The following is a 144,179-nucleotide window of genomic DNA, read 5'->3' on the forward strand; positions in this document are numbered from 1 at the left end:
ACTTATATCAAAGACAGACTACAGAAAGTACTCAAGAATCTCAAAAGAAGAATCTGGAGGATAAAAATAATAAGGATATATGTTTCCCATTTAAAATGCCTATACTATGCCAAGCTTTTCAAAACATTAAAAAGCAATGTCTCTAATACAAAGTACCTGATTTTGACAGTAGAAGATCAGCTACATGTAATGGCTCAAATGTAATTGGTACAGATTACTAGTTACCATATTAAAAACTGTAATAATGAGGCTAATATAACTATTTTGATTATCACTAACTTATTACATTTGATTACCTTTCTTACAACTGTTTTACACTGGGCAATAAAGCTGAAAAATATCAGGAAATAGGCAAGGCCAACACAAGACATTCTGGCATGGCAAAAAGATAAAAGATGCAAAGCAACAGAATGAATGTTATATTCTATGTATAAACTTTTTTTAAACACAAAGAATATATTTGGATGTATGCTTTTGTAATAATGGCTGACAATAAATAATACTAACTACAACTACATTTATTTTGTAATTTAATGACATGTAGCTTGTTACTCCCTAACACTAGCATTTTCACTTTTCCTGTAGGTGCTACAGAGGACTTGGACAGAAGTGCTGTCTCACTGTTGAAACTACATATTAACTCATTAAACTGACGGTATGAAACAGGATGTATGGCACAGCAAGATTAAGAACTGGGCCTACAGTTTGTATTGAATCACCAAGAAGAGTCTAACTCTTGTGATAAACACAATCTCACACTTGTTTGTGTAGGCCAGGGACAGGAAAGTTATCAAATTTTCCACTTTGCCAACAGCACGTCATATGAGCTGCTAAAAACCACAGAGGCAGTTGAGCTCGTCCCCCTAACTAAAATGAGAAAGCCCCCGAGGACGCCCGCGCCACTCCTACGCAGACTGAGTGAGAAACTTTCAATTTCATTCTCTGTGCTTTGCAGTGTCACAACAACTCGGCTTGTTTTCTACTTTGTTTGAGACCTTTCATCGTCAAAGCGTGGTTACACCTACCCACATCTAACTTAATGTTAAAGTAATTTGAGTACAGACTGAATGTGACAGTGTTCTGTTGTCACACAGTCATGACAAACTGACTTTTCAGAACATGGTGATTCATCCTCACAGAGGTATGAAGCAGCTGTAGATATACAAGAGGGGACATGAAATGGTTTTTACTTTTACTTTTCTATCTTTGTTACTACTTCCACTGAGATAATCTTTCAATCATTTCACAAGACAAAACACATGAGACTAAAAACATGGCAAAATAGTCTTTAAGTAGGACAAAAGTATAATTGTCAATGTCCTCTGACCTTGTGTATCACCTGAGATCCCTTTATAAACAAATAAACCCAGGGATTTCCCCACCACGTGAACCACACTGGCTGGCTAATGTCATTTCATAGCGTTAATTTGCCGTACGGTGTACTTCAGCTAAAAAGGAGACATTGTGGTTAGCACTGGGTTTCCCTGATTTTGTTTCTTCTCTTTTACAGTAAAAACCTACGATAAAATACAAAAAAATAACTTATCATTCACGTTAAACATCAACAGGAGGAGAGACAAATGTCACTTCAAAGCAACAGTGCTGTGTGCATGGAGAAGTTGACAATCAATGATGTAATCAATCACCATTCATTCACTGAATTTACAATGATATTCTTGAAGTAAACCTAGAGATCAAGTCACATGAAAGCATTTGAATGATCAACCATTATGGGGAAAAGACAGCAGAGGTCTCCAGCCTTCGACAAACACAGACAGAAGACACGCAGACATACACAGACGGAGAGATATAGTGTCAGTCTGGTTAAATGAATCATTTAAAGTCCTCCAGATTCTGCAGTGCTTCTTCTGTGGGACAAAGAGGAAACAACTCTCGAGCAGCTGACTTGGCATTCATTTTGCTTTTTCCTGATGGTCCATCACTGTGGCAGCCTATTAGAAATACAATAACACTAAAGGCATTAATGAGGTTTGTATTGAGCTGCTGAACTCAGTTGCCAGCCACACACACACACACACCACACACAGATATACACACTGAGTAAAAATCCATCAGTGACGTTCCCTCCTCCTCTCTGTACATCTTATCTCTAAATTGAGATCCACATTTTATTGATTGTCTTCAGCTGCTTCCTCTTCATACAGCACAGGCTGCAGCCGGTCCTTGAAAGAAGATCCAGCATATTGTCCGTAACTGTTCATGAGTGGCAGCTAAAAGTAGGTGCTTCACATAGAGTTTGTGTGTGTATTTGTGAGTAAGATGCAAAGATGCTACAGTTTTTTCACAGTGTAGAAGGTCTGGCCAAGCTCGGCTCCAGAGGTGCTGCAGAGTTCACTGTTCCCAAACTATAAGACAAAACAATTACAGTCAACATCATACGTTCTCACCTACGGTATGTGAGGTGTACGTTTTGACTAATAAAGGAAGTTGGTCTCAACTAACCTCTCAATAACGCTGTTGTTACACTGTAGTTCCCTCACCAACATCTCCATTTCCTCCTTCAGATGGTGCATCCTGGAACAAAGGAAGATATGTTATCAGGGCAACTGGACAACTGTCTGTATCTTGCATGCACACACACACACACACACACACACAAAGACACACCTAGAGACCATCTGGTCCTTGTCCCTGGGTGCGATTCCAAACTCTTGTCCCACTTGCTTGGACTGTAGATTGATAAGCATAATGTCCAGAGCCTGAGGAGGACAGATGAGACATTACACCACTGAGATGCTGAGTGAGTGGCATCACTAAGTAATATTCCCAAATCTAAAAAAAAAAAACACTCATAAAATATCACATTACTTTCTTATCAGTGAACATGTCTTTGTGCACACTGCTATGTTATGTCTGATCTGAGTTGCAGAGACAGATTTGCAACATGGAAAAAGTGAGATGTTGACCTTATTTTGCTGCTGCTCAGTCATCTCCAGGTCTGCCAGTAAGCCTATGGAAAAAGACCTGAAGTCCTGCAGGCGGGTCTGCATCTCCAGTAAAACACTGCACACACATCAGAGAAATGGAAATGAAAAAATGTTATACTAAAATGTTAGTCAGGGTTCCCCCATCTTCAAAACACCAAATTCAAGGATTTTTCAAGGACTTTCTAGGCCAAATTCCCTCACATTCAAGTTATTAATTACCTTTTTCAAACCTAAACAATACTTGAACCATAATCAACTTTCTTAAGCTCACATGTTAATGAAGGCTTTAAGTTACCAAATCTTCACCGCTACCTTGGAGAATTGGTGGGAACGTAACATAATTATGTTTGTATTAGAAGCATTTGGTTGCATGTATCTACACACACACAGTCGAACCTGAAAACTCTCCTGCACCACTGCTGTTTACACATTGCACTGTTCTTATTAGGTATATTTGAAATGAGGATTATCTATTCATGTAATCAGTTAAATAGCAGCTCTACTGTATGTTTCCACAGAAACAAAATAAGTGACAAAAAAACAAACAAGAAGAACAAATACTCTTTTTTCTAGATTTAGATCAGGTCACACCTCTCACATCATTATGCACAAATGTAAAGTGTAACACAATTTTAGTGCTTCAATATCACTTGCTAAACAAGTGTGAAGTGATGATTACTAATGTAGACTACTATTTTAATCTGTTTGAGAGGGACTGTTTAATAGCAATGTCCTACTGTCCTGTGTTAATCTCCTACATATAAGCTTCCATCATCTCATCTGTGTGAGCGGCTGTCAAACAAACAGTTACTGTAAATAGTCATTGTGGTCTGGATAACACAGCTGAGGTGAATCTGCTGTGTTTGGAGCAGCTCTGACCTGCTCCAAGTCCTCGTCGAGGCCAAAAGCTCTTTGTATCTCTGCACACAGTCCTCTCTAAGGAGAGATTTCACTCGCTTAATGTGGGACGACAGGTGGATTCTGGGACAAGAGAAAGACAGGCAGATTACAGGAGCGCTCAGAATAACATCCTTCACAGGCTGGGTGAGCAGGACAGCAGCTGTGTGGACACATACTCACTTCTCAAATTTGTGGATTTGCTCGTCGTTGTATGCCAGCTCTGTGGTGAAAATAAGAAAAGAGTAAGATATTTTACTATGTACAAAAACAGCTATAAAAATCCAGCATATACCAACAAGGAAACATACATACTGCCAGTTTGTCTGTCTTTACGATAATGCTGATGAATTGCTGTTATCTTCTTCAGCAGCATCTCCATCTTCTGACAGCTATGGGAGGAAAGAGGTCAGAGTTCAAACACCATAAACCCATGAGGCCACCTTGATGTTTTGAACCCCTGCCTGCCTGGAGTACCTCTTGTCATTGGCCAGTGTCTCTGATAACTTAGCCTGTTCAATCTGCAGATGGTCCAGTCGGTTCTGAAACTCTTTGATTCCAGCGGCATAAATAGGCAAGTGCTGGTTGACCTGTAGAGAGAGCAGCCACAGACTCTGTTAGCTGAATCAATAGATCACAAATCTGCCACAAAATAAATAGTTCACAGTCTATAATCCTGGATTAATTTACATTTACAGCATTTCAAATTAAGTGAATTGAGTCTAGCAATGCTGCACCTCTGTCAGTTTAGTCTTTTGGTGATATTGATGGTGCAATGTCTAATTCAAATAATAATCTAAAAGATTTTAATTTAAGTTAAAGCTGCAATCAGCGATGAATGGGATCTCGCACCTTCACACACATCGGGTGTACTGGTGGGACACCAGCTAATGTAGCTGTTCATTTCAACTTAAGTTGGGTACTGCATGCAGGGGTGAGATGGTATTTCCTGTGTAGAGTGTGGGTGATTGAGTGCTCTATTGCACATATGGTAGCACTTCAGGTGTCCACCATGTGGCGCTGGAGAACACACCGAATATAGGCCATGTTGTTGTATATCAATTGTAGACCACACCATTTCAATTTTATGTCAATCAAATGATTGCCAGACAAGGCTTATTTCCTATTGCCAGTAGGTGGCGCAGTGACTATGACACCTATTTAGCATGTTTCTTCTGACGTGAAGTTTGGGGCAGATTGGACAAGGTACGGTGGGGTTAAAAACCACTTCCTGTTTGATGGCAAAACATGGAAATTTAACCCTATGGGCCCTAGGTGTTTTTGGGGTATTTTTACTGCCTTTACTTTTAAGCTCATATCACAGTCATTATAAAGGCTACATACACATGCTATATCTTGTTTTTTTCAGGACAATCTGGGCTAACCAGATTTGCCATCATTACATGTCCTTCTATGTGCCTGTATTTTATATTAATTTTTATATCAATGAAAAAAACTAATCCGTGTTACTAAATTCTTACATTTTTACATGTATCTCAGCATAGCAAGTTGGAAGAAGACATATTCTGCCATATATGAAGAGGGGAGACTCTCTGGAATCTGGCAATATAAGAACCATGATGGTGGGACATTCTGTCACTTCACAGCTGTCCAAAACATATGGTTTGTGCCAGGCAGACATGATTGCCAGTATTTTTCATTATTGCAAGAAATTCCACTCATTCACAAGTCAAAAATGTGTTTTATCTGAAAGAAACATGCAATATTTACATCTAAAATCATAGAAAAATAGTCAACCAAGTGCAATGATGTCCTCCAAGATAATATTTGCCACTTTGTTTGCAGTAAACAAAGTCTGTTGTTGTTTTTCAGTTTCAGTTATATATTGGGGGGCATTTTGGGCATTGGGGGGCAATGTATATGGTGACTACGGCCCTGTCAGCATGCATAAATAGGCTACAGTTGTCTGGGTGCGCAAAGGTGAAGTGGCTGGTCTTGTCATACAAAGTTTGATGAAGTGTCAACTGGACAATATGGAGATATTTGCATCTTGAAAGCCGGACTACAAATGTGGATAGACAGGGAGAAACACACGCAAGCCTAAGACGTGGTAAGATACGATATTCCGATATTATAATGGACTGTGAAGAAATCCGTCAGGTTTTTATTTTGTAGACAATTGATCTGGATTTATAGCGTGATGGGATGACAGCACAATGATGTGTGTGGTATCACTGGAAAGCTCTAGCCCTGCGCTTTCATGTGATATGTGTGGCATTTCTGTGCGAGCCTGCATTCGCGAGTAATCTATCCAAGAGTAATGTGTGTGCAAAGCTGTATGAAAGCTCTGTTATTCATGATTTTAGTGTAACTTTATCATTTTTTTTCGCCTTGAAGACATTGGACTACCGACAAGTGATTGGTCTTATCGGAAAGCTACAATTTCGCTGTTTCACGTGATATGGCTTCTCGCTATGACGCACGGTCGCGGAGAAAATCAATAGAGAAGAACAGGTGTGAATTTGGACACACTATGCGTCGTTTGGGCCCATAGGGTTAATGTCTTGCTACGGTCACATGGTTTGACGAAAACTTAAGCCTTCAACAACTTTTCATGTCAAAAGTCTTTAGATGGTACAGACAAAATTTGAAGTCAATCAGATTAAATCTCCAGGTGGAGTTTAAAAGTATGACCCCTGTAAATGACCAAAAATGGACAAAAATTGCACAGTAAATTCAAAATGGCTGACTTCCTGTTAAGTTTAGGGTATGAATCCAAGAAACTTTTTGTACGTGTGGACATCATACATGAGTACACTAAATTTCGCACATGTAGGTGAAACGTACAGTAAGGGTAAGTAGGGGGACTTCATTGAGTTTTTGTAGGGGCACAACTGAGCCACTTTTTTTACACCCAAGCATGAGACCCATAAAGTATAAAATTTTCATATTAACTTATTCACCAGTTCTGGTGTGTATGCAAAGTTTGGTGAGTTTTCAAGCACCTATAGTGGAAATGTGATTAATTTGAGGGAAAAATAATAATTCCTTCAGTTTCAATAGGGTCCTCACACCTGGTGCTCGGGCCCGAATAAATGGACCCGCACTTGTATAGCGTCTTTCTAGTCTTCCAACCACTCGAAGCACTTTTTACAATATGAGTCACATTCACCCATTCATGCACACATTCATACACTGGTGGCTAAGGCTACCATACAAGGTGCCACCTGCTACTCAGGTTTTATCACACTCACACATCGATGGAACAGCCATCATGAGCTGAGGTTCAGTATCTTGCTCAAGGATACTTCAACATGTGGACTGGAGGAGCCTGGGATCAAACTTAACGGGTTACTGTCATAACCCTTTTATCTCGCCAGCTGCAGGGCTCATCATACAAGCTGATAAAAATGAATTCATCAACCTGGTTTTCAGCCTTACACCTCTTCCTAACATATAGCAAACTCTGGCGGATGGAGCGTGAAAATTTGTCCAGATATACTACAAGTGACAACAACATTCAGGGAGCCTAATGAGTGAGCCTTGTTGTTGCTCTAAAAACAGGTTGGAGGTGAGTAAAGCTTTGCCAAAATACACAGGGCATAAAGTTTTTCAAACAAGCGACACTTTGCTTAGCATGTTTGCTGGTGCAGGTTAGGACATCTTCACTGGGAAAAGATGAAACAATTTGATGTTTGCCTATCCAGTTAGGAGGCGGTGTAAGTCTGCCAACAAACACATTGCAATTACTGCTTATTGCCCCAAGTGTTGCCAAAGAGAAAGAAAGAAAGAGAGTTCTTTGATATTTTTTTGAGGACTTCCAAGAACTCTTGAGTAAAAATACAAAAAAAGAGAGACCTCTTAGGGCACCCTGGTTGCATAAAACACAAAATTTTGCAAAGTGGTGGTTTGAATCTCACATTTAATGACTATCAAACCTCATTAAGTTCGAGTATTGACTAAAATGTGTCTGTTTTTACTACAACTTTCTCAAGTATTGTTTTGGTATTGGTAATGGAATGATAAAATACCCAGTCCCACTTTCAACAGTTTCATTTGTTTTAATTTATCCCAGTAAATAATATATCAGCAGGGCTGGTACCTGCCAAGAGCTGGCCATCAAAATAGATTAAAAGTGTGCAACACCTTTGCTGCATGTTGTTCCTTTTCTCATCACTCTCGATCTGCAATTCTACACCATATACTCATTGATGAATGAATACTGGCACAAAAATATGGAGGGAAGCCAAATCCCAACACCATTTCCATCAGCCTCATCAGTCAAGCTGTAATACTCCTTCCTGACGGCACTCACCAGATCCAGTTTTTGCCTGCTGTCAGCTGGACCTGGGTTTTCTGAAGCGTAATGGTTTCTAAGAAAAATAAAGATACAACAGATATGGGAGGAAAAAATAAATAGCTGAATTATTACAATATAAAACACGTGTCAGCAAATTTCATCTCTCAGAAACAACCTATGCTGTTAGCAGTTAACAACAGTAAGCCAAAACGACATCACACGCAGTCAAAAATTCAACGTGAAAAAGCAAGTGCAGCTCCACTTGCTGTGTATCATAATGCATGTCATACAAATACATATTTGTGCATTTCAACAGCCCAATTGTGGGACCACATAATAATCCCTTTATTTATCTCAAAGTGTGTGTTGACAAAACTCACAGTCTGCTAGTCCTGAGTACAACCGTGAGGCAAGACTGCAGTCTAAAGGTGATCATCGTGATACTGTGCACTGCTTCTTCGCACTCCCTCCGCAACCTCATCCTGCGGGACAATAAAAGTGTGAGAGAGGAGAAGAGATTGATGACGATAATTACCTAGAATCAGTGCATAACCTTGGAGGTACATCGCTCAGTGCAGTATAACAAATAATCATTGTTTTAGCGTATGTGTGTGTGTTGGTCTCACATGTAGCTGTAGTATCCTTGCAGCAGCAGCTCTCGGTGTGTGTGCAGCAACTGTACTATCCTCAGATACTGGTGGACTACTCCCACTATTACCTGCAGAGAAGAGGGGGATTAAAGGAGATAATAAATAATAGGTGGGATGCTTAAAATACATAACATTTAAATACTGAACATAATGTTAGGCATGGGAGGCAAAGAAAATCAGCAGAGCAGCAGTACCTTGGAGAAGTTGTAGTCTACCATAACATCAAACCTGGATGGGATGACTGGTGTCTCTGCTACAGAGGAAAGAAAAACATACACTTAAATATGCGTACATGACTTATGGGAACAGTGTGTAAATGTGTGTGTGCTTGGGCATTAATATTTGTTGCATAATGCACTCATCTTCTGTATCCTTTCCTCACATCTGGGACTAGCATTCAGATTAATATTATGAAACAAAATCTGCATAAAACAGCTGAGTAGGTGTGATGCTGGGATACACCTCCTATCAAAACTCTTTCATATCTCCCTTGGGGAATATCACGGAATAAAAAAGAGGGAAGCCTGAGACTTCACAGGAACATATCAAACGTGTGCGTGTCTTTGATTGTCTTACGTTCTCTAAAGGGCAGGTTGGTATTTGCTTCAGGCTCGTAGCTGAGCAGAATGAGGGGCTGGGCAGGTGAAGTACGGGGGAGGTTGACCACCTTCATGCTGCCCTCCAGAGGGAGGTCATGACCCAGGTAGAGCAGATGTTGCAGCTGGACTCCTATACCAGTCTGAGATGCCACTTCCTCAAAGAATATTGACACCCTGAGAGGATTGAGGGGAGAGAGAAAGGGTTCCACTCTTATTTAGAGATCATTTTCCAGGACATTTTTAAAAATTCAGGTCTGATTCTGCTCCCTATCAATGTTTTAAGATCAGGGTCAGTGCTCTTGGTCACCGCTATAATTGTGATTCTGCAGGGACATCCATAATGCGCAGCGTAGATGTAATGGCCTTTAGTTTGCAATGTTTGAAGAGATATTGAAAGACTGCTCACATTTTCAATGTGCAACGGTGCGTGGAAAAAACACAGTACCCACTGGTAACTGTAATTACATAAAACTACAAACATATCGTGCCCCATTATCTAATTGTACTTTTTTAAAACTAAGATTAATCAATAAGGTCACATGATACATTTGACTGCCTCTACAGTCTATCAGACTTTGCTAACAACATTATCAAAGTCTGTTTAAGCCTGGTGGGCATAATTCAGGTTACAATCCAAACTGAGTTGTAGAAATGTTTGGTGTTTTTTTTTTTTTTTCATTCAAAACTAATTCCTGATTTACAACAATAAATAACTAAATTATCTGCAGCCATGAATCAGCTCACGTCAAAACATGTGCCTCTTCTTTGAAGGAGTATTATGCCCATAACTCTGTAGCTGCTTCACATTTTTAGCTGGTGGAATCATCAACTAATGACTCATGTCATCAATAACTTCCGTAACCTTTGACCAAACTAGCAACATCCCACCTGACACTTCCTCATTTGCATGGATACACTTTGTTCTAAAACCCCGCCTACTCTTGTACCATGCCATCAGGTACACAAAAACACCAAATGAACAGGGAAAGCATATTTAAAGGTCAAGAAAATTCATCTTGCATAATCTCTGTGCAGCCATTAAAATAAAACCATTGTCCCTCCTTTCATTATGTGGCTCCAATTACAAAATTTAGGTCAGTACAAATACAGATAAAATTCTACAGTTTTCAAAATTCTAATTTTGGAAGATAAAACATGACATGAGCAAGTTGCAGCATCCTTGTCATCTGTCCTTCAGGTTTTACTGACTCTTTAAGTGTGTCACTCCTGCAGAATGAACTAGAAATCTAGTCTGACAATTACAAACAAATGCATTTTACTTTAGGCAGTCATGTTTTAAATCCTTCCTGCTTCGTTTTAGTCTGCTCAGAATAACGTGTGTGACGATATACCCGTGCAGACTTACGTGTTGTAGTGGTGTATGTAGATGCAATGCGCCATGGCCTGTTGCAGAGAGAAGAGGTGAACTGGCTGCCTCTGCAGTATGTCTGTGGTGGCCGTGAAGAACTGGTCAAAACCCCAACACCTCTCCTGGTCAGCCTCCAGTATACCTGCCAGTACTGGAACCAGCAGCACCCTCAGACCCCTACAGTCAGAGAGGGGGCAGAATGGGAGAGAAATATATGGAGACAATCGAGGAAGAGTTAGCATCATGTACTCTCATTAAAGAGTCACTGAGATACATGTTCAAATGCTCTACATACTGTGAGAGCTGGCAGCTGTGAGGTAGGTGGTAGCTCCACTCTATAGGCCCATCCTCCACCCGCTGTATTCCAGCTATTGCCCCCATAGGCTTTTCTGTGGTTATTTTGAACCTACACAACAAAACACACAAGTCAGGCTGATGGATCATTGATGGATGTTCATGTTCTGGCGGATACCCCAGGATTCCTGAAGAAACAGCATTCATGATTCCATGGTGATATGCTTTCCAGTATGTATCATGGCTGGTGTTAATGGAGCTTAAAAGAGGCATTTTGAGATCTAATGCAAAAATAATTAAAACTGGTATAATTACTTCATTAGCTATGGTTGAAGGACTTTAAAACTCAGTGTTGCTAACAGAAATGTCTGGTCTGTGATTAACCCTCTCACACCTAATTTATTAACTTACATGGTGGGCTTGTTCCTGCGTGGTCCCCCGAACGGTGCGAAGGGAAGACTCCCGGCGGCAGCGTGGTAAAACGTCACACCAATACTCCACAGGTCCACATTCACACCGTAGGACTTGTGATGAGGCTTACGCAACACAGCGCGTTCATACATGTCTGGGTGCTACACAAACACACACACAAACACACACACACACACAAACATATGCAGAGTAAGAAGAGAGGACACAAGCAAGACATGTTTATCCCCAGGTCTCTGTCTTTTTATCAGGGAACATCATGTTAAATTCAGTCGTACAGAAATGTTTACAGTGAAGTTGTTTTCGTGAATAGCCCCATTTGTCCACTAGAGGGCCATCCAGTCTTGATAATACAAACTGCTTCCAGGTATCAAGCTCTAAGCTCCACAGGGCCTGTCTCACAAAGTCATTTCAATGCAATCACTAACGCTGGTAGGATAATTTTTACATCTGGTGGCGTTTATAACAAAACCACCAATCACATACAGCACATAGAAATTCAGATCAGAGTTTAGATGATCAGCGATCCTCATGGGGAAATGGGCCTGTGTAGCAGTCATGGTAATATGATTTAGTATGAAAGACTGGTTATAGACTGTAAGCAAACAACCAGGGTGCAAATGAAAGCACCTGAATGAATGGGAATAGTATGGAGTATACTGATTGCACCTTTGACTGTAAAATAAAATGGGTACTGTTAAAAAATGTATTACACATAGTATTGCATATGCTTTCTTTTCTAAAGAACAAGCTACTATTACAACAATGAAAAGAAATGCTGTTTCTGCTTCCAAGCCTCGAGAACGTGAAGGGAAACTGACCTGATAGAGGAGGTTACAAAATGTGCAATAATCTTAAAACTGTCAATCTAAAGGATGCACTGAGCATACTTTTTTTATTGATACAATATTATTTCATCAATTTCTTCTATTTTACTTTGATGTCTTTATTTATCCAGGGCATTGGGTGAGCCTTAATACACTTTTCAGCAATGTCCCCATCCACTGAGGCAGTAAAAAGATTTTCTGCTCATAACGTCCCCTTGTGTTCTTTAAGGCGGCAGTAATGGAATATAAATGTGACAGGCTATGTTAAGAGTGCCTGCAGGCTAACCTGTAGTAAAGATGATATCTCTGTGCACACCACACGGTGGAGACAAATCTCTATAAGACAACTGCTCAGACATCAAAGTGGTTGGAAATGTCATTTCCACCAGTGGGTTTTATGGGTGTCTGTTTTGTTGTGTATTACCTTCACCAAGTGGGTTATGCTATCAGACTCGTTTCTTGTTCAGCTGTCAGGAAATATCAAAAAGTAATTTCTGACTGCATATCCCCTGGTTGCACAAAACCCAGGCTTATTAAGTTTATTCATGGGACTGTTATCTTACCAGATACTCTTCAGTTCCGTAGATAGACACAAACTTCTCATCATCTTCCAGCTCTCTTGCTGCCCCAAAGTCAGTCAGCTTATAAACAGACTTGCCGTCCTCCCCGACCTGCCGCATGATGTTGCCTGGCTTAATGTCCCGGTGCACCACTCCATTTTCGCGCAGGTGGTTCATCCCTTGCACTGAAGAGAAGAAAGCAAGAAAACTTCAGTTTAGGTATATGAGATTGTTGGGGAAATACCAAGATATACACCCACCTACCCACCTACACACTGCAAGACTGTGAGGAACTCTGTTTCAGGCAGGCCGAAGGCATTTTCTGGCTCCTCTAGCAGGCTGAGCAGACTTCCCCCTGAACAATACTCCATCACCAGTACCTTCTGTTTAGATGGGAGCTAGAGGGAGACATTTTATTTTATTATTTGTTTATTTCGCACCATTGCACAAGACAATAGGAAAAAACAAAAAATGGCCATCACAAAATAAAGGTGCTGAGCAGAGGCAAGAGATCCAGATGGGCCTATACGGGGCCTCAGCTCCTTAAATACAGTACATCACCAATTCAACACAAGAGCCTAAAGCAAAGTGAACATAAAAAACATCAAAAAAAATTCATAACATTGAATACTGGAATTTGGTATGAAAAAAATATGGAAAACAGCAGGAAAATAATCAACCTTTTCAATACAGTTAAACATAAAAATACATGTCTGATACACATTAATATAAAAAATTGATAACATCTTAAGTTGCCTAAAAAGAGGAGCAGATGGTTCAGAGTGAGTAGAAGTAGTGGCAAGCCTTATGAATTTCTTTTGCAACAAAAAAAGTTTGTGAAGAGAAGTAGGAAATGTACTGGCCCATATAATATTACAATAAGATAAATATGGGTATATTAAACTGTAATACAATGTCAGAAGACTGGAGCGATTCACTAAAGAAGAAATCATTCTAATTATGCCATAAGACTTTATACTTTTTTGCACACAAGCCCAATATGGCTTTTCCATGTAAGGCCTTCATAAACAATAACACCTAAAAATTTGGCATGAGAGACCTGTTTAATTTCAATGTCACTGATAAATAATTTAGAGTCTTGTTTTGAATAATTTTTGTTTTTTTTGTCTGAAAATCATATAATTGGATTTGTTGATATTTAAGGAAAGCCTATTCATCTGAAATTATCTCGAGGTTTGTGCAAGTATAGTATTTGCATCTTTAATCAGGGAACCGAAGTCAGAATGTGAAAAACTATATTTGTCATTAGCGAAAATAATGGGCAGTGCGGTATCAAACTGTACAGCAAAATCATTTATAAAAATCAAAAACAGAAGAGGCCCAAGAATTGAACCTTGTGGTACACCACGAGAAACCACAGTTCTATTGGAATTCATACCCTCTATACAAACATATTGCTGCCGGTTGCTGAGATAATCTCTAAGCCAATGGATAACAACATCCTGAAAACCATAACGAACAAGTTTGGATATTAGGATACTATGATCAACTGTATCAAAGGCTTTCAATAAATCCAGAAAAATGCCAATTGCAAACTTATCGTCATTTAATGCTTCATAAATTTTGTGAGCAAGTTGAAGGAGAGCCATATAGGTCGAGTGATTTTTACGAAATCCATATTGGTGCTTATACAGGATGTTGTTGTCATTAAGATGTTTCAACACTCTTGCATAGACCAACTTCTCCAAAACCTTGGAGAAGCAGGGTAAAATTGATATAGGACGGTAATTATTGAAGAGACAAGGATCACCTTCTTTGAAAAGCAGAAGTACCTTAGCTACTTTCAAGTCATTCGGGACTACACCAGTTTTCAAAGAGACAGCAAGTACATGTGTTAACGGCATACATGTGTTAACACATTAGGAGGTGAGCTGCAACTCCTTCAACTCTGTAAACATTATGATGTGGAAGAATTCAATGATAGATGCTAGAAAACATATAACTCAGAGAGGGAAGGGAATGGGGTGGCTTTGCCTCAGGAGGTAAAGTGGGTCATCCACTAGTCGGAAGATTGGTGGTGTGATCTGTGATGGAACTCCTCCAGCTTGAGCAGGATACTGAACCCCATATGGCGTGTGTGTGTGTTAAAGAAAAAGAACTGAGAAGCAGGTGGCACCCTGTGTGGTAGCCTCGGCCATCAGCGTATGAGTGTGTGTGTGTGAATATGACTCATAGTGTAAAAAGTGCTTTGAGTGGTCGGAAGAATAGAACGGCGATGTACAAGTGCAGTCCATTTACCATTTCAATTACCAAGTGACTGAGAATGTATGTGTTAATGTATTAAGAAAGCTATCTTTCCATTGTCCCAAGGGACAGAGTGTTTGCTGTCAGGGCCCCGAGGAAATCAGGTCAGCCGAGTCAGTGATCTCTTTAAGTTCCTTCTTAAAATATACTTTTATCGGAGCGCCTTCCCTGAATTTACTTGAGTTTTAAGTTTATTTAGACTGTCTTTTATTTCTTCAGTCTTTATACACTTAAGTGTTTTTATCAGTTCTTTTAAAAGTTGTTGTTTTTATGTCTTGATTGTGTTAATTATTGATATGTGACGCACTTGTTATCATTATTATTATTGTTTAACAGTGTAGGACCAAGTGTAGAAATGCTTTCCTATTCCATGTTCCAAATGAATTTGAAATAAAGCTGCAGCTCTGTTTTACACAGTGATACATATCCCACCACATGGCTGGAGTTTCCCTTGTCTTCCCTGCTCTCATGGTGGCCTTACCTCTTCCACAGCATACAGCCTGACAATATTGCTGTGGTTGAGCTTCCTCAGCATCTCAAACTCTCTCATCTGGACCTCATGGGGGCGGTTGTAGCTCACTGTGTTGAACACCTTGACGGCTACCAGCTCACCCGACCTCTGCACATGCACAAACACACACATTCACATCAGCTAACAAGTCACACAGCACCATGTCAGAACATCAAAGCCAGCACACATCAGCACTGCAGCCACAACCTTTTCTTATCACACTTCCTGGTGTTGCTTTTCAGCCAGTGAGTAGGCTGAAGCATCTGCGATAAATGGCAAGAGTGATGTGAATAAGCTGCTCAGTGGAAAAAACAACAACTTGACAGTGTGTTATGATGATAAGAATCATCCACAGGCTGACTACCTTGTTGCGAGCCTTGTAGACACTGGCAGTGGCCCCTTGACCGAGGACATCTTGTAAAGACCACAGGTAGTTTGTTGTGCTGGCTGTAATACCTGACATGCTGGGGGGGGGACAGAGACAATAATTAGACAGAGAATTAGAAAAACATTGACAGAGACAAGTCCTCTTTGTCCTTAAAAACAAGACACATTAGATAGGAAATAAACAATAAAGTAGCCACATATTAGCTGTTAGGTAACGTTAGGTAAGTACGGTACAATAGACAAACTTTAAGTTACCATAGGGAGTAAAGCTAAATTTGTTATGTCATAGAGATGTCAACAGTTGACCTACATAGTTGGCTAGGTGTGCTCTGGTTACTTTTATTTAGCATTACTTTAATTTAACAGACAGACAGCAAGTTAACGGCGTACTGTAATAAAACAATTTATTACTAACAACTATTTATGTTAGTTAACCACTTTAGTAAGCTTTTAGCGAGTCCGTGTCACTAACTGAAAAGTTAAGTTAGCCGTACTGTTAGCTTACCTGAGCTGCTGCTGCAGTTAGCCGGACTCTGGTGAATCCGTCCTGACAGCTGTGCCTCGACCGGTTCTCCCACTACACAGCTGGTTTTCCCGTGGAATATGGCGTCACAATAAACGTCTGTCTTGTCAGTTACAGCTCAAACTGCTCCGGAGCATTACGGTAAGTCAAACTTACTTGAAAGCAAAATACGCCCACACGAGCCAAGTCTTCCGTAGCGAGCGAAAGCAGCTGCACACAGAGCTGGGCAGGTACGGTGCAGGCAGGCAGAACAGCTTCCCTATGTTTTCGTCTTACGTGTAGCCAAAGAGTTAATGAGTTTCAATAATAGTAGCAGCCGGCAGCAAGGCATTGCCGTGACTGTTTTAGGAAGTGTGGACTTCACAGTCTATACTCATAAATGATGGCGGAAATAACAGCGAAGTGCAATCTTGACAGTTTTCACTCTGTCTGAACTTCCGCCTGTGTCTCAGTGTATATGAGAGCAGGCTACACTGATGGCACACAGCCCTACATCACATTACACTGAGGCAGAGAAATATTGCATATATTCTGTTCCTAGTTTCGATTTGAGTTAAGTTTTATCCCGGAGAAGAGGCCCCTGGGGTCCCTGAGGCCCCTGAGGTCCCTGTGGGTGCTCAGACCCATGCTGGGAACCTCTATGTCAAAGAGTAACTACAGCTGAATCTCCACCCTACTATTCCCAATCCCTTTGTGCAATAACTGCTGTGTTTGACTATTTTTCATCATATATCTACTACTAATCATATATCTTAAAAATATAGATATGAATGTGTGTGTGTGTGTGTGTGTGTGACCATGTGAAGGATGTGATCAGCAAGTGTGTGTCAGTGAATATCTGAGTGTGTGTTGGTACATGTGTACACATTTATATGCTGCTAACCAGACTGCTCTAACAGAGTTTTGTTACAATAAAGGATCTATCTATCTATCTATCTATCTATCTATTTGGAAGGACAACTGTTGTTTCCCCAAGATACCTTTGAACCATCAGACCCTGAACTGACTTTTTAGAGTTTGTTTTATCCCTATTTAGAGATTCATCATTTTTATTTCTAATTATTTAACCCACCTGTGTTTTCATCATAAATGTGAAGAATCAGATATGATTGTGTTCCCACGTCCCTGTAGAGTCAACATAAGTGCTGTCATCACGTCCTTTTAGTTGTTCCATTAATGTTGCCAGGATTTGTCTCTGATATATCTGCAGTGTCGCCCCCCTGCTGTTCAGCATGACAGACAAATTCCCAAATTTGATCTGTAACTGGTAGAAAAGATTTCCACACACTTACATCTACGCAGATCTATCTATGTGAGGAAATATTTTCTACCAGTTTGGACTTGATGTTTCCAGCGCCTTGCCAAGACCAAGCTGGGTGGAGCGGTGGTTGTTCTGCATGAGCACATATTCGATCTGTAAGATCTAATTGATACCAGTCAGTTTATAAACCACCTCAAAGTGTATGTGATCTGATACTAGTGCACTCTGTTCCCCGACTTAAAATCTGCACTGTTTGGAAGTCATTGAAATCTTGAAGGTGTAGCCTATTTTAGAGTCAGGCGGGCGATTTAAGATGTTTATTTTCTTAATTACAGTGAGTAAATGATAATATAGATCAATATTATTTAATGTTTATATATGGTTTTGTATCTGACCAACCCTTTCCATGTTCACTGTCTGTTGCTACAGACACTGTACAATGTGTCTACCTGTTTGTCTGCGTGTCAGTTATTAGTTGCCTGACAAGATTCACTCATAGCTTTGTTCTGTTGAAGGGGAACTCCACCAAGTTCAACTAACTCGACATGATGCATGCTACTTAGCCTGTAAGTGTAACGGTGGGAGCTTTCTGAAGTTTAAAAAACATAACCCTGATGATGTCATTAGGGGTTTTTTTTCTATTTTTTATCTCAGACTCAGCCTAGGACTATGTATTTTTAAAAGAAACCCTGCATTACAAACTTGAGGTGTGTTGTTTTAAAAAAGTAGGCATTTAGGAGACGAAGAGGGTCTACTGAAAGATGCTATTGAAGTTGCATCATGGGAAATGTAGGATTGAGTACTTTTGGAGTTTAAATCTGTCTCATCTGTCTATCATTATTTATATCGATATTTCATGGATGATTTTCTGTAATGAAATGCCAGTTTTCTTATCATAAACATCAAACAAGACTCTTTATAGCAAGCAATGTTTATTAAAAAACAGATCTACTACAAGAACTACACATAGAATTATATAAGGCCTATTTGATTAAACTACTATTGCTATTACTGTACAATATTGTACCAAAAAAGAGTGTACCTCTGTAATGTACAACATTGTATATACAAAGTACATCTGAACACAGGATTCTCCAGTAATACAGAGACAACTATAAATAGATTTGACATTACAGTCTTTTTTTTTTTTTTTAGTTCTGCTGTTTTCAAATGGACACAAAAATGCATATTCAACAATATTCAATTCCGACAAATCATCCCCACACAGTTAGTCCACACGCAAGCCAAGTTGTTCAAGTGCACGATGATTGATTTGAGATCGAAGAGGGTCCCAGCTCCCCTTTGACGGCACAGCCGGGACAAAACACACCAACCAACCACATGCATGTTTGTATGTCGATGAGGTGAGTTTGTTTCTCACCACACACACGGTCACAGTCCCTCCAGTTGTCACGATGAGGTAAAAGCAACACAAATACACCAGGTAATACACGAACAGTATACAGAGATAAAAAATAAACCTTAACAAGTATAATTCATTACCTGGTAGAGAGCATACAGGAATGCAGTATGTGCTGTGTTTCTGGGGGAAAGGGGGGAGGCGTGATGGGAATATGTGAAGCAAAAATTAGTTCAATACTGTTTCAAGAAACAACAAACAAGGTGTTATTCAGTTTACCCTGAATGGTATGTGTCCACTTTTGACGTCAGTGTTTGCAAATGTATTCACATATTCCTCAATTCAACATCAGATCTAATTTTAGGATACATTTTAGCAAATAATATATGAATATATATATAAAAGTTTTGGAGCTTCTCGTCCTCTTTCTACTTAAAGCTGGTCGGCCACGAGACGAGACATGTCATGTATCCCTGCAGGCTTTTTATCTGGTCACATGTACACAGTGCATATTTATTCAGCGCTGAGGCTGCTGGTACAGTCGCTGTTGGGTGGCGTCCCTTTATGATGGGTGGTCAAGGGGTGAGGGGGGTGAGGCGCATACACACTCTACATCCACGCATGCTCACACAGGCGCACACACACACACCCAGACAGCTACACAGTTCAACATTTTAACCTTTACAGATTCTGAGCATTACTTAACAACTGGGAACGAAAAGAGAGTAACAACAAAAGCAAACTTTGCTTAAGAACGCATCGGATGAGGTGGTTGGTTGTGCTTCTATCTAAACACACTCAAGAGGATCCTCAGCTCCATGCTTCCAGTTATCATGATTATTAAACATACATACACACCATTAGAATAATATAACCCTTTTTTTTTACTGTTAAGTCTGAAGTATATAGTTAAAGGAGCAAGCTGTGACTTGTGTTTGAAGTTGTTTAGTGGCTGGTACTGCGAGATATATAAAGTGAGCCAGCTCGCCATAGCGGCTGCTGTCTATGGCCCCAGCATGCAAGGAAAACCTGAAAGGTGTTTAGCTGCCACAAAACACCACCACACACACACATTTGGAGAGAATGTGTGTGCTTGTGTGTGTGTACAGTCCAACATTACGTATAAAAATGCTGGGTTTCAGTGGTCCCCTACACACGTAATAGAGCTGCAGGAGAGAAGCAGCATAATGCCTCAAACTACCAGCTTTCTGTATTGCTTTATATGTGTATTCAGAATTACTATTGGCCATGTTAGGTTTTGGAGAACACTGTTCCTGCTATGCTCCTGTTGTGGGACTAGTACTGAACAGTAATTTAAAAAAAAAAAATCACCAAAATATCAAACACTGGAGGAAGAGATAAAATAAAGCTCTCGATCACATGACTTACACTGATATTTTCTTTCCTTTCATCATCTCAAAAGTCCACCTTTATCTCCAGCCTTCCACTTCTGAAGCAGCGAGTCAGTGTGTTTTCGTTTCTATGCCGAGAGAGAGCTTAGCATTTCACAGTCTATTCTCAGGAATCAAACACTCCCTTCCAGTCCGCTAGTCGTGGGTCATTAAAAAGAAGAAGAGAAAAAAAAAACTGTCATGTCTACTATACAAAAATCAAACAGTGCTTTTTGTTTCTCACTTAGATCTGTGTGTAAAGGCAAGTAACACTCCTGCACACCCACTCAAACACAATTTCAAACATCACAAACTAGTGTATGTAAGCTGAAGGTCAGTAGGAGTCCTGTTCCCTTGTAAATAAAAAAAAAAAAAAAAAAGTAAATCCAGTGATGCCTGGGATCTCTGCGGTGGCAAAAGAAGTGTCTCTGAGCGATGATCGCTAAACTGCGCCATCTGATAGTTGACCTGTCGTAAGCAGAGCTGCCAGGAGAGGGCTGAAAAAAATCTTGACACTCTAAAGGGAACATGGTGTCTTAAGAACTCGCCTGGACACCATGAAGTGAATGCTACACATGAGTAGTGGGTTAGGTCTTGTGTGAAACAACGAAGTGCTTTCTGCACCTGCTAGAAGAGCCGTAAGAATTTGCAAGAATCAGCAAGGTGGGTCAGAGCGAGAAGTCCTAAGCCGGGCAGGATTTGTCGTTAGACTGGGGTGGAGGTGGAGGAGGAGGGGTGTGAGGGAGAGAGTGTGTGTGGCCTGACAGTGGAGGGGGAGGCGTCGGGGGCACAGTAGAGGTTGGGGAACCCATGGCTGGACTGCCACCTCCGCTCTTTGGGAACACCACCGGCTTGGGCCTTGTCGCTGGGGGGCGAAGCTCTCTAAAGGAGGGTACAGATGAGGAGAGGGAGGAGGAGGAGAGAGAGGGGGATGTGGCGGAGGGCAGGGGGCTCCGCGGCTGGCTCTTAGCCGGGCGGAAGGAGGAGGGCACGTCGCTTGCGGAGGAGGCGCTGCGCTGCAGTGGGTGGGCATGTGAGGAGCCCCCCTCGCTGTCCCGTAACAGACGGGAGTGGAGTGGACTGGAGGGCTCCGAGGCTCCTCCTCCTCCTCCTCCTCCTCCTCCGCCACTCACACCTTTTAGCTGCTCCAGTGTATCCAGGACCACATCGGGGGTGTGTGTGTGTTTCGAGGTGCTCTGTCTCTCCAACTTACTGAGCTCACTCATCGCAGCCTCGATATCCTGCAACATGAAAGGCAGACAGAAACATATTATCTTGTGCATGCAAATACCCAAAGTAGCAGATGGGGATATAAGCGACCTAACACGCACCTGTGAGCTGGGCTCCACCTGGGCTATGACCTCAGGGTCCAGTGGTCTGTGGTTGCTGAAGCTCTTGGATCGTCCTGCTGAAGTTGTCTTACGTAACTGTGGACTCTCCACCTAAATGTTCACAATACCCTCAATTAAATTCTCGCCACATTAAACAAAATAGTCCTTTCACTACATGAATTTGTTGAAGCTAAGATGTCACAGTACCTTGGTCTTGAGAGAGGAGTGGCGGGTGACAGAGTTGAGGATGCTGTGAGCACTGACAGGTCGTTTGTCTCCAGTTTCTTTCACCAGAGCCCCACCAACAGGAAGAGAAGCCGTTCTCACCCCTCCTCCTCCTCCTCCCCCACCGCTGGCTCCTGGACTCGTGCTGTCGCTCTCTGAACGGAAGGCTCTTCGGATGCTACCAGATTCTGGACGTTTTCTCATCCTGAATAAGACAAATATTAGAATACAATAGATTATATCTGTACTTTCCACTAATGGAACCAATTTTCTTGGCTCACCAAACACAAGAAACAACACAAGCATATAGACAAGATCACTGAGGCCAAAACACACTGGCGCCAACTGGTGCACACAAAACATACGCCCAATTATTTTCAATGTACAACCAAACACTGCGGCTGCTACACGCGCCTCGGTGCTCCTGGACGCGCCGCCCCACAGCACTTCACACCTCATCCTATTTCCAGCCTCGCCTCCCCTGAAAAAATGTTATTTTTCCCCCACTGATTCCTTGTTTGCACATACTGGCTCCTGTCGAAGCTCTTGTACTCTGCTGCCGTGGCAGCTCAGCTCCTCTCCTCACCATGGATGTGCTGTATAAAGAGAACTCTGTTGCTGTTGCTGTCTCGCGTGGGTGTTGAAGAATGAATGAGGAGAGGCTCGTTAAAGTCGAGAAATATCCTGAGCTATAAGCCCCACAATCCTGTCATTATAAAGACAATGGCAAAAAAAAGATATTGCCTGGTGAGCCACAGCTTTGGAGAACAGCTCTTTGGGCGAGAAATCAGGTTTAATTAGTGAGTGTCCACACATGATTTTAAGCTGATGCATAGGTGGAAGAAGTACAGATCTTTTAGTTAAAGTAGCAATAACTGTGTGTGGTCTTCTGTTGATGTGCTGCAGTGTGACGTGACCTGTTTGTGCTAGGGGCGGCATTTCACATGCGTCACATAACGCACCACACCAAAGCAGTGCCAGTGTTTTTTCAGCTTCATAAACAGTTTCCACATTAAAAACAGTTTATGTCAGTGTCTGCAGCTTAAATCTCATCAGTCACTTTGCTGAGTGAGGAATTTTGATGGAACTTGGGATGAAGGACTTCTTAAATACATGTTAAGAGGGATTCTATAGTGCCTCCTGAAGCTCCAGAGCTCAAACTGGCTGAAGAGAGAGCAGGAACTATCTTCCAGGATGCTCCTTGCTTTCTTTCTTATCCTTTCTGTTAAGAGTCGGGTCAAGGGCTTTTGTGGCTTGCCACATATTTTGCTTGATGTTGACACAATCATAAAGTTTTTTCTTAGATCTACAGTTTCAGCCAATTTAGGGGCAAAAAAACTATGAAAACAACAACAACAAAAGCTGCAAATGAAAATCTACAAAATACTGAGACACACTTGTTCAGGTTGGCCAGGTAGATGTCTGCCACATGAGCTCCAGTAGGAGAGGCAGCGCTGCCTCTAGTAGACACTCTCTCCTCCAGCAGGTCCCTGCTGTCCACATCAGGCTTTGGACTTCCCCTGCCTCCATCAGTCCTGAAACATCCAAGAAATAGTTTACAAATCACTGCTGTGCCTTCATATTGCAAGTTGAAGAGGAGAAACTCTTTCTGTCTCTGATACATCACTGCGTCTTGACTCATATGATGTAAGGAAGCGTGAGTCATGACAAAACTGTTGTCCTAATTGAGTAATAAACACAAACACTAGTCACCTTTTTCAAAACTACAAAGTTTTTCACTTCAAAAATAACAAGACACTTCAAGGGGAAATCCAACATTTTTCAAACTAAGTATTCTATGACTGATCTAGATAACCTTTTACTCACCACCTCTGAGTTTTGAGAAACACAGACTCTATCAAGAATAGCTACAGTTAGCTCAGTAAACATGAGCTTCACACAGTCTTTGTTTACTTTTATGCAGAGTCCAAAGTATTCCCGTGTAAATCCCTGTGGCCATAGCCACAAAGTGTAAGAAATCCTCACACTTAATATAAATAAACCACAAGGAAGCTGATCTGCTACGATATGCAGTTTCCTACGTATCACAGCAGATCAACTTCCTTAGCGATGGGGATTTCCAGTGGATGACTCTCTGTGTTTGCTTTTGGTCAGATCAAAGAACAAGCCTCAGTTGTCTTGATGTTTTTTTATGGGAAGCTCTTTGCCAATCTCTCAACAGAGACATGAGTAAAATATTATCATGATCAATAATCACTACAAAAAAATGTATTTGTTATTCTGTTCTTTAATGCAGACATTTGATGAAGACTGGTGACAAATCTTACGAGTCTTGGACCACGATGTACTGGTGTGGCACTAGTCCATCCACCCCGTTATGTCGTCCCTCCCACCAGTCGTCAGACGCCCGCTGGTACAGAAGCAGAGACGCGCCCTTCTTAAACGACAGCTCCCGACTGGTCCGGCCTGAGTAGTCAAACCGAGCGATGGCTTCGAATGGGTCAGACTCTGAAACAGCCAAGGAGCCTGAGAATCAGAGGATGGTGGACAGACACAGGAAGTGGCAGAGAAGCAGAGGGCGGCAACAAATGAGAGAGAGAGAGAAAAGAGATGTGGAAGAGAAGGGAAGCCAGATTAGCGCATAGCAGGTTAGTGCTGCTGATGCTGATGCTGTGTTTGGTGACTGCACAAATGTTAAATAATGCTGAGCGGTAACAAAGCAACACAATGAACAGGTTACTGGGAGAAGGTGTGAGCGGGTTTAAACTGTTAGAGCTGTAGTAACTGGTGAGAAAAGCAGGATGAGATTACTTTAACTGGTTGCAGGAGGAGACTGACTTCATTTATTACAGTGGATAAAGTATTGCATGTATTCATATGTGTGTGTGTGTGTGTGTGTGGGGGGGGGGATACGCACCATCTTCGCTGTTGTGGATGACAGAGACGGTGTCAGGCGCAGGCTCCTCCACAAGGGGGGGCTCACAGTGTGGACTGTCACTGAGGCGGACACACAGAGCAGATGAGGTTAGAGGACACAACAGCAAAAGGCTCAGACTGACAACATGTGTTGATGACTCACAGCCTGACTTCATATTCCTCTTGCACATCACATAAGCTCACACTGTATGCACCGTGCAACTACTTAGTGTCAAGATTATAACCGTGCTGCAAACCTCTCCACTCCTTGAAATAAAATTTTAAAATGTGCTGTCTGTCTCTGCTTGGATTTTAAGGCACTATGAGATCTAGAGCTGAGTTTGGGTTCATCCAGGGCCGCAGCCAGGAATGTACTGAGGCCATGAAGTCACTCCAAGGCATCCTCTATCCCCCCGCAGAAAACTCTCAACTGTTCAGTTATATTACCTGTTAATTTTACTTCCTAACATTACCTACACTGTCAGTAGGGATGTCACGAGAACCAATACTTTGGTACCGAGTCGTTGCCGGAATTCTGAAAACTGGACTGTATTCGTTCTTCTGCGGTACTACTTTATTTAACCATTAAGTCATTTAATTAATTCATTGTGTGTAATCCAGGTGCTGACAAACCCCAAGCTGAGCTCTGTTAGATACGGTTCCCAGTTTTGGATTTATTGGTATCAGCGCCTTGTGTAATGAGTTTTTCTTTTTTATGTCCCTGTGTGTTTTTAAATGTAGTATGTGTTTTTTTATGGACCCTGAGTCTTCTCAATAAACTTGAATTGAATTGAATTGAATTGAATTGAATTGAATTTACTGGTTGGTTTAAAAGTAGGTAGATTCTGCTAAACTCAATCTACACTGAGTTTGAAAACAACCAATTAAATACTCACTATATGTCCATTTTAGTTGTTGAATGTAGACTCTCCCTAGGTTGCTAAAACTTCCCAGTTCCTATGAGAAGTACAGTATTGACCACATGGCCTAAATGACTGCTGTGGTGCAACCAAGCCCAGCCATGCCAGCGTGATAAGATTTTCTGTCTATGCAGCTCCTCCAGTGTGACGAACAGTCTAAACAACGGCACTGACTGGCAGTAATCATAATAACTGGTGCTGAGCCTTGTCATTACAGTAAAACTGAAAGTTGGCCCCTGTGGGTGCTGTGGTGTGTGTGTGTGTGTGTGTGTGTGAGTGTGTGCATGCTGTGCTCTCCCAGGCTGATGTGGTCAGGCGGTACTTTAATCTCCTATGTGATGGAGGGTAAGCTGATCCTCGTGGCCCCCTGGCCCTCAGCGGAGCAGACGAGCTGAGCTCCCCCATCACTCCACGGCAGCCCCTAAATCAACCACCTGGCCCCCTTTTTTTCTGCCCTCCTCATCATCTCCAAGCCCCCTCTAGTTAGATACCAAATGGACAAGCAATCCCCTGCTGTCCTGCTAGCCTTAGCAATTTAAGTTCCTGCACTACATGACTTATTAAACGCCCCTCGCATTACACACTCTCACTCCCCACCCTCACCAGAAGTCATCCCCAGCTCCAGGGATGGTGTAGATGGGGCCCGGCAGGTCCTGCGGTCCGGGGAAGATGGTGTCATGGTGGATGATGATAGTTTTAATGAGCTCGTTGACGTGGGCCTGGCAAGAGACCTGGTCATGGCCCTCAGGGACAGACATCAGGGTGGGACCGAAACAGATGGCCAGGTTGTAGGGGTCCATCATGTTCTCCTCGCTGTACTGGGACAGGCTGGGCAGAAAGGGGGGAAGCAGAGTAATTCAGAGGGAATTACCTCATCCTTATTTCTTAAACAGATAATATATACAAGACCGACTATGCACACAAACAGCCATGACATGTCATTTACAGCTTTCATCACCCTCTACTTGTGGATAAGCTGTGAATGCATATCTGTGTTTTGTTGCACGAGGTCCAACAGTAAACGCTCCCAGTGTCTGCATCAATACATCACTTCATTTGTACACTGTGGTGATGGAGGCTCTGATGATGTGAGTATGTTTCAGTGTGTGAGAAGAAGCAGGAGCACTGGGGTGACCATAAATCACTAAAGGAAGAGAAGACGCTCCCCTTCTGTCTCCGCTAGGTTTACCCAGGAGTCTCACATTTCAGGTCTACCACATCCCTTTTCTTTGTCTCTCACTCCCCTTTGCTACCTCCCTCCACTGAAAGGCTTATCATGTTTTTTTTAGGGACGGACTGGACAGCGTGGAATATGCGCCTCGTCATGTGTGCATCGAAAATCAATTTTGGATGTATATTGGATGATGCAGAATAACCACCACTCCAGCCAGCTTGGTCTTGGCAAGATTCTGCAAAGATCCAGACTGGTAGAAAAAGATTTCCGCACACTTGCATAGCATACAATGTGTATTGGATAAAAATATATATTTAACCAACGCTGTATCAAACAAAGTGCACGTGCAGAAAAATGTTTTGTGAGATTACTTTTGGTGGAAACTACTTCTTACAATGACACAAGCCCTCCTATAGCTTACTTTATTTTAATGGCCTCTACACAAGCTTTTTCAAATTCTCCTTTATTGGCCACTGCTTTGCGGTGGAGTCTGTCCTCGTCTTTTTAAGGAGCTTGGGTTTGTGGCTGCTGTGAGCCCATTAAGACTGTATATAATACTAGGCTATACAAATAAACTTGACCTGAAGTGGAAAACTGAATCTTGCCTCAAGGACACAAGTTCCTGAAGTAATGACGATGCAGAAATGTTCTTTGCACTTTGGACTTTCATTAGGGTTTGTACTTGACTTCCCACAAAAGGTTAAAGGATGTTTAGATTTGGAGTGAGAGGGCTAAATGTAGGCCTTTAACCTCATTGTGGTGTTTATGAAACTACTGACAATGTATGGGGGAAATGTTAGCAGATGTCAAAAGCATGATGATGCTCCTTAACTGTTGAAAGACTCTTTCATATGACCAATACATCGTTGGCTATTATTAGGCTTATGGTGATGAAAACTGTTTTTTTTTGAAGTCAGTAAACTTCTGTATACTAAAAAATGTTTTTGTACACTGATGAATATTTGAAAATGACTTTAAGGGGTAGTATGCTGTGACACATATTAGCATTAACTGAAAAGGCCCAGAAGTATGGCTGTTTTCAGTGGTCGGAGTAATAGTTGCAGTCTTTTCAACCCACCATACTCCGACTTGCTTAGAGTATGCTTAAAGTATACTAGGACTACAGCCTCATTTGAGAGAAATATGGAATATGCAACTATGCTGAATATCACAGTAATGATATTACTTGTGATAAACAAACAGATAAGCAAGTGTTTCTGCTGCTTTGACTACAATGCTAAAATACAATAAATTTCTTGTTACATTTAAAATATAAAAAAAAAAATATTTCCATCATTCTTTCATCGAACAAATTTAACATTGTACTGAACACAAAAGGCAACAACAACAACAAAAAAAGAGAATGATAGTTACATTTTAGTGTGCAGTTTTCTACTGATACTCTATTACAGTGGTTCCCAACTGGTCCAGCCACGGGGTCCACATTAGTTCAAGGTCCCACAGTTTAATATATCCAGCGTCATACTTGCATTTGGCTATGTCGTTGAGCTAGTTTGCTGTTTCTGTTATGTAGCTATCCAGTAGTTACTAACTCTATAGCAGAGAACAGCACTTCAAAATGAAAGCTCTGTGACGGAAATTCACAGTCCTTCAAAAAAACAAAATAGTTTTTTACAGAGCTGACACATTCGCAAGTCACTTGAGGTCCATTCAGAATGGACCCGTGACCCACTTTTGTACCACGACCCACCAGTTGGGAACTGCTCTCTTACAACTAACTCAAAACTCAGAATCTCTAAGTGTAGTATCACAGTCTTTCACAGTGCCTTGTGGTGCAAGCTGGCGTCATGATGACGATAAAGAAAGGATTTTGTGCAGCCATACAGTGAACAGACACTATAAAAACTGATGCATGTTGGGTGCTCAGCTGAGAGTATTTATTGTGTGAGACCATTGTAAAGCAAACCTGATGAAGCTTGAGGTGAAATGCATCGTTCACACAGGGGATCTACTCTGCTTTTCTGTCTTATACATAGATACAGTGAAGAATGTTCATATTGAATGTGGCTAAAGTTTCAAATAATAACATTAAACATATGTAAAACATGTCATCTTGGTTGACGATGTTGTAAATTTTGGTTCATATTCCTGCTGGAACATGTCCACTTGTGTTTAAAAGCTGTTACTGGTGATTTTTCACAGTAGAACATGCAGCTACACCCAGTAACAGTCATTCTGCAGCTGCAATGACGGTGCAGAGACACCAAGATATGGAAGACCTGAAAACTCTGACCAATCAGAGCAGACTGTGGTTTTTGTTAGGGTGCTTTAAGAGACAGGCACTAAAACAGAGCGTTTCAGACAGAGGGTGATACACTTGTTCCAGCACAAACAGTATAAGGCAATAAAGTGTTTTTTGACCATTGAAGCATGTAAACATGTTTTAATAGAAACAAAAAAAAATGAGCAAAATAGCTCCTCTTTAATAAATTTGACCTTTGAGTGTGCAAATTTTTTTGGTTTAGTTTTATATCATAATTTGTTTTCTGATGTTGGTTTAATGTGACAGTTGTTCTTGAGAATGCAGCTTTTGATGTTAAGCTGCTCCCATCTCGCCTCGTTTGTGAGCTTTGTCCAACAACATTTGGCTTCTTTGGAACAGTACGCCTCAGGGCTGAGGATATGCCGAAACTCAAATATAACAAGTGGTGACTGTCACACCGGTTTTACTGTGCACAATGTGTAGTTGCTTTTGTAACAGTCAATTAATTCTTTGTTTTATACAATATATAATTTGCAATAACGTCATAGCTACTAATGAAGAAGAGAAATCAATCTTCTTCCAACAACTTCCTATAACCACTTATTGGCAGAGCAACTATTATTATTTTTTTCCATTGGTTGACTTTAGTTTCTTGGTGTGTGTGTGTGTGTGTGTGTGTTTGTGTATGTGCTTGCATGTGTCCTCCCACTCACTGGTTGAGGAAGGCGAACAGATATCTCATAATGATGAGGGTTTTGCTTGGCAGAGATTGCAGACCTTTCTTAATGTGGACTGCCCGCTCCTGGAGGCTCTCCATCGCTGGAAAATAACACAGCCATGACACCCAGGAGATTACTCACACAATCAAGCCCATAAATACACACTCACACAAACAGAGGAAAGGATGAGAGACTCACAGACACAGGATATGAGGTCATGGAAGACTTCCTTAGGGAAGAGGGCTTGGTCCAGTCCTCTAAAGTAGAGCTTCAGAACGCCAGCAATGGAGTCCATGTCGTGGTCATTCTGGTCCCCTGCCAGCGGGTCCTCACCTATATCCAGAAAACAAGACAGAGAGGAGAGAATGGGAGGGATAATAAGGCACTGGTCAAACTCAGTGTGTTTAAAGTGCTTGGGGTTTCCTGTTGAATGACAGTCTTACCTCTCTCAAAGGCATTCTTGATGTCATTGACTTCCACCTGAGAGCCTGACACTCTGAAGATGCCCTCGTGCTGCAGACCTACACACACACAGGTGTTTAAATCAAAACCGTTGGGGGGATTTTACATATTTTGTAGTTTCACGCTAAGAAGTTCTGGTAAAATTCCCACTTTAATCTGATCCCGAACCAATCACACTTGACTCAACAATGCAACCAATCAGTGCCCAGGAAAAGCTGATGCTAAACCTATCACTTCACTGGAGAATTTCACTCACCATGGCGACTGATGAAGCGGATGCAGCTCTCGACCATCAGAGGGATGGCCTCGCCAGACTCCTGAAATAAGGGGAGAGGAATTAACTCCCAATGATGGAACACACGACAGGAGGCCGGTGTGTGGAAATCAAACACAAGCGCACTTTCTTGTCAGGAGGATTTCCGCACACACGTCTGCACATGCACATGCATCAGTGCACACGTTTGTGTGTGCGGGGCGAGAAGGGAGGGTGGGCACGGTACCCAGCTGTTGCTAGGAGACGGCGCATTTTCCTTTTCCCTTTGTTTGTTTGGGGTTTCCAGAAATCTCTGGGAGGTGCAGCTGTGGAAGGTATTTTGGCTGATATATGTGCCCATTGTAATGCAAATCCCATTGTAGTTTTAATGTGTTTAAAACATGACTTTCGTTTGAAATTAATGATCAAATGATTTCTTTGTAAAGTGAGAGCTGCTGGCCAAAACACGAGCTATCCACAAGGGGGAGCCACAAACATGAGATTCCCTGATGGAGCAGTTGGCTTTTGATCACTAATGCCTTGCTTCACGTTGCATTACAGTACACCAGCAGACAGATTTATCTGTAGACATAATTGTATTTGTGTATTGGGTTGTATTAATCTGAGTTATGTGATAATAACCAAAATGCTGTCAACCTCTAGGTGCCCATACACCCTGTGGGCAGAGGATAATGTGAGAAAACATGTGGTTTGAGTTAAAAACAAAGCTTCAGCAGGCTCTAACTGAGACGCTAACAGCCGCTCAGAAACAAAGACACACTTCTGACAGATAATTACCTGCTTCCGTACCGCCGAGTTCCTCCGTCCGCTACAGAGAGAGAGAGAGAGAGAAAGAAACAGCGCTCTGTCATTATGTCTCCAGAGAAAGTCTATTTATACTCACACAACTCTGGTAACGCTCTATTTGTATGTACAGACACATATGCACATGTGTTGAAAATATCTATAAACAGTGACAGGGAAAATAATACTCCAGGTTGCCAAGAAATCAAGCTCAAACGCTGCTATGGTATATGCATGCGTGTGTGTGTGTGTGTGTGTGTGTGTGTGTGTGTGTGTGTGTGTGCGCATATTTCCTTCCTTCACCACACCTACCTGGCAAGGCAACAGTCAGTCTTCTGACCTAAAGGGGAGAGAAACAGGAAGAAGGGGAGGGGACACGGAGAGAGAGATAGACAGTTATAGTAAAAGCAGGACACATGAGGAAACAGCTTGAGATGGACAGAAACAGGGAAACAAACTTCCCACTGAAGCTGTATACACACACAGGTTTTCCTGTAAGGTTGTGGAAATGCATACACATTCGGCCCTAAGGAACACCCTCATCTCACACTTAAACTCACAGCTGCATCCACATATGGTCACTGTCACTGTGACCTCGCCCTCCACTCATTCGCACACACACACACCCACACCCACACAGCGCTTGTGATTATTAGATATATTAAACCCACTCTGCTTGTCCTGATGTGTCCCACTAAACCACTCATCCCTCTGATCTGCTGCTTGTTCCGCCTCGAGGCACTGGGCCTTTTCCTGAATCCATCTCCCTCCTACTGGGGAGGCTCCCAGTACGCACGCATGCGCACGCACGCACGCACGCACGCACGCACGCACGCACGCACGCACGCACACACACACACACACACACACACACACACACACACACACACACACACACACACACACACACACACACACACACAGGACACAAGGATAATGTCTAAAAGGTATGAAGGACACTCACTCTCTCCCAGGGTCTTGTCGATGAGGTCATGCTTGGCCTCCAGCTTGGTGATCAGGTTCCTGCCTTCCAGAAACTCCTTCAGCTTCTACAGACACACACACACACGCACACTGGGGTCGCACAATGCACTACACTAATGCACAAATGTTCCTGATAAATCCTCCATGACCGTAACTAGCACTAACCGTGAAGTAAAACTGCTCCGTCTCCTGCTGATTGGCCCGTCGTTTGGCTAGACTGGGCTTGCTGAGATAGGATTCGCTGAAAGTGGACTTGACTGACTCCATGCTGTTGCTGTGATGGAAGCACTCTGAGACATCGAAGTCCTCCACCGTCACCATGTCTTGGATGGTGGACAGGGTGGCCTCCATGGTTTTCTTCACCTGATGGGCAGGAAGTGAGAGGAGAAAAGATAGAAAGCAAAAGCTGTGATTAACACACAAGACGGCTGCAAGAGGTAAAAAGATCAATTAACAATATAGAGAGATGTCTGACCTCCTCATTCTCAATCTTGAGTGTCGAGAGGCGGGACTGCAGCTGCTGACACCTCTGGAGCAGCTCGCTTTCCAGCGCCTGCTGTGCGCACAACACTCCCATCTACACACACACACACACACACAGGAACACAGTGGAAAGTTAGACAATTAATAATGTGAGATAACAGCATCACAAACAGTCATATCATAACATCATAACAGTGCACTGACTTAAAGGGATAGGTCAGATCCTTTGAAACAGGGTTGTATAAGGTACTTATCCATAAACAGTCTATCATCAACAGTAAATGTTGGCTTGGTACGTCTCCCGTTTGGAGAAGCAGACAGGAGTACCGCTATGGAAGCTAATGTACTGCTGTGGATGGGGGCAGCAGCAAAATGTATTTTAGCCACTCAGAAGAAGGTCTACAGAAAGAATTGTTAACAGTTTAAGTGTGCACTACATTGAGAATATTTTCATCACTTTACCTTGCTGTCAGCCCTTTCCAACAGGGAAGCACTTAACAGCTTCAGTTTCCCATCCACACTGTCATAAAAGCTACCAGATTCCATTGAGGAAAACAGTAATTTTGCCTCACTTAACACAGGAGCTGCTGGTATAACGCTGCCTTGATCAGTTCGTTTGTTTGTATTATTGTGTGACTTTAGTGATTCTGAACTAACTCAGTCACACAACCAAAGTTTCACTGGAGTCTGGCACTAAAGAGAGCGACAAAAACAGCTTCAGTTCCCCATCAGAAATCTCTGTCTGATGACAAGGTTAAGTGGTAAAGAACTTCCTAAATATAGCATACACTAAAACACATTTTGCTGCTGCCCTGTCCACAGCAGTACATTGCTTAGCTTCCTTGTCAGCACTCTAGCCTGCTTCTTCAAACTGGGGTCGTGCTGACCACCATCTACTGTATGTAATCCAATGACTATGGGTAAGTACTTCACACAACCCCACTTCAAAAGATCTGAACTATCCCTTTAAGCTTCAATAAGAAGAAACAACACGCCTAATAAGAATGACTCGAGGAGCACAACTGTACCGTGTCTCCCATGTGGGACTGGAAGTCAAAGCGAGCTGGGGGACAGAAGACATTGTTGTAGGTCTCCATCAGTTTCTGTTTGTCCCCGTTGGCCTCCAGACTCTCTGTGGCTCCCTCCAGTGTCTCCAGGCCGGAGTGTTTCGACGACTCTACGTTCTGTTCTGCAGATAGGTAGGTCCTCAGGGCGCGGTGCAGGCTGGCGTGGTAGCCTAGGTCACAGCACTGTCACACCCACACATAAAACTAGATTAACACACATGGTGATATGCCAACACTGCAAATATTGCTGGTAAAAGAGAAATTATATCAGTGGACAAAGAAGAGCAAACGTGCAAAGAGAGGTGACCGGTCTGCTGCCTTCATTAGGAACACTGAAGCTAATGTGAAGAGACTGATCAAGAGGCCACCAACGGCTAAAGCACACACACACACACACACACACACACACACACACACACACACACACACACACACACTCACTATGTCGACAAATGTTAGCTGCTCCCACAGAGTAACATGGTGTGTTGATACTCACGTCAATGATGTCGGAGAGGTCATGGATGTAATATTTGAAGACGCAGCTGTTGGTAGCCTCAAGAGCTAGCAGGTACTCATTCCTGGCCTTGATGGCCTTCAGCTTGTTCTCTGTGTACTTAGCTTGTCTCTGATAAAACCCACAGACAGATTGTACAAAGAGAGAGAAAAAACAAATTGTAGGGGAGGTAATGAAAGAAATCAGAAGAATGGTAATGACAGGTAGTGAGAGGGAAGGAAGGAAGAGGGATAATAGGTGTTAGAGTGAAACGCCTCAGTATTGATTATGGATAATAAGAAGTGGAGAACCATGTTGCTGTGACAGGCCCCAGCTGTAGCAGACAAGGTTAGCAATAACCCAGTCGTGCCCTCATAAATCATTCATGAGATGCACATCGTAAGTCAGTGTGACAACAGGTGGAGCACTCTGAAACAGCTTTCCTCTCTCTACCCGTTGCCCCCCCACCCCCCCCAGCAGGGTCCGGCTCCACTCACCTTCTCCTTCATCTTCTCGATTTTCTTGACACTGGAGCGTCGGACGGGCTTCTCGTCGGTCTTGATGCTGGCCAAGGTGTCGGGGGAGCGCGGCGTCTGTCGGTCGTCTTGTCTACCAGAGCGTCCCATCTGCTTCTCCTCCTGCTTCTCCGCCTCCTTCAGCTTGGACTCGGCATTGATGCTGTCAGTGTTGTACATGTGGTAGGTCTTCATCACCTGGGAACACAGGGTTGAGATTTGCAGGTAAACACGAGTGTGCGCTTTGCCCCAGTTTATCTCTTACTTCAGTTTTTGGCTCAGGATCAAAAGCAGTTTTTCATCAGTCAGCATAATGTGGGGCACCGAGGCTCAATACACAAACAGCACAGTCTACACAGACAGATCTTTTTGGCGCTGGCATTCCAAAATATTGCTGCGAATGAGTCACACAACCAGCCTCCTCCACTGTACAACACCAGTGACATGGTGGTATGAGTTTGACATGAAGAGTTAAACACATGAAACAAGTGTGTGTGTGCAGTGTCAGCCTTATTCCAGTGACCACCACCGGAGCAATCATTACTGCTCAAACCCTTCCAAAACATTGCAGACAGACACACTGCTCCGTCTGTGAGCATGCATGTGAGCATGTGCGCGTCACTCAAACCAGATCTATTTCTATCTCTTACTATATACTATAATTACAGCACAAGACCTGCTTTTATGGGCCTAGCTGAGCTGCAGCTATACAGTTGCTTGCTGCTCAGAGCTGTGCCGTGAGAGGAAACTTTGCCCACACACACAAACACACACAGACAGACAGAAAAACACACTCTGATTGCCTCAGTCTTTTTGGCAGTACCATAGACATGTGTAACCAGACGCTATGGAGCCCCTGACAGCGTGAGAAGACCAAAACAACAGACAGTGATGATGTCTGAAATATCAATACTCAGCTCGGACTATCCAAATAGTAAAAACAGTGCCTTACAGTAGAATGAGAGTACAGTGTACAGAATATTTAGAGGCATTCTTTGTAAAACTTTGATCAACAAGAGTCTACAGCTATGCTAGCGGCTCCGTCAGGCTGCACTTAGCCACAGTGGCGCTTTGAGCTAAATGCTACCATAAGCCAGCATGCTGACACATTCACAATTACAGTGCTAACACGCAGATACAATGTTTACTATGATTCCGTTTGTCGTCTTAACATGCTAACATGCTAATTAGCCCTGAACACGTAGCACAGCTGAAGCTGATGGGAATGTCATTAGCTTTACAGGTATTTGGTTATAAACCTAAGTATTGGACAAATTAAAATTCTGATCTGATGATGGCAGTTACTAAAGCTGCTTTCACACTACGAGCAACAAAGCAACAGGCTACAAGTCATCTTTAATGGCGGCCAGTGACATGAAGCTTCAAAGTGCCACCCAATATTTGTCCCTGCTTGACAGGCGTGACACACTGCGAATCAAAACTCGCTAGCCTAAACTTTTTCAGCACTTCAATGACACCATGAAGCATCAGCCAATCATATGTTTTTGTTTCTAGCACCACGCCAGCTCCCTGTGTATTGCAGTGCACACAGAGATGCCAAGGGGCAGCAAAATGTGACATCTTTGTTGCGAGTTGCAGAAACACACAAGCCCATGACGAAGCAACAAGGGCTTGAGCGACACTTCAGTGGCCACTCTGTGACTACTTAGCTGGCCGCACTGTTGCTTTGTCAGTGGTAGTGTTAACAAAGCATAAGGGATCACCAAAGTTAATGTACCAAATTTGATGGCAATCCGTCCAATAGTCATGAGGAATTACATTCAAAACCAAAAATATGAACCTGCTGGTAGTGCCGCAGCAGGAAGAGTCAGGTTATCACCAAAATTAAAGCTTCTTCCTCTGGAGACCATCTTAATTCATCCAATAGTTTTTTGCTCTGTTTTGTTTTGTTTTTGTGATCAGATTTTTACAATAGTTTATATTTGAGATATTTCAGCCTGGACCAAAGAGGAGGACATACCAAACAGCAGCTTTTCCTTGAGCCAAGCCGCTAGTCAATCTTTATGTCGTGTTTTTGTGTTGGCTATAAGCTTAGTGTTGTCAGCTTCTGTCATATCTAAATATTAAAATAATTGTATAATTATAATAGTACAATTATAATAATTAAAATAACTTTTACTTGCAACCAGTTCTTGTCGTAACAAACTTTGTACCTTTGGTTTTGAAATATACTGTTAAAGAATGTTGATAAGCACGTTTTTTAGCAGATTTAGCATCTCATAACACCTGTGAGGAAAAGACTGCTAAACCTGACACTACTCTCTCCCTTGAGCTGTACAAGTTGCAAGAGATCACAACACATAATAATGGATCCACATATGTGATTGCCATGCCAGTGGTTTTTCTTACCGTGTAAAGCTCATTAAGAACTTTCAGCAGGTCCTCTTGCAGCTGCACGCCGACCTCTTTGCTCTGAAGGGACAGAGAGAAAAAGACAGATTAATGTAGCTCAGCGTCATTACTTGCAGCTTCTACCGTCCGTCCATCTACCTGCTCATCGCTCTGCCGACTAATGACATCCACACCCACTCAGTCATGTGGTCAACCCACTGCCACATCATCAATCAAGACTAGATTATCTGGCTAAAATGGAAGTGGAGGAGTCGCGAGTCCAGATAAACGAGCAAGGCAGTAATGGACTTGATGGATTGTGGACTTTAAGGAGGAAGCTACAGATACTGATCTTTACATGTTGGCCAGGAGGAAAGAAGAGCAAGACAGAGAGGGCGAGTGGATGATGAAGCCAGAGACAGAGAGCGAGATGACTAAGTTGAAAAAGATAAAAAAGAGACAAAAGAGGGAGGCCAGGGAGTAGTACAGGCACTACCATGCTCCAGACATAACTGCCCGGGAGCCACTAGTGACTGATGACTTCACAACAACCCACAGATCAGAAGACTCTATACACATACACAAGTGTACATACACAAACAGCATAGCATTCACAGCTCCTCTTATACTTTTAAATGGACACCATTTAGACTGGGTTTACTAATGACGCAAAGAGAGGCATGAACAAACTACAAAGGAACCACATTTGCACACACAGACTCACCCAAACAAAGCTGACTTAACTTGAAATCAGACAGATAAGAGAAAGCAGGAGACAAGCATGAGGGGAATAAAGGAGATGACAGAAAAAAGCAAAGACAGTCAACTTTAAAAAAAAAAGTGGCTCAGGAATGCAGAATGAAAGCAAGAACAGATTTCTCTGGTGCATGTTGAGCATCTGTCTTCTCCTGGAGGAGGGCACAGAAGGGGGATGGGTGGTGCTGGTAAGCTGGGGGGAAAAAGGTTAAGGGTGGTAAGGTGATCATGATATGAAGGTTAAGAAATGGAAGGAAAAAGAAGGTGATGAAATGCTGACAGAGAGAGGGGGAGGTCATGGAGAAAAGAGGAGCAGAAATCATTATCATTAAACAATCTGGAAAAATTACAGAGGTCAGAAAGGTCAGCAACAGAGGGAGAAAGAGACAGGGAAGAGATTTACAGTAGTGCAGCAGACCAACGAGGTAATGGGATAACTGTGGCTGTCTTGCCCTTGCTCTTCAAAGGGACTGTTCACAGTATTTTTTCTCTTACCTGTAGTGCTATTTATCAGTCTAGCTTAATTTGGTGTGAGTTGCAGAGTGTCGAAGATATCGACTATAGTGTTGTGAGCAGTTTCATGTAGGAACTATTTTCCTTCTACCAAACTACAACCACTAACTGCACCACCACACAAAAGGAAGTGTGCATCTACTCATTGACAAGGGGCTTGTGTACATGACAGCGCAAGATGTAAATATTAATGGTGTCCTCCTCTGCTGAGCTGTAACGTTAGCTTGCCCACTGGTGCTAGGAGAGCTAGCAGAAGATAAACGCTTCCGTCTATGTGGTGATACAGTTGGCAGGTGTAGTTCGGCAGAGAGAAAATAGTTCCTACACGAAACTGCTCACAACAAGGTCTGAGAATTATCTTGAGTAATCGGGTCATGATTTCTGGAAAGAGACATTACTGTTGAGGTTTTCAATTTATTTTGTTTTTGGCGCTCTGAGCACCACAAGCCCATCTAGTTCTATTATACTGGAGAGAAAGCAGACATCTCTACGGCTGATATCTCCAACACTCAGTAACTCACACTAAACAATCTCGATTGATAAATAACACTATAGGTGAGAGAAAAAAATATGTATTTTTGATCTGGGGGGAACTATTGCTTTAAAGTGCTGTAGAAAGCTCATATTAGGTGACAACCAGCCAGACTACAGCCAGTCAAAAAGCAGTCATCCATGGCTGAGCCCTCCTACTTATCAACTGTGGATCTTGACCTCTGGGCTTCTCATCTAGCCCGTGGTCGTCTGTCTGGCTTGGCAAGAACCACAACAGAAACTAGAATCTAGCACGCTTCATTAGCCCCTGATGTCTGCGGTCCAGTTTGAGACTGTGTACTCATTAATACAGTTTGACTCATTAGTACTCCCTCTCTCTCAGTGACGAGATCTCATAAACACTCAAGCTGCGCTAACAGTATCATTCTGCACTGCTTTCCACACCGGCTGAGAGGAACGTGATGACTTTTGACAATTTGTGTCGTGAATGTTCGTCTCCTTGTGTGCTGTGTGTGTCATGGCCCCTGGCACTGCTGGTATTCACGCCACTGACTGGAAATGTTATAAATGAACTAATTATCTAGTTAATTAGCCATGAGAGCATTCTCTGTGTGTATGTGCGCAGCCTATTTGTGACCCAGACATGATTGGAGCAACTCTCATGCCAAAGAACAAGCAGTGTAGTAAAAAGAAATCAATGTCCATGACTCAACCAAGAATGAGAAAAAGAGAAAGAGAAAGTGTGGGGTTTTGAACTGGTGTATCAGATGAAGTCGGAGGGTTGTGCATGTGTGTGTGTGTTCTCATCGCCTGCGATCAGACTGTAAATGTAATTGTAAAATAGTTCAAAGACGACCTATCAGGTTGGAAATCAGCAGCCTCTGCCGTGACATTCCAGGCACACACTGCTTCACTTTGCCTCACACACACTTATCTTACTTTACATGAAAGGTGTTTTCCCGATTACATTCCTGTCTTATACCCTATCCTTAGCCCGCCTCACTTTGATCCTTACCTTAAACTTAACCATCTTTATTTTTTACCTAAACCCAGTTTGAGGCTATGTGTTCTCATCCTATGAAGAGGAAACAATTAGCCAAAATTACCTCAGCATGAGAGATGTCATAGCCCTGAAGGTGATAAGGAACAAACAAAGATGCATAAAGGGATGTCAGCAATTAACTGCTGAGAATATTTTTGACTAGTTATGCATGTCGGGTTAAGGTTAGGTTAAATTTGCTACTCTTCAGTTTACCACACTGCACACCACCCAGGTCTGGTAGGAGCTAGCTAGCAGTGCTGCTCCTCTGTGGGTACCACTAGTAACACCATCCCAACCCACAAGCATTGCAATGGAAACACTGTACCCACTCTCCAGCCTTCTCCAAGGTCACCCCAGTGAGTAAGTAGCTGAATTGCGAGCCGCAAACCCCGTTTAGCATTGTTAACTAGATCTGTTAGCACTGTTAGCACTGTTAGCAGTGTCACCAGGGCTGGTGGTGCTTACATAGATTACAATGCTAAAGGGGTTCTGCAGCTCAAAATGAAGCCGTTTACTCTGCGGGGCGATCTGGGGGGAGATCGGAGGGTGGCTAGCATATTTCCGCAGCGGTAATCAAGAATGAGCGGCACCGCTAGCCAGCTCCCACCCGACCCAGGTGTGAATTTGGGTTTCCTAGGATAGGGAAGGCATGACCCATCCTACTTTGCCTTACTCTGCCTCTGATTGGCTTATCCCAGCATTCTTACTCTTACCAATCCCACTCCTCTTGCCTTAAACCAAGTCAACCAACAAAGGTAACAAGTAGAAATAAAAAAATTAAAAAAAAAAAAACAAAACAGAAAATAAAATAAAAGACAAGCCACTTGCATCACAAAACATTAAAATTTCATCATCTCTTAAAGGATAGCACTTTGAGATGTGGTGCTACAGCTCACTGAGTCAATGGAGTGCTGGACTAAAACTAAAGGCCTCTTGTTTTTCAAATCATTTTGCATCCTTTCTTAAACATTAACCTGTTAGTTACTAGTTAATGGGTATCAGGCTGTGTTGAAAGCAAAATTAACCAAAACTGCAAAAGGGGTTGCACTAAATAACTTAGCGTAACATATTGAGGAAACCCCACCGTTAGAACTACAGTAGATTACAAGTATAAAGAACAGACTCACTCACAGTGAATTCCTGCTTACACCCCTCGTGTATTTGTCCAGCCTTGAGATGAACGAGCCTTGGTATTTGCTGTACAAGGTCACAGTAAGCTCTGATCTCCAGAGAAATCTCTTCATCCCCTCTCTCTTTTCTCTCTCTTGTCCCCATGTTGCCCCCTCTCTCTAACTATATTCCACTCCCCTCTGTTCTCTCTTTTTCTGTTCTTCCTCTACATGTCCTCTTTCTCACCATCACTCTGCCTCGTCTCTTTTCTCTCTCTCTTGTCCTGATGTTGCCCCCTCTCTCTAAATATATTCCAATTCCCTCAGTTCTCTCTTTTGCTTTTCTTCCTCTACATCTCCTCCTTTTCACCATCACTGCCTCGTCTCTTTCTTCTCTCTGACACCAGAGATCAGAGAAGACAAGAATCAGGCTACTGTATGAAACACAGACAACATAAACTCTCTTGGCCTGATGTTCAGCTGACTTGCCGTCAGTCAATAAATCAGACAAGACATAAAACAGATGCTGGAGATGTGGACAGACGGGGCAAAAACATGACACGGATTCAGCATAGAGAGATTGACTCCTGCTGCGTCTGTGTGCATTTCAGTGTGCATTACCTTCTTGAAGAGACGTCCTGAGTCCTCGCTGATCTGTGCGAAGCGGGGGATGATGTTGTTGAGGTAGAGGTCGGACAGTGTGGCATGGTCGCGGCTCTCCCTCTTTACCTGAAGCAGCAGCAGGTTCCAGCAGTTCACTGGGGATAGAATGCTGTGCTCCTTCCTACACACACAGAAACAGAAACTTAAAATGTGTTCAAGGACCTCCAAGAATCTTTTCAGATAAATTACGAGCATTAAGTCTCTTTCATCTTTTAATTTCCCCTTTTATCCTGCTGATACACACATAAAGGCCAACTTCATGTGAAATGCAGAAACACACTGTTTTCACACAGATGAGACAAGGCATTGGAATAAAAGAGGGAGGGAGAGAAAGCCCAGACAGATTTATGCACAGAGCAGCCACACACACACACACACACACACACACACACGCGCACAGGGTCGATGAGCCAGCCCAAACAGGGGATTCAGCCAGGGTACAAAACCCAGCAGGAAGAGGTAAGACTCCCCCACAAGCACAGCTGTCGCAGAAAGAGAAAAAGGAGGGAGAGACATGAAAAAGACAGAAAAAGAGAGATTTAAAGACTGTAATGATTTCGGGAACAGCTAACAGCTCAATACTGTTTCATTGTCTTTGCCTCAAGTGCCCATAAAGCCATTACACAAATGCAAGACTGTCAATGCCCTACTTACACCACAACACAACCCCTTTCAGAGTGTCTGCACAATATGTGTGGCTGTGCGTGTGTGTGTTCGCGAGTGTGTGTGTGTGTGTGTGTGTGTGTGTGTGTGTGTGTGTGTATACAGTATGTGTTATGGATGATCCATGGATGATCTAGTGGGTAAAATGGATTATGAGTGAGTGTAAGTGGATGAAAGAAGGTCTTTGTGTCGTTAAGAGCAGCTTTAACTGGATAGAGACAGCAAAAAGCTGCAAGGCATTTACACCACACACACTGACACACACACAGACACAGATGGGGTCAGGCAAAGTAGAGCAGTGACCCAAGCATCCACAAGGTCAGACAGACAGAGAAAGTCTTTGACCAAGGGGTATAGAGTGGGGGTGGTGTCCGTGGGGAAGTGTGTGTGTGCGTGTGTGTGTGTGCGTGTGTGTGTGTGTGGGAAAGTAAGGCCTGATGCAATGAGTCATAGACAGTGATGTGATATGCTGGTAGTGGCTGTCACTGGTCAGATGGTCAGATGACTAACTGGGTGTAATAATAACAATAATGATTCCAACGGAAAGATTTAAAAAAAAAAAAAAGAAAAAAAGAATCCACCTACACACATATTACGAAGCCCAAAAGCTGAAACTCCCCACGTGTCATATGCTAAACTTGAGCGGTCATGTGGACACGTGTGTTTGCATCACTTTCAGCTCCTCTCTGCTGTCTGTGCCCTTTCCTGTGTGTTTGTCTTCACCAGTTGCACAACATTTTTTTTTCTCCACCAAAAACAGATCTGCAGTTCCTCTATTTACTCAAGCAGCCCGGCCTCTCCATCCGCATGTCACATGTCAACTTCAGCCCACCAGTGATCGCCATGGTAATGGCACCGCAGCAGTGGGTGAAATATCACTTTACTCTCTGCGACCCTCAGCTATCAGAAGGTAAACACTGAAATGTCACTGGCCCTCCGAAGGTCACATGGTGTGCGCTGGGAACAGAGTCAGTCCTCGGGTCAGTCGCTGCCACTGACTCACGTTAGAGGGAAAATGCTAAATGGTCATTTACGTTCAGGATCAAAACCCGTAGCATTAAACAAGGTATCGCTACTGGTTGTTTTGCAAATTGAACAGTTAATTGCGCTGACTGAACTAAAGATTAGGTCCGAGTGCTCCATCGAGGCGACAGGCTGAATATACACTTCTTGTCTGAACAAGACTTTTTGAATTTGAGTGATACAAGGATGCATCAAAAAACAGGTCTGGCTGCACAAAATACAGGCACAATGTTGTTTTGCTCTGTGTTGAATGTTTTTCTGTTATTGTTGTGCAACAAAAGACTTTAAATACAGAAATAAAATATTAAAAAATATGAATATTTCTGACATTATATTGTGACTAGGGCTGGGCGATATGGCCTAAAAAAAAATCTCAGATTTTTTCACAAAAAATCCGATTCACAATTTAAATCGATTTTTTTCCCCTCCTAGTTAAAAAAATAAAAAATATTTACGGCCTGGTAGCACATACCTGGGGTCCAAAACTTTCAGCATGTGAATAAACCCTGGCTTTTCCACAGTAGCCTATATGGGCACCACATCCAATATACATGGCGACTGCATCTGTGATCGCTTTCCACTGGACACCTTTCTTATCATACGGCAGTGTTTCCCCTACCATCATATTGGATCACAACAGAAGTCATTTAAGGTTACCTTTCCTATAGAACAGGTCTATACCTTGTCCTCTTATTAAACAAACTAAGTACCCTTATGTTACAGGCTGAGCCTGATGTGTGTGGCTTGTGTGTGTGTGTGTGTGTGTGTGTGTGTGTGTGTGTGTGTGTGTGTGTGGAGCTGTGTATGTGTGTAGTTGAAGGCGCGCCAGGTGTGGTGTGTGACGTCAGACGGATGCGCCCCAGGAAGAAAGTGAGGCATGTGCTATGTTGTTTACATCAAGCAGCCACAGTGAAGAAGCCTACGCAGTTCTGCATGCTGTTTTTGAGTTATTTCCCTCTATGTAAAAGTCAGACACTGATGAGAGAGGCTGTGCATCATCCCTGCAGTGCTGAAAATAAAGTGCCATTCATTAACGCAGACGAAGTCCCGTTGTTTATGTGTTGTTGCCACAACGAGCTAACACAAGCTAAAGGAGCTAATGGTCTTCGGAGGTCCCTTTACTACGGTTCGGGGGTCTGCCAGCTTGGCATTGGTAACACATTATTTATCTTATTTACACAACGGCATGTCATTTCTGTCCCTACGCGGTGCACGTCTAAAATCCTCCTCTGCTCTCTGTGTCGCACACGGCGGAGTTCGGCCCTGATGTGCGCACACACACAGACGCAGGTGAGCACACAAAAGCGCTGAAGAACTCATTCCCTTTCTTGAGAACGAGTTCTCACTCTGAACTACGGGAGCCCGGCGTGGAGCGGCGGTGGTGGATTTTAAATAGAAACTCGATTTTCATTAAAACAAATCGGCTTAAACTACAAATTCGAATTAACCGATAAAATCGATTTATCGCCCAGCCCTAATTGTGACAAGTTGATTTCTGTTTCTAGTTTGCGTAAATATTGTTTATTAAGTCTTGAGAGAAGCTGTAATGTTATGACATAAATGCTGATTCATGGATCAAAGTTCTCACTGAATTCAATTCGTGATAGGGCTGCATGATAAAAGAAAAAAATCCCATAATGTTAAATATCGTGACAACAATATTGCAGTTAACAGATATAATGTGTAATCAGTTCAGCCTTTCTGCTGCTTTCAGTCAACTGCTAAAATAAAAAGAATTTTTAAAAAATGAAAGGAAATTATTCCCAACATTCTTTTACTGAAAAATTGAGCACTGAACTGAACACTAAAGGCACCAATAAAAAAGAATGATAGTTACATTGAAACCACACCAAGCAACGGTGAAGTGCGGCCTGCGGCGAGCTGCCATGTACTGTCTATGGAAAACTGCTGCAGCTGCTCCGAGCTGCAGCTGTTTGATTCTGTGGCAAAGTCTGCCCAAGCTTTGGGATAGTTTAACTTTTAACGTTAAATTACAGCAAGAGAATGTCCGCAGCTACACAGTAACAGAGTCCTGTGACTCTTCTGACATGTTGACCTACATTACAAAGACTTTCTCCTCACCCGAAACACATTAACACACCTCCAGGACACAGAAAAATGTCATTATTAGAGTGCAGTTTTCTACAAATACTCTTTCAACTAAGTAAAAAAATCTCTGAGTGCAATATCACAGTCTTTCACGATGTGTTTATCACACAAAAAGTGATATATTGTGCAGCCTTAATTCCTCACATAGTATTTTAACAATAGAAGAAACCAGAGCATGTGGAAGAAACCTTTCATCAGAGTTAAGGTGCCATGAACAGCAGTTTGTCGATAAAGATGGAGAATTTTATGGCCCTCTTTTTAGTAAAAGAATACAATAAAGAGATTAAATATGCTCTTTTTCTTGCCATCTCATGATATATGTTTGCTCTTGTCACTTTTGAGTTGGTAATACTAGCATTAGCTAATGTTGGATTATTATAACTATGACTGGGGACGTCAAAAAAGGTGTTTTCTTGCACTGTGCTAAGGGAAATGCTGTGTTTTATTAGCAGTAAACAGATTTACACAACAGATGAATAAAAGCAATTCCCAGTCCACATGTGATCAGACGACCACGTGATCTTCAGAGTCAGAACCCGAAAACCACATTGAAATAATATGTCGCTGTAGCCGAGGGTTGTGTAAGGGGCTGCAGCTCATTAACAGTGAAGCTGGCCTAATATTTAGCATAAGGACAGGCTTTGAATCAGTGTGCAACTTGTGAGGGCCTCTCCATGTGACCAATCAGCCTGTCAGCCTCAGGGCACACACACACACACATACACACACATAAACATAAACGACACACACAAAGACACACACATACAATACGGTTAAACCGTGTAACCCCCCACCACTGCTGTACGCAGTCTGCCAAATAGCAGGAATACCAGGGGTCTCCACGGGATCAACACACACACACACACACACACACACACACACACACACACACACACACAACCCTCACACCCCACATTGCTTGGAGCACCATCAATGCCTGGCTGTACAGAGAAACAGCCACAGGCACACACACACACACACACACACACACACACACACCTACACTCACACACGCGAAAATACACACACGCGTAACCGGAAAATAGCTGAAATTCCAGCATGGCACCCGGACTGAGCAGCAGCAGATGCAGGGAGACTGTTAAATACACAGATGTTGGATGAAGAGAGGAGCAAAAGAGAGTTGAAGAGGAGCAGAAAGAAGAGGCTAAAAGTAAATGCTGAACACTTGTCAGTCAGTGAACTGTATTTTTTATTGCCGTTTGACATCTTGACAGATCATGACGTGCACAGACCTGCCGAAGCGGCGGCTGACCCGCTCAACTGCATATTTCATCCTCCATCCTTTGCCCTCCCTTCTCCTCTGCTCTCCTTCCCTCCCCCAGTATGCAACGCAGGGAAACACACACTGCAACTGTCTCAGTATTGATCTGAGCTGGAGGGTGTGTGTGTGTGTGTAGTAAATGAGTGTGTGTGTGTTGGGGGTATGTCCTCTTGGTTGGAATTGGGTTTCGTTTAGAGGACCTATCGATCCCTTTCAGTCTGTGCCTGCGCGTGTGTGTGAGAGCGTGGATGGAGACTTGGCCCCAGCGGAGAAATGAATGCTTCTCGAAAAGTGCATGCTGCAAAAGAAACGAGAACAAGAAGAGTTCAGGGGAAAAAAGAGGAAGGTGGCTGCAGAGGAGGTCATGGGTAACAGGAAGCCAGAGCGAGAAGGATGACGAGCAGAGAAAAGCAGACTAGTGCTTCCTCTACAGCAAAGGGCATCAAAAGGCACCTATAATACCGCTGAAGTCACATTAGGTGACAAATATCAAGCACTAACAAAAGAAAAAAAGCTTCTCCTTAAGTGCTCACATCACGAGTAACTATCTACCTTAGTGACTAACATTAAAAATTATTATTAAAGGTTATTTATTGCTATGTAAAATTGTGTTTTCGCCTGGTAAATTCCTATATTTATCTTTTTATACAAGAACAATCTAAGCGACACAAGCTGAAAAACAACCCAAAGTTGGCCCCTACACTATTAAGGGTGGAGGAAAAAAATCAATACAGTATAGTATCTATTTTTGCATGGCAATACCACAGCAATACACGGACACTAAGTACTGATCTTTTATTATTATTTAAAGTATTAGTGTTGCAAAGACAAATTACACTTTTTGTAGCCTAGAATAATAACATTTCAGAATAATAAAATCAATTGCTTTTCTGTTCCACTAGATACATTTGGCTGCAATACAATGATTGAAGTGAAATGAACAGACTGAAAACTTTATCTTATTAGATAATACAAATGCTAACAAAGTTTTCTTTGGGGACAAAATTTGCAGTTGAAAAAAACCTAATTAATCGCAATATATGAGAGTGTACATTATTGCAACACTAACTATATCGCAACACATTTAAAATCACAGTAATATTGTATTATGACTTAAGTATCGTGATATTATCGTATTGTGAGGCCCAACCCTAAACACTACTATTTTCCATTTAGCTAATGTGTCTCCTCCTTTATATGCTTGCATCAGTTCCTTGCATGTTGGAGATACAAGAGACAGATGCATAAAAGGATAAGGACTGGTATCTACTGAGGGGTCATCTTCATTCAAACTAACATCACCATTTTGAAGAGTAAGCATTTATGATGATGTCCCATAAGTCATGACACACTTGTGGCTACTCGTGCCCCCATGGTTTGTTTCAAAGAAAAAAAAAAACACAGCATAGCGGTGGTGGTGTATTAATGCTACTGCAGTAATGATCAAAGAGCACTACAGCAGTGATCGATCATTAAACACTTTCTCATTCAAAAAGGTGTTGACACCTCCGCACAGATTGCACCTGTGTTTTGTTGCTCACAGCTCCTCTGCATTTAAGGTACTAAAACAGTGATGACAGATCTTGGGTCATTTCCAAGTCACAGGCTAAAAGACAATGGAGCGAGGATGCAACAAGGCATAATTAGCTAAATGGAAAGCACCCTCTGCCAGGACCACTGTTAGGGAGAGGGCCAAAGGGTACAGATGACCCCGGCCCAAGGCCCAAGGGGGCCGATACAAATGTCTGTGGTTGACCCTTATACCAGGCTTGACATCATGATAACTAAAACAAATTTCAACTTGTCATCTGATACCCCAACCCCCACAGATTTTTTGAAAATGGATTAGGAGTCAGGCCTACCCTAACCCATTTTTACAATAAGAGCTGGGGTCAGATGTGCAGAACACACTTGTGCTGCTAATGTGAAGATTTAAAGTGAACTGCAGCCTGGCTAAGCAGAGTCAAAATGCCTCCCCATAAATCAGGGGCTCTAAAAAGAAAAGCCAGGGAACAGAGTGAGCAAGAAAATAAAAGGAGCAGAGAGACAATCACCCAATTTCTGGCCAAAAAAAAAAAAGAGTGTGAAGATGCACCACCTGCGCCAGGCGAAGCTGAATCTGGCAGAGGTGAGGAGCTAGGCAGACTAGCAAATAAAACCCATTGTAGAAGGCTCAGCTGTAAAGCTAGAGTAGAGATAGTGGTATCATATGAAACAATCCAAGGCATGAGTTGGTACCAACCATGTCATGCTAAATAATACTCCAAAATCCTGAAAGTCTTGGAAATACATAGATTGGGTTTGACTGGACAACTGAGACTCTTGTGGATCCAGTGACCCCAGCTGTATTCATGTGTGATGGTGTTAGTCCCCACAGTAGCCTTTTCATTGTAGCTAGCAGTTCAGTCCCCAGAGGGACACAGACCGCCGTCTCACACCAAAAACCACCAGATACATTTCAGAACATAACATGCTGCTAAAGCTGATGAGCTCTGGTGTGTATTTGTGTGCATCTTATGTAAAAATGAGGAAGTGTGAGAGAGAGAGAGAGAGGTGGGAGGGTGGGGGGGGGAGGAGGGGCGACCTTATTTGGTGGGAGAGAACCCCTGTTTGGGCAAGGTTACACACACAGCAAGACACTGCAAAATAGTCAGAGCACAAAATCACCACCTGGCCATTTCTGGCAAAATTTACAGCTATACACACACACACACACACACACACTCACAGGACCTCAATGGTCAACAGAAGTGAGCATCCTAATGAAATGTACAAGGTATGAATCGGTTGGCGTTTCATTTGATCAAACTGGGAAGCAGTGAGTGATGCAAGTCAGTATTTTCCAGACTGGCGCAGCCCAATATGGCCGCCTTCTCTAACCCTATTGGTCATCTTTCTGTTTCATTTATGTGCCCGTCTCTACTTCTCTTTTCTCAGAAATCTTGAAAGCACTCTCCACGGTTTAAAGTGCTAAATAAAGGGTATTTTTAACCTATTCAGCTTACTTCATATCCTCAAAAGGGAACAATATTAGCTGTCTAAGGCATTTGAACTAAACAAGTGAACTCATACTATCTATCTTGCTGCCCGTGTGGTAGTGCTAAGTGTGTGCGAGTGTCACATACTTGAGTAGATGGTCCTTGGTGCTGCGGGTCTTGGTGAGGAACCTCTCGGCCAGCTTTTCAAGATTGCGACTATAGTCCACCTCGATCTCCGCCTTCTTTCTGAAGAAGTCCTGCAGGTCCTGCAGCAGCTGCACCCTCAGCTCACACTGCTGGTCCAGACACTTGAGCTGCTCCACCAGCTGGGCACGGATTTCTGCCAGAGTGATAGAAAGAGAGATGAGTTTAACGTCATTATGCCAACCACGATCCAGGTGTAATCAAAACACTGAACCCACAAAGGACAGCCTACACAGAATGTTTGTTCTAAAATCAAAGGCCCTTTTTCTCTCAACTATTTGAACTATATGTAATTATCCATACAGCTGGGGGGAGGAAACTGCATACATTACTGTTGACAGTGCAGTGCTATCATTATAATAATTGCTACAACAATGTGCAAGATGTTAAGTCTTTACAGCTGATGTGGATGAAACCTCGCTCTAAAAAAAACACCTGGCAGGGCCCTGACACATCAGCCTGGAGTCTTGGCTGAAATCCATTCCCCTCCCACCAGTCAGTTAAGCACAGACCGCTATGCGTGTGTGTACATCATCATATTCATATGCATTTGTGTGCACGCGATCAGCTATCCTTTTCCGCACACAGAGATCTCCAGAGGCAGTCATTTATCCCAGCTTATCACTTTTCATTTTCCTCCAGCCTCCTTCCCCTCTCCCTCCTCCATGCTGCTCTCCAGTCTGGCCTCAAATTAATAGAGTGCACTCAGTGCACACACACTCAGTAACCATATTCAATCACTGGCTACAAAAAAGTCCTCTGGAGAGTCCTGCCCACTGCAGTTATAGACTGGGCTGCACAAAACGCATGCAAACACATACACACTCAAGGACACAAACACTATGATGGTGATAAGCTGGATCAGTGCTGACAGCTGACAGATTAATGCTATGCTCTCATAGCTGCCTGCCAATGCCGAGTAGGCTGCACAAGCATCCTTTTAAAGAGTTAAGAAACAATACACACACACACACACGCACTTCTCCTATTACACACTTCACTGTCATTGCGAGCCTACCAAAGCTGTCCTACCTTTACAGCGCAGGCCGTAGAGAAAGCGAACGGTTTTGGCCTCCATCCTGGCTTCAGTGCATGATAGACTCCCTTTACATACACACCGAATCAAACACACACTATCACAGACAGGCAGACAGGCAGCCGTCCGGCCGGCCGACAGCGATTGTTGATGCTGCCTTTGTGCTTAACAGCTGAGAGTGCAGTTTCTCATTACCACAAAGAGAAGTGGGATATCTAAATGTGTCTGTGACCACCCCGCTCCTCCTCCTGCCTCCCCACTTCTCCCTCCCTCTCTCTCATAAACACAGACCTAAACATTGTGCTACTAGCCAGCGGCTGCGTCCACTGACAGTCATTCTTCACTGATTAAAAGGCCAGAACAGAGGAGTTTTGTGGCATTATGACACTACGACGCAAACACTCACATACACAACAAATAAATGCACACACACACAATCTGTGTCTGTGCTAATGACCTGGTGTGAATATTTGCTTTGACAACACGTGTTATTGTCTCGTGGTCTGTGTGTGTGCGTGCGCATGTTTTTGTGTAATTTCCTCATCGCACAGCGCTGTCAGTAATGGGGAGTGAGTCAGTGTCCCGCCTCTCGGGGCTGCGACACAAAACCTCGAGATTGCGGCCTTGTAATTAGCCGACCCAACACAACAACACAACTGAAAACAAGTGCTCCTACCCATAAGGGATGGAAGGTGAACGAAAGCATAAGGTAATCAGCTGGCGGGATGCAGGGGACAACTTGAGGGATGGAGGATATGTAGAGAGAAAAAGCGGCATCAGTCCTGTGTGACTGTTTATACCCCTTTCACACTGACAGATTAACCGGGGTTGATTTTGACCAACTTGGCATTCGAGAGGTGGGTTGGACAAGGGTCAATTTCAGTGTGAATGGCAAACCACCAGGGTCGCTATCATCTGGAGCAGGACAAACTACATCACTGGTCACAAATAGGGGCGCACAGTTGTGACATCATTGCCACAGGTCGATGCCACAGCCCGCAAACAAATGGTGCAATGGCAACGGGAATTTTTTCAGCTACAGCTACGATGGGAGCAACATGAAGCCAATGCCCATTTGCAGCGCATGAGGTTATTGGTTTGCGTCGCTCCCAGGTTGTGACCCAAGTCGTATGTGAATTATCACGACCAGGGATTAACCTGTGTTGACTGGCTTGGTTTGAATTGACAAAAGAAGGGTTGAACATGGTTCAGATAAGCCCAGGTCCGACCCTGGTCATTGGTGTGAAAGAGGTATGAAGAGAGCAGGTTTGATTACTTTAACAGGGAGGCCGTGCAATGTGCCCCGCAACCACACTGATTCCAACATTAGTCCCATCTACATAATATATGGCTGTGTGGCTCAACCAAAGCTAACACTGAGCTTTCCCTCCTTGAATCCCTCCAGAATATAAAACTGGATTTCCCTGAGGGATCTAAGAGGAAAAGTCTTTATCCATCTAGACGTTGTTATCAACCAACAAGAGAGGAGTGTTAGCTGAGAGACAGGGAGCTTGGTACAGCAAAGAGGAGAGGTGCCGTCAAAAAAAGATCGATGCGGGAGCTTCCTGTCGGCCTCATCCCTCCTGGAACGGTCATCATCCCCTGAGCTAGTGAGAAGTGGGATGTGAACTGGAATGTGACGCCTCCACCCCCCTCCAGACAGCCCAGTCACATTTTCCAGGCAGATGAGAGCAGGTCTTGTAATCGGGCTCTGGGATTCTACTTTACTGATGCTCTCCTTTTTTTTTTTTTCCTTCCTTCCTCCTCCTCCTCTGTCTGTAGTGCTGAGGGCTGTCTGGCTCTGTGCACGAGCCTCATCCGTGCACTTTTCACTCTGTTCACCGACACCACGACCAAACTCAAAACTACTCCGCTGAAGGAGATGGTGGCTAACCTTTGAGGCAGCTCTTTCTCGCTGAGGGGACTCTTTTCTGGCCGTGACAGCTGACAGTCTTGTGTGTTATATGGATCACTGATTACAACATCTTTTGTTTGTTTACCTCCTGTTATTGCAGCCCAGTCATGGAAGCCACCTGTTGGTTTGTTTTGGCAGTGTGGGTGAGGGGGTGGTGTCATGTGATTAAGCATGCCAATGTATATGCTCCATATGTCTAGTTTTCTATGTAGAAACAACGTGAGCATGAAATGGCAAAAATCTCTCTCAATCCATTTCACCCAAACCGGCCCCTCCTCATCATCCATTATTGATCAGCTTGTTTATTCTGACCCAGAAACAGGAAGATGAAAACAGAGAGAGATGATGGATGGAGACAGCGTAACCACACTGGAATGACATTACCACCGCGGTCAATGCCTACTGTTAATTTTGCAGTGGGCAGACATGTTGCTGCATACAAATGTGTGGATGGATACTCTGACGGATATAAAACTAGAAAGGGAAATAAAGAAGCTGCCAAAAGGCAACCTAACCAGACACAAAGTCCCGCTTTGGCAAGCTCCTTGTAGAGTCTGAAAGTCATGTTTTCCCTGCAACATTACCTTTTATAGCTGAAGTTAGCTTTTGCAGCAAACATACCAGCTCTAGGCTGTTTAGTTGGAGGCTGACAGAAGTGATGGCGGCCCTGGATGCTGTTCTGAGCTGGCCTAGATACAGGAGCCACACATAGTGCTGCTAGCACTCATTATACCTGAAAACACCCAGGGCTATGGGCACAATACACACACACATACACACTGACAGCGATGTGACATCGTGAGTCCAAGCTGTCACTCTGAGCCGTTTTGACAGCAGCTCTCCAGCCTGCTCTTGGAAGCCCCACCCCAGATCTGTCCTCCCTTATTACTGGACTGGATTGTAGAGACACACACATATACCTGCCAAGCGCCAACCCCTCGGGGCTGAAAAATGAAGCCAACATAGAAATGCCAGAAGCTGCAGTTTCTCTAATGGCCACTTGAGGCTGGCTCCAAATGGGAGGCAATCCTAATTGACCTCCAAGTTTATAGCCTGGTACAAAGAACAGTTTTGGTCTCTATAGCTAACTTCCCCATTCATGATAACTTCATAAATCATCAGTAATATAAATATAATGACTAAATGGGTAAAGGCTAATAAAAGAACAGTCTGGTAAACTCCCAATACTTTGATGCAGCCTTTTAAATCAGGAAAAGACAACACTAATAATAGGTAGGGCTGGGATATTTGATTTTCTCCATATCACCCAGCCCTATATTATCATGTCCAACGTCTAAGATGATACATCCCAATCTTCTATCACAATGTCAATATAATATTGACATTTTGCTCAGCCTTACACTCTTGTCAAAATATGTTCACTTCAGGATCCAAAAATCCAAGACGACAGCCAAATGCCTAACTCGAGGCTTCAAAATAGGAGTCCACAAACCAATGGGTAACATCATGGTGGCTATGTCCATTATTCCTATACAGTCTGTGACACCTGCGTGCATGCAAACAATTACACGCACATGGTAACTGTTTAACAAGTAGACGTGATGAGTGTTCGACATGGAGCTTGAACTGGCTGCAGAGCGAGGCCGAGGGAGATGACAATCAACAGAGGAACAACAAACATACACAGATGACAGGTCTGTTCAGTTAAAGGATAATTCTGGTTTATTGTGACCTTAAATTGCTGTTTGTGGCCATGACACCGGTTGCTAAATATAAGAATATACTTACAAATTTAATTGCAGAGATTAGGGATGCACTGATTCAGCTTCTTCTCTCCTGATACTCAGATACTGAGCACTAAAGCAATACAAGTGCTGCTGTACTGAAAAGTAAGTCAAGTTCTGTCAATGAATAAATACATCGAACAGGCCTTGTTTCTAGATCTCAGCAATTACTTTGATGAATCCAATGTTATGATAATCATAACAAATGAAGGTCAAAACCAGAGAAACGCGACCCAAGTTGTATAAACCGAGATAATCCTTTAAACACAAGCCTGTCTGCCAGCATTGGGGTTGAGTGGCCACAAACCTGTGCCAGGTAATCACTGAACACAGCGGGAACACAACACACACACTCAACTGTTAACTAGGTCTAGGAAATCCAAGACATCCAACTGGGAGATCTAGCTATTGGCGAGGTAGAATATCTCCCTTTCTGTTTGTGTTTTCATGTGTGTGCGTGTGAGCACGCGTGCACACTGTGTTTACGCAGTAAGGCCTGGTCTTTGTTGCTCCGGGGGCTGATACTGCAGTACAGAGCAGTGGAGAAGAGGAGGGGGGGAAGCAGAAGGGGAGGCTGGTAATGGTTTAGAGTTGTACCACTGTGAGCTCATACTATTGTGCTCAGAAGAATGAAAGAATCAGAAAGAAAAGGAGAAAGAACAGAAAGCAGTGTAAAGGGTGAGTAAGAAGGGGAGGCGAGGGGGCACTGCGTCACTGTGAATAATATGTCCATTCATCCCTGTGCACACAGGAAGAGAGGACAGAGAGACAGGAAGTCAGTAGGACCAGTTCATTGCCAGTAGGGAGCACACAGGAGGGGAGGGTCGTACTAAAACAACTACAGGAAGCATATGTGTGTGTGTGTGCAGCAAGATGGGGGGTTGGACTGAGGTGTGTGTGTGAGTGTTTCTTCAAATGAAAGGGCCTGAAGAAAAACAGGCAGCTGTGGAGTTCACCAATATAAACCTCCGAACCTGAAACCAGGCAGGAAAAGAGGGGAAAGAGAGACTGACGGAGAGAAACTGGGCCAGGGGTTTGCAGGTTGAAAGGGGGGGCAAGTGTGTGTATGTGTGAGTGAGAGTGTGTGCTTGGATGGCGGGACTGTGGGACGTGATTTTTAGGCAGTTGAATGAGAGGGTAGTCTGAAGCCTCAGGTTGCAGGTAGTATTTCCTAATAAGATTCTTCAGCAGGGTGGAATCTATTAGTTCCAGACATGCCTGCCTAATACTGCTTCACTGTACACACACACACATGCACACACGCACAAGCGAGCGAGGAGGGGAGTAAAGGAAAAGATAGAATTACAGTACAGTAAGTGTTGGAGGGAAAACCATTGCAGGAATGAAACGATTCCAGCCAATGTCTTTTCCTTGGGTCTGGACTTTCCTCTGAAAACAAACACACACTCTCTCTCTCTCTCTCTCTCACTCTCTCTCTCTCTCTCTCTCTCTCTCTCACACACACACACACATGCATGCACACGCACACACACACACACATACACACACACACACAGACATACTTTAACTTATAGAGGCATTTCCTTTCTCACCCAGAGCTTAAAACCTTTAGGAAAAGCAGTGTCGTCTTAAGGAGGAACGTTAACGAGCTTAGTGACTTTTAGACATGGAAAACGGTGCAGAGGCCAAACCACGGCAGACCTGCTCTGTGTGGCAGAGGAGAGGAGGGAGAGAAAGGCAGGCAGAGAGCAGAGGAGATGAGAGATATAAGAGCTACTCTGTGCCGTGCTATAGCATGAATAAGTAAAGACAAGGAGATTCAGAGGGTAAAAGTTGTTGGTGTCCCTTTGGTAAATTTCACTTCTAGCCCAACTTTATAATGGAGAACAAAATTCTGCAGGATGCTTTCAGCCAGGCAAGGAAGTGACCCTTTGACCTCTCAGCTTTTGGCTTTTTATACACGCACACAAAAACAAACACTCCGTATGCAACAAATTGAACCACTGATGACACAGGAAATAAAAGGGATTATGAAAGTAGGGCTCGCTGACATACAAGGCCACAATATGGGCTTTTGGGAAACATTTCCCATCAGCGTTAATAAACATTGTGTTAACTATGCATGAGCAAAGTTTGAAGAATAAGGAGCAGGCCTGATTCGAGGAACCATTGAATATTTTTTAGGATAATGCGCTGGAGTTAGATAAAACTGGAAACACAGAAACAGCTTGCCTGGCTGTGACTTAACTAGGTAACAAAATTTGTTTACCAGCACCGTCTAAATGTCGCTGATTAACACGTTATTGCAAACGTCAATTTGTGGTTTTACAGGGGGTTATGTAGCGGAGTATTTCTTGGCTCGCACAGTGACTTACTGGAGCCCTGCTATGATAAATTTGTGAGTGGCATTGATGTATCGGTGTGTGGAAATCATCATTACTTGTCAATGTTTCACCCTTCAATGCAATTAAGGGGGTAAGAGGGGGGAGGCTTGGTGAGAGGAGAGAGAAGGTGACAGGGAGGGAATGGGGGAGTTATTATGGGGGGCAGTACTCAGCAGGGGTAAATTCCTCTGCACTACTACTCAGAAAGTTATTAACCCTCTACTAGCTAGCAAAATGCTTCATCTCCAGCTGGAGGAACAGCAGGAAAGAGGTAGGACTCCTCATGGAAGATGAGAGGTGTGTGTGTGTAAATGCATCTTTGGCCCCACAGTCTGAGCCATGTGGGCTCTTGTCAGGGTTCCTTGCACTCCGTGAGCTGGGAGCACAGGTCAGGGGTCAGGGGTCGCAAAGCTACTGGAGGGAAGCAGTCTCCCACGTCAACCAACTGGTGGAAAACACCTACAACAAAACTATCAATTTCACCTCTTACTAAAGTAGCTTTTACTAATCTTGTTGCCAGAATCGACTCCTCTACTCTCATTTTTTTCTGGCTTAATTACAATCAGTCTACCTAAGAGAATATTCCGTGTCTCTATCGTTACCCCTCCTGACACCAGCGGCCCTTTCCAGCCATCTCATGCTCTGATTCCTCTCCTGTGGTGGCAGAGGGGTTGCACGGTTGGAGATTTGGGGGCTGGGGTTTAGTATGCATAATGAAAAAGGCTTCTTATCAAAAGTTAACTAGCTCCTTACCCATGTACAGCCTCTGCCTGCTCCACTAACCCAGTCTGGAGAAGGCGCTGACGGGGGGGGGGGGGGGACCTCATCAAAACTTTACAGAGCCAAGGCCATCTCTTCAAATAACCAATACCAACCATACAATGCAGTGAAGCAGCAAAACCTCACATTTAAAAAGTTGAAATCTTTGCATTCTTGCTTGACAAATCACTTGACAAATCGATTACTAAAACTGCTGCTGATTAAATTTAATTGTATTAGCACTAAATTAGGTCGTGCCATCTTGCTATTCATCAATTCAAATGATTTGAGACAGGCCTCTGGGCTAATTTGTGCATGTGTGTGTGTAGTCGATCCTCAAGGGTACCATCCACCTGGTGTCACCTCTATTTCCTGTCTCTGCCGGACACAGCCATCTGGGCCTCAGTCTGTTCCAACAGCCTTCATCTCTCTCTCTCTCTCTCTCTCACTCTCCATCTCACTCGGTCTCTCGCTCACACACACATGCTTCGCCATAGGGATGAAAACCATGACAGTATAGTGACCTACGCCATCTGTCTGCGGAGGTATGGATAGGTATCAGACAAAAAAGAAACGCACACACATATTACACCATCCTGGACCAGCAGGAGAGACAATATTAAAGCTGAGCTGCCCCACTGTGTGCTGGTGTATGTGTGTGTGTGTGTGTATGCCCTGTCTTTCCAGTGTTTCCAAATGACCAGTGCAGAACACCCCCTCCTCCTTAATCAGCTTAGCAGCCAGTCAGGGGATTTGACTAATCCACAACACAAGCATGGCAGGGAGCCCACTGAGTGTGTGTCTGTCTGTGCGAGTGGTCTGTCTGACAGACTGTGTGAAGTAAGTTAAATCAACCTCGACAATCTTGGACAGAGCTCCCTCTCGAAGCATCCAGCATTACAGGAATCATCCAAGACATGGGACTACTTTCGAATAGTGACGGATGGGCGTGGGTGTTCTTTCATGTGCAGACACATAGTCGGGTGGGTAAAGGTTCATTCCCGTCTTTATTAGCAGGTTAACACTTGTCATAATTCCAGTGAATGAGTGACGGCGTCTAATGACTCCCTACTTCTAGATGAAACACTCATCAACTGTTCCATCTTCCCATCTTATTTTTTCTTTCACTTTCCTGTCAGAATAAGTCCGGTCAGAGTCGATGACTCACGGGGGACCTTGACGGCTTTGTGTGCATGTGCGCATGCATGTAAACGCCCCCCTGAGGGAAGCATCAGGGCTTTGAAGCCTAACACAGTGTGTAATAGCCTCCCTCTGTCGTCTAATAGTCATGCATGACAGCCTCTGTCGCACAGCAAACACACATAAACCCCAGTGGGGAAAAAGATGCATGATACTAAACATGAGTACGTGACTGGTACAGTATGTATGCAGCAAACTCTTATCACTGCGTTCCAAGAGACATCAGCGGCATGCCGAAAATGGCCACAGAAAAAAAAATGGTCGAGATGGAGATAGAGGATAATAGTGAGAGTTGAGAGGAGAGGAGAGGGCAGTCAGCGGCACCGCGAGTTAAAGGCCATATCTGCTGATGGCTGCCGATCCTTATCAGAGTGCCAGTGGAAGGCAGCGAGGTTGGGAGGAAAAGAGCAGGGGAATACGTTCCATCAGACAAAGGATGATACTGAGAACAGCAGTCGATAACACAAGATACTATCACGGCATCCACCTTGAGGTCACATCAGAGCTGTCTCTAGCTACAGCAACAAGGTTCTTCCCCAGACAGAGGAGGGGAGGGGCCGGGGAGAGGCTTTATGGGGCATAAGATATGGTGATGCAGTGGAAGGAGTGCCAGGCACATGCAGATGTGGACTACATGAATATTCAGTGTGTGTGTGTGTGTGTGTGTGTGTGTGTGTGTGCGCGCGCGTATGTGTGTGTGCTTGTATGAGAGTAGGAATAATTGTTGCATGACTGCAAAACTGCTTAAAAACATTTAGGTAAGTAATCGGTTGCTATTTTCTCATGTTTAATAGACTAAACAACTATGTTTCAAACCTCACCTATGGTCATGAGCTTTGGGCAGTGACGGAAAGAACGAGATCTCAGATACAAGTGACCAAAATGAGTTTCCACAGCAGAGTGGCTCGACTCAGCCTTAGAGGTCGGACATCAGGAGGGACCTCGGAGTAGAGCTGCTGTTCCTTCGCATTGCGTCAAAAGGGGCCAGTTGAGGTGGTTCGGCCATCTGATCAGGTTGCCTCCTGAGTGTCTCTCGTTTTAAGTTTCCAGGGCATATCTAACTGGTAGGAGACCCCAGAGTAGACCCAGAACACGGATTATATATCTCATCTAGCGTAGGAATGCCTCGGGTTCCCCTAGGAGGAGCTGGAAAGCGTTGCTGAGGAGAGGGACGTAACCCGCCGCAACCCAACCCCAGATAAGGAGGTGAAAATGAATGGATAGATGGATGGATGAACAATTAATTAAACTAAAAAGAAAAGAAGAAACTAATCATTGATTGCAGCCCTAAAATGTATCACTAAAAGCACTTATAGAACACTCCTAGACACTGATCTGTAAAAAGCCTGCCTGTATGTGCTAACAAAGAATAAGCTGTACAATACAGCTATGAAAGCTAAGGTTATATGGAGGTAAAAGCAGCAGATCATAATCAGGGAACAGTGTGTGAGTCAGAAAGGTTCAGTGTTTGGCTCTCATCCCTTCATCACTGGAGGCAGAAAAAGCTGAATCAGGATCAGCCTATGCAGCAGCTACAATCACAACCCCCTCCCCTCTCTCACCGATTTCCTGCATCTAATTCACCCTTCGCTCCAACCCGCTGCTCCGGAGGTATAACTCATTCTCACGCCCGCTAATGTGTATGCATGTGCAGTGTGTGTGTGTGTGTGTGTGTGTGTACCGTGGAGAAGTGGCCTTGCTGTGTAATGACTCCTGCAGAGGCAACAGCTCAGTAAGCCGGGGTTGCCGGCAGTGACAGGCTGGCCAATGAAATATGGCCACCATTTCAGCCAGGCGGCAGTCTGTCACAAGAACCCTTGCAGATAACCAAGCCTGGGAACAGCTAGGATGTGCATGTGAGAAGATCAGAGCCCCACCCTACCTCCTCACCCCATAGAGAATGTAGCATTGCGGTATATCCTATCACTTAGAATCACGGGGCTAATAAAGCCATGAGTATGATTTCACTGCTATTATACAGTTTACTTATTGATTTTTTTTCCTCAGTAAAGATCACATTCAGCCAGCAAGTTAAATTCTTCCTTAACTTGCATTCCCACCCGCTCACATCCAGGCATTTGTCTGAGTGCTGCAGAAACATGAGGGAGCACAGAGAGAGAAAGTGGGCCAATGTGCATGAAGGAGCTCCCAGGGAGAAGGACAACTCAACACCTCAGCACAACAATCCACCGCAACACAATTTTGTTGTACAGCACAAGAGCAGCACAAGGGACTGTGGCTGAGAGAAAGTTCCTCTCATTCTGTTTCTCTGCAGCATTGTTCGTTCTTTGGCTGTTTTACATTTAGTTTCTTTTCATAATAACAAAACAACCTGCTCTCTTGAGGAAGACCAACAAGAGCTGCAAGTTAAGACGAACAAACTTTTCTTACTATTCACTATTTTCTTACATGTAGTGCCTTTCACACTAGGGATGCACCCATCAGACACTGATATCAGATATCAGGCCGATACTGACTCTAATACCTTGATCTTGAACCACTATTTGCTATGTAAAGATATAGTGGAGGAATGGCCTCCAGAGCAGACAATGAAGTCACACTACTTATGTGTGTGTGTTGTAATCCGAGCTTCTTTGTTGTTTGTTGTGGTAGCTTGTCCAGCTGCGTGTGCATGTTAGTGCATGTGTGTATCCCACCACCCCTTTGTACTGCACTTACACGGCATTTACCGCTGATATCCAGACAGCAGCATTGCGGAAGTATGCGGTTCCCCCAGGTTAACACTGTTAGCTCTGTTAGCACTGGTTAGTTAACACCGTTTGCTGCTGGCTGCCACCATGTTGTGATCTATGTTAGGGATAGACCGATATGGATTTTTTAGGGCCGATGCCAATTTTTTTCCATCACCCTTAGCCGATGACCGATTATGGACTGCCGATTTTCTTGAGCCGATATTTGGGGCCGATATTGCTTTTACTCCCTCAATTTACATCAAAAAAATGACACAATGATAACAAATATTACAGGTCTCAAGTTTAAAATAAGAAACATTTATTGAACAGTAAAAAATACTAAAACAAGATGGAAAGTTGAGGTAGAACAGGTAGAATATTATGATTATTATTATTATTATTATACATTCAAATAAAAAAAAGAGTTCCGTGCTCTTAAATCTTCCAGTAATATCTTTATAAAATAAACAAATATTTAAGCTAAAGCATAAATAAAACAACAACTACTGTACACAGTAGGATTCGCTGCATGTGCGCTGCAAGGTCTTCCGGCAACACAGAGCTGCCCATGGATGCCTGTCTGTAAATCATGCCAGGGAAAAATAAATCCGCGAACCCACGCGCGTATCGGCCAATGCCGATACAAGTAAAAAACTCAAATATCGGCCCGATATATCGGCCGGCCGATGTATCGGTCTATCCTTAATCTATGTCCAGACAACTCATGTGCTCTAAATTTTACATAGAGCCTATTAATTGTGTTTTAATGTTTACATACTGTTCTAATTTTATGCTACTGTATTTTTTCATACTGGAATTTCATTTCCTGTTTAAGTGTTGCCTAATTTGTTGCTGCATTTACAAAGTTTACACTTTACAATTCTTGTTAATTCTTTTTTTACTAAGCTGCTGGTGCACAATTCATAATTTTATTGGTAAATTACAAATCAGTAAATTTATATCTATCTATTCAGTAATCTGTTTCGGCCGATACCCAAAGCCCTGGTATCAGTATCGGGACTGAAAAGTTGGATCGTGCGTCCCTATTTTACCCCAAGCATCTGTGTAAAAGGGCTGTCCCCTCGTCATGACCCACGTTGTGATCAGGGTCAGTTTCTTGGTGCAAAAAGAACAAGGTGGAAAAAGTGATTGACTGGATGATGAAGGCCGAGCACATTACCGGTCTTTACTGCACAAAAACAAAAGTGACCATGGTTTGTGTTCCATACCCCCCAAAATGCAAAGAAATCCGAGGAAAACTTACTCACTGAGTATTTCATTTCCAAATCGGACTATTTGGTGAATTTATGTATAGCATAACAATAAAAGATGATAAATCAAAAGGTTAAACTGATTTTGGATCATTAAATTGTTGATACGTGGAGGTATAATGAGATGTAGGCAGCATCAAGTTGGTTGTACTATCAAATCACCAATAAAGGCTTACAAAAGAAACTTAACAGGCAGCAAATAAAATGCATTTGTTCTGCTGGTTAAGTCTGTGGGTAGTGCAATACCGTAGGCTGCTGTTTCACTTTCTGTCTCTTTTTCATTTCGAAATACCACAACTGGGTCCTTCATTTTAATAGTGAGACGGGTCTTAAGCTGTGAAGATCACATTTAGCCACTCTGAATGTGATCACAGTAATCCTCAGACCAAAGTAATTACTTGAGGAAGTGTCGCAGCCTGTTGGTGCAGCTGTAAGTAACAGTCACTAATATGCAGTAAGTACACACACTGATCTACACGCCGTGCCTGCAACTTGTGCCACAGGGATATCATATGTCATCAGGTCCACATGAGATAAACGTGGACCCTTGACGTAAAAGGGGTCTGAATGAGAACTCAGATCATTGTTTAGTTCACCACACTACTACTAGGTTAAAGCCCACTTTCATTTCATTTTCATTAGGGATTAGCCCTTTAATGAATATTTTGGGCTTCTAGATAAAGTAGGAAAATGAGCTTATATAAAGTGCATAAGACAGGTCTTTCATTTCAGCGAGTTTAATACGAGAGTGAAACCGATTATACTAATCACTGTCTGCATGTAAGTCCAACAAACTCACTGCATACTTACTTGTTTTGTTCTGAGATTAAACAATGCATCCCTGCATAAAGCATACACCTTAGTCAATAATGTGACCATAACAGCGGTATAGCAAATTAGGCAGACTTTGTTTCCAGCATTCAAAGTCACACAATAATGCTAATGCAGCAGCTGGCTGAGGGAAGCGGGGTTTAGAATTAGAGAGCACTACAGTGTTTTCTAATTCCTCTAACAGGATGAGCTGCAGCATCGAGACACTCTATTAAACTTTACGAGATTGTATCAGACAGACATTTGCCCTCCACCGAGAAGTCTGACATCATTCAAAAAAGAAAACCTGGAACTTGTATAAAGACCCAGCTGGCAATGCAGAAACACAGGGCACTGTTACAGAACACCGAGGTGTGAAAAGTCTCACAGCCCGGAGCCAGTAAAATGTCAGTAAAAAGTACAAAACCAGACAAGGGGACTGGCTTAGGCTTTTGCTTCTCAGACTTAAAGCTTTATTGTACAAATGTATGAACTTGCGAGTAACTGACGCAGATCATTGCAACAGGACAGCAGAGCCTCCTGGAAGGTAGGTATGCCACTTGGTGTACACTGGAGGTCTTCCCTGTCCAAAATGACAGACCCAAAACCTGACAGACCTTGGAAATTCACCCTGAGATCTGATTAGACCTGCTAATTTTTAAAATAGATACATTTAACTGACCCAGTACATGTCCAAGAGGAGAGACACAGATCTATTTAATAGACCCAACAAACCTGGAAATTAAAAATGTTACTAAAAATTTCATAAATGTTTATAATGTTGGTTACACCATACTTTTCTTACCCATCTTACTTTGCCTCTTGTAATCGGATCCTAAGCATCACGCAAGTTACACACAGTACTCATGCATTTCTGCCATGATCAGCGCTGATCACGGTCTCCTTGGATCCACTCAGGTATGACACATGATGATAAACAGACCTGAGACCTGCCTTAATAAATGGGACCCGATTGACCATGATAAAACATAGACCTGTAGCGCTCCCAGGTCAGGTCTCAGGTCCGGGAAGACCTGTAAAGACCTCTAGTGTATACTCATTTAGTGGCTGGGGTGTATCAGACTAACTAATTAATCTCGCTGCAGCAGGGTGAATGGCAGTCAGTTTGAGCTCATTGCCCAATTAAAACTCTGTCTTTATATACCTTAGAATTACAGACTGCAATAATACCGCAGTGCGGGACACTCAAGTGAGCCCTAAGCAAATCTTACCAGTACTTGGAGGGTAAAAACTAGAAGAACAACAATAAAGTCTGAGAGCTGAATTGTTCAAAAATAACTCTCCTCTCCCAGAATCCTCACAGCTAAAGTCAGACTGAGAGGATACTCAGGCGATGTTCTTTTTTAACCACTACCGGGTGAGGAACACTCACCTGAGGTCAGCCCGAGGACACCCTGACGCAATGAACGCAGCCTCTGTGCTGTTCGAAACACACAAACACACATACACGCTATTGTTTTGCTTTCTCACACATAACTGCCTACTTAGCAAGCATTGTATGCCACCCACATGATTGTCCCTACAGCTCAAATATCACCGTCTCATGGGTTGTAACAAGCATCCTCACAGTCTGATGATCACCGCAGTCAGCTAGGGACTGAATGTCAGCAGTGCTCCTGGCTGCAGCCTACCATGCCACTGCTAACCTACGAACTGGTCATGTTTTGTAATGACTGAGACCACCATGTTGGCGTAATGGGGAGCGCCCCTGCACAGGGCTCCATCAAACAAAATGCTTGGTCATCCTTTCTTGATGATCCTGGCTCAAATTTTGTTGAAGTACAGCACTGACGTCATGCAGGCAACACTCTGTAGTCCAATTATAATACCTTGTGGTATTGTGCCAAATCTGCCATTTACCTCCTACGCACAGAGACAGAAGAAAAGTGTTGCTGCGATTGATTGATCTCCAGCCATAAACTCCTACCGCCAAAAGAAGTACAACCTGCTGAGCAGTGTTTTTTGGCATCTGATAAGCCTCCAAACTCATGGATGCATTACTCAAACTGGACTTTCTAGTTCATAATTCATCTTCTCATCGGTACCCGCAACAACACGCTCTCACCCACGCAGCCACTTGCATTTATTTGATTCAGTGTGTTGTTGGTCTTAACAGTCTAAATGATGAAGCCGATGTTGTTAACTCAGAAAACCTGTATTCACTCCTCAGTGACAGCAAGTAAGCATCCTCTGCAATGTAGATGGGCGAGATGCTGACTGGAGAGCGTCTGCTCCAGCTCAACCTGAGCTTTGACCTCCCTGAGGAGGAGGGTCAATGATGAGACAAACTTCTGGAAGTATCAGACTCTTAGATTAAAAGTCCAGCTTCCTCCTCCTGATATCCTCTATGTCCTGAGTCCTACTGTTCAAATCTTTCTTTGTCAGTCTTCCTGCCCTTTGACACCATGGGAGCCTGGCGTCTTGTATGCTCCGGACACATGATGGAAAACATAGCTATCTGTACTCAGGAACGGACAGCCCTGATACCAAGAGAATACGCCCCTCCAATGAGAGGAGTGCAAACACGGGGTCGATGACTCTACACAGCGTGTGCGTCCTATTTTGTGTGTGATGTGATGTGTGTGTCAGAAAGGGGACATGTCGGACTCAGCGCAACACAATAGAGTGCTGCAGTGTGGGCGGCCACACCCTTTCCTCCTAGCTCCCCTCCGCGGCCTCCCCTCCGGCCCCTTGAAACTGCCTTGACTAGATTTAAAAAGAAAAGGGACAGAGGAAAGAGGGAGCGGACATGCAGGAATGAAATCCCTGCTATGTAAAAAAAACAAATCAGGAGTAAGAGAAAAAAGGAAGACAGGAGGGAAAAAAATAGACACTAATGAATGCAAGAAAAGTGAAAGGTTTGACAGATTCTCAGCTCCAGAAGTGGAAACATGACAGAGAGACGGAGAGAGACAAAGTGGGCAGAACTGAGCGGACTGGGGGGGGGGGGGGGGGGGGGGGGGGGGGGGTACAGGGGGCATAAAAACAGTCTAACGGGAGACAGATAAATACTGAGGAATCTGGAGGGAGGGAAAGAGAGGAAAAGCAGTGTTGTGTGTAGCATTGTGTTCTGCAATGTGTCGCTGAATTATTGATGCTGCCTCTGTGTTGAAGGGCGAGAAGAGGGAGCACTTTCACACACAGTGTAATCTCTGCATCATAAACATGCATGCTCACATACGCAGAGCTGTCGAGCTACGGTAAATATATGTGCGGTGATTATCCCTCTTGACGGCAGAACCTAGTGTCTGTGGCTGGCAGGGGAGGGAAGAGGTCAAAGGTCACGGCAGACCAGAGGGAGACATGTGGCCCACACCTGTTCTAAACTTGCCTCAGTGGACTCAGGCGGAGGGATCATCACCAGCCGGAGACAAGGTAAAGTGAGAGAGTCATTAGTGCCATTTATTGTCTAACAATTCTCTCTAGTTTGACAGACTACAAAGAGCTCTCGTCTTGCTTTCCTTTATCCCTTCCCTGCCTGTGTTTTTCTCGCTCCCTGGCTGGCTCTCTTTCTTATCCGCAGAGGAAGCCTGTTTGATCTAGCAGAGTCCTGCTGTTCGAGCTCTCCAGCTCCCAGACATCAGGCATACACTCCTTTCTCTCTCTCACTCACTAAAGGAGAGAGCTCCTGCTTTTTCCCTCTATGCTCCTACTTCTTCAGAAAATCACAGACTCTCCTCTCTCCTGCCCCTCCTCACCAGAAATCAGACACATTCTCCCCGTTGTACCAAAAGACAACAAAATAATCCATGAATTCAAAATGGCCTTGATGCTGTCGAAGCTTCGCTGAGGCCAGCTGTGCTGTGTGCATATGGGCCATGTAGAATGTAAGCTATGACAGCGATGTATTTCACTCAAGAGGACAGTGGCCATCATTGTCATCCCCAGCAAGAGCGGGACACAATGGAGAGGGATACAGCCAGGGACCTGACTCACACATACTGTAAGCCTTCCTGGCCATTATCGGTAACAAAGACACAGAAAACAATGGGCATTAAGTGCCAATGTGTTGCATGGAGATACAATAGCAGCTTTAACAGGAGGCGGTTATGCCAAAACATCTCTCCAAGTTTGTTTTTCTTTGTCTTACTGGTATTCAGTATGATTTTTGGAGGCCCATTAACACAAGTTCGTGTATATTTAACATTACTTTTGACATCTTTTTCCAAGTATACAAACTGCTCAAAAATGCTCTGCTCTGGCATGTAGGAGTGCCTTTTGCTAAAAAAAGCACTGCCATGTTGTTGGACACAAACCAAGAAAAAGTCATAAGTCTTGCAAAAAGAATGAATGTGCTTTTTTTTTCCTGTATTAAAGTTAGAATTCTTCTGCTCAAACACAATTTTAATGCTATTCATGGTGAGCATTTTTTTTGCAATAAACACAATGGATGGTAAATGGACTGCACTTGTATAGCACCTGTCTAATCTTCCAATTCCGTTCACCCATGAACACACTGGTGGCCTAGGATACCAAACACGGTGCCACCTGCTACTCATTCATACACACTCACACGCCGATGACTATCAGGAGCCATTAGGGGTTCAGTATCTTGCCCAAGGACATGCGACATGTGAACTGGAGAGGCCAGGGATCGAACCACCGATCTTCCAATTAGTGGACGACCCACTCTACCTCAGAGCCATAGCCGCCCTGTGGAATAGCCTTCTGTAATTGTAAGCAGTTTCTATTGGTACTGGTGGAATCAGCCAAGATTCAGAATTACAAACTAACGCACAAGAGATTCACAGGAAACAACATGTGCACATGGCATGATACAGAAGACAAAAGCCAGTGCATGTGCGCATCTCATGTAATGTGAAAGACGACAAATGATTATGAGTTTACAGTGTTGGACTTTATTGGTGTCAGTTTTCTTTTGTCTTCTTTATTAAGAAAATGTGAAGTGATGAATCGTCTTTGCCCAGTATTGGTTTGGCTGCTCAGAGTAGCCGCTCAAGGTGCGTTTGCTGCCCCAAGCAATCAATGCTGGCGTCATCTTGAATAAAACCTGTATTGTTACACTGTGATGTTACCACCAGTAACCGCAGGTGTTGCCAAATCAATCAGAGCTGAAATTTTAATGATTAAAACTGCCTCAAGAGCGGACTCCCAAGTATGGAAGTCATGTGTATATTAAGAGTTTTAAAAACAGCTCTTGCCATTGATTCTGACTAGTGATGGGTATCATTTACAAAAATATGAAAACAGTACCAATCCCAGCACCCTTAAAGTTATGGGGTAAAGGTTGCTGCGGTAATGGGACGGTTACACGTCGCATTTAATTAAAAAACAGTTGTTTTAATTGGCTGCAAGCAAATCCATACATCATTTTTTCTAGATCTGGGTACAAAAAATGATCAAATGAAGGTATCGTTTGACTGGATAAGTTTTTATACTACTTAGTACTGGGTTATTTCAGTTGATAACTTAAAAGGTATTGAGTACTGATACCCAGCCCTAATTTTGAAATAGATGTAAGTTTGATTTTATTTATACTTATAATTTTAAATACAAATGATGGTAAAAAACAAATGGCAACACAATGAATCCTAATGGCTTTACATTCATGCTCAGATCCAGCAGCGGGAATTCACCGCAATTCCAGACTGGGAAACTCTCTCCTCCACATTCCTTTGTGGGAATACCATCAGCACATGACAAGAGCCCCACTCACACTCAGCCACTTAGCCCAATGCCTCCCACTGCAACCTTTGCACACAGAGAATGCCTGTGTGTATGTGCATATGTGTCATGGACAGCAACCTTTAACACGCACCGCTGGCCTCAGACAGAAAGAAATCACAGAGAGAAAAGAAGTGGGAGAGGCAAGATTCGGAAAAAAGAGTGATGGGGGGCACCAGAACATGCTTGTGTCAGATGGCTATGCCACGAATGTGATGAAGTGATTGATGAGAAGGGTCTTTATGCTAAACGGTTTCCCCCTCTTTACACTCTCTTCTTCTCTTCTTTGTCAACTTCTCCATCACCTCAATGCTCACAGCTCATCTCTTTTTATTTCAAAGAAAAAGCACTTGGTCATACCCAACACTCAGCTCAGCACAGGTCTAGGTGGAGGTGTTCTTCCTAACAAAGTGATCTGACAGGGTGTAGCACATAGTGTATAATCTATAAAGAAAGCACCCATCAAGGTCCGCACCACCCCTGTCCTACATGGGCCACTGCACAACAGGAATGAGTATGTGTGTGTGCATGTATGAAGAGGGATGTTCCCATTTCCACTCTGTTTGAAGCACATGGACTGAGTCGGAATGTGAAGGGGGGAGGGGGGCGGCAGAGGGAGGGTGAGGGGAGAGGCCAAGGCAGTAATCTGAGAGGGGTATCCCACAGCGCGGGACAGCACATGGTCTATACACTCTACTGTGGGCCCAGCGCACAGGGAGAGGGACACTGACAGAAAAGATTTCCCTTTCAATCACAGGCCTGAATGGAGGAACACCATAGGGCCTGGTAGGCATCAGAATATACTCCTTTGATGACAATAACTACACATGACAGTGTCTTTTCTCCAGCTGTTAAAAAAATATCAAATGTACTATTGCAGTTACTACATGCAGTCTTAACAATGCACAAGTTCATTCCTACACAATATTTCCAGTTTTAAACCTAAACTCTATACACTGCAGCATTGTACATATGTTATAATATTAGTGTTGTTTGTTGTCCAGTTATTTACCAGTTATTCAAGACATGTCTCTGCACACATTACTGCGATGTGTTGTCAGTGATGATGAAATGTGGCTGGATTGTTATTCATTAAGTGCTCTGTAAATCTTGCTAAATTAAAATAGTTTGACGATGACCATTTTAGCACTCAATTTCGTTTTGTGGGATTCTCACTAAAACCATCTGACTCTGGTACTGGCTCACATCTGACTAAAATGCAAGGTGCCTCTGCCTGTCTGTCTGCGTGTCTGTCTGCCTGTCTGTCTGCCTGTCCTTTCTCAACAACAGTTCATCCGATTGACTCCACACTTGGTAAATTTCTCAGGAACCAAGAAAGTGCAGTCATTGAGCGAGAGCCACAGGACATATTTACTAGTAGAGCATTACTACCGTCAGAAGAACAAACTGTGGTGTATTGAGAGGAGACTCTGGCATGCTGGGTACAGCTCACTCTCCTTCACATGTGATAGTTAATTTAACAGCAAATGAAGAAAGAGAGACCAGAGACGTTACATTGTAGCAAACTCAAACATTTCAACCACCAGCACTAGCAATGTAACTTTCGGACTGAACGTGTTTGTACCCAGAAGTAGCCTGGTCCCAAATAGCTAGCTGTTGGCAGATGATGCATATAGCATTGCAAGGGGATGCAACTATGTCACGGCAGGTGTATTGGTCAGGACCAAAGAAAGCCCTGTGTCGAGTGTGAAGTTGTTAGGATGCGGTTCTTGAGAAAGCTGCAAGCAGGAATACCAGATGTCAAGCATCTAGCACTAGTAGATAATAGTTTTTGCATCACCACAGCTTGTAGGCGCCTCTCAAAATCTGATACATTGCAAACTACAGATGTGCTGATTGCATAGGGCACACTGTCTGAAATACAATAACCATATGTTCTGTGATACCAGATCCTTTAACCTACGTGCTTCCAACACAACCAGAAAGAAGTGGCAGTGCATCAACCTGACCACCAACCACTTTTCTAGAGTATTACCATATAAAAAGAACTAAGAACCTCTCTCTATAGACCTAAACCTGAGTTAAATGTGCAGTGAACCTTAGAAAAATTGTTAAATTAATATCTTCCTCATTATTTTTTTCATCAAAATCTTCTGGAAGTTATTCCTTCAACCACATGTATAAACTATGCAGTGTTTACTATAATTCCAACACTAAACAAAAAGGCAAAAAGAGAATCCTTTCAGTGTTCAAAGGACAACAACTTTCCCTACGAACGTGCATCCTGTACCGCCCAAGCTCAATGGAAGGATGGGTAAAACTGTTAAGATGTATCATGCAATAGCACAACAAAAATCCAAACATTCTATATTTGTTGTGTTTGTACATGACAGGTTCAGAGGCTTTTGACAGTACATATTCCACTGCCTCAGGACACGCTTAAACATGCATGAGTGAAGAGCGCATATCAGCATGTTTCTCACACACACCATTGCCCCCTGGCCACGCTCAGTGAGAGGCAGAACAAGAGAAAGAGTCTGCTTAACAGGCGCCTGAAAACCAGTGAGATACATATCAGGCCTGAGGTATGCGCTGCTGCAGGTAAACCACATTTTCAGGGTGGGTTTATCCACACCAGGCATGGCCCCAGCACTGACGTGTCAGTCCAACGCACACAATTACATAAATGCAGTGAGAGTACAGTCAGACTCTTAAACCACACCTTTCGACACATACTAATGTGAGCCTGGAGATGAGTGTGTACATGATGCACGTCCTCTTACCCACATTCTACCACATTCATGTGAAACTGCTGTCACTAGTTGACTTCTGGTTACTGCTCACAGTTACTCACATCTGCATTTAAATGGTACCCAATAAAAACAGTTTCAGTTCTTTCTGCAAACTCCTACGCTCTGTGCACGGCCTCTGTTTTTCTGCCTGTGTCTCCCTCTTGCTCAGTTTAGAGACAAAGTTGTTGACAAATGTTGTTTTAATATCAGAAAACAATGGACCAAATAGAACCATTTTCCGATGTACTTGTTCATCAAACCAAGACAGTATCAGACTTATGATCCTGAGAGACAGCCTTAGTTCTGTTCAGATACACCACTGATGCAGGTTTCAGTCTGCTGTTTTTTTGTACTTGCTATTTGGAGTGCATAACTGCATTCACACTGACAAGTATGGCAAAATGCAATGCACTATGCATACACAGATGGTCTACCCATAATGGGTGTGAAATGCTGGACATCTCTCACCCTCAATGGTCGCCATCTTGGCCATGCAGCAGAATAGGAGGGACCGCCAAACTTGTGAAAATAGCGGTCAAGAAAGCTGCAGCAGTTGCAAAAATTCACACACTACACGACTACTTCGTGTATTTTTGTTTTACTACATGGAAGTGTATGAATGGAAGTAACCGAAGTAAGACACAGCAACTGTGTCTTTTGCCTTTCTTGCTTTTGAGTCTGCATTAGTCAGTACCACAGACTGTACAATAAAGATGGACAACATGACAGCTCCCTCAAAGGGAAGCCAAAACATCTCAAGCTCTCTCAGCTCCTTGTGGCTGGCTACAGTAGAGGTCATAAACCCCGCCTCCTCCATGTTTGTGGACGGGGCATGTGCCAAACTAAAAGATCAAAGTACACATCAAATAAATTTTTCCCACAGATGGTTTCTGTCATTTTAGGTTGCTCTTATCACACTGGTGTATGTTCAGGTGTTCTTTTAACTTTAGTTATTAGTATTTTAATGCTATAAAAAGGGGGTGTGGCATCATGATTGACAGCTGTGTGTGCCAATCGGGATAAACGGTGCTGTTGTAGATTGGTTGGATGGGTGTATGGGCAGGAACTTGATACCCCAGAGAGCTATAGTGTGCAGACTCAAAGGCCAGGCTTCATTTTTGTACAGTGGGAAGAGGTGGAGACATGTCGTCCATCTTTATATACAGTCTATGGTCTGCACTCATGCAGCACTGTTTCCTTGTCTGCACACAACAGGGGCCTTCTGTCACAAGTTGTCCCACATGGATGAGTGAAGAGGAAGACAAGGGGAGGAAGTCTGATCTTCACATCTACTTCCTGGTGCTATATAACTGTCTGACGGTGACCTCAGTGTAACCTCCAGCTAAGGTCAGCATGTTAGCAGCACACACACCATCCACACAGCCGACATGCTGTTAAAGGGATATGTGTGGAGGCCGTGCATCTGGTTTGAGTGTGAAGTGAGGGGGCCTGAAGCAGGGGGAGAAGGGCTGACTCTCCCTGTTCTCAGGATCAGAGAGCAGATGATGCTCCTATTTAAGAAAACTACAGTATTACTACATTCAAAGTAGGTTTAAAGTAAAGCCGGGACTCAGCACTTTAAACAAGCCTCTCCGTAAGCCTGTGTATGTGCTGCAACAGACACAGGGAGAAAACGGGAGACATCTCCACCAGAGCAGCATTGATGCTGGGAACAACTAAAATAGAATTGGTGCATCCACGTAGCAACCAGGGGGAAGAACACCGTGTCCTCGCTCACATTCATATGGAAGAAAAGAGTAGAGAGAGAGAGAGAGAGAGGGGCTGCGTGTGTGTGTAAGTGATGCAGATTCAGCTGAGAAGAGGTGATGAATGGCTTCATTAAAACGGCATTAGCAGAGGTGTGAACCCAAATGGCGAGTGCCAGTGAGCAGTGATTGCCCAGCTCCAGCACATACACACAAACTTGTCACAATACTGAAATTCTCTCTTTGATACCAGCACAACTCCACAACCCACCCTCTTGGCACTTAGTTACAGCGTTTGATGTTGATGCAAGTTTAAAATGCGACCTTAGGCTTTCATAAATATCAAGCTTAAAACATCAGTGACAAGCCAGATTATTTTCAAGAAACAACAAGAACAACAACTCAGAATTTCTTTTAATCAAGCCGCGCCTCCCTTCATCTCACACACACACCGAGCAATACCACCCTGAAGCCTGAGGGAGATGAGGAAACAGCAGTGACACCATGGGAAAAAAAAGAAAGCGATGAAAATAAGGAATAAAGGAGGCGGAGGAGAGCAAACAAGGAGAACAGGAATGCAAAAGCAAAAAGAGAAAAAGAAACCCTGAAAAGACAGGGTTCAAAATTTAATCGAAGTGTGTGTGTGTGTGTGTGTGTGTGTGTGTGTATGTGTAACCTGATTAGCCAAACCCTACAGGGGAGACAAATCTACATTATTCTTTCTCATTTCCCTCTGCTCCTCACAAACCCAGAAAAATGGGGGCAATTCAGTAACCCTAGCAACCAACTCTGCCTACGTGCAGAGAGAAGCTGCTGATGGAAGGGGGGGGAAGGAGAGAGGAAGAGAGGGAGATGGAGATGGGGAGTGAAAAGGCTAATACAAGTGCATACTGTACTCACACACATATTGAATTGAGCAGATGGATCGTACAGACGACTAGAAGCCGGGTTTATTCCCTTCTTTATACATCTCAAAAATTCTTTTTTATTCAGGCCTCCTCTTGCACATTCCCCAGATCCCTCCTCCTCCTTTCCTCCTTCTGCCCCCTTTCCTCCCTTTCCCCTCCTTGGTCAGACTCCTTGCTTTTTCTTCTCCTGCTCTCTGGCCACGTATGAGGGCTGTTCAAACACAACCTGTTTCCTCTGGCGTCCCCCGGGAGCATTATCCAACCTTTCTACTGTTGTGTTTTCTCCCCTTCCCTTCTTTCTGCCTCCCTCCTATTTATCTACAGCTGGATGTCTGTTCTCCTATTGATTGTTTTACAGAGGATATGAGTGGGCTTTGTCTCTGCCCTGCTCGGCTTTATATAGATCCGTCTGTTCTTTAACGTGTTCTCACCAACACACAGACACAGACACACACACACACACACACACACACACACACACACACACACCCAAACAAACATCCTCTCTCAGCTGGTTGTGAGTCAGTGTCCGGCCTTGAGGATCATGCATGCGCCCACAGTACATGTGTGTCACATATGCTGAAATCATAAAGTGATGATTATTGGTTTAAGCTGCCATGGGAGGCGTGTCGAAAATGTGTGTGTGTGTCACATTTCATCACAACTGACAAACATCATGAGAGAGGAAAAGAGTGAGACAGAGAAGGAGAGGGGGAGCGAGAAGAAGTGAGAGAAACAGAGAGTTTGAGTTGTAGACCAGCAGTTCTTCTCACAATGGTCTGATTGTTCATTGGATGTAGGCTGACAGAAAGAAAAAGATTGAAAAAGAGGGAGAGGGAGTTTGGGATTGACAGGCAGTGTGTGTGTGTGTGTGTGTGTGTGTGTGTGTGTGTGTGTGAGGGGGTAGGCCAGAGTACTGCTCTGCTTTTTACATTTTTACACGCTCTCACCGGTTGCTCTGCTGTTGCCGTGTGTGTGTGTGTGTGTGTGTGTGTCAAAAACAAAGTGAATTTGAATGAGGCACCCTAACAGGGGTCAAGGCCCCTATATCAACTATGGGTTCAGGTCACACACACATTAACACATAGGCTTAAGCAATGCGACCTCATATACTTAAGAGCTGAAACTGTTAGAAAATGAATCAGCAACAATGTCAAAAAATTATTTGCTAATATTTTAATTAACAATGCCCGAGATTCACTGGTTCCAGCTGATATTAGGGCTGGGGGATATGGAGAAAATCAAATATCATGATGCTTTTGACCAAATACCTTGATATCAATCTGTGACGATATCGTAGGGTTGACTATTGGTGTTTTCACAGAATATTTACACAGTGAGATTATTGATAACTAATCATCAGTAATGTGGATATAATGACTAAAGCCATATTCACATGGGAATAGTATTACCCAGGGACCTCTGGTCATTTGTAATGATTGCGAAGGTCGTATGTGATCTTAATCCCATGTGAATCTGCCATGTCTGTAATTTGTCAAGTAAAAATTCCACTGCAAATTACCTACAATATTTTGCCAAAAACAGAGGTCATGTGATGATATCAGTCCCATGTGAATCGACATCTCGTTGATTTGCGGTCGTACTTATGTCTGCACCTTGATTTTGCCTCTTTCCGAGTCAGGAATTATGGAGGCTGCGTCGGCAATTATAAATAAAAGTTTTAAACGATTTTGGGTGCAGGAGCTCATCTCGCTACACAGCATGGAGACATGTTTGCAAAAGGAACAAGCTCAAATCCATCAGAAGAACTAAAGCTCAAATGGTCATGCGACGGATAACATGTGGCAATGTGTGGTAGAATCGGTACTTTAAAGGAAAAACTGAGGCTAACACTGCATAACAACACTCGTAGTACTGTGTAATGTTTCTGTGTTGTATAGTGGAGTTAATAATGACTGTCTGCATCATAGCCAGGGGATGATTTCAGTAAATTTTAGTAAAATACAGACTTCACTTTTCCTGTGCAAATGCGCCGTACAAAACACAGATGTGGGGGGTTATTTCCAAATCACGAGGTCCCCAGGTGATACTAGTCCCATGTGAATAAGGCTTGAATGGGTAAAGGCAAATAACATAGCGGTTAGAACAGTCTGGTAAGTTCAAAAAATGACATCACTTTACTGTAATGCAGCCTTTAAAACTAGGAAAAGACAACATTTATGTTATTACGATATCCAAAATCTACAATATTGGTGTAATATCAACATATTGCCCAGCCCTGGATGACATTTGCTGGTTTCCTTAAACTGAATAGCCTTGTCTTTAAACTTGTCAACTTGGGCTCTGAGAAAGTGTTAATATACTGTGAGACAATGGAAATTTCGCTAAAAGTATAAGCAGGCTATTCTTTTACTATCTCTGGTTATATATGCTGGATTTACAGGATTTTCACATCAGTTTAATGAAGTATATTGATTCAGGTCACAGCATTCAATTCATTGTGTAATCCAGAGACAAATAGTCCGACATGGTTATTGTATCTATAGACAGGCTCCTGGATTGAATTATAAAATTTGCTATATCACAAAATACAATTACACATATTATAGCCTCATAAAACATTTTATCCATATCGCACACACCTATTCACACACACAAACATGGGCGACTAGTCACAATGGCTCCCCCACAACGCTGCTCCACTTCATCACGTCACAATAACCAACTATCTGAGTAGAATGCTACGGTTGACATTATGCAAAACACCCACAGTAAGTAACAACAAAGTCTGCCAGGCTGAGTGAGTGTGTGTGCATGTGTGTTTTGCATGAATAAATATGACAGCAGCTTCATCGTGTTTCAAAATGTCAGTGCGAGAGGTAAACCCACTGACTGAGGATACAAATTGAGTTCACATGGGTGCACCTACACACACAGAGAGACACACACACTTCTTCTACATCACAGTAAGAATACCTGAAAAGAGGGAGGGGAGATTTCAACCAATCCCAACATGCCTCAGTGCTCAAGGCCTAGTAAAGGGGTGGCAGCCAGAACGCTAGGATTAGCCAACCATGGCAGACGGAGCATCTGTTGCCCAATCAGAGCATCTGGAACATCTGGCACCAATGAACAGCAGCTGAACTCTGACCTCAGCCACTTGGCTTCACCGGTTGCTTTATTTCATTCATTCTCCAGTCTCTCAATCTACTGCTTCATCTCTCTATCACTGGCATCAATGAGCTGTTTGTCCTCGTGGCGTTGTTGTACACCTGTACATGTTCATCTGCATACCGTGGTGATAGCAGACATTCCTCTTTTATGTCTCAGCTGTCGCCTGTATCCAGAATGCAGGAGGGTAGGCAGGGATATGTCTGAGATCTCTATCCAAATAACACACTCGCTGACTCGTGCACAGCATTTACAGTTTATGTGTGTGTGCTCTGAAGGAGGCCACCTCAGCACTTACGGTGTTGGTAAATTCAACACTGTGTGTTTTCTCGCAGGTGTCGCAGCAGCCCTGTAGTAAATTGTCATATCGAATGCTGAAGAATGAGGAAGGAGATGGGTAGAAGGGAACAGAAAATCAATGAGTGTTTTCAGCCACATCGCGTCTGGTGCTGACACAGCACAAGGCAAATGCTCCTGTGCACGCACACACACAAACCGAAACGTCGGTGGGACACCCGGTATGGAACACATTGTTCTATTGTGAGTTATCAAAAGGAATAGAGGATTTTCACTCTTAAAAAAAACACCTTTATTTCTCAGCTCCTTTCTATACTGAGAGGCAAATGTGCTGACTACAGAGCCAAAAATCCTCACACACCGAGCACAGTGGGATTGTGTGTGTGTGTGTGTGTGTGTGTGTGTGTGTGTTATATGAAAGGCAGTTGAATCCCTTGCCCAGACACAAAGCCATGGGCCCAAACAGGAAGCTTCACACACACTCTCCCTGTGCGATCTGTGTGTGTTCAAGCCTGACTCCTGTACCTCAGTTTCATACACACACATCCTTCCTTGCTGATTATTTTAAGCTCCGTTAGCATTTTTAATTCAGCTCACAATAACACACACATTCCAAGACCACCCTCCCAACCCATTTTTACCACCACACTCTGACAGACATCCACACACAAGTCAATCACAAAACCGTTCAGAGTTGTGTGATTGACTTGTGGTTGGTAAGTGCACCACTGGATTCACTCAATACAGTCCAGCCCTAATTGACAAGGGGTTGTTAAGAAACACACACACACACACACACACACACACACACACACACAAAGCCCTAAAACAACCACTAATTGATTAGCTTAAAGATGTCTTCTCACACCCTTCCACCCACATGTGATGTTTGTCGAGGTGGAGGCAAATGCAGCAAAAGGATCAGTGTTACAATAACATTCATGCTTCCCTTGGTTCCTCTATTCCTTCTATCCCTCACTGTTTCATAGTTAATAAATGAGAAACAGAACCTCTCTTCAATATGTGTCAAAGACCCCTCTGCAGTTACCCTGCTCCGCCTGATCAAATATACATCAATCGACCACAAAGCACACATGCGAAGAGAAATATTCAGCCCAGGCTTACAGCCCCTCACGTACACGCACAGACCAACAATCCCGCTTGCAGACAAACCTCTTGCTGTGTCACCACCTTTCCTATTGTGTGCTAGTGAAAGCAGCCATTTATCCTAAATCATATGTTTCTCTGGCTGCCTCGTAAACAGGCAGCTTAGTAACGTACACGTAGGCAGACACACCGCTTCGGTTTATGGCCACAGGCGCTCATCCATCTTCAGGGAAGACACATCAACATCATATCTGCAGAGAATGAGTTTATTAGCCAGTCTGGAAAATTATAATAAGCCACATCTGTTTGGAGACAGAGCCTGTGCATACTTCTTTGTGTGCGAGCATTTAGTCTAAATCCCAATTCAAGTTTTTTAGCACATCATCAGATTAGCTGTCCATGCATACCTCTCTGCATTTCTCCAAAAACCACCATTATCAATACGTTTTATCAGTGGCAGCGGTTATTTGCAAAGGCAGCCACTTATTAACATTCCCAGATGTGTGAAACTCTGACAGATGCTGAAGCGTTGAGCCAAAATGTACTTGAAAAATGAAACATCTGTCAAATGTTTTCAAAGACTCAGCACTCCCTAATTTTCCACTAAAATGTTTCACACCGCCTGAATTGAAGCTTTCCATTCAAATATCAGAGCAAGCTTGCTGACTGGTAAACGAGGGACGGCGAGAGCTGGTAGATGTGCATTGACTGGATAAATGCGATGGAGGCTATAATGGTGACAAACCTCAGGGTAATTTGGAGTCTTTCTAAAAGCAAAGTAGCTTTCTGGATTCAATTCCAAGTAAGTGCTCTGTGAACTCCGAGTGCTAGGTGATAAGCTCATTCCTTAACTCCATTTCAGCGCTGTGTATAACCATTTACATCTGTGTTAGAACATTCCTATCCCCCTTTAAATGCGTCTCACTCACTTTCTCTTGCTATCTTTCTCTTTTTCGCTCCCACTTTCTTATTCTGGGTCTCTATCTCTCCCTCTCACACACAAACTCTCTCACACACACCCTCTTCCTGAGCAGTAGGAACATTCCTTGCATCAGCCAGAATCCCATATTAAAGTATCAGCACATTTCCTGTGTGAGGAGGCTGAGAAAAGGATGGTGGAGTATTGATGTGTGCGTGTGCATTAATAAAAGTAATATTTTTCAGCTCACAGGTCAACAGGTGAGGTGACAGTGTCCATGATATCCCCATACCTACTTTAGACTAAACTTGGGAGCAACTATGCAGTTGTGTCCTTTACAAAAAGGTACAGAAGGTAGACAATCGTGCAAAATTACAATTCATGTAAGGTTAAATACCAAAAAGCAGCATTTGTGAGCACTTGATATGTGTGTTGTGAAACTTCAAAAACATAAAACAATATGGGGCAGGAGAGTTACATTATAAGAGGCCAAATTATCTCAGGAATCTCGCCAGATTCCTGAGTGAGTGTAGCATGAATGTCATGTTGTTTGAATGTAGTACTATGATGCATGAGTCGAGTTTGATAGTGCTGCACCAGGGTTGGATCAATGGCCAAACTGGGGATGAATAGGCCAAACAAAATGCAAAATTATGGTAGCTAATATGCAAGGAGAGGGGAGGGTCTTGAAAATAACCAGGACCGATGCATTCATCAAGAGCTTGACGTATTTTGTCAAGCCCTGTGCGTATGTTTGCATGTGCATCATGCATTTTCCTCTCCTGCTACAGAGATGCATGAATGTATGAGAGGATTTACATTTATTTCCCCCATGATGCAGTGTACGGCTACAGCGTGAAAAGCCTATTCCTGCTTGATTAGAGACATACAGTTCTGATTCCTCAGCTGGCTGGACTGCAATAGAAGACCTCTTAAAGATTTGGGAAACAAGACAGACACGTGTTAGCAAACAGAGAGAGTCAGAGATGTGACGTGTAGGTGCTTCATGTATTGCTGGCTTGATACCCTCCATTAGAGAATATCTAACAGCAGCGTGCAGAGTAATGACAGACTTTCTGTGTCTCCCAGAGAAGGCAGACTGCTGGGAATGTCACAGCAGACACACAGCACCTGGAGACGCCTCTCCACAGATGGAAAAACACACACACACACACCACAAACAGTAATGAGGATGCACAAGTTTATCCTTTCATCTGTTCATTCCAGATAGGGAAGATGGTATGTGGAAAAACAGAATGTGGACAGAGTGAGATAGCTCGACACAGCTGTTCACCAGGGAGCAGTGAAGTAACTGACAGGAGAAATCGATGCAGAGGGTCGATGGACAAACATTAAGTCCACAAACTGACAAACACAGGAGACAGCCCACACAGTGCAGCACAGACAGAAAGTCTTTACACAGGCTGCCGAGCATAAACGGTGGCCTACCGGGACGTTAAGACAACAACGCTAATGTCACTGTGGTGACTGCTGAAGGAGTCTGCAGATGGGCGGGTAAACAAGAGGAAGTGGCTACTAAGAGGTGGTAAACAGTGAGATGAGTCAAGTTACCCTGGATTAATCTGTTCCTTAGTTTAACTACCTGTTAGAATATGTGACCAAATCGAACCCCTGCCCACATTTCATGTAGATGTAGAGCGAGTGACAAATAAAGGATGAACTTGGATGGAGTGGTGTAACATAACAAATTTAGAAGTTTCCACATAGAGCACAAGGGGGTCACTGAAAGGTTTGATAGGTATGAAATTGACCTTAATCATGAATATCTATTGGAAGAATGGTGCTCATCGCTCCTGTAGAGTTACAGAAACTTGTTGAATTGGAGCCATGGGGCATTGAGGCCATTTTGGCAGCACCACACTTTGCACTTTATGTTGTTTTTTCCTTTAATTTGTCACCCATCTGGATCTCAACACCAGAAATTCCAGTTTCACAGCATCAGATTTATGATAAAACCCTCCAAAGCCGCTTTGTTTGTAACTGACTTGCTGCTCTGACCTACAAAGTTCAGCGTTCACACACATTTGCATGGACAGAATCTCAATCAACATATTAGAGCTACATTACAACAGCTATCTTACAGAAAATAAAGTTGCTGTTATGTTACATTACATGGAAAGTTATCCCTGGAGGATTACGGTAACATTTAATTTCATTATACACTACAAAACTCCATGACTTTTCCATGTTTTCCATGACTGTAGGAACCCTGAGAGTTGAAGGTAGGAGCAGCTTTACAGGAGAATAGGAGGGTTAAGAGTTGACCATGTTGGAGACAAGGCAGGGAAGAGGACGCATGTTCTTAAGGGGATGTGATGAGGAAGGTGGTAGCCCATTGTATCTGGTGATCTTGCACTGCAGCAGCAGTGGAAACATGCTGTTCAAGAGGGGAGTAATATCCTGTCCTCTCTCCTGCACATCCCTCTCCCCTCTTCCTGCCACCCCTGTGCTCTCCCTCTCCTCCCCTGCCTGCATGCCACTAACCTAAAACCTATAGATCTGATAAGCAATTGCTGTAGCTCTGACAGACACTGCCCAGCTGATTACAGGGTGCCTGCCTGACGACAGAAACACACACACACACATCAATCAGCCAGTAAACAGTTAACATCTAAACGCCCCTTCCTAACCACTACAATCTGCTCGCCCACCCCTGCTGCTCTCCTATGTCCTTGATCGTGGGCAGGGGCGACACCAATGAACTGTGATCAATGGACAAGCCTCAGCACAAATGGATCATTTAATTGAAATATGCATTAAAAGCCATGCACACACAGACACACACACATTTGCAGCATGAGCGGACGGCAGCGCACACCAGCAGCACAGACACGCAGGAGACAGAGAGGGAGAGAAAACGCCCTGCCTTGTTCCATGTCGAAACCCCAGCACTCTGGGTAGTCTACACTACACACACACACACCACCTTCACATACGCTTGTCTTCTGAGACCATATAGAGACCACATCTGGACAACAACACTGATTCCTGAGTGGGTTTTTTCCCTCCCTGTCTTTGTTGGCCATCTGTGTGCTGCGTTAAAGGCGAGCGATCACACGCTTTAAGACACGCTGACCATGATGTTCTAGTCATGATGGCAATTATTGATAAACTACTAATCTGCCACGTCCACGTCATGACGATTAACTTTCACAAATGGTTGGTAAAACAGAAAGGGAACCGTACCCTTTACGCCTGATAGGAGAGGTGAGGGTACAGAAAACCATGCAATGAGGCAAGTCAAGGAAAACACACCACAGAGTCAGAAAGCACAGATTTAACGCTTTGTCGCTTCAGATTATGATATTAACATGTGAAAAAGCTTTTAAAAAGTTTTACCTTTAACTTGAGTTTCATATTCGGCCACTATCTCCTTGTCCTTTCGGAATTTCGCCGGAGACGTCATGGCTGAGTTTGGGAGATCAGACCACTTGCCCTCGTTGCGAAGTCAATTTTGCCTCAATCAATCACAAAGATCAGCCGCAGACGGAGGGGAAAAGCCACTCTGGATCGGGTTGTGGAAAGAAAAAGAGAGCCCAGATGAGATTGCAGCTCCTCAGTGTGCCCGCGGACCTGTATTGTCTCCCTGCCTGTGTTCACTCCGGGCGCATTGTGAGTTTGGCGCTGCTGCTGCTGCTGCTGTAGCTGTATGATCCCATCCGCCGCCGCGCCTCACCGCCTCCTCAAAACCGGTTATGGTGCAAACAACTTCAAGTGAAAGGAGATTCATTCCCTTCTTAGAAAACAAACAGCGATAGCCTGTCACTCAGCACTTCCAAAAGTTTTTCATGTATTTGCCCTAAGCGCGTATCGGTCTAGCAGCTGCCAGTCCGCCTGTCTGAACTCAACTGCTCTCCTCCTCTTCCCCCTCCTGAAGTGAGACAGAGGAGGAACCTAGTGGAGATGGAGGGGCAGCCCCAGTGCGCAGGACAGGCATGGATGCACATGGACACTAGTCTTTTTGGTTCATAAACCAAATTACTTGCAAACAACCCCTTCCCTGCACGTCTCATTGGTGTGTGTCTCGTTTGACCAGGTAATTATATAACCTACACTGTCATGAAAATGTGTTGCTGCCGCTGTTTGTTATGGCCAAGGGGTAAACTTGAAAACTAAGATTCTCAAAAAAAATAGGAGCATGATAGGCCAGTAACAATGCGAGGATAATGTAGCCCTGTTTCAGAGAGGGAAAGGTGGGTTTAACTGCCATTTTTACATATCATTTGAGTAACGTTACGACTGCTGAGAGGAATATATACTGTACAACTGAGTGTCTACTAGTAAATTTACTAGTACTATTACTTGTAATACTTATATTTTGCTTTTTTTAATGTATACTTATGTCTTGCTTTTTGTTTATATTTCTTGTTTTTGCTGCTCTTACACTGCACCGTGGAGCCAGTAAAGGTTAGCTTAACAATATCTTATTAAAACAAAACAGGATTTTGTCTGTAGCTAGGAGTGAAGCTAACATTAGCCCCAAATTAGCCAAAAGTCTAACGTTAGCTTTAGCTGGTTAGCAAGCATAGCCGTAACTCTGCATATCTATACCCACTTATCACATTGTTGGACGTAATGTAAATGCGTTAACCTTGCCTTGTATTACGACATCGACCATTTTTTAACATAAAATAGTGTAATAATTAAGCCGTCTTATTAAAAGGGGACCCTCACTCTGACTGTAAATGCATTAACTTTTTCACAACGTCTAAACCACAGCCCCGCCTAATTTTATAGGACAAGAGCTATACTTCCCACAACACGCTTGGTGGATCGAAATTTGAGTGACATGTATGCACACCAATCGCCTTTCAGGATTTTTGAACGTGGGCTTTTCAACTCTGATTTTCAACCAATCACGTCCAGACATTGTCATGAAGGTGGCCAATAGCGTCGGTTACTATGGCGTGTATCCAATCAGAGTCAGATGTGGGGTCTTTTAAAGATAGTTTCAGGAAGTGCCGTTAAATACCAGGAAGTTGTAAACAAAGCTGACAGCTATTCAGTTAGCTGTTAACTAGATCCGAATGGATGCTGAGCCAGTCGTGTAAAATAGGCTAGTTATTCGCCGGTGTCGTGTATCTATCGGTGATACAGCAAATTGTTTTCTTTTATGTAGAGAGCGTTCGTGGAAATAGCTTTTTTTCCGAGCGTTTATTCAACAAGCTGACGTTAGCTGCCTTCCGTTTTGTCGTTAGGAAAAGGCTAACGTTTGCACAAGGACGTTAGTGCTAGCGTTAACGCTTGCGAAGTTAACGTCAAATCGAGCATTATTATCCCGAATTGAACGGGTAGTGAGCAACAACAGGGCCCGATTCTTGTTTTTCTGCTGTATTTGCTGTCTGGGCGCAGAAAGAGCGAGAGAGTTCGTCCATTTTAGCAGGACAACAATGTCTACATCCAACGCTAATTTCAAAAACAAGTGTGTGACCCAGGTTAACTGCATATTCTGTGACAGTCTGCTCTGCACGAGAGGCATGAAAGCAGTGCTTCTTGCAGACACTGAGGTTGAGCTGTTTTCGACTGATATACCTCCCAATAGGTAAGTGCTAATCTAGCTAGCAGTGCTGCTAGCCTTTGTTTATGTCTGCTGTTGTTGCCAGGGCAAGGTGTAATTGAGACAAACTGATACCTAACTGATCATTTAGTAGAAACAGGGACATAATACAGGCACCCAAACTACGATTGACAGCGTTTGTTGCATGGAAATGTGAAATGAGTGTGGGTTTTAACCTTTCATGGCTGTGTTTGTTTCTCATTACACGCACCCTCCCCCAAGAACTGTTGACTTTGTGGCCAGCTGCTACTCTACTGAAAGCTGCAAATGCAAACTGAGAGACATCGCATGTCTCAAGTGGTATGTAAAGCTCATCTGTACCCTGCAGGGTTTGCTTTAGGAAGACCATCTGTTAATGTGATATGTTGATTAAAAGCACAGCCACCACTGTTACCACAGCAAACAAGTAGGTCCTACCCATGTAGCTGTTTTTCACAGTATACACCTGTAGTGCTGCAATTATCAGTCATGTTCATCATCTGTTTATACAGTGATTATTGTTATTGTTTTATCTGGCCAACAGTCCAAAAAGATATACACTTAGAAACGCAGCAAATCTGGTGTTTCTGTTTGAGTGGTGTCTCATACAATTAATCGATTATCAACATAGTCAGTCATCAAATAATTTCCTGTGGATGATGCTAAAATTGTCAAATCGTTTCAGCTCTATGCAACCGTCATTAATATGAAATTGCCATTTGGCATTTATGTCTGATATTGACCCTAAAGGAGAGAGCTTGGTGCTACAGTGAGGCTTTATGGAGCCTCTTTTGTATTCCCAGGCCTTTGTTGTTGTTGTACACAGGGTAAAAACAAACATCAGTTAGATAATAGACACCCGCTAGTGGAGTTAGCACTTTTCAGGAGTGCCCCCAGTAAAGTGCTGACACGCACTTTCTTCTTTATTCTCCCTCCCTCCCTCTCCCAGTGGAAATGTTGTGGGCTATCATGTTGTCGCCCCCTGTAAACCCTGCCTGCTCTCCTGTAACAACGGCCATTTCTGGATGTTCAACAGCGATGCTGTATCTACTCTCAACAGACTGGATGCGACAGGTCAGTACAGGCTCCCCTTAAAAAGAAAAAAAAATGGAATTCTTTGCAGTTTCGCTCCATTGAATGTGTTTCATAAGTCTCTGTCACCCTCCAATGTGTCTGCAGGTCTGAATCTGCTCCTGTGGGGAGATCTTCCCGAGCTTGATGACAGCGAGAACGAAGAATCGGAAAGCCCATCAGAAGAGGAGTGTATTAGGTAGACAGGGAAATGGACAATGCGAAGAGAAGTGGAACGCCAACATTTGAGGTGGAGCTAGAAGAGTGTACAAACCATGCTTGAGATAAGAGAGAAAAGAGACATTTTAAAGAGTAATTTAATACTGAATCAAGTAGGGCAAAAAAATAAGTGCTGCTGTACTGCTCTGCATGGATTGATAACTGAAACCATGGTGCACATCTAGCCACACCCCCATCACTGATGTCACAGCAGGTGCTCACCATCACCTGTCAAAGGCAAAACACCTGTTGTGACATCACTGCTTGGCTAGAAACACAACATGCACCACAGTTTGAACCCACAGAGAACAGTGCAGCAAAAGATTTTTGCCCCTGCATCATTTAGTGTTGAATCACTTAAACCTGTGACCATGCCTTCCCCCATCACTCTCACTGTTAAAAGCACAGACGCACACAATGTGACACATATTCTTTACTCTCTTTTTTCGTATACTTGCATGGGCTATTATAAAAACACGTGGCTGAAGTAGACTGAAAATAACAGACAACTAGACTCCTTAATCTAGTGCATTCTACTCTTCATCACAGAGTCTCCACTGAGCTCGTGGTTGTGGATCGGTCCCATGAGAAGTTGGGGGTGTGGTATGATAAGTCAGTGGGACTTATCAGCGAATGCTGTGCTTTTTCACGCTCTTTACGTTCAGTCCAGTTTTCTGAAAAGGTGACCACGATTCGCCTATCTTCATTTTAATGGCAGTTATAATCTGTACATTGAATATGCTGTAATAAGCAAAAACTCCAATAAGAGTTGTGTCTTAAAGGCTTATATTCTCTCTGTGTGGCTGGGTGCTGACTGAAAGAGAGTGCTTTTTGAATCTCGTATATTGGAGAAATAGCACAATGTTTGAATGATATATATATATATATGAGTTCCTTGCTTTTTAAGGGCATATTTGATTTAGGTTACCTTACGATCTGACGTTCTATCAGTGATACATTTTGATATGCTTACACAGTGTTGTTACATACTTGACAGCAGCAGTATGTGCTTAACACCCAGATGAATCTGACTGTAGCAGTATCTGATACTAACCTACTAACTTATGCATAGGGTGTGCTTCCACAAAGGCCTGGAGCAGCTGAGTTTTGAAGTTAAGTTCTCGGTAAGAGCTCAAATCAAGTAATGTGTTCTCAGATTGATGATGTAGAAAAGCTAGAACTGAAGCTGACAAAGGTGCACTTTTGCAACACTCCAAAAATCTTTAATGTGGATCATTAAGATAGATTATGAAACCGTGACTTCTAAATGGATTTTCATGCTCTGTTTTTGTTCCATTACTGTTCAGTTTTATGTAGCAGCATAGTTGTAGCACCTGAAGAGAAGATGACTCCAAAGAATCATGGAACATATCAATATGGAATTTATGGAGTGGCCGCCCCTCTAAAAAGGATAATTATGTCATTTTGGGCCCGCTTATTGGATAACTTTAGTTTTTAATTATTCTGTTGTGAAGTTAAGCTTAAAGGGACAGTTCGCCCCAAAATAAAAAAACACATATTTTACCTCTTACTTTTAGTCCTACTTACATCTAGATTGTTTTGGTGTGAGCTGCAAAGTGTTGGAGATATTGGCTGTGGAGATGTCTGCCTTCTCTCTAGTATAATGTAAGTAGATGGTGCTCTGCTTGTGATGCTCAAAGCCCCAAAAAAATTCACATTCGTAAACTCAACAACAATGTCCGATTCCAGTTACTCAAGATAATACACAGACCTTGCTATAAACAGTTTAATGTAGGAACTATTTTTTGTCTACTGAACTACACCAGCATCACTGCATAAAAGGAAGCTGCTGCTACTGAGCTAGCTAATGTTACAGCTCAGCTGAGGAGAACGCCATAATTGTTTACATCTTGCATTATCCTTAGCAGGAGTCTCGCCCATGAGTAGATGCACTCCTCCTGCACAGTGATACAGTTGGCAGGTGCAGTTCGGTAGAAAGAAAATAGTTCCTGCATGAAACTGCTCACAACAAGGTCTGTGGATTATCTTGAGTAACTGGGTCATGATTTCGGAAAGAGACATTGCTGTTGAGTTTTTCAAATGTATGGTTTTGGTGCTTTGAGTGTCACAAACCGAGTGCCATCTAGTTCCATTATATTGTAGAGAAGGCAGACATCTCTACGGCCGATATTTCCAACAGTCAGCAACTCGTACCAAAACAATCTAGACTGATAAACAGCACTACAGGTGAGAGGAAAAATGTGTATTTCTGATGTTGGAGTGAACTGTCCCTTTAAGTCAGTGGAGCTGACCATGAAACTTTTAACCCTCAATATTCTTTTGGCCTTACTGATGCTGTGATTGCTGACAATGAACCTTTTGTTAAGCTGTGGACTCGAGGATGATGCTGTATGTTAGTTGGTCATCACCAACTGACCAGGCCTTCTCCTCAACCCTGTTGTGCGAGACACAGCCTTGGACATCCTCCAGTCACAAGGGACTTAACTCAAGTCAGTCCTTTTTTGGCAGTGCCATCCTTCTGCTCTTGTTATTGTTTCACTGCTGTGCACTGCTGATACTATGATCGTGTCTTAAAGTAACCGTCGTTAATGTGAGTGAATGAGGTTTGCCCGCGTTGACGGCAAACGTAGAATGTCACTTCTTACCTGAAGGAAAATGATAAAAAGAAGAAGGTATTTTTTAACGTTAATTGGCCTCTGTATTTATGCTATAGCCTTTAGTTGTGGAAAAACATACATAGAGGAGGAAAACCGTGTCCAGATTTTCACGTCTTTCACCTTTAAATTATAACTGACAGTCTGCTACACTTGCACACCAAATACTGTCTATGTGGTTAAACTGCTAGGATACAGTTCATCAGCTAGGTATTTATTAAACCCACATACCAAATATCTATAACCACATACTTCCTTTTTGTTTACAAGCTTTGTTTACAAATGCAATCGGTTTGTTTTGTGCTACAGTTCTTACGTTTTTATGTTCACGTATTTAATATTTCATTTGTGATGTAGTGCTTTGTTTTGTACGTTAAAGATCTGATGTGTACAGTTTTACCTCAAGAAGGTATCACTCGCGAGCTTCCTCTGGCTAGGACAATTGTCATGATAATCAAAAAAAAAAAAAAAAAAAGAAATATTTAAATGGCTGTTTCTGACGTGAATAACTTTGATTAACATGCCCTGCTGAAAAAATGTATATTTTGGAATTGCACTGAAACTGCATTGGTAGTTTGAAAAAAAGGATTTGTTGTTTTGTATGCTTGTTAAATTAATAAACTTTTTTTTTTTTTTCCAAAATATCTTAAATGCCCTGTCGTTCTGTTTTACCTTTTTTTCTCTAATTTAGATCCACAGTAGCTTCATCCAACACCATCAACATGTTTCTGTATCTGATGTTCTCTCTAATTTGCAGTGCTCAGACTGCCAAGTCTGATAATGCATGTATCAGATAGTCAAGTCAGTTTTACTTACAGCCACAAATCTCAAATTAGTCTCAGAGGGCTTCACAACTTGCACAACATACGTCATCCAATATCTTTAGGCCGTTGAGCCGGATAAGAAAGAACAGAATCTTGTGATGGAAAAAAAGTAGAGGAACTTTTAAGTACAGGCAACAGAAACTGGGGCCCCTGTTTGTTAAAAAAGCTCTGCCTCAGCTCTGTGTATGCTCAGTCTGTGTGCCTATGCCCCCAAACACAGCAGCAGGTGAGACGGCAGAAGAGCAGATCATGGCTGAATTTCACCTGTACAGACCACAGTGATATCTGAATGGTATCAGTTTTCTTTGCAAGTGTGTGTGCATCCATGAGAATAACCACCCACACAAATTGAGATGGACTCTTGCACGTGATGCTTTAATTTGACATTGGGCTCATTTCACACACACATTTCTTGTACCTACTTTGAACTACACATATAAACAATAGATAGTTTAAACTCTAGATCTGAATTCTGCATCTTTTTTCTACAGTCTCATCCATCCTGATCTGACACACTGAACAGTCGCTGCCACAGCTAGATGTACTCTCACACACTCTTCTCATGCAGAGAGACATAAAATAAGTGCTATGTATCAATTATTGTATAAATAAGTAGAGCACACCAGATTAATTGCAACTGAAACAGTCAAAAATGTATGAATATCCTCCTTGGTGGATATTTTGATTCCACAATCTCATTATGATGCTTTAATACACAGTATCCAATAGTGTCAGCATGCCAAGTGAAGAGTTAAGTCAACATTTATAACCAAGAAACTGGATAATCTTCCTGCAAAGGATGTTTTGATTCCATATCCCTTTGTGTTTTCGGTTACCAATGAAAAGGAGGAAGTTGTCTGGATGTCATGACCCGCACTATCCAGCCCTCAGACAGTTTCCATGTGTCTGAGAGTTTTTGCACACAACTTACATTTCCTCTGGTCAAAGTGTTGCCTGGGCTTGTCTGAGCATGAATCTGAAGAAATCTTCAAATTCAGTCAAACCGTTTGGCTTGTTTTTCTTTTTATTATGTTTAGACCTTGGGCACATGGGAATACTGTATTTTCTATATATTTTGTTACATGTTAGAAGAAAAGAAAACAGTATTCCCATGTGCCCAAACATGAAATGCATAGTACAATAAGAGCACATCTGTATTTCAGAAACTACAAGGAGTACAATCAAGTATTTGCTTTATATTAACAGCAAGTAAGTGAAATAGAAATGTGGTGCACACGTGCAGTGTAAAAAATATCCTGTAAAATGTCAGCATTTTTCTCACCTTTAAAAAAAATCCTGACCATTGATAAAAGTGTGATTTTTCATGTGATCCAAAAAAATTAAAAATTAAGTTAAACTGTACGATACTTGCCAAAAATATAGTCCTACAGATTTCAAGACCCCAGCACCAGGGGTGTTCAACTCATTTTAGTTCATAGGCCTTATACGTCTTATTTTGATCTCACATGGGTCAGACCAGTAAAACCATTGTATAATGACCCATAAATGACAACACCTTAAAAATGTCCCTTTCTTCTAGTGTAAAGAAGCACAAGTACATTCTAAAAATGTTCCTCCATGTACAAAACGGATGATGAACAGCCTGAGATGTAAGAAAAAATAGTGCAATTTCAACAGTATGCCACATTCAGTCTGTCTACTACTGTCATTACATGTGCATTTTTTCCATACATTTCCACTCCTGTGTTGTGACGCTGGCATCACCATGAAGTCAGCTACTCAATGCTGAACTTGCCTGTGAAACCTGGCACCTTATAGCCTTCACAAGTGCGTCAATATTAGGTGTGCAAAGTCGTTCAGTGGACTGGATTGGGCCGTTTGGCAGGCCGGTTCTGGCCTTTGGGCCGTATGTTTGACACCCCTGCTTTAGACCAATCAGAACAAATCTTGAAGCATTTTTCCTTACAATACTGAATATACTCTGTGGGCACAAGTGAGTCTGCTAAACAGTTCAGTTGGCACAAAGAGGGAGAGTTACAGTTATCTCTGACCTGCAGAGCTCTGTCAGTGCATCGGAGTTGGGTCTTTTTGTTTATGCACTATGCAGATTTATAATATTCATCAACAACTTTTCCACGGCTGAGACATTTTAGCTGAATATTTATGAGCCCTCCTACACTTATACACACGTTAAGGAAAATGCTTTTGTTTTGGAGGTGAACAGGTTCATAGGGTAATGGCAGAACTTCTGTGGACGCACTGAAAATTCATGAGTTGGATTTTCACTTGAGGAGATATTAGGCCAGAATAGAGAAAGTAAAAGTCTTATCTTCATAAAGAAAATTTCAATCTTAAACACATGTATAGAGTCAGATGTGGTGGGTGAGCACAAGTTGTCTTTCATCTGCAATCTGTGATTTAAAAAAAAAAAAAAAAAGTTTCCTGCAGTTCTTCTGCGCATTGCACTCCCTGCAGAACTGAGTGTGAACATGTGCACCAAGAAAACTGGCCCTGTTTTTTGGGGGGGAAGGATGTGACTGAAGTTTTGTAATTTGTTTGTGCATACCTCCTTGTGGAGCATTCTCTGTTACTGTCGGGGCATGTACAGGGCAATTTACGTAGTGATGGCAAGAAAAAATCATAAAACAAATACTTGTGGCTCGCTCTGTTTTCACATGTTTTTATAGCATCCACCCAAATTACAAATCACACCCACACAACATCAGCTCTATGTTTGAGGTTTTATCTTACACCGTCTCATGAACTGTATCGGCCTGTTGTTTTCTGTGCAATTCAATAACTTCCTTGCAGATTTCCCCGCAGAGATCCAAAGGTCAGGGTCAGGAAAAATGTGGTTTGGATGTTCCTTCACTTTAAGTCACACTCTGCTACAACATGGGTTACTCCTATAAAAGGGAAGTAGGGAAACACTCCAAAAACATTAGATGAATGTGAAGCAGGGTGTTGCTGAATAAAAGAATGTATGCACAGCACTCAGTGCATAGTTGCCTGTCCAGGAAAAATAAAGGAACAAGTGTAAATCCACAATAGCTGCAACAATGTACATGCATGTACACACGTGCTGCCCCTTTTCTGCTTAAGGCAAAAACACTTAGCTGTCCTCTGAGGAGAAAATTTTCCACAACATCTCGGGCAAGTCTGTGAATCCAATTTTGAAGTTATGTGCCTAATTGTAATAGGCCACTCCTGTCTCCACTTGGCATGAACGCAAACACACACCTTTATACACACACACACACTTGACCTCCATGCCAAAGGGTGGGGAAATTTTTGTGGACCGACCAACCAATCAATCGATTGCCCGATCAACCAACCAACCAACCAACCAGCTGATAGAGCTAAAGAGCTGCTAGTTGCAGTTAAAAGTTTTTCAATATGCTGCCTCTCTGCCCCAGTGACAGCCAATCTGGTTTAACAGGCAGAGGCACTGCTAATAGAGCAACATGCTAATACAAGCCTCACAGATCAGATCCTGTCACAATAACCCTGGGTTACACAAATAATGTGACATGATGATAAATGCACAACATGGTCACATCAACACGCACAAACTTGAATATGCTGATGTTCAAAGTAGAAAGTACAGTATGAAAACGTGATCGAGATACGAGTCAAACATCAGTGTTTAGTTGGGTTTAAAGGTAAAAATCACCCTATATAATAGCTCAGACTCACTATATGGTTTTCATACTGTATGAGTGAGCAGACTTTAAAGACCCCAAGACCTTACTCACTAAGGTTTTAGAGACATTTGTCATAGTGCAAATTTGTTTTTGGCCAAAGACAATGATTGTTTTTCTGGATTTTTCTCAAATATTTTTTGGTTTCGTTTCCCCCTATTTTTAAAGAGTAGCCTGAGAGGGGAACATCACCCTTTGGCTGAACTGCTTGTAATTCATAAACCAATGCAACCTGTGGCAAGGGAGGTCATTAGCCAGAAAGGATGGGAACCACTGGTTTATCACTGTATGAATCACACTGATGTAACCCACTTTGCATTTTTTGTTCTCCTTTTTTAAGGCTTATTCATACCTGACTGCGTTTTCCATGATAAAAGCAAATGGCTTGGAAAAACTGTGCCATTAGTGTCAAGATCAGCTGTGAGCTGAACAGGAAAGCAGGCAGACAGGTATGGAGCTAATATGGCAGCTGTTTGAGTGAACTGTGTGTAAATGGTAGACAGGTGTGTGTGGAACATATAGGGGGGCAGGTGTGCAACTGCTGTACATAAACAGCTGCCAGGTGAGAAGACAAAGAGTGAGGATAACATGTCCTCCAGTTGGGAACACATACAATGATGCAATGCTCTGCTTAGCATTATTTTTCCTAATGACAGAATAAGATAATCACAGAGTCATTATCTTTTTAAGCAAACATAGAAATGGACCTTTTTCCTGGCAGCAGTGTGACTCGTCAGGAAGCACAGGTGCAACTAATAACATTAATGGCGACCCTGCTCCATTAAAATGTCTTTGTGAGCCAGCATGGAATTCAATTAATGTTATTCATTACACCTGTGCTTTTGCTGCTGTGGCATGTCTGTTGTGAAAAAAGCCTCCACCACTCAAACAGTCAGTGCCTCAGGAATAAGAGAACAAAGGCAGCACATTGGTTAATGAAAAATAAAAAAACACCCAAGTGTGTAATTAAATACACATAATTTAAAATCTTTCCGCATTAAAAAAAAACCTATATTGTCTTGTCCTTGCAAATGATAAATCATTCACTCCTGGGATGCTGATTTACAATAACCTGACCAAATGTATGAAAAATGGATCTGATAAAAGGTAAGCTAAAACAGGCCTTTAAAAGGAATACAAAAACAGTTTAAGTATTTTTAAAGGGACAGATCACCCCAAAAACAAAATTACATATTTTCCTCCTACCTGTAGTGCTTTTTGTCAGTCTAGATTGTTTTGGTGTGAGTTGCAGAGTGTTGGAGATATCGGCTGAAGAGATATCTGCCTTCTCTTGAATGTAATGAATCTAGATGGAACTTGGCTTGTGGAACTCAAAGCACCAAAATTAAATAAATAAATAATAATGACAATAATACAAAAAAAAAAAAAAAAAATTAAAATAAAATAAAATACATTTGAAAAACTCAACAGCAATGTCTCTTTCCAGAAATCATGACCCGGTTACTCAAGATAATCCACAGACCTTGTTGTGAGCAGTTTCATGTGGGAACTACTTTCTTTCTACCAAACTACACCTGCCAACTGTATCACCATGGAGAAGGAAACGTGCATCTACTCATGGACGAGAGACTTGGGACAGCGTGAAATGTAAACATTAAGGGCGTCCTCCTTGGTTGATCTGTAACGTTAGCTATCTCAGTGGTGCTAGGTGAGCTAGCAGTAGATGCACTCCTCCTCCCGTACTGTTAGTGGGTGCAGTTCGGTAGAGAGAAAATAGTTCCTACATTAAACTGCTCACTACAAGGTCTGTGGATTATCTTGAGTAACAAGGCCATAATTTCTGGAAAGAGACATTGCTGTCTAGTTTTTCAAATGTTTTTTATTTCTCAATAGAAGGCAGACATCTCTACAGCTGATGTCTCTAGCCCTCAGCAACTCACATCAAAATACTCTTGACTGATAAATAGCTCTACTGGTAAGAGGAAAAATATATATTTTTGATTTGGAGGTGAACTCTGCCACAGGCGTTTTCAATACTAGACCTCTTCTTAGATTGAAGTGGGATGAAGCTTTGCTGGAATTCCATTTTTCACAAGATTCTATGTGGTAGCTAAAGGTGTACTTTGACCTGCCCTTACAGGAGAGTGAGGATGATATCAGTCAGGCATAAAACATGTATGTGCACACACAGTCCTGAGAGGAGGTTTCATCTGCAGGAAATGAGTAAAAAGAACTAGTGTGGACCTTTAACTACAGCAACTGGAGCAACTAGATGATAGCAAACCTTCCTGACACCTCTTGATGCTTAATCTCAGAGAGAACACTCTGGCACACTCTGCTGGATATGAGGTGCAATGACACTATTAATACATATATCAATCTACTGTATTATTATATTCCAAATATATGTACATTGAGAAAAGTGGTCTCTCTTCACATCTCATGACATTCACACTTGCGTGGTCCCCTGTTATTGTATTTAATGTGTGAAATATTGATTAAGAAGTAAACCTGTAAACACAGCAGAACATATTCAGATTTTGTAGGTTCCTGTCACCACTATGGTGATCTGTGATGGAAAGAAAGATGATGTTCTGATATAGTTAAGATTAATAAAAGAAATTAGATCCTGTCCGCCTTTGATCTTCCTGTAATTGAAGGAAAACATAAAAATAAAATAGTTTTGTTTCCTTACTGTAATTCGGGAACATTATGGTGGAAATCACAGTTGTCATGGTTACATAAACCCAAACATCTGAATCATCTGCTCAGAATGGTCAAGAGTGGATGAAGGACTTTTTCATGATTAAAACTGAAAAATTCTACTTCTGATAAATTTAAAAATATGTACACAAATACCCTAGGTGTCCCTCAGGCAAAAATAAGTGAAATGATAATGAGATTACAACCAATAGTAAACCAATGGTAAATTCCAGGACAAGAATTAAACAAATATTAAAATAAATTAGGAGGGGAATAAGTGATTAATGACATTAACAAAAACATAACAAAACATTACATATAAAAAAAAATGCATAAGCTCAGTCTGTGTTGGCAAAGAAAACAAGAGTGGAGAAGAATATGGCTGTTCATTGTTGATGTGGAAAATAAACATGTGAAGTGGCTTGTGATTATGACACTTCAATCATGATGTTACTGCTGAGGATTAAATACTGCTGATGGCTCAAAAACTGAGAGTCAAAATGAAATGTAATAGCCTTTTATAAACAATATCAATATTCTCATGTTAGAAAAACATTTACCATGTACTCCAGTAAGCTTTGCAACATGCAAATAGCAAAAGACGATGTAAAAAGGCAGTAATTCATATGCTTAAAATGTCGCTGCAATATATTGATAAAAACATAAATTTAAAAAATTGCTATGTAATGCCATGCAACCACTCATTGCAGTCAGAAATAATCATAAGAAAATGCAAAAATAATCATAAGCAAGTCCTAGTATTAGGGTATACTGCAGTTCTGCTTGTGGTTTGTCCAAGAGGTGTTGCCGTAGCCCAGCAGGAGCCTTCAACTGCTGTGGTTAGGTACACCCAATGTCAAACACTGTACTAACTCTCTGTTTCATTACTATTAAATGTATTCAGAAGTGGAAAACTAGAAAATATAGTGCACTAGAGTTAAATTGTTTAATGTTAAATGTGTAATTTATGTCAAGAAGTCACTTTAATTTATTGCATATTCATATCATACACTGCATAGCTGCACTTCCTTATGATAAATAATGTAATAAGAAATTTAAACATTTTGATTCAGCCTTTTATTTTGGAGGGGAGGAGGGTGGGGTGGGTTGACCCCAGACCCCCCCAGCATGTGCTCTCCCTTAGTGTTGTAATGCCCAGTATCTACTTAATAAAGGCTGAAAATATACACACACATTCACAGGCCTGAATCTGTCAGAGCTGCCACATTAAAAGTCTAATTCAGTCCAGCATAAATTACACTTTAATTTACATACATATATGATTCCGATGGAAAAATATGTGTTTTCCAATTGATCATGAGTAAAAACAGGCTTTTTGCCAGGTTTGTTGCAGTGTTAGAAAATGACATGTTTAATCAATGATTAATACTAACGGGAAGCATTAATAGCCTCATTTCAGTTCAGTTGTTCTTTGGTGTTGGTTCTCGCAGTAAAATAACAATTAATTATTTGCTTATGTTTGGACACTGGATTGGATTTTTAGGGCTTATTAAGCAAAACAATTGCTCTGGTCTCCAGACAAATTAATAAGCAAATGGCTATCAGTATTGCATAATGAAAACAGCTGGTTTTCCCCTTGAAAAAAAAAATGATGCTAATTGTGTTTTCTATGTTAGAGCTGTGCACAGCCACAATTACTTTGTCTTTGTGTCACTAGATGGCGCAGTTGTACCATGAATGGAGGGTAGCATGAGACGATCTGGGCAGAGTGACAGATACAGCACCTCAGTGTCAAAGAAACAAATTGGAATAAAGATTTTGGAGGAGATGTATACTTATTTTTTGCCATGTCAATAGTAGTGCCACTTCATTTATGAAGAACACAATTCTTTCTTACTGGTGATTAAAATGCAAAATCAAAAGCATCAGGATACTGATAAAGACAAGATGTGGTCTGTAGATTTTTTTTTTTTTTTTTAAATTACTCACAAAAAAAGCCTCTTATCAGCTTGTTTTTAAATAGAGGGACCAGTCATTTAAAAAAAAAAGAAAAAAAAGATTGAACTACTTCCCTTTTCACATAAATAATTTTGCATTTAAATACTCCAAGTAAATGTCATTATTATACTTCCTAGGACAGATGAAGAGGATTGCCATCAAATTAGCGGTCACCTTGATCATCAGCGGGAACAGAATATCTTATAAAAAATATAAGGAGGTTCATAAAAGCTCTGCAGTCTGTCATGGTCATCTCCTGATAATAGACCTAAAAGGCTAGACTAATGTCCAGCTTTGCCTGATTATGCATATTAATGACACCTCAAGAATTCATCACAAAAATCTTTTTTCAGCGGGTGAGGAGGGCAAACGGTAATAAATGGCTGAATTTATTCACTTTCGGAATAATCCCTTTAATCAGGAGAGGAAACTTTCATGAGACTGGTCGGCCAGGCTGCTTGGAGTCTTAAATAATTCTACTAAATCAATCTCATATGTAATATGATCGCTTAACCACAAAAAAACAACATATCCTTTAGGAGCTAATGAGCCCATAAGCTTGGGCACATTAGCTTTATAATTAAGGGATAATAAAAACAATTGCTTTTCCAATGCTTAGTCTGGGGAAACAGAACTGCAGGTGCCATAAACGCACCAGTGCAGGTTTTCAACAACTGGGCTGCCTTCTGGCCCAGCATTATACTCTGAGGCAAGCTGCACTGGGCTTTTGTTGAAGTGCTCGAGATAACACAAAGAAAACTTCAAACAGGCTTCTTATTGTGTTCTATTCTTCTGGGCAAGCTGATTACAGTTAAGGATAAAAGTTGTTCCCATACAGTAAACTAATGCGGGGAATCAGAGAGCACTAATTAAGTCATGGGGGGATCCGAGGCGGTCGGCATGGATGTGTTCCCCAACGCCCAGACCATGGGGGTTTAGTGGGAACTTTACAGCCCAACAGCAGTCAGCATCAAACGTGTTTATTGTCAGCTGAATGTCCGGTTGAGGCATGAACCGCTGGATCTGCAAAGCCACCTGGGAATAAAAAAGCGAAAGCTGCAGCTTCTCAGCCTAAGTACTGATAGGCTCCTTTTTTTTCCCTTCTTCCCTCCATCTCACTGCCCCTAGCAGAGCTTAGAAAGTTGCTCCAAATGCCATCTTTATGTGGAGCAAACACACTGACTGACTGTGTATGACAGCAGAAAATGTCTGTAATATTGCGATGAAGATCTTATGGATTGAAATGTTGCCTTGCAAAAAAGAAAAATGAGAAGTAAACTATTCATTGGGAGCCTAACAGTGTGCAGACCTCCTTTGTGTCCTGCAGTCTTTTCTGTCTTGCACCTGAGTACTTTTGCCTGGATGTGCACCCACCCGGTCCCTCTTCCCTCAGTTCTTACATTGTCCCATGTTCACAGCAGTGGTGTTAAGTGTCTCTATCAAGAGATGAATGGCGGCAGGTCCACAGAAAATTTAAACATATGTTGACATAATGAAAACGAGAGTGAAATTTCAAAGTCTGCTCAATTTTAACCTTTGATTTCATATATTCATATAATAGCTTTCTATTTTCACCTGCTACAATGAGAGTTAAAATGAGAGTTAGGCAGCCAGAAAGAACCTTTAGACTTTTATATCCACTGTAAAATCAGACATGTTGTTGAACTTTGACCCTATGTTTCAGGTCAGTGTCAGCATGTGATGTCTGATTGTTCAAATAGAAACCAACTAGGATTTAATAGAAGTGATATTACTAACTATGCTGTGGTGGAGATGTTTCAAATTTCATGATCAAAGCTCTGAATAGCCACCGCTGAAGCATCATCACCATTTATTTGCTCCATGAAATGAGAATGAATTAATGAAATAGTGTGTATTGGTTTGTGTGTGTGCTGTGAGACTAAAGGATGCTGTAATCTGCGAGTGTGTGTGTGTGTATTAAGTGTGTGTGATTTCAAGACGATGTTTTTGTATTGGTACGTCTTGTCACTGACCAGACGCACACACACACACACAGAGTGTAAAGTGTTTGGCCTCTCTTCACTTTTCTTTTCATGGTGCTGGTTTTGTAATGTGTCCTTGTGTTAGCCTGGCCTTTCTGTGCTTTTATATTTGCTGCATGCATCATTCTTAGATATTTCCTCTATATTTCTACTTGGTCTGCCTGCCTTATTTCCCCCTCCCCAACATTTTCTATACCATTTAACTGACATGAACTTGTGTGAAGGTCTCACCTGTCAGCCCATCCAACTCCTGCGTGAAGAACATGATTAAACACACTTACACACATGCTGTTGCTTGTTTCTCTTTCTGACCCTGTTTATCTGATTTAATTCCCCAGTCTCTGTTTTATTAATGAGACTCATTCGACTACAGATGTATTCTTTGTGCATCCTAAATCATATTATGTGTGATGGAGCAGCTTTTGGAGCAGGGGAAAGTCAGCTGGGAGATTATTAACAACAGTTACAACAAAATGTTGCTGTGTTTCTTTTTAGTGTAGCAATGTCTTATAAGATTTAGTTGTACCCATTGGTTGTTGTGCACGCACGCACACACACACACACACACACACGCGTACACACACACATGCGCACGCACGCACTCCCAGACACACGCTTTTCTTAACCCCTTTTTTCATTATTGGGAGGGCCTGTCCTACTGCCTGTAGCCACCTGCAAATTACAATTTAGTACTCCAAGAGTTAAGACTGTGTTCTTTCAGCCCATTGTGTGTGTGTGTGTTTGTGTTTGTGAGTCTGTGTGTGTGTGTTTGTGTGTATGTGTGTGTCAGGGGGAGGGGTAGAGAGAGTCTGGTAGAAAACCTTTAATCCGGGTGCTGTCAGGCCCAAACCCGGCTTGACGTCCCATTGATGTGGAACAGAACAAAACACAGGGCCCCTTGCTAAGCTCCCACTGCCTCACTCGCGCGCATGCACACACATACACACACAAACGCACACACACACACATACACACACGCACTGGGCCCCTCTCTAAAGCCCCTAGCCTGGGCCCCTGCTCCCTAACTGGGAAGGGCATTCCTCAGCCTATGCACACGCGTGTGCATACGCAAACTCACTTACTCTCTTTCTCACACACGCACACACACACACACACACACACACACACACTGAACTGGAAGAACACAATCTTAACTCTTTAAGTGCTGTGTTGTAATTTGCAGGTGGTAAGAGTGTGAAGGTCTGCCCCTCTCTCCTATAGGGTATGTGTCCACTCACTCCTATATATAAACCTGAGTGTGTATGTGTGACTGTGTGTTTGAGGGAGGTGGGGAGTGTATCAGCCAACAATCTCTTTGATTTGTACACAACTGTCCACACTACACACACACACACTCACACATTTATTATTATTTATATAAGTTTGCGAGATGCTTGGATACAGTTAACAGGAGCCAGATGCTCCAGTGTGTGTTGGCAGCAATGGAAGTGTGTATCCGTGGTGACAACAAACAGTTATTATTGTCCTGCTGTTTGGACAGCTCCCAGCCCGCAGCAGCATCTCTGTTTATTATTAGCTTAAAGAAAGAGAAACAGAAAGAAGGAGACAGAAAACAGAGAGAAGGGGAAGGCGAGCGGCAGATGCATGTCGGAGCGGAAACAAAAAGCGTCTGATATTAGAATAAACATGTGTTTTAGCTAATGGCCTGGAACTGTCTGGGATATTAATGTTTATTTGGCTGTTCTTCTTTTGTTGGCCAGCAGGTGGAGGTGTGGGCAGCAGTCAGTCATGCAGCAGAACATCACTGCTCCAACTTTGACCCAACATTGGCCTTGAGGTTGAAGCATTGTAGTTCATCAGTTCAGTTTCAGTCTGTCCCACCAGAGCTGAGGTGGTCCTGAGTGGTTCAGTTTCAGGTTTGAGGTGGCTGCCATGAGTTCTCACTCTGCAGCTCAACACTTAAAATAACTACCAGGACATAAGGGAGCCACACACCTACTGTATGGAAACCATTCCCACCTGTGACCAAACACACCCACTCACACCTACGTGGCCAGCTTGTTTCCCTCTTCACCTTCTCCCGGACTAAACTCGCCCCTCGGTTTCCGCTGTTAAATTACAGAGATCTTTATTCCCCCACACTGGAATTCTGCCGCTTCCGTTTTGGAATGTCAGAACTCCGAGTGAGCCGTTTGTTTGGGCCGGGCTGCGGTCCAGAGAGGCCTGAGCGAGTCCCAACCAAAATGTTTTTATTGACGGGCGAAAGCAGCCGGGCCGACAGCACCGATTGGCTGTAATTGGTCGGCGAGGCAGTGTTGTGTTTGAACTACCCTATGTAAAGTGGCAGCCTTTAAAAGCGCACACACACATACGCCCACCCCTGTTTCTCCCCTCCCGCCGCTTTAAGAGAAGCCAGATGGGCCACGGGGAAGCAATCACCCCTCTATTTGTCTTGGTGCTGATCAGGTTAGTGAAGTGTTCTCAGGCCTGGCCAGGAGTCTACACACTGCTGCCTGTTGTCCCTGTAGCTGACTGCACTGCACGGCTCCAGCCAACTGGCCCGGTCAGACTGCTCCGGGACTGTCTAAACAGCAGTATAGTGAGTGGGAGAGATGCTCTATCACTAGTACAGGGGCAGTAAAGGGCAGAAGTAATGATTTCTGTCTGTTGCTGTCTCATTGTGGATGTTTGATGACCGGACTAGGGATGTCAGTTTTAGTTAGTTTTGCTTCCAATAGCCCAAAACTCATTAAACAATCACAAACTGGTTAATTTGTAAAAAAAAACATGCAAAATGATGTCAAATACAAGAGGCCTTTCCTCTTAGTCTGGCGCCTTTTTGACTCAGTGAGCTTTAGCACTGCATTTCAAAGCGCCATCCATTTAGAGGTGGTGAAATTTTAATGTTTTGTGATGTAATTGTCTTGCTTTTTATTTTATTCTCCCTTGGCTTTGCTGACAGACAGCTGGTTTGCTGCGTTAACATGTGGAAACATAGCACCCTAAGCCCACCCTCTGGTCTTGACTCCTTAGCCTTTGCCGCTCTGCACTGCACACCACCCAGGTTGGGTGGCAGTTAGCTGGTGGTGCCGCTCATTCGCACTTACCACTGGTTGCTGTAGAAACATGTTAGCCAACATCCAGTCTCCCCTCAGATAGAAGCTTTTCCCCTTTAGCATTGTTAATTATGTTAGCACCACTAGCCATGCTGACACTGCTAAAGGTGTTAAAAGAGCTAACTGTAATAACATAGTTAACAATGCCAAAGGGGGTGTTAAAATTGAGCTGCTTAATCACTGGGGTGACCTATGGGGAGACCGGAGGGTGAGCATAATTTTTCCATAGCAACACTATTGGATCATGATTGCGTTATTAGCAGTAACCGCCGAATGAGCGACACTGCTAGCGAGCTCCCACCAGACCCACGTTTAGGCCCCTAGGAACGCTGCCCAGCCTTGCAGCCAATTTTTTCCCAGTGGCCACTTGCACTATTGCAGTGAAAAAATTCCCTGCTGCCCGAAAAACATTTTCCCCAAAGGCCATCATTATGACAGAGACGTCTGTAACACTGTTGACAGGTCACCTCAAACTGCAAACAAGGTCAGTTATGATTTTTTCTATTGTGAATATTTTATCCATGGAGGTTTTATATTTGTGAAACTTCTTTAGGGCTGAGAAAAGCGATTTAAAAATCTTTGACGTCACATCACAATGTAAAGTCTATGAGCTGAGCAGAAACTGCCGGGCATGGCCAGCAGGATATCCTAGGCCACATACCCAGGAAATACTCCCAGAAGCGAGAAACTTTTTTTTGGTGTATGCGCCAGGTGAGCAACTCTATTGAAGTGAATAGGCGCCATTTTGGGATCTGGTCTTAGGCCTGGTATACATCTTTGCCCAGGCGATGCACATTGTAGTAAACTGAAGAGCAGCAAATAGACCTATAGGCCGACATGCGTAAGCAGTCAAAATTATTCTTGGCGGTTAACCAGTTATCGGTTTACTGGTTAATAGTTAACCGCTGACATCTCTAGACTGGGCCCAGTTGAACACCAGCTTTCTACCTACTACAGTGCAGAGTGCTAAGTAGCTGACTGAGCTAGTGTATAAGTATGAAGGTCAGCAAGAAAAGCTGGTAGCTAACATCTTTCATCTGTTGATATGGACGCCACCATTTAGGGCTGGGTCAATGGATGGGAGGTGTGGAGACAGCAGTGTGTGTGTGTGTGTGTGTGTGTGTGTGTGTGTGTGTGTGTGTGTGTGTTTGTGGAGAACATTCCAGCCATTGAACACACACATGGTTTGGTTTAGAGCGATGAAATGAGCACCAGACACAGAGCAGTGACAGTGAACGAAAGCCTCAATGATGCATGTACACACACACACACACACACACACACACACACGCAGACACACACACACACATACGCGCAGCCCTGACTGCACGGGTTAATGGAGTGACGGAATCCAGAAGGAATTTACTCAAGGACTCAGGGAGTGAACTATTAGGTAGCCTCTAAACTGCCCTGCAGAAACTCAGAGAGTGCTGCTCAGTTTTCCCACATTGTGACGCACCTACAGCCTCTTAACGAGGGCAATACAGGATGAAAGAGCTGTGTGTGTAGAAAAGTGAGACGGCATTATCAAAAAGACAAAAAGATGGTCAAAGGGGGGGGGACGCAGAGGCAAAAAGACTGCACCGGGGCAGAGCAGCAACGTCAGGAAGACTCCTTGGCAGTGCAACCTGATCTCTCCCAGACTCGCACACCCTCTGATTGGCTGGCCCTCCCATGAACCCTGACCCTTGACTTTGTCTGGGACTTGTGACCTTGAGTGAAGTACAGGCAGAGTGCCGCGTCTCCTCCCCAAGACTCTCGCCTGTGCTCTTTCTCGGCTCTCTCTCCCCTGGCTTTTCCCCTCTGCCCATACGTCTCCAGCGAGAGAGGGTCGGCGGGGAGGAGATGGAGAGCAGAAATGTCAGCGAGACATTAAACAGAGTGCGTCTGTGTGTGCTCTCATAGTCCAACCTGTCTGATTTCCCTCTCCTCCATCCCCCCCCTTCCTCCTCCCCACGTCTCCTCTATATATGCTTCTCCACAGAGTAATAAATTCATCCTCTCTTCTCCAAATCTCCAAATCTCTTTGTCTTTTTTGCTCCATCAACACCCTTATCACTTCTTCTGCAGATCTTTTCTGCCTCCCTTTGCACTCATATGGTTTATTACACCCTGTGTCAAGGCTAGTACCACCAGTAATTCAAATAAATCGGCTGTATTTGAGTGCTGTTTGGCAACACACCGTGGCTTGAAAGGAAAATACCAACCATAGAAGAAGTTGCATATAACCTTGAATGGATTAACTGGTCAAGTTACTCATAAAAAAACAGTGTCATAATAGTTTATAATTATAAATGAATAAAAACGCAGATTATTAGGAAAGCTTTCCTTGAAACTATTTTAAAGGAATAGTTCATGCAGACCTGTTATGTGCCCTGCAGTGAGGTCTTGCACCTTAGCATTTTTGCCTGGATGTGTGTACACTTGGTCCCACTGTCCCTTGATGTAAAGTATCACTACTGAAAAAATGAACCTCGGTGCAGTGAAGTCTGTTTCATTTCAACCTTTGATTTGACCTTAATTTTGCTGGTAGCCATGAAAACTAAATCAGAATTTAGTATAATTGCTTTTTATGTTACCCGCTACAATGACAGCCAGAATGAACCTTTAGACTTTTATATCCACTGTAAAATCAGACAAATTGTGGAACTCTGAACCTGTGTTTCAGGTCAGTGTCAGCCTGTGATGTCTGAGTTTTCAAATGCAAACCAATGACGATTTAATAGAAGTGATATTACTAACTATGCTGTGGTGGAGATGTTTCAAATTTCATGATCAAAGCTCTGAATAGCCACCGCTGAAGCATCATCACCATTTATTTGCTCCATGAAATGAGAATGAATTTATGAAATAGTGTGTATTGGTGTGTGTGTGTGCTGTGAGACTAAAGGATGCTGTAATCTGCGAGTGTGTGTGTGTGTGTATTAAGTGTGTGTGATTTCAAGACGGTGTTTTTGTATTGGTACATCTTAAATGAATATGCACAATGTCATTTCACTGACCAGACGCACACACACACACACAGAGTGTAAAGTGTTTGGCCTCTCTTCACTTTTCTTTTCATGGTGCTGGTTTTGTAATGTGTCCTTGTGTTAGCCTGGCCTTTCTGTGCTTTTATATTTGCTGCATGCATCATTCTTAGATATTTCCTCTATATTTCTACTTGGTCTGCCTGCCTTATTTCCCCCTCCCCAACATTTTCTATACCATTTAACTGATATGAACTTGTGTGAAGGTCTCACCTGTCAGCCCATCCAACTCCTGCGTGAAGAACATGATTAAACATACTTGCATTCATGCTGTTGCTTGTTTCTCTTTCTGACCCTGTTTATCTGATTTAATTCCCCAGTCTTTGTTTTATTAATGAGACTCATTCGACTACAGATGTATTCTTTGTGCATCCTAAATCATATTATGTGTGATGGAGCAGCTTTTGGAGCAGGGGAAAGTCAGCTGGGAGATTATTAACGAAAAATTAAACAAAATAATGCTGTGTTTCTTTTATTAGTGTAGCAATGCCTTTTAAAGTTTAGTTGTGCCTGTTTGTTGCGGTGCGCACACACACACACACACACACACACACACATGCTCACATGCATACATACAAATGGGTGACAAATTAAAGGAAAACCAGCATATAGTGTCTTAGTATGGAGTCAGTGAATACAACATTTTGGGAATTATGCTTATTCTCTTTCTTGCAGACATCAATACCACTCTCATGCCTGTACAGTAAATATGAAGCTGAGCTGAGCACAAGCAGACGGGAACAACCTTGGCTCTAACAAAATGTGCCCACTGGTACCTCTATGGATCACTTACTAATCAACAATTTATTTGTCATTTGTTTAATCCATACATAGGTTATGAGCCTATTATGGACTATTTCTTGGTAACAATAACTTCCTTAGCTCTTGTTGTACCCATATACTGTATAAAATAATAGATGTAACTACCATGATGTCACCCACATGGGCAGTATGTGGATTTCCTTTCTGAAGCCTTGAGTTCAGCATTTTGGCCGTCGCCATCTTGGATTTTTGGAGCCAGAAGTGACCATATTCTGATAAGATGCTGGAGATGTGCAGGAGAGTGAGGTGGGTGTGACTGAATAAAATGTAAACAGGTGACTTATAAACATTTATGAACATGTGCACATAAGAATGAAAAGTCTTTGGCGATTAGACCCCGTAGAGATGGATGGATTTAAGGAGGGTGATGAATCCATAGTCGAATAATGTGCCAGGGCTGACGTCAAAACCCGGAAGTTTAGCATTGTGCTGGTTCCCAGAAGAGAAAGTGAATGTGATTTTTGCATTGCGTTTTGGATTATGTCAGAAAATGAGCTCTGTGGCTAACACAAGTTTATGATACTTACAGGTTTTGTTCAGCGAGATAATCTTCACATATGAACACCTTTCATACCACATTTGATCACCAGAAGTAAAAAGCTAACGTTAGGCTTTAACAGACTACATGACTACTCCACGGTCGCGTGACTCTTGACGTCACCGCCACTGAGCTTTCAACTGATTTCGGCCGCTTTATTTTAAAAACATTGTATAATGTGGAAATCGGACTGTTTAAGCTAAATAAGAAGCTGTAATGGCGGACTGCCAGCACTCTCGCCTGTGATGATGTTTAATGTCCCCGACAGGGTTTGTAGTTGTATTAAGCAACTTGTTAGCAACCACCTTTTTTACGACACGTAAAAGCTACAAAAATCACAAGTAGGGCATTTACTGATGTGTTTTCTGTCGTAGAACAAAACCTGAAACTCACCTTTGCTTTTGTTAACCACAGACCTTATTTGAGGCATTTTACCAAAATCCCATTCAAAAAATGTATTGACTTATAGACGAGAGAACCGGAAGTGCTAAAAGTGCTAACGGAGTTCCGGGTTTACTGGCACACTCTATAGGGAAAACCTTCCGGGGTCTGGACGCTGGTGGTGGTAGAGGTGATGAAGATGAGATATGGAGAAGATGAGAAGTGCTGATCGTCTGGATGAGCAGAGGAATGAGGTTTTGTTGAGCTTGTCCTGGACTCTGGACACGATGGCTGGAGGTGAACAGGGTGGAGGAGGGCGCGAAGATGATGGCTGACAGCGGCAGAGGTGAGAGCAGATTTAAAATTTTGCAGTGGCATCCTGATTGGCTGATAGAGATTGTGGCAAAGTTTGATTGGATAACTAGAAGAGTGAACATCCATAGTCAGCTGATTAGAGGAAGCAGTGGGAGTGGGATGGAGAGAATTGTGAATGGATGAGCAGCACAAAGAAAGTCTTCCTGATTGAACTTACACTGAGCTTGTTTGTAGAATCTATAGGCAATGGTGCAAGATGTAGGGATTGGAAGCGCTGTGGTTCCTGCTGTAGCAGTGAGAAGAGTACATTTGAGCATTGGCCAAAATGCAATCTCAGAACTCACTCGCTATCATCTGACAAAGATTTTGCTTTTTATTATCTTTTCTTTAAAATTTCTCTCATTCATATGCAGATATCTGTTTAAAGAGATTAGCCAAAATGCTCGTCACGTGAAACAGGAAGTGTTTTCTCAAGAGGCTCATCATCGTCAGGACTATAGTGTCAGATGATGATCAGCTCTACGATTGCCCCTGTTTCCAGTATTTATGCTAAACTAAGCTAACTAGCAGATGGTGATAGCTTCATTCCAGTTCAAATATGAGAGCGATATCAATCTTCTCATATAACTCTTTGCAAGAAAGAGAAAAAGTGTACTCCACAAATTGGTTAAAGACAGGACTAATCTCTCCTCTCGTCTCCTGTCCTCTCTTGTCCTTTCCTCTCCTCGTACACCTGTGGACACACATGTCCACGTGCCCACATGTAGCCTTGGCAGATGCACACAGAAGTCTCTCTGTGTTGTCCCGGTGCAGAACATGGCAGGAGAGCTCAACCGAGCACAGCCGAGTGGTGTTTATTTTATTGGATGTTTATTTCGCTCTGTAAAACATGCCACTCAGGGACCTTGCGAGGCGATGCACTCAAACTCCTTTCTCTCTCTCTCTCTCCCAGTGTAAACAGTGTGTATATCGGGAGTGTTTCCTTCACTTGTCTGTGTAGAAATGTAATCCATCCAGTCAGACACTGTAAACAACATCTCTACGTGTTTATAAATACTGCCCAACCACTCTAATGAATTTATGGTAATGCCTTGTTCTACTGCTTCTGCTGTGTGTATGAGTTTGTGTGTGTGCGCTTGTGTGCACGTATCACTACTCTGCTAAAGAGTACTGCGCACATTTTTACTGGTTTCTGATGTTTCTGGAGGGGGTTTTATTTCCTGGTGTGTACAGCCTGGTTAAAAGCTTAAAACCTGTCACAGCAGCAAGCAGTGACTGACTGATATGAACCAACGTGCCTCAGTACGAAGTCCATTAGCAAAGCAACTCTGTTTTATTCCATTTACCTCGCTTCAACTCACCACAGCAAGATCTGATCTCTTAAAAATGAAGTATATGTGTTATATTTCTTGTAGGAGTTTGTTCCATTGATTTTGACTTTGATGATTTTTTAAACACATGGCGGAGACAGCCGCTGCCACTGGAAATGTGAGCACATTATTAAACTTGATATTAATTTGTTGGAGTCTTATTCACCACATTTCATTGTTTGTGAAAAAAACAGAGACATTAAACTTCATTTCCAGTGTTGGAAACACATCGAAGGGCAAACCAAAGTATTACTCATTGGATAAGTAGTGGTGACTGGACCGATTTTTATTTGCCTTTTACAATGTTTTTCAGTCCGTTATGTTGCACTTTGAAACGTAACCGTGACCAATGTTCCAGCTTAAACAGATGGTTTTCCTGTTGTCATGTTTTGATGTTAACAGTTTGAAATTACGTTGAACAAATTGCAGCTTTAGCGTCTCACTGGCAGCCACGCCGCTCTCTCATGTGGGGCGCTTTGTGTTTTTCATGGCCATTATTATACAATATCAGTTGGTTAGACATGGCAAATATCACTGTCTCCTCCATTTTGGCTCAGCTGGAAAAGTACAGCCAATGACAATCAAGTGGGTCAGCCACAAATCCTTCTTTGCTATAGGTTAAGGGTGTGACATCGCCAGTCAGAGTTCACCAATGTTGAAATGAATGTGATGCAAAGCCATGAGTTTGTGTTGCCACTGGAAGCAAATGTTTCATTCGCCCTTTCGCTCACACTGAATGGGAGCAAATGGATAGCAAATATTCCCCAGTGTTAATTTCATGCATGTGTGACCGTGCCCTTTGACCTCTTTTTTATCACATTACCAAAGGTCAGCACTTGGGTCATGTGATGACACCTGAGCCGACTCCATTTGCTGGTTAAAATCATGAGAAGTTGAGAAAAACTGGGAGGTGGACCTTTGAGTTGGACACGATAAACGACACACTGTGCATTTGCATTCAAGTGACAAAGCCCTCTAGTGGCTGCAAGACTGAAGACTCTTTTATCAGCAGCAAAGAAAGATAAACTGGAAGCCAGAAAGTCCTTTAAATTTGTTGTTTTGATTCACTCTCACTGCTCTCGTAGGGCAGTTTCAAGCCGTCAAAGCACCAGTAACATATCCATCCAAATGGGAAATAATGCAAGATAATGTGATGTGTCACACACCTGTAATTCCCTCATGCAGCGACACATGCATTCCCCCTTGAAGGTTTTTTTTTAAATCATATGAAATTACATTACATTTTTCAGGTCGAGTTTGCCTTTTTATTAGGAGATGGGTGTGCACAACATACTGATACAGTCAATTACAAATTCATACATAACTTTTTGTACAGGCCCAGTTGAATAGTGCAATAATAATTACCCTCTCAATATGACAAGTTCATGGGAAAATGGAAGTGCAAAGAGGATACCCTGTTCATGTGATGTGATCAGTTACTTATCATGTCAATGTAGAGTCCCTCCTTTCACAACTAAATGGAAATAAATGGTTTTATGACACTGCCTTGTAGTCAGATGGAGACAAGGTAATTCTTGTCATATGGCTACACCATGCAGCAGAACAGTGTCTCTCAAGCTATATATACTGTACATATATATATATATATATATATATATATATACATATATATATATGGGTTTATTACTTATTTGTTTAATTGGGTGGTAAATAGACTGGGGCTGGTTGTGTATTAGTTGTGAATAAATTTGGGAATTTGTTCAAATAATATATGAGTTAAAAGATGAAATGTAAGAAAGTTGTAGGGATGTATTAGTTTTACTTCTACCCACTCCTTTTTGGGCACTGTATTATTTGTTTGTTTTTATGTTTTTTATTTTTGGTTCAAAATAAGGTAATCTATCTATCTATCTATCTATCTACACAGTTTCCTCCAGTCTATGGTTTCGTCAGAAGAGTGAAACAGCGCCCCCTGTGTTTTTATGTCAGGTCAAATGTCAGACATGATAGTGTAGTTTGAGCGTGGAGGGCAGAAAGGTGAAGAGGCATCCTTTGAATTAAAAGTAGTTTCAGCCACAGTGAAAAATGAATACGTTCACCGTCATGTCACTGTGAGGAGACACGTCGTTGGAGAAGAGTCCGAAGTGAAGCCTGTGGCCTCTTAACCAAGTTAATAACTTTACAGTGTTTGTAATGATATTAGCTTCAGTGTTAGCTAGCAGCGAGGGGCTGCTGTCAACAGACAAATTGTCCAACAGGGCTACACGTGCAGTGGGACATTATGGACACTCCATCTCCATGAAACAAGGGACAAATGACTTCGACGTCAGATAACGTGAGTCAAACACCCTCTCTGTCTGTCTGTCTCTGTTTGTCTTTAGCTCACAGTTTAAATGCCTCTCGGTGATTTCCTGTGTGTTTTTCCTTAGGAAGTACCCAGAGGACATTATATAGCCTACTGTAGATTGTTTGCCTTGACACTCAAGCTGTTGTCTTACAGTATGTTGTCGACACAGACAGATAGTCTGCAGGGCTGTCCACAGGGCCCAGTGCTGCTGCATTTCTAGGCTGTTGAGTCACCTATTGATGGTTTGTGATCTGTTAATGAGCCTGTACTGAGGCTTGTGAGAGTTTCCTCTGTCTTGTATGTTTTTTAGCTGTGCTGTAGGCTGTATTGAGCAGTGTGCTTACAGTAACTACACTGTAGGTCTTGTGGGATAATTCTTCTATGGTATCAATATGGATAAAAGTGTGTAAGTCATGTATTTTACACATGCAAGTGATGTAAGCCTTGATGATTGTTTTTACTGTTCAGACTTTTAAAGCCTACTGATATGTATCTGTTCCTGTACCTGTATCTTGTGGCTTTGTGGTAAGAGAATACACAGAAAACAGTGTGTAAGTCATGCTTCTATGTGCATTTGTTTCTGTTGTTATTTAGTTTATTATGTACACCTAGATAAAACAAGTGCAATATAACAGTCATGCAGTAAATCCTCCCTTCATGGAGGTCATAATGTTCAGTTTTTTGTTTGGACCTGTTATAGAGAGGTGTTGACCTCTTCAGTATAATGCAATACAATTAAAGAGCACCACAAACTGTAGCCTCCAAGTGGCCAAAATGTTGAACCAACACCTCACTTTAACAGTAAAAACAGAAGATTAAAACCTTCATGAATGTTTCTTCATGCAATAGCCTGCACTAGTTTGACCTGGCTGTGTCTAATAAACTGGTGGTTGTTGCAGGATGAAGGAGGACATGTGACATTAGAGAGTAAGTTTACTCCTGATGTAGAAGAAGCTGCACATACTGAATATCAGTGTCTTCACAGACTGAACAACACTACATACCACACAGCAGCATAATGGAGATGGATAATACTCATTTTCTCAAACCTGGTCTGTGTGTGTGTGTGTGTGTGTGTGTGTGTGTGTGTACACGTGTGTGTACACGTGTGTGTACCGGAATGCCGCTTAAACAGAAAATGTAGGTTTGCTATTCATTGGCCCCTAATGCTTTTTACATGTGTTTTGTTGATTTGATTATTTTGTGTGTGTGTGTATACACATGTCTGTGACCATGTAGGTATGCGTGTGAGTGTGTGTCCGTTGCTCTCAGACTAAGCCATCATGGCTCCCCCCTCATCAGGCCCGACAGGTGTTATTACATTGAAATGAGAGCAGTGATGTATGCATCTGTAATGTGGACCTGTCCTCTTCTGCTTGATGGAACCTGACGCTTCTCATTATCGTGACGCGTCTGAGAGAAGAACAAAGTACCAACACTTCGCCTGAAGTGCTGCTCATGAGGCATTATGAGGCGTTGTAAGCACATTTCGTGAAGGCATTGACGAAAAGTGACACATCACATTTTAGAATTCTTTCAAAGTGCTAACAAATCTGATGTCAGTTCTATTTAGTGCAGATAAATGACATTTCTGTCGCAATTTGCACTCAGGATGTTAAGCAGAGAGTGAAATGATAATGACAGAATAATGCATTTTATTTAGATAGGACTATCAAAACAGCATTACCAGGTATTTTTATTTAAACACTAGTATTCATAAGCTTAAGAGACCAGTTAAAACATATATTGTTGATTTTTAAATGGTATTTGACAACAGGCATATTAAAAAATAAATCACCAACTCCTTGTCTTAATGTCAAAACAGAGATAGAAAACAGTTAATCAAGATCTACTTCTCCTCACAGAGAAGTATCTTGAGTAGCGTAGGAAAAGCTGGTGCTGCTGTTTGCCAGAATCTGACCCAGTGCGGTACAAATCCAATCTGATTGGTCACAAACACATTCCAGCAGCTTTGACTTGCCAGCTGCTTTTCTTTGCATACCACCTTGAAGACGACTTTTTATTCACTTCACACGCCTTGCTTACTGATTTGTAATAGCCACAATGCTCTCTTGTATTCTTTGTTGTTAATTAACAAAGCTCTGATATGTTGTTGTCCCATCCAGTGCTTGTTGTGCCACAGAGACCTGAGAACGAGCAGGTTTTTGTTCCTAATGCACTGCAGCAGCAGATTTGATTGCTGTGCCGCTGTGATCACACACAATGAGAAGTGATAAAATTAAAGACAAAGATAAAGACATCCCTTTGTTACACGAAGAGAAGAAATGAAAGGGGGCAAAACAAAAGAAACAAACTAAATGCTTCCTCTATGCAAAGCAGTTTTCATTTTTATCCTGGGGATGTTTGGTTGAGGTCACTACCTCTTACCTACTGTATGTATTGTTTTCTATAAAGTTTGTGTGTTATCATAGTTTGATTTGCGTCTTGCATTTCTGCTTTCATTCCTTTGGAGGAATTTCTGATATCTCTTTGACAAACACATAAAATCAACAGACGAAGGTGCTATCATAAAATATATCTAATTAAACATCACGCAGTTGCATCCAATCTGTCAGTGGATTATGTAGCTTGCATAGCATGGCCTCACATTTTATCTTCACTTATCTCTGAACATTTAAACACTCTTGAATGCCAAAGCCAGACTCATGCTTGACTCTGCCTGAACATCTGTCTCATTTGAGTTCAGTCCATCTAACTTTATTCACAGCCAAACAGATGTGATGTCTTTGAAGGATTTAGCCAAGCTGTCGAGTGATACAGCAAATAAGCTACAAGCAGTATTTCCATATTATAAGATGAAATTATTCATCATGTGATTTTTAAATAAGGTTTCGTAACTGTAAACCAGGCTGCTGGGCTTTTATGCTGCATTTTGTAGTCTGCTGCCAGTGTTGATGCAATGCCATAATTTAGTCATTAAGAGCCTGATTATTATTTACATGTGTTTTGGGTGATCCAGTCACAAGTGGACAGCGCTATATAAAATTCTAAATAACTGACAGGACGCATTGTGATTTGACCACTCAGACAACTTGCAAACTTGTAGTGCAAACACTAATGTTTCCTGATGCGTGCCCGTCAAGGACTACGTTATCAGTGCAGGACGTGGTGGTTGTTAAGGTGATGTGCTAAAAGCTTTATAACATTACCATTTAATGTCGTTAGACAAATTGTTGCATGACCATCCCTCATTTTGCCCTATAGAAGGAGACATGTTGAATTCTGCTGAGAGAGATATCTCCAGCTGTACTGACACAACCACTAATGTGACTAGCAAGCACGCTACAGTTACAGTAGCTAGCAAAAGTGTGGACATAATAACTGTGCGTGGGGCAGTAATGAAATCTGAACACAAATGGTCAGCTGGAGATACATGAGAGATACAGTTCTTAACAGCGACGCGTCTCGACTTTCCACTTTTGTTCGGATCACCAATATGCATGTTACTACCAGGTCTACATAGACTCTAACAAGCATTTATTATATCCGCCAGGTGTAAACCTGGAGAGGGTCTTGCATTTGGTCATGTGTGTGCAGGTCTGTATTTGTCTGCAGCTAGTCTCACAAACTACTGGACCCATCAGCCTAATATTTTCTTGGCACATTTATGAATGTGTGGTTGATGATGGCTTGTGGTTGTGGTAGGGTTGCAGCAGTAGAGATTTTAACAGCATGATAACTGTCTTAGAAAATATTGCGGTTTCATGGTATCATGGTATTGTAGAATTATTCTCATTATTAATGACCCTTGAAGGAAAACGGAAGGGTTATTTTTAGTTGAAAAAATGTTTTATTACTATCATTGTAATTTGAAACCATTTTTTAAATGGATTCATGTGTAAAACGTCTGCCCTTTGAAAATAACTAGAATAAAGGTGACATTCTCCGTCTAGTTGCATTTTTCCCCCAATAACTTTGATGAGCAAATGTACATGGTATAATAACCATCTATTGTTATGTTACAGTATAGATTGAAAGTAGTGTACAGCTGCAACCCTAGGTTGCGATTATTCACAATTTAAAAAAAAACAAAAACATATTAATTGACTGCTCTGATTTATACCGTCATTGACTGCTGACTCCTCGCTCCTCTTAACCAGCTGATAGGGGCCTGAAGTGATCAACCACATGATACAGCAAAAGAGATTTCCTGCCATCGACTAGGCTAAAAACAAGCCTTGTCTGTTGCAGGCCACTTTTTGACCATGTCATGGTTAAAAAACTGACATCAATAGAAAAGTTTGGTCTCATTTTGAACCAAAGCGTCTGTAGATTAATCCCACACCCGATATGTTATTATGATCCATTAAAGTTGAGTGAGATTCGACTCTCTTTTGTGTGGGAGGAGAGAGGGAATAGGAAGGGGCTTTATTGGACATTGGACATCCAAGGTTTGTCCCCACTTAGCCTGTCTACTCTGGTTACACCTTGATAATGCAACCTACATATTGTCTTCATTTCTCTACTGTCATGCATACTGTCACTGGACACACAGTCTGCCCTGCACTTCCCATGTTCCCCACCCACATACCCAGACACACCTGAAGGAATCTGTACTCTCCTAGTGCATTTTTTTAGTATTTTGTAAGAATATTAATCATGAAGTCTGGTCTGCAGATTCGTAGCTTGAGACTAAATGGCATTGTCACTGGAAAAGATAAATTCATGTTCGACTTTTCACTGGCAAGTTTTCACATGAAGTGAATAAGATGCTGGAAAGGGGCCATTCATAGAGGTGGGTGCTGGTATGACTGCTCCCTGGCATGACCAGCTTTGACCTCTCTTTACAGGCAGGTACGCCACACCACCAGGGACGTGTGCTCCCTCCCTCTCCTCTCCTCTCCTCTCCTCTCCGCTTTTGCCATGATACCTTTTCATCAAGCTGCTTTCATTTTTGAACAATGCCACCTCAGTGACACAGGGGAGAGGTGGCTAGCCTGCATGTTTCACGGTTTTCTGTCAGAAATTAAGAGCTGAACTTGCAGATGGAGCCTGCTGGCCCTTGAAGACCTCTTTAGGTTTCTCTTCCTTTTGCAGTTGCCAGGAGAGCTCAGCGTATTAACCCATTCCTGATTTACGTCCAGAGATCAGTACTTGCAAACACTGGTGCATTGTCCACCACAGTGTAGCTTCGCTTTCTGTGTCACTCGCTGCTGAACTGAACATTGCAGGCTAACTGTTTTGTCAGTTTTATACGTTTTGCTCTCTATTCACTTTAAAGACTTCTCTCATCCACAGAGTCCTGACCTGACTGTTGTGGCACTATATTTAATCCACAAGTGTTAGCCTTGCAGTAAAGCATTGCAGTCTGATTCACAGCAGCACCCTGAGCTTCACTAATTATATGTTCAGTAATTATCATAATTCAAAGCGCTACTTTTTATGCACTTACTATACCATTAGTTGACCCGATCTAGAGACATTGTGGCATTTTAGTAATTTGTTTTTAGCTGCTGTTTTACATTGCAGAAAAAAGCATTTTCAGCAGCGTCACAGAGCCAGGATCAGGACAGATTTTAGCAGGAAAACTTCATAGCATGCTCTGCTGCGATGATGATATTCTCAAACCATTGCTTGGCCAAGTGGCCAGTTCTGATTAGACACAGGATGTCTGTTATGATTACATAATGGCAGCACTCCAGGTAAACATTTCAAGCAACACTCAGAATAAAGTTTTTCTGTCGTATTTAGGCCATCAGTCTGATAATACATTGTGAGTGTGAGCGTGTTGCTGTTTCCCTCCGAGACGGCTCGGGTGAATCGCATGAAAGGACAGCTCAAGTGTATTAGCGAATAAAGTATACACATTTTATTACCCTTCATCCCTTTATCTTTGGATGTGAAAGGGTCTATTCACTCGACTGGGCTTATGCAGTGCACGAACAAGCAGCCAGTCCCGCGTGTGCCGGCTGAGTTTGTCCATGTTCGCTTCAACAATTGAGAGGGACAAAGGTGAACCAACTGATTTGTTGCAGTCGCTAAAATAATAGAGCAATTTCTTTCCTTAATGCTCATGGTCTGCTGTTGACTCACACAGACACTCGGGTGTGCGCGCACACACACACACACACACACACACACACACACACACACACACGAAGATGGCCAGGTCTGCTGAGAACAGGCTGTTCGCTCAAATCGTCCTCAAACAATGAAGTGCTGAACAGATCACATCAATCTCTCTCAAGAGAAATATTAGTTTCCCCCACCTTCCTTCCCCCCCACCCACACATAGTGGAGGAGGCTGGGGTTGCGTATGTGTTTTTGGGGCTTGCGCTTGCTTGAGTGTGTGTGTGTGTGTGTGTGTGTGTGTGTGTGTGTGTGACAGTGTGCAGTGAGCTAGACAGTGGAAAAAAGATACATTTTCAGCTTGTCTCAAATTTACCTCCAGTCCCCCGCGAGGCTTACACAACTGGCGAGAAATAGTCGGTGAGATTCCACTGCCATGACCGTCCCGCCGAGACATAAAACAACCTCTAACTGGCAACGCACTGCACATCAATTACACCTTTATTTGTTGGCTGGAGGTAGGGTGAAAGAGGCCTTATTTTCACAGCAGCTTCAAAAGGGATTTTACTGCAATAGCAGTGCAGTGATTTATATTTTTGCCTATTTTTATAGCAGCAGTATCATCCTAAAATGTATTAACAGTGAGTAAATCATATGCCTTCTCTGCTGATTGCCACTTTAAACGGCAGGAGAAGTTTTTAATATCAGAATTAGAAATTGGTTTTGAAAATTTGAAAGAGAGAAGAAGGAAGGCTTGGCTGATAAGGCAGGTTTAAGGTTTAAAGTAGTTTTTCCCTTTTTTTGGTGCACTTTTAATTTTTTTTTTTTTCAAGTTTAAGAAAGGCATTCTCTCGCCGTCTCCCTCTCCCCCACCCCCCACTAATCTCTGTATATTAGCTCTCAGGAAGGGAAAGCTCTCTCGGTGTGTCCTGGCTGTTTTAATATCTGTCAGCTTCATCCTGTGCTCCATCCCTCTGCTTCCTCCTCTCTTATTTTGGCTCTCTGTTTCCTCCTGTCTTCATATTTCACTCCTTTGTTTGACTCCTCTGTCCCCGTCTCCGTTCACTCTATCAGTCCTCGTCAGCGGCCGGCGGCGGACAACTGCATGTGCGCGTAGTTTAGAGACGGATGATGAGGTCTACGCCATTTAGTGCATTGTCTTGGCATTCCTCATTTCACCCAGTGCTTTTTGTCACAGCAACCCAGGTTCCTTGACACTCCATATAAACACACTGATTACAGCTCGAGCAATGGGACTTGTGTGTGTGTGCGTGTGTGTGAGACTGATTCCTAGTGTGCACCTGTGTTTAAGTGTTAACTCTGCAGTGATGTCTTTCAGCAAACCATCTATTCAAATTACATTTGTTTCGAAACAGCTTATGTGCAGAGATACACCTTTATACTCCAAGCTAAATTCCAAGAATGGCAACTTAACTTGGAGAAATGCATAAAAGACACCCACCACCCTTTGATATCTATTACTGTCAAGCCTAAATTGACTACATGCCCTTGGGACGTGGATTGGATGACTGCAGAAGGAAACATTCTTTCAGCTGAATCGAAACTATTGAATCAAATGTCTCTCTTAAGAAAATAAATACCATGCGGTGCTGAACACTTCATCTTCATATGATTAATTACAGAATTACAGAAACACTCAAGTAGCTCACAGTTCATACAAGTAGTCCTTTATCATAAAAAACACCACTAAACATACATACTTGCATGATGCATCATTTACAAATCGTCTTTAAAATTTCTAGAGAGTATTTCTAGAGACTCTGATGATCACATGTTCTGTCCAAATTAAACTGTCGATTGCAGTGGATCTGTAGTGTGTGTCGACCACACTTTGCAAATTACTGTTGCAAAAGAAGGACACCTCAGTGATAGAGGCCCTGTTGGTGTGAAATTTAATCGACAGGTCTAATGAGTGGTGGAGCGGGCACAAATATCAATATAAGCGCAAGTGAGGCTTTATAAATCTATAAGCTCAAGCATAAAGGGAACTTCATGTCGCTTTATCAAGCAGTCAGTCAGTCACGGTGGTCCTGAGCGTCTCCATAACCATGGCAACAATGACGCTAAGTGACAGACCTGTCATTCCCTGACATTCTCCTCCTCAAATTTTGAATTCATATTTCTCCGCTATGTCTCGTGAAACTCAGTAGAGCACGGTGCGCACAGACATACGGGACAAATTGTGCCCCCTATTGATTCAGCAAGGGACAGAACATTTTAGTTTCAATATGGGACAATCTGATATTATACAAAACGGGTGGCAACCCTAGGCACCGAGTCCAGACTGATACAGAGAGCGAAAACAGAATGTTGAGCTCACATCATCAGGATGGTCTTACCACGTTAGGAAACCCCATATATCACACATCAACTTTTAAGGAGCTAAGAAAACAGGCTTGTTTCAAACTTAATAAGGCATTTTTTGTGATAATCCATTGTGTTTTGAAAGGATTTCTGTGAGCCTTAGTGGAAGGGAAATTTCTGATGACACAATAGAGCATATAATCCCTCAAGTTTATTGAAAACACAAGAATCACCATACTTGGAGAGACCTGAATTTCACTGGATTGTGATGATACTACTCAGTAAAACAATTACCTTGTCTCCTAAGTTTAGTCATTGCCAAATTCATATTTGTAGCACAGTTACAAATTTGCTGTTGTTCTGGGCAGGCTCTTAACCTGCGGCTGGCCTCAGTATGAAGCTAACAGCCTGACTGCAGTCAGTTACTGACCCACCTAGAGAGCAGAGAGGCCGAGGTTAATATTATCTCCTCCAGATCTCCTCTCTAGCGGACAGGTGCCCTGACCCACCATTCACATGTTGTATTTGTTGCTATCAGTGGGTATTTCACACAGAAATAAAATGAAACAGCTGCTAGAAGCTGAGAGTGCTGCAGCTCTGTAGAAAGGGCTGTGATTTCACTGGCAGAACATGAGTCTTTCCAAAATTTGGAGAACCTGATTTTTGTGTTTCCCAAAATACCAACAAACATAGAACAAATGTTTGTTGAGAACTTGGTCATTGGAATAAGTATATCTACAAAAGCAAATATGCATGTAAGTAAGATAAACAGTAGAAGTGCACATGAAAGTTATGAAAAAAAAATGTGTACAAAATTACTTTTTGAATTTTCTTTTTTATATACTTAAACCTCTTCAGGCAGGATGATATTTAAGACAGAATCTAAGTGTACAGATTAACAGATGATTTGTGCTGATTAAGATTTAACAGAAGTCTTTGGCGCTTGGAAACCAGAGGAAGATATGTTGTGATCGAGGGACATGAGAGCAGCAGCAAGACACTGGTGGTGGTGGTGGCTGATGACTCTGAGGCTGCTGAGGCGCATGAGGCTGATGAATCTGTAAAGACCAGGTGGTGATGGGGAGGTGGAGGGCGCGCACAACTGCAGCAAGAAAGAATTACAGCAGAGAAAGAACCAAATTTAAAATGAGGAGCTGTAAGATGATAGGCTGACAGAGAAGATGTGTTGCTGTACTGTTGGCTGATTGTGAATCAACTGAAAAATACACAGGTAGAGATAGTGAGTGAGCATGCATGCAAGGAGTGAATGACAGGGTGAGACAGAAATCTTACAGCCTGAACATGAAAAGTATCGTCCTTCTGACTGAACTTTCACTAGAGCTTCGTAACAAAAGATAAGTGTTACCTCCCCTAGTTAGTTAGCACAACTGTTAGCACAGCTGATAAAGGTGAATATTTGCAAGTTATTAAATACTCAAAAAAAAAAAACAAAAACACTCCGGTGGCCATAGTCGCACGAGTAACATGAGGCTTTGGGTTTGGTCTGAAGACACTCAAGAGCTCCTATAATTTGCTGTCAATGACATCTTTGCTGCTGAGTAGACTTACTGTAAGGTCTTTTTGCGTTGCCCTTTTTGGAAGAAAAGAAAAATGTTTCATTGCTGTTGTCTTTTTCTTGGATTGGCCTGAACATGTATAAGGGCCAAATTTAAAATATAAAAAATGAGCATATCTTTTGCAATTGTTCAAATATTTGGAATGTTGTGTACACATACTTTTTTTTTTCATCTAGATGAATTGGCCATGGCCTTAAAAATGTCATTTGGTGCGACCGTGATTTATCTTAAAATTAATTAATTTCCATAACCTGCGTAAAATTTGTTTTTTAAGTTCTAAATTATATCAAGTGTTTAGAAACAAAATATTTTGCATTTCTTTTGAGTTTTTGTCAGTAATACTAATTTAATGTCTCAGCCCCCTTGTTAAATGAACTGACTGAAATATTTTTCTTGTATATGGCATAAAACTGTTAAATATCTTTAAAGGAGCAATAAGCGAAATCGTTTAACTGCTAGGTTCGCTGTTGTGCACTGCCTGTAGAGCAAAACAAAGTGTGTCATGAGCCACTCCTCCCTCTACCTCTGCTCTCCAACAACCCCCCCACACTCGCCTCGTCTGTGCCGACGAGTACCGCAGCACCTCCACGGACTATCACATCCAGACGGTCCCGGTGTTTCTTCTGCAGGCTCCGCTTCAGCCAGCTTCACTCAGCTTCACTCAGCTGCCTGATATACCCGCTGCTTCTTCCACATTACCCTGAATAACAAACCAGGGCTCGGTGCTCCGGTTGGATCCAAACGGAGAGCCGCTAGCGGAGGCTAACTGGCTGTGTTAGCAGCTGAGTGAAGTGGAGCATGAGGAGGAAGCACCTGTTAGCCCCCGCTTTCACTGCAGGCAGATTCACTCGCCACAGGAGCGAGGAAATAAAACCTAAACAGCCAACTTAGTTTAGCAGTTAGCAATGTCTTTCACTCACTCTCGGTCTCTGCTGTGTTTAGCTATTTCCCTGCTTTCCTGTTAGCCTTAGCACTAAGTTACTCGGCTGCCACGCTAATGCTGCAACTCCAACTAAGCCGGGAGCCGGGCTCACGGTCTCACGGAGAAGAGTTGGAATGTTAGCATAGCAGCCCATTAGTGCTAACGTCCCCACGCTTCAGACTCAGTGAGTCGGAGCCGAGAAGTGTGGGGACGTTAGCGTTAGCACTAGTCGGCTGCCATGCTAACGTTCCAACTCTTCTCCGTGAGCCCGAGAAGAGAGGAATGTTAGCGTTAGCTCCGAGAGTTAGCACTAGAGCTACTACGGCTACTGGAGTAGCTTGCAGCTATGGAACGCTTCTACCAGCTCCTCTAGTCACTGAGCCTCGCCTCCATTTCAGCAAATATATTACATTTATTACAGGTACCATCATCATTGAAGTAGGCAGGGGAATAGCTAAACACAGCCGCCAGGCTGCCCGCCGGGCTACATTTTACAATGCTAATTGCAAATGTTAGCTGGGCTGCCGGGCTACTCACCTAACACAACCCTAACGCCTGACCCATTGCTGGGACAGAGCCGCTAATAACTCAAGCTCCGGACATTAACCCATGCTACGATTGTAACATTAAATTTAATTGAATCGACATAGCGACATGTGCTTAACGTTACTGTAACACTAATTAAAACAGACATTTGACTTTATGTTGTACCTGTCCAGGAGAAGAAGAGCTAGCTCCGAGTCAGATTGTAGCCCCTTTAGTTCTTGCAGTGCTCTCCACCTTGGAAATGCAAGGCCAATGTTAATCTGAGTTCTGTCCCTTTCTTTATCCGACAACTTCTTCGGCAACAACCATTGTTTCTTTAGAGGTAATGTCAGATCCTGGCCGTCTTCAGGTGGACGTTCTGCTCTCTGCCATTTCATTTCGAAAATATGCGCTGCCATTGCTCACTGGCTGTAGCCTTTTATAGGGAGGGAGGGCCATGTCATGTTATACTCCAGATGAAATTACACCTCTAGTTCTTCACATAGCAATTTTTTAATTCCTTCAATCTAGAAATGATGAATTTCGCTTATTGCTCCTTTAAAAACTACCATGCACTTAAGCATACTGTATCTGTGATTAATATGTCAGCCACAGAAACTAGATACTATATTTTTTAATACAAGTATTACTTTTATCAGACATAAACATCTCATATCATTAAAAGAAATTATTCAGAGGCCGATAAACATTTTTTTAAATACAAAAACATAGATTTAATACAGATTTGAATACAGTTTCATCACATTTTCATAACATAACATAATCTTTTACAATAAAAATCTCAACAAACAAGCGCTGCACATATCACCTTTGTTTTTGTTCTTTATTTTTTTAAATTTAGACTTTTTAAAATAAAAATCAAATTAAATATAACTGCATCACACATTGCCTCTTTTTTTTTAAAATAACATCTTATAAACTTTTTAAAATAAAAATAAATCATGAGTGCAGAACACATTGGCTTTGTTTTTAACAAACATTTAATAGATATTTTTAAAACATTCCTTTAAACATAAGCATTAATATGCATTAACTTGTCAGTAGAAGTGGTCAAATCTGAATCATTTAAGCAAAACCATATATCATAAATCATGTCATCATGTATAGTGGATGCACACATTTGCGGCCTTGTCATCAACAAGGATATCATTCAACTTGAAAATCATCATGTTCGGTATTTCGATTGAGGGGCACTTGTCGACTGCGAGCATTTTTCAGCCCCAGTCTGAACTTTGCCCAGTCTTGGTTGTTCAACTTGGAGTAGCGTGAGCTTGCTGGCTCAGGTTCTTAGATGCCAGCATGGACATCTCTCTTATAGCAAAAGATTACATCTGGAGTTTGTGGCCTTATGACTAAGTTCTTGTCACCCGACAGCTGCATGGAGCTAACCTGGACTTCCCCTCCCACTTCCTTAAGGACCTGGCCCACATTTGGAAGCTCATCATCACTCACAATCACAAACTTGCCAGTCAAATCTTGAGGACCTTCTTGTTCCCTTGGTAGCTCAGCCCTGCCCCTTGCAGCCTCAGTGTGGCAAATGGTTTCTCCCAGGTTAACTTTTACTGGTTGCTAACAGAGGCATGACTTCATTTCTGCATGCTTGCAGAAGCATGTGACTAATTTGTGCTGCTTTGTGAAGACAAAACATGGTGTATTTTAAAGGTTCCTCTCATGGCAGTCATATTGTTTAGAATCAGCTCATCATATTTCTGAATGCTCTCTCCCTTTATCCAATGATGAGTGATAGCTGACCCAGATTTTAGCCAGCATCTTATACAGGTCCAGTGGAGTCTGTAGCTCGCCTCCTCGTCGAACGTAGAGAACCGCATCCCTCTTTAATGCCATCTGGAACAGCCTTTCCATGGGATCTTTCTGAATAGTTCCATGCCAATAATTAAATATATTTCATCCAGGTGATGAAATACACACCCAAGCAATATGTCTTCATGATGCTTTATTAAGTTTTCTTTCTCTTCTCCAAGCAAGGTATTCTTGCTGCAGGGTCAGTATTAACACGATGCCTATGAGATTCGGTTTTTACTTTGCTTGACAGTGGCATCTGGTAAAATAGATTAAACCAGTTAAGAATAAATAAATGATAAATAACTAATAAATACATAATTACCCAAGTGAAATTACATGCTTCATTTTTCTCATAATTTTGTAAAAAGAATCAAGATAAAACATGGTTTCTGAAATATTGGGGAAAAAATGATCAAAAACTGACAATCTAAGACATATATCCATCATAAAAAAACACTGTGCAATGGTCGCACCACATTATGCTTTTTCAAGTATAGCCATTAGTTAGTGGAAAAATATAACCCTTTTTTAACAAAACCAGCTAGCTTCCAAGAAAAGATATCTTTGAAATGTATAATCAAAATATATATTTGTAGAAACAATTTATTAATAATCATTTAACTTTTTGAGGTCATACCACATGATACCCAAATATGGCAACAACATACTAGCTGTTCAAACGGTTGCTCTTTTCCAAATTTGACAGAGAGTCACAAACCTGCTGGTTGTCTCCATGGGTTCTTGGCAAAGTGCTGGATGATGCAGCGTCCTGTCTTTGAATGGATTCCAACATATAAGTCCCAAAGTGGTCATTTCTTGATGGTCGCACCACAGGATATTTCATAAAATGGACATTATCGGACAAAGTTTGCTTCTGTGTTATGATTGAAATATAAAGACAAATGTCTACTCTTTTTTTGCAGGACTACAAAACACTTTGGAAATCATGCCAAATAGGAAAGAAAATCAATTTACACAATTAACACATTTAGGGTGATTTAAAAGAAGTGTACTACATATATATGGTATCTTTTTATGCATTTCAACCATTTTTTTAACTATAAAAAATGCAATCGGACAGAAAATTTAGGCGTCACGTCATTGACCCAGGTGCCATTTTTTGTCTCCTCTATTCCTGTTCAGCTAAACACATTTCCCAGATCTTTTTATATTAATTCCATACAAACTGTTGTTGTTGTTGGGAATATATAAAACCCACTGTCCCCTGTGTGGTAGACTTTCCACTTTTGCAGTATTAACAGCAGTTGCTAAAGCTTTTATGGACTGGCTTTAGGTTGAATCACTATTGTGTAACTGCACATTTATTAAGAGTATGTTGAAATCATTCCAATGATTACTTTAAGTAAAAGTCTGGTAATAGGGAAGCAGTCAAGTGCTTCCATCTGAATTGAGCCCTAAAGGGACAATAGCTTGCTAACCTCTTTTAGCATCTCTGACCTCATTACCTTTACCTTGCTCCCATAAATGTATAGATTTATTTCTCTTTTTGTCTTCAGCGTGCATACCAATGACGAATACTTCTACTCCATTTACAGTGTAATATGCATTTGAATGTCGTTCTGTGTTGTTTACATTGACTCTGGATATCTTTTATCTGAGCAGACACTAAAGTCAGTTATACATACGTGCAATAAGCACCTTGTCGTTTGTTTCTTTTCCATTCCATTCAGGTTTGTTCCTTTATATTTATTTGACTTCCGCTCCATCCCATTCTCTCCTTTTCTTTTCCCTCTATTTTATTCTGCTCTGTGCTGTAACATGTATGTACTCATACAGAAAGAATCCCTCTCAATCACTTATGACTCAGTCGCAATGCATGGGGGTGTATTTATCTGCAGAGACTCTGACCTCTAGCCTATAGTTTCTCATTTTCTTCTTATTTTCTGTGTTTATGGGTGTGTGCCCCCACAGTGCTCAGGTGAGGTCAGGGCTTTATGAAAAGGTTGCGACCAAGTGCCAGACTATAGCAGCATGCATCCACGAGAAAAAGTGCAGAAAAAACACAAATATGGCAAGGCAAAATGCCAAATGAGAGCCAATCTGGGGATGGCTTTTAGTTTAATTTTTGTTGGCGAGTGTGTTTACAAACTGAACATCCTGCATAGTATACCTTTAGATATATTAACCACTAACTGACAATAAGAATTTTGACTGATTAATATCATCAGTTAAACAGTTAATATAGTCAAATATAATATACTGGGGGTGGCACAGTGATGCAGTGGTTAGCACTGTTGCCTCACAGCAAGAGGGTTCCTGGTTCAATCCCAGGAGGGAGTCCTTCTGTGTGGATTTTTCATGTTCTCCCTGTGTCAGCGTGTGTTCTCTTCGGGTACTCCGGCTTCCTCCCACAGTCCAAAGACATGCAGGTTAATTATGGAGCTTTATCCCTATCTTTATTCAAGAGAGTGGTCTATCAGTTTGAGTGCATTATTTATTGATTTCACGTTCAGAAACTCTGCCCTCGCACTCAAATAGCCTCTGCTTGCACTTGGATCTACTCTGTTTCTGCTCAAACTGTGTGCTTGCACTCAGATACCATGTTGCTCGCACTCGGAGACCATGTTTCTCAGATTTCCTGCTCGAGCTTTGGCTTTTCTCCACATGCTCAAACTGTTTCTGTGTGCTCGTGGAATTTCTGCTCTCAGATTTCTGCCTTGCGCTTGGATTTTTTTGTGTCACAACCCTGTCAAAATCCCCCAACCAATAGAACGCCAGGTTTACTGTTGACCAATGAAATGATCCCTGCCTCCTTGTGGGCGCGCTATCTCTAGTTTTAGAGGGTCCCGTCCGGGCAGGTACTCTTTAACCGGGTTCATCCACTCCCAACCTCCAGGGCTTTATTAAATGTTCTTCCCATGATTTATTTACCACTTTTGGAATAAAGGGACTGTTAATTTACACACGTGCGCCATATATATGTGTGTGTATATATATATATCTATATATATATATATAGATATATACATACATATACATACATACATACATATATATATAGATATATATATATGTATGTATATATCTATATATATATGTATGTATGTATATATGTGTATATATATATATATATATATATATATTTGTATATATGTATATATGTATATATGTATGTATGTATATTGCAGGGTTTTTGAACGTGAAATCAATAAATAATACTCTCAAACTGATAGACCACTCTCTTGAATAAAGATAGGGATAAAGCTCCATAGTTAATCAGTGACTCTAAATTGTCCGTAGGTGTGAATGTGAGTGTAAATGGTTGTCTTTCTCTATGTGTCAGCCCTGTGATAGTCTGGCGACCTGTCCAGGGTGTACCTTGCCTCTCGCCCAGTGTCAGCTCCAGCCCCCCCACAACCCTCAAGAAGATAAGCGGCTATGAAAATGGATGGATAATATACTGGCGGTACAGAGGCAGATGATGAGGGCCTTTCTGCTACTGCCCAGGTTGGAGTCATACACCCATTCACTGCCATGATACCTGTTAAGTAAGGTTAGCTGTGCGATGCTAACAGGTCACTGTGTGTGTGGGGCGGGCGGACCCTCAGCATCCCCAGCGTGGAGCTCACACTGACACAGCTTCAGCATATAATCACTTGTAAATAGGAGTCGTGTTTTTGTTACCTTAAAATTAGATGGAGCGAGGAGCAGGTCCTCGTTCATTGAGATCGCCATGTAGAGCTTAGATTCTCTGCCCAAGCCTGAACCCGGGCTGTAGTTTCCCGCCACGTGGCCCCCCCCCCCCTTGAAGGCACCACTGGCTGCACACATGTGAGTTGTTGACGTTGACAACGTGTGTGTCGGCTTCGTCGAGTGTTCCAAGTGCAGTACGATGCTGGTATATGACAGCAAAAAGACGGGGACCTCGACACTTAAGAGGCACATGACAAAGGCTTGACATGGAAAGAAAGACGAGAGTCAGCCTTCGATGTCCACGTTCGTATCTATAAAAAAAATGGCTCGGACAGAACATGCACAGGCTCGGGTGGGGTCGGGCTGGATTTTTTGGGCCCAATCCAAGCTCTATCGCCATGTTCACTGCTTTCTTTCTACGATAGCCCAGAACAGACAAATCAAACATTGGCTCCAGATAGGGCCATTCGCATTTTTGGTTTTGCCACCATAGTTAGAAGCCCCTCTGTGACAAGCAGTGACAGAAAAACATGGATTTTTTTTCAACGTGAAACTGCTTGATTCTGTGTTCTTACTTGTTTAAATCACCTGGTCTGTCTGTTTTATGGAGGAAGAAACCTCTGCGGAAAATACAGCCTCCGATAAAAACTTCCTGAATGTCTGGATCTTCGGTTCGGCTGAACTGCATCCAGAAACACTGATTTGTAATGTGAAGACAAAGGACTAGAAACACTGCTGGTAGGGCTGCACGGTATATGCGGTAGATGGTAGAAATGATATAAATTTGGCCCACAGTAGAGATTTGCGCTTTATCGTCCTATCGTCGATGACTTCATCGCACCTGCCTCAGTGTGAAAATGGCTGCGAGCACAGAGACAGCGGAGCAAGAGGAGCTGGTTCACGTCCGTGATTTAGCGTAGCACGTGCAACATGTGTTGCTGGAGAACTTGTGAGGGAGTGAGTTAATGTCTTATGAACAGCCCCGGACTTCTCAGACTCTTTTAGCGACTTACCGCTCAGAGGGAACTCATTCAGTGTCTCCTCTGGCAGCAGCACAGCGTCTCTCCCTCTCCTCTCTCGCCGTGAACGATGACACTGAAGGAATCCTAACCTGTAGAAGTTTCAGCTGGCTGCAATCTGCAAACCTCACCATTAGATTTCACTAAATCCCCCTAATAAAGCCCAGCTCAGACCAAAGATTCCAAACGAGATGAGTTGAAACAGGCAACATCTTGCAATGCACCATTCTGCAACGTTTGACAAACCTGCTGGTTCACACTAATGCAACTTGGTAAGACATGCTTTACGTTCTAAAAGCAGATGCTGCTGATTGGACCAGCTGAGTTGCAGGTGACACCATCCGCTGGCTTGATTCGAGCTCAGACTGGCCAGTTCACACCTCTGCAACGGTTTCATCTTGTCACGAATCTTTGGTCTGAACTGGACTTAAATCTCACACACGGTTCCTTTAACATGGGTCAGCTATCAGTCACAAAAATAACCTAAACATTTCTAAATGAGTATCCCTGTGTAGCGTTCAGTCCTCCTCCATTTACATCTTCTGTGTTGGGCTGTACTGATCTGTGAGCTGTGGACATTAGTGCTGACACCCCATCATTACTACATTAAGCATGATATTTTGTGGTCTTTAGCTATGACGGATTATATAAATAAACATTAACAAACTGAATAATTTAATTGTAACAACTGTCCAGCACCAGGAACTATACTGTACAATACACACACACTATTTAAACAATAATCAGTGCTCACTGAGTGTTTAGAAAGGTACATCAGTAATCTGAAACTGATTATGTTTAACTTTCAGTAGCTGATTATGTTTTATAAGCAATTATTGGTCAGCTCAGAGACATGTTTTTGGGCTGATCCACCCAACCCTTTATATCTCCTTGAATAGGTTTATTCCACACACCTTCCTGTTTGCTGATGTTGGCAGAGCTGTAGCTTTGGATGGTTGGCCAAACACACAGATCGGCCATGTAGAAATGGGTTATATTCATAGACCATCATCCAGTCTGCATATCTGTGGTGACTGTTGTACTCCTATTGAAATTCAGAGTGTTTTTCTGCCTCTGATTGTGAAACCTGAAAGGGCCAAGGTGGAACTAATTCTGTCAGCCTTGTTAGCGAGGCTGTCGCACTTTGTTTGTGCGCCGCAGAAATGTGTCTCTACCCACCGAGGCTCTCCTGTTCTCATTTCTCTATTTGCTTTTATGTCTCAAGTACATTATTTTGTTATTATTATTAACCAAAAAAGCCGGGGCTCTCTCCCTCTCTCGCTTCCAGGAGTGCGGAAATTGAATATTGCATTTAAAAGTCAATTTCCACGATGGGATTACGCAAATCAGCCTCTCCCTGTTTCACCCTTTTGCTTCCATTCATCTCTCATTCATACTCCTCCACCTTGATGCATCTCTTCATTTGCTGTGGTTTACTCTATTCATTTGAAGACATCTTTTTTTTCTCCACACTCAACAGCCCGACTCATGTTTTTCCACTTTGCATTGTTACGTTGCCCCTGGCCAACCTGTGTGTGTGTGTGCTTGTGCGTGCATATACAAATTTCTTGTCCAGGCTTTTTCAACCGCAAAAAAAAAAAAAAAAGAAGAAGGAAAAAACAAACCGTAAAAGCTATTACTACTCTAAAATCTAATGCTTTTGGTCAATGCAATTTAACTATTAGAAGGGTGAGTTATTTATTTATCTTTCTATCTATTCATTTGTATTCAAAGAGGGGAAATTGGTGAAATTGTGCCTGTGAAGTGAATTGGGAGACTGAACAAAGGCACAAATTTACACCCCACAACCCCACCTCACCCTGAGTCAACCTGTCAGTCTGTCTCTCAACAGAAGTAAAAACATACTCTGAAGAAGAATCCTATACAGGTGTTGATAGACCTTTTGCCCCAACACTCTTTTGTATGGTTTTGGGAAAACAATAAATGTAGATGCAGGAGCAAACATACACGGACTAAGATGTAAGACATGATTAGTGCTGTTGTGAACTTTACTCAGTTAGTAAGGTTGTTATATACAAACATTCAAACAAACACAAGTATCAATAAGTAACAAAATATTATGTTATATATCATTTGGTGTGTGTGTGAGAGAGGGTGAGAGAAAAAAAAATATCAAGCCACATCCAGAAAAACAAAATTAAGGATAAACATCTTTAGTTTTTTGTTCTCCATGGCTCTGGCCAAGTGCTCTGGTTAGTAACTGAAAAGTGTTGTTGTAGTAACATGAGGCTGCAGCTAACGCCCGACACAGCAGACACATTTAATCAACACTCACGTGCACACACAGACACAGACACACATTCACACACTACCTGCAGAGAAAAGAGCAATCTTAAAGGAATGTTTGGAGGACAGGATTTCTTGGTGCATTAAGTGCTGAGACACCAAAGTTGTACACGTGTTCCCAGAGAGAAGACAGGGAGTGAATTTGTTGGACTTCTGAAAGTTAATGATGAGAAATGTGTGCAAAATATTACCCAAAATCTTTCAGTGTGTCTCAGAGCAATACCTTTAATAAAGACATTCAAATATATTTAGACTTGCACGGATTGCAATTTTTTGGGCCGATATTGATTTCCGATTTGCAGAGTGTTTGGATGGCTGATTCCGATTTCATTTTTTTCCAAACCATTTTACAGCACACAAAATATTGCAATTTTTTTTTATCTTTCCTTTATTAAAACATTTTAACCAAGATACAACCAGCTTTTCAATAATCATCTCAAACAAACAAACAAAAACAGTGACATGGGTTAAGAAACATTTTCCTTTTTGCTCAAATATAACTTCAGGTAAAATGAATAAGTAAATGGACTTGGATTTGTATAGCGCCTTTCTAGTCATCACTCAGAGCGCTTTTTTTTTTACACTACGAGTCACGTTCACCCATTCACACACTGGTGGCCGAGGCTACCATACAAGGTGCCACACACCGATGGAACAGCCATCGGGAGCAATTTGGGGTTCAGTATCTTGCTCAAGGATACTTCGACATGCAGCCTGGAGGAGCCCGGGAGCGAACCGCTGATCTTTCGATTGGTGGACGACCCGCTCTACCTCTGAGCCACAGCTCCCCGTAAGAAGCCGTAAGAGAGGCATAAATAAATAAAAACATAGATAAATAAAATAATAATTCTTGGTGTATAGCATTTGTGGGTAATTTCTTGAATAGACAAAAAAGTAAGAGCTCCGCAGTTCAGTTTAACACGGTCAATTAACTTCTTTCTCCTTCTCTCTTTGGATTTGTGTGCGTGAATGATTAAGGTGAGAAGCTGCCCATGTTTCACTTCGTCACATCGCCCAAGCTGTGAGTTGCACATGTGCGTGTGTGCGCGCTGCTGATGTTACACGATGTCAATCATGCTGCGCGCTGGGAATTTGACCACCGTTTTAAATCGGCATATTTTAGACTGACCGGCCGGTCGCAGGTCACAGCCGATCATGTGAAAAGTGGCCCGATTCCAAGCACTGCCGATAAATCGGTGCAAGACTAAATATATTACATCTTGACTATGTAGGAGTCAAAGAGCTTTGCGTCACAGTGGTGTAAAAAAAATAAAAATTTATAGACACATATCAATTCTGAATATTTGAGCCATGTGATTTGGGAGAGGTAGATTTTTAACTATTTATTTTATCATTTATTTATTTCATTTTTATTTTCAACTAGATCTATCACCAAGGTGTGGGACGTGTGCGCAGTTGAACATGAAACAAATCATTTTGTGCCATAGTTTAATGGCTTCAGGCAGATTTTGACTGGCGAATGGGCTGGGAGCTCCCCAATCTGCCAGCACAGAGGGCACCTCAACACCATTCATCTGCACACACTCCCAACACCGCGGTGACACAGACCTGGTTGAAAATCAGCAAAGCATGCCTTTAATTTAATTAATATTTACTTTGATTTCTCCAGTATCATACAGTGTTCTGGATGTGGCTTGATATGGATTTGTGGCATCTTGTAAGGGAGCTGGGTATGTGTGACATTGACAACTGTGACTAAACTTGTTGAATGCTAAATATTTAACTGTGCTTGTGGCGGCCATGGTGACTTAAATGTAACACAAATGGACCACTGACACATGCTCCCTGATCTTTGAACTTTTGTGTAAGTGTCCCCCTGAAACTAAAGGTCCAAAGGAGTATAGTTTTATTGATGTGTATATCACAAGCAAATCCTCTGTTTGACTTGAACTGGAAAAACAACCGATAAGCCCAAAATTGGCCCCCAGGTAGACAAAATATCACACTATGGGAATGAAAAATATATACACACTGGGTGGCAAATTGAGAGCCTATTAATAAACCCGGAAACTGTTTGTACATTATCTAATATACAGTAATACAGTGAATCCTGTCTGGCATTAAGGCCTGAGTCTTGTTTGATTAGAACTAATGAGAGAGCTTCAGAGCTGAGGAGATAGGTATATGTTTTTCTTTTCATGTCTTTGAGTTTCTAAATGTAGATGTTTTTGACAGTTTCTGTAATAGTTGTCTTTATGTCTTAAATTTCCATATTGTGTGTATAGGAGATAAAATCAGGGAGAAAATAGGAGGGATGGAACGTGCTAGATTTTGCTGCTTTTAAGCTGATTGAAAATATATGACAGTGGAAACGGAGACATGCATATAATAGCACATTTTTGTGAAAACTTTGTGTATTATGGGAATATGGCTTTAGTATCCACTTCAATGATATTTATCTGTGAAGCGAACAAAATCCAAAACTCTGGCCTCCCCAGTCCTCTGCCACCCTTCACCCTCCCTCTCCTCCTCTCCTCGCTGCTTTCTTCATTTTCTGCACCTCTCCAGACGGCATCTCTCACCCGCTCCACTTTCCTCTCTGCTTGTTTACAGTAAGCAGGTCCGAGCAGGATGGTTTTACCTTTTATGGCCATTCCTCATCCACGGTAAAAGTGCACTAATACAACGGTATGTTACCCACCTCCCCCTCCTTAGTCTGACCTCCCAGATGGGGTACCAGGGTGGTGTGTGTTTGTGTGTGTGTGTGTGTGTGTATGTGTGTGTGCACAGACTGGATCACCAAGTCTATGAAGCAGTCAATTTCTGATGTGCGGTAAAAGCACCTTTTTAAAATGTCTTACTCGTCCACACAGACAGATAGAAGGCTGAGGCGGAGGTTTGTTTTGAATGTCTGGTTGTATAAAAAGCTCCTCTCACAAGTGTTTAGGTTAGACCGAGGGTCCCTGTGTCTGACACACATACATATGCATTCATGCACGCTCACGCTCACAAAGCAGGCAGGTGTTATTGAGTAAGACCTGCTGTGAACACATCCAAGCATTTAAGGAAGGAATGAGTGTGCAGGCATAGTGGGCACAGTCATGTTTCAAAGCAATGTTAATTATAGTTTTATGCTTTAATAGGCAACACACATTTATCAGTACTGAGTTCACTTCACACAGTCGGCACAGCAGAGGTCAGTGTGGATGAAACTATGGATCACTTTCAGTTGCTTTGACGCAAAATGCATTTAAAAGATGACCATGTGTATATGAGTTACTCTCTACGTGTTACACTGAATTTGTGGAGAAAAGCTTGCTGTTCTCACATACCTCTATGGTGACTGGAGAATCCAAAAAGCATTCTTCATAAATTGAAATCAGTGGGGACCACATTTAACAACAGCAAAACTATCACTCACACAACTCAATAACGTGTTATAATCTAAGTCTTACTTATCCAGTTGTGTGCTCAGTACTTCCCAAACACATGCATTTAGGACGCTCAAGAGTGTTAACTTTTGTGACTGTGACAAGGGGCGTTGATAAGGGAGGGGCACGGCCGGCAGAATTAAAACTCAAATGTGGCTGTCAGGCGTTACAACACCCTTTTAATGCAGAATTGATGCCATGGGCCAAATTTAAAAACAAAATTGTCGACTTAAAAGAAGAAATAGAAAAGAAATGTCTTGGAAAAAGGGCACTTATCTAGTCAAAGGGCAAAAGGGCCTGTTTCTCTTGCAATACACCTGTAAGAAGTGTTGATCTTGAGGTGTTTTGGTTGCATCAGTGCATTTTGAATGTTTGTTTCCCCATTGTGCTGAGCTGCATGTCTCCAAGGAGAACCGTCTGAACAGGTTTTGAAAAAGTGAACGCAGTATAGAGAAATGTGTGTTACCAGTTGTGAATATATGAGGACGGCATTTACTCCTTTTCTCACTTGAGCTCTATCATTCCAACCTACACAGTGTAGCATCAATTCAAACCCTTCAGGCCCTCTCCACTGATGCTGTATGTCAAGGCCGTCATGTTGGCAGGAGCCATCTCATAGATTTCTCGCTGTCACTATGAGCCACAAAGGCTTCTGGTAAAAGTCATTCAAGAAATAACGGTGTGTGTATGTGTGTGTGAAATGCCTCTGTGAGTGTGTTTTATTGATATATGTCTGCTTGGGGCCTGTATGCGAGGTCTTAAGTTAGCCACACGGTGTGTGCTCTGGGATCTGACCTCCACTGGTTATGAAAAGTCAGTGTGTATGTTTGTGGGTTTTGTGTGTGCGTGTGCATGCATGTGCTGTGCTTGTCTGCATGCATGCATGTGTGTGCGTGTGGCTCTGGAATGCCAGTGTCAAGGGCCTGAGAAACAGCCATGTACAAACAAACATAGGCTCGTCTTTCCCTGTTGCCCTCCTCTGGTCCCTATCACTCAAATGAAAACACACACACACACACAACCACACATGTGCACAGACACAGTGTGGTTGCATGGGAGCGGTGTTTATTGTCTCAGTGTTAACTAACGTTGCTGCCATATCTGGCCTCTGTAATTAGATTTACCTTTCCGTGTTTTTCTTTCCTTTCATTCAGCCCTTTCTTGCCTTTTGCTTTCACTGTCTCCATCAAAGCTGTTTTTCTTTCACGAGCAGCCTGTGCAGAGAGAAGGGGTGAAGGAAAAGAGGAGAGGAGGATCCCACCTCCACCTCCTCTCTTTGCTTTACATCTTATTCTATATTTTCCTGTTTCTCTTTCCTCCCCCTGACTCTGTCACCTGTCCTCTGCCTCCTTGTTCCGTGGGAACAGCAGCACCCTGCGGTTCCTCCCAGAGCATTGCCGACGGGATCCTCACCCTCACCTCACCTGGAGGGATGGGATACCTTGCTGTGGGGCACGCGCACACGCACACGCACACACACACACACACACACACACACACACACACACAAATGCATAAATCCCCACAACACAAACATACAGGTACATTTCAGGCTGAGCAGGCACTCGATGGGTCCCTTTCAGTCCCCACTGAGTGCGCAATGCCTCTGCAGCGCAGCTGAAAGCGAGTGTGTTAGTGTGTGTTTTCCCCACAGAGCTGAGGTTGCAACCTACTGTCAGGGGAAATGTTGTGATCTCTCTATTGTTGTTTTGCCTTTTATCCGTTCCCTCCTTCCATTATGTCTCTCTGCTCCTCGTCAACTGGTCCCGGATGCTTTGGGATGTAGAAACAAACACACACACACACATTCACTTAGAGTGTACACAAGTGCTCACCGAACCAATACACATAGCAGTTGTAAACCAAAAAGTTTATTTTAATACTCATTATCTTGTGACCCAGGAGAGAACACTTGCACAAAGTTTTGTTTAAAGTAAACGGTAATGTCTCACTCTGTGTGTGTGTGTGTGTGTGTGTGTGTGTGTGTGTTTCTGTTTGTGTGCGTAGGCGGCTGATTTTAGCAACACTCGTTTTAGTGACACAGTCTCTGGTTCTGTTTTGGAAAGAAAACCTAAAAATGTCCCAGTGCTGGTTGAAGTGACCCTGAAGTGCCCGCTGTAAACTCCTCTTATGGTAGTGTTACGGCCATGTGTACAGTACTGTGTGTGTATGTCTACGTGGGCTATGCCACTTTGTTTTCCCCTCTGGATTTAAAGCCTTACATGGATACAAACAGACACCAGAAGCTACATGGAAGTTCCCCGGACAGGTTTTTGTTGTGTGTGCATATACGTGTGTGTGTGTGTGTACAAACCTTAGAGGCCTATGGGTGACGGCTACCATATCAAAGGTTCACTGAGCAGGGATTAGATATCACTCCCCCGCTGAAGAGGGTTTGGTTGTGTTTAGAAGTGACAACAATAGGTGGCAAAACATAAGACTGTCACTAGAGGGGCGAAACCCAGTCCGCTATGCCCTGAAGTACATTGGTTTTAATCTTCCCAGTTTAAATTTGAAGGGCTTGCTCCTCACTGTCGTCCACTCCTTTTTTCCTGCCATTTTCACCTGGCCTGCTCTTGTTTTCAGTCTGTCTTTGAATACTGAGACACATGTCTGGAAGTACCAGAATGAAAGACAGGAGAGTTGAGTGCAAGAGGGAATAAAAAAAGAAAACTACTCAGCTGCCCCCCTTCTCTCCCTCCCTCCCTCTCCTCCTCCTCCTCCTCCCCCTCAGCCCTCCCCTCCAGGGAATGTTTTGGGGCCCAGCTCATATTTTGTTTGCACAATGCATTCCTGCAGGCTCTTTATTTATGTCAATCTTCCTTTTGATCAGAGTCCGGTTACCACCGGTTACCCACTCGCTGCTCCTGTGAGTGAAGGAACCCACCTGTGATGCAGGACTGTGTGTGTGTGTATGTGTGTGTGTGTGTGTGCAGGAGTCTGGGGCCTTCGTTCCAGGGCAAGTTTACCGTCAATTAATATGGCTAAATGATTCCCTCACATGGTAAAGTATTTATGTAAGGTGATCTGGCTGGTGGCGGAGCCCGGGACATCTGGCTGTGATCTACACCACAGATGGTTCTACCTGCTCACACACTAGCTTCACACACAAACACACACAGAGTCTGGAGGTGGAGAGGTGAGGGAGACGTTTTGTGTGTGAGCGTGTGCGCGGTGAACTGTGTGTATGTGCTGTACATTTTAGGTGTTAGTGCCCCGACTGCGGCTGCTAAAAAGGAAATGGTGAAGTCAAGCCTTTCAATGGGATGCACGTACACACTGCTGAGAGAAGAGGTCACGCATGCTTGACTTCTGGGCTTGGTTAGGAGAGCCAGAGCTTTGAGTGTGCACATGGACAAATTAGAAACAGAAAAAAACCCCAACAGATTTTGTGAAAAAACTTTTCAGAGATTGTACTTTATGGAGTATATCCTCTCCTAAAGAAAATGGAAAGAAAACAAAAACAGCTTAACAAGTAGGAAAAAGCACGCAGACAATTGTATGCAATATGAACTTTAATACATCCCTATCTATCTAAACAATTTGATGTAAATATAGTTTCCCCAAATTGTTCACATTGCTGTTTGTAAATGATTTGCTCCATGATATATCTTGATTTTCTTTCGTAAGCATATGTATTCAGAGAGGATGCTGTCTGATGGGTGTCACATGGGTTATGATCTGCATTGATCTGATAGATGCACAATATAAGTACAGTATTTACCTTGCCCTCCTTGGGGTTCCCTGCTGCCTAAGTTATTATTATTATTATTATTATTTTTTACAATACTTGTAAGAGAAGGATTATATTCATCACCATCATTATCATGATGAGGGGAAGGAGTGTTGTTGCTTCTATCATCATATTTGGGAAAATTATGTTAATAAATTTTTCATATTCACAGTATAACAAACACACAGAGACAAGTCCTTCAACATCACTGCCACCAGATAAATTAAATTAATGATGGCACAGTGGTACAGTGGTTAGCATTGTTGCATCACAGCAAGAGGGTTCCTGGTTTGAACCCTGGCGTGGAGGAGCCCTTCTGTGCAGAGTTTGCATGTTCTCCCTGTGTCAGCGTGGGTTTTCTCCAGGTACTCCGGCTTCCTCCCACAGTCCAAAGACATGCAGGTTAACTGGTGACTAAATTGCCTATAGGTGTGAATGTGAGCATGAATAGTTGTCTGTCTCTATGTGTCAGCCCTGTGATAGTCTGTCCAGTGTGCACCTCGACTCTTGCCCCCCCGCAACCCCCAACAGGATGAACAAAAATGATAGAATTAAATAAATAAATAAAATAAGATAGCAAATTTAAATGGACCTATCTATGCCATCAGTGGATCCCAAGTCCTGTCAAACAGCCCTGGGCTAACTCTTGGCATAGTTTATTTTCTCCAAAGGAGCACATGAATTTACCTCATTACTGCACTGAGTAATATTAGTGGGATCATCATGATTTCACTCAGATGAGATGCATCTTTTAGCAGCTGTAATTACTAGGCTAACAAAACCCCTTATCCATTGAGAAGGAAGATTCAGATCGGTCAGGTTCCCCAACTTTGTAGTCACAGGAGATAAAGATTCCTAATCTCCAGCCAACACAGTCTTAGCTCAAAACAAGACCACTCCTTATATACAAACAAATGTACCAGTCTCCAGTTTGCAGTGGGGGCACAGAGGGGAAGAATGGGCTTTAAAATGGTTCAGGCTCTGTGGTGTAAGTTATACTCTATGTATAAAATTGTAATTGCAGAGTTTATACCTGGGCGTCTGACGTCTTTTTCAGCATCATAATCATTGTCAGTGTCGTTATTGCTGCATGACGTGTATCATATGTGCTAGGATTTGTATTTTGTTTGTTTAACTGTGCTGTGACTGCATTTATTCAGTTTTCAGGCAGTTGCCGATGTTTGCTTAATTATAAAGTGCCTATAATATGCCTATAAAACTTTGCAATGACAAGTGTAATAACCATAAACAGCATGAATTTTATAAAAGATACAGGTTATATACTGTAGGGTGAGATACATTAAAAATAAATCTATATGTTATAAATAATATAAGAAACTTTGTTGTAATGAAAAACAAAATGACAGATAAAATGAATTAAAATTAACACGTCATAGAGACTACAGAAATACAGCAGCTTTATGTTTTGCTAATTTCTGTAATGGCAATTAGTTTATGCATTTAATTGAAGATGTAGTGACTGATGCTTTTTATGGGCTAATCCTTTAGTTCTTAGCTGATGTTGATTCACATTCATAGCATAGAAAACAAGCTCATATTTACACACACACACACACACACACACACATATATATATATATATATATATATATATATATATATACTGATAATGAGACTGATCTTGTATGGCATTTACATGAAACAACCAACCAGTAACAGATTTTTTCCTGCATAGATGGAAATGGTGTGTATGTACTTACCCTTGATGTTATGTTTAATGAAAGCTGAATGTTTTATAAGGACATGAGTGTGCTTTAAAAATCGGCAAGGCCAATGTGTGATGAAAAGGAATTGATGCACAGAAATACCAAAGATATGTTTTGAAACAGTATCACTGTTTCATACTTTGTCCACCAGAGAGTAGTGTTAGGTTTATTCTGCAGCTGTAAAATGTCCTGTTCAGTACATTTGTTGGTCGCAATTGTTAAATTGTTTGTAAGGGAACTATGTTAAAAATGTTTTATTTATGTTATGTGTTGTGTGGAGAATATTGATATCGGCCGATATATATTAGTATCTGAATTTTTTAAAGGTTTATTATGCAGAAATCGTCTAATTGTGAACACAGTATTCAAACTTGGCCCCTCCTCCCTACACTGCTTGTACGTACTCAAGTAATTATTGTAGTAATGTTGCATTTGTTGTAATGGAAAAGCTGTTAGCAAGCTAATTAATGCTGGCTGTACACCAAAAGACTTTTGAAACAGTTTCACTGTCGCAGACAAATTTCCAATGTTGGAATAAAAGCATTAGAGTTTTGCCTCAGATGGCGTGTGCTCCCATGATCTTCGTCATTTAGTGTAAGGTAGACATAAAACTCAGTCTGAGTTTTTTCTCATCTTGACGTCCAGACAAAATCAAACATGTTATATATTATCATCAGTTTTTTTCTTGGTTCATGCAAACACTGAAGTGAACATTGTCAGCAACCAATAGCTGTGCTCTCTCCTGCATCAAACAGGAAGCAGCAAAACAGGTAGACCGTAAACATGGAGGGGACTCCGGAGAGGTGCAAGATCATGAACAAGTCTCGGTTCTCTAGCACTCTGGAAAAGAAAGAGAAAATGGTGGAGTTGTGGAATGCGTAAAACAGAAATCCTTGTTTTATTCGGCATGTATCTGATCCAACAATCTGCACTTATTTTATAGAGAAACCTTCATTTTTGAAACAGTCCACCGCTCTATCCCACGGTCCCCTCCCACTAAAATAATACAGCTAACCAATGGAGGCAGGTAGCGAGTTGTGGCAACAGAATCCGAAATGTAACAAATAAAATTTATCTTTATATTGATGCCGCATTGGGGCCTCAGTAGTGTAGTGGTTAGAGCAAAGGCATGCGGTCACAAGAGGTTCCCACTGCCGAATCAAACAGGATCAGATTCCTTAAGGAGTCTTCAGGATGAGAGAGTAACTCCGGAATCTGAGCCAAGTCCTCAATGAGGGCGCGTCTCAAGCCCATTGTAGATGGGTGGTTCCAGATGTAAAAGCGGATTCATTGACAAGAATGCTATATATGTGAATACTTAACATATTACGCCTTCTATCATGTGTAAATAGAATTGTGTGTTTTTGTGGGCACATAAGGAATGGTTAATGGAAGAAATCTCTAAAGGAATCCAGTTGTAGTTTTGCAAATAGTGACCCTGCAAGATCTCCAGTCTCTGCAAAATCTTATAGTGTGTCATCAGTGTGATTGTTTTTAGATGCGAGAGGGTGTCAGACTTTGGTGTTTTTAAAGTCCTCTGGAGTGTAGTAGGCATAAACCAACTGCTGGCAACAACCTGTCCAACAGAAAACAGGCCATCACTCTTCATCCTCGTCCTCTCCTTCTGTGCTTGGCAGCAAAAGTGAAAGCCAATCCCAACCCCGGAGTGACCCTCGATCTCTGTCCGCTTGGTGTTTTGCCTCGCCATATTTGCGGGGGTTATTTTGCGCTGTGTCTGCAATTTCAATTACTTCCTCTTAAATGCATGTTGCTTGCTTACAGTCTGGCATCTGGTCACTACCTTTCCATTAGGTCCTGCCCTCACCTGTGCACAGTCCCCGGGAACATCTCAAACACAGAAAAAGAAAAAAATTACAGGCAGGTCGCAGAGTCTCTGCAGATGAATACACTGCCACACACTTCAAGTGGGTTATAAGTGGTGATTGAGAAGTTTAACTTTTGTTTAAGTCTAGACATTGTGTTGCAGGTAAATCCTGCATGCTTTACCTTGAAACTCTCAAATGTCGATATCAGAATTTGTCTCAAAAATCCTGTATCAGTAAGGCTGTAGCTGTCACGGCTTGAATTGAATGTTGTGTTATGAGCTATTACACCGTATATTTGGTGTTCAATCCATGTGCTACAATTACCCTGAACA

General features: G+C 42.4%; 3 protein-coding genes and 1 long non-coding RNA gene across 8 annotated transcripts; 1 reads left to right on the forward strand and 3 right to left on the reverse strand.

Moving 5' to 3' along the window:
* Positions 1–1,174: 1,174 nt before the first annotated feature.
* On the reverse strand, positions 1,175–16,642 carry ikbke (inhibitor of nuclear factor kappa B kinase subunit epsilon). Of its 2 annotated transcripts, none has more exons than XR_004501643.2 (21): positions 16,503–16,642; positions 15,975–16,074; positions 15,581–15,718; positions 13,103–13,232; positions 12,838–13,019; positions 11,430–11,590; positions 11,020–11,130; positions 10,722–10,901; positions 9,333–9,529; positions 8,951–9,009; positions 8,733–8,824; positions 8,487–8,588; positions 8,122–8,179; positions 4,323–4,435; positions 4,157–4,237; positions 4,029–4,068; positions 3,828–3,929; positions 2,928–3,024; positions 2,629–2,720; positions 2,464–2,535; positions 1,175–2,366 (listed from the first exon to the last, which is right to left on the reverse strand). XR_004501643.2 is itself a non-coding variant. In XM_033625870.2 (21 exons), exons 2-21 carry the CDS (start codon positions 16,071–16,073, stop codon positions 2,303–2,305), a joined length of 2,166 nt encoding a protein of 721 aa, XP_033481761.1. In that variant the 5' UTR covers position 16,074; positions 16,503–16,642; the 3' UTR covers positions 1,175–2,302. The 2 variants fall into 2 exon arrangements, 1 of the variants encoding a protein (XP_033481761.1); XM_033625870.2 differs by having other exon boundaries at positions 4,161–4,237.
* Positions 16,643–19,336: 2,694 nt separating this feature from the next.
* srgap2 (SLIT-ROBO Rho GTPase activating protein 2) lies at positions 19,337–84,446 on the reverse strand. Of its 4 annotated transcripts, none has more exons than XM_033625867.2 (23): positions 83,912–84,446; positions 50,193–50,385; positions 41,949–42,111; positions 37,434–37,496; positions 35,046–35,261; positions 34,552–34,680; positions 34,017–34,238; positions 32,981–33,082; positions 32,671–32,868; positions 32,486–32,570; positions 31,834–31,861; positions 31,516–31,546; positions 30,721–30,781; positions 30,446–30,523; positions 30,201–30,335; positions 29,997–30,102; positions 26,489–26,713; positions 24,967–25,046; positions 24,377–24,557; positions 23,486–23,623; positions 22,071–22,293; positions 21,864–21,974; positions 19,337–21,773 (listed from the first exon to the last, which is right to left on the reverse strand). In XM_033625867.2, the coding sequence occupies exons 1-23, from the start codon at positions 83,976–83,978 to the stop codon at positions 21,216–21,218; spliced, it is 3,393 nt and encodes a 1,130-aa protein (XP_033481758.1). In that variant the 5' UTR covers positions 83,979–84,446; the 3' UTR covers positions 19,337–21,215. The 4 variants fall into 4 exon arrangements, with proteins under 4 accessions (XP_033481758.1, XP_033481757.1, XP_033481759.1 ...); XM_033625866.2 differs by having other exon boundaries at positions 24,377–24,575; XM_033625868.2 differs by lacking the exon at positions 83,912–84,446 and adding an exon at positions 51,282–51,454 and having other exon boundaries at positions 24,377–24,575.
* Positions 84,447–85,771: 1,325 nt separating this feature from the next.
* Positions 85,772–87,529, forward strand: LOC117257553 (protein FAM72A). The gene is made up of 4 exons (XM_033627827.2): positions 85,772–86,114; positions 86,352–86,429; positions 87,058–87,182; positions 87,288–87,529. Exons 1-4 carry the CDS (start codon positions 85,963–85,965, stop codon positions 87,380–87,382), a joined length of 450 nt encoding a protein of 149 aa, XP_033483718.1. The 5' UTR covers positions 85,772–85,962; the 3' UTR covers positions 87,383–87,529.
* Positions 87,530–120,688: 33,159 nt separating this feature from the next.
* LOC144464655 (uncharacterized) lies at positions 120,689–124,815 on the reverse strand. The gene is made up of 2 exons (XR_013492322.1): positions 124,552–124,815; positions 120,689–122,443 (listed from the first exon to the last, which is right to left on the reverse strand). It is a non-coding gene; the product is annotated as an uncharacterized LOC144464655 (long non-coding RNA).
* Positions 124,816–144,179: the final 19,364 nt, after the last annotated feature.

This window comes from Epinephelus lanceolatus, chromosome 1, assembly GCF_041903045.1.
Source record: "Epinephelus lanceolatus isolate andai-2023 chromosome 1, ASM4190304v1, whole genome shotgun sequence".
NCBI classification, from domain to species: Eukaryota; Metazoa; Chordata; class Actinopteri; order Perciformes; family Serranidae; genus Epinephelus; species Epinephelus lanceolatus.

Excerpts from the sequence above, each read along its gene's own strand:
- ikbke (XM_033625870.2), bottom strand. The coding sequence starts at position 16,073 with ATGTCAGGTATTACAGCCAGCACAACAAACTACCTGTGGTCTTTACAA. Across the intron at positions 13,020-13,102 it reads CACAGTCTTGCAGTGTGTAG|TGCAAGGGATGAACCACCTG; the intron begins GTGGGTAGGTGG and ends TCTTCTCTTCAG. Across the intron at positions 10,902-11,019 it reads CACAGCTGCCAGCTCTCACA|GGGTCTGAGGGTGCTGCTGG; the intron begins GTATGTAGAGCA and ends CTCTGACTGTAG.
- srgap2 (XM_033625866.2), bottom strand. The coding sequence starts at position 83,978 with ATGACGTCTCCGGCGAAATTCCGAAAGGACAAGGAGATAGTGGCCGAA. Across the intron at positions 31,547-31,833 it reads ACTGACTGTTGCCTTGCCAG|CGGACGGAGGAACTCGGCGG; the intron begins GTAGGTGTGGTG and ends CTCTCTCTGTAG. Across the intron at positions 21,774-21,863 it reads AGGTGGAGCCCAGCTCACAG|GATATCGAGGCTGCGATGAG; the intron begins GTGCGTGTTAGG and ends TTCATGTTGCAG.
- LOC117257553 (XM_033627827.2), top strand. The coding sequence starts at position 85,963 with ATGTCTACATCCAACGCTAATTTCAAAAACAAGTGTGTGACCCAGGTT. Across the intron at positions 86,115-86,351 it reads ACTGATATACCTCCCAATAG|AACTGTTGACTTTGTGGCCA; the intron begins GTAAGTGCTAAT and ends CCCTCCCCCAAG. Across the intron at positions 87,183-87,287 it reads CAACAGACTGGATGCGACAG|GTCTGAATCTGCTCCTGTGG; the intron begins GTCAGTACAGGC and ends ATGTGTCTGCAG.